The 143711-nt window shown below is 45.4% G+C and overlaps 1 protein-coding gene and 1 pseudogene across 6 annotated transcripts; one reads left to right on the plus strand and one right to left on the minus strand.

Annotated features, from left to right (window-relative positions):
- Nucleotides 1-2547: 2547 nt before the first annotated feature.
- Nucleotides 2548-60926, plus strand: GPAM (glycerol-3-phosphate acyltransferase, mitochondrial). Of its 6 annotated transcripts, none has more exons than XM_044382121.3 (21): nucleotides 2548-2797; nucleotides 29486-29616; nucleotides 30778-30900; nucleotides 34079-34152; nucleotides 36404-36517; nucleotides 38222-38368; nucleotides 39385-39481; nucleotides 40131-40267; nucleotides 42887-42986; nucleotides 43309-43521; nucleotides 45366-45479; nucleotides 46965-47050; nucleotides 47884-47999; nucleotides 49455-49525; nucleotides 50582-50846; nucleotides 51410-51552; nucleotides 52874-52951; nucleotides 53582-53722; nucleotides 55043-55232; nucleotides 56445-56503; nucleotides 57165-60926. In XM_044382121.3, exons 2-21 carry the CDS (start codon nucleotides 29515-29517, stop codon nucleotides 57279-57281), a joined length of 2487 nt encoding a protein of 828 aa, XP_044238056.1. In that variant the 5' UTR covers nucleotides 2548-2797; nucleotides 29486-29514; the 3' UTR covers nucleotides 57282-60926. The 6 variants fall into 6 exon arrangements, with proteins under 6 accessions (XP_044238056.1, XP_044238057.1, XP_026349894.1 ...); XM_044382122.3 differs by having other exon boundaries at nucleotides 2569-2788; XM_026494109.4 differs by lacking the exon at nucleotides 2548-2797 and adding an exon at nucleotides 27595-27776.
- A 2018-nt stretch (nucleotides 60927-62944) lies between these two features.
- Nucleotides 62945-64350, minus strand: LOC113251628 (10 kDa heat shock protein, mitochondrial-like; annotated as a pseudogene).
- Between the last annotated feature and the right edge of the window lie 79361 nt (nucleotides 64351-143711).

A 143711-nucleotide genomic window follows, 5' to 3' on the forward strand; every position in this document is an offset into this window, starting at 1 on the left:
TTACTCTTCTGCAATGCATGGCATCTTCCTCACCTTGGTCTGCCCTTGCCTGCAGTGCCTCCTCCAAGGTTACCCTTCCTCCCACCTGAACATCTGGGACCTCTACAGCTCTCAGTTACATGTTAGCAGGAAGGCAAGCTGACCTAGCCTATGTCTGGGAATCACATACCTGCCTTTTAATCGTCAATGTGTGGCTTACTAGGTCTGTGTCTTTAGAAAAGATACATAATCTTTCTGGGCCGAATGTCTACATTTTTAAAATGCGAATGATAATACCTATTTTGTTGGTCTAACTGCCATTTTCTCCAGAAAATAAGAATGAAGTTCTTTTTTATTTCTTTCTTCTTTTTTCTCCTTGAACTACACATCCTGGAAGCCAAGACTGAGTATGTAAGAGAAGATTAAAGATCTGCTTCATGTGTGAAGAGCTGGAGTAGAAAAACCAGACTTAATTCTGGCTTCAATTTTCAAATGGGTGACTTTTGGCAAGTTACCAAAACTTTCTAATTTTTTATGGTGTCACCTTTAAAATGACAATAAAAATAATATCTCCCTCATGCCTTTTTAGGCATGTGTGATGGTGCTTCTACACGGTAAAAATTCGTGCGACTATCAGACTCAGCTACGGTTATGATATTCCAACTTCTGGTTGGAGAGAAGCCCCTTGAAGGCTAGCTCTCATACCTGCTTTGTTGCCTTCTTGCTTTTCTGCTGTGGGGTTGTGAATTTGTGAGTAAAGGGGAATGAAGACTTCGTGAATGTCCATAGCAGCATTATTCATAACAGCAAAAATGTGGAAACCATCCAAATGTCCATCAAGCAATGAATGGATAAACAAATCATGGTATATTTTCACAATGGAATATTGCTCAGCAATAAAGAGGAATGAAGTGAACCTTGAAAACATTATGCTAAGTGAAAGAAGCCAGTCACAAAGGCCATACAGTATACGATGCCATTTATGCGAAATGTTCGGAATAGGCAAATCCATGGGAGACACCGGGTAGACCAGTGGTTGCCAAGAGCTGGTAGAGGTGAGGTTGGGGGATGGGATGCAGAATGACTGCTCATGGGAAGGGGTTTCTTTCTGGGGTGATGAAATGTTCTAAAATGGATTCTGCTGCTGGCCACACAACCGTGTGAATATGCTAGAAATTGTTGAATTACATAATTTAAATGGGTGAATTGTTCGGTATATAAATTATATCTTAAGGAGGCTGTTATATATATATATTTTAAAGTGGAGATACGACCTTGCTTTTCCTCTTTTTGTTCCCCTAGTTGGAGCCCTGCAGGGAGCCAACGGACTTGAGTCTACTTCCTGTCCATCACTGCTGGTTTTCCCCTGCCCCCTTCGGACAGCGTCTAAACCCTCTGTGATAAGCTGCCTTTACTGGCTCCTTCCTTTGGCTTGACTGCACTGAGGACTCTAATATAAACGCCTGCCTCCTGATGGAGTGATGGTGCTGTCAGTGCTCCCTTCCAAGCCCATCCCACCCCCCACCCCCCCAGGGATTACCTCAGTTTCTGATACAGTAGATACAAAATCAATCTCTGTTGAATGAATGGTCAGTAGAGGAGGTTGGGGTGGGGTTAAGGGGAAATGACTGGTAATGGGAAGGGGTTTCTTTCTGAGGTCGCTTGAAATGTCCTAAAATGGATTCTGCCGCTGGCTAAGTGTTATTTGCATAACAAAGGGGGTACCGCGTTCCTTTATATAAGCAGCTCCATTCTATCAATACCATGGAAGGGTTTGGTTACTTTCCTTAGGGCACATAGAACCTTATGGAGACCTGGCAGAGTTCTCCTACTGAATCCTTAGCAGCTGCTTAGCCAAGAAGGGGCCCAAATACTCGTTCAAAGTCAGAAGCCTACAAAGCTGTGAGGCTATTATCCATTCTCAGGTCTGCCTAGCTGCCCACACCCACCCTCCTCATGATGCCTCTGTGGCCCAACAGAGCACAGACAGCATGAGAGGGGATTGTGGTGGGGAAGGATGAAGAATATAGAGACGCTCTAAGTCCCTGCCAATGAAGGACCCAAGGAAATGCATGTGAAGTGTCGCCAACACGTGACAGCAAGTCCCTAGCGCCTCCATGACCTCTTCAGGGACACAGTAAGTTGCTCTTCTGGAGACAAATACACACTTCCCACTCCCCCGCCTCCCCCATGACGCAGCCCTGCTCAGCCCCACTCAGGCTTGGTTTCTTAGCAGCACTGAGAACTCTCTTGGCCTTGGCAACATGGAAGCAGCCAGGCTGGGAGCTGAGGGCCCCACATGATTGCTCAGGCTACTCGGCAGCAGCCCCTGGGTCAGGCTCGTCCACTGAGAATCAGGCTCCTGAGCTCGGGGCTTCACTCCCTAGTCAGAAAATCCCCACCAGGCAAAGCCAAGAAGACACTTGCAGCATCATGAAATTCTAACGAGCCCTGAAGCTCGCTCGAAAGCCTGGGTCTGTTTGCCCTGCGGTCGGAAGGGAGCCGGTGATTGGCTGGCTCAGCTCAGCCTAGCAGGCCTTATCTAGAGCTGGTTATTATTTGATTAAAGAGGCTTCCTCCTCCTATGGTATTTCAAAACCGTGCTGGGAGAGTTTGCTGCTGCCTGGGGACTTTTTCTGAGGTTACTTCCGAGCACCCAAAGTTCTTCGGGTCTCCAGCCCTGCAAACAGCCGGAGGAGCTTTCGGTGGCTACTCAAGGGCGGGGGCTGACTTCCGAAGAGTCTCCATCAGCTTTGCTAAGCAACTGGTTGAACGTAATTCTTCAAACCCTGCAGAGTCAAGGATTCAGGTATTAAAGGTAACTTTTTGGGGAGGCATCTAATTTCCTAGGATGTCATGAGCCTTGAAATGGGGGTACGGCGGAGCTCTGGCGCTCAGAGTGGAAAGCAGGAGAGGCGGAGAAAGTGGAAAAAGGAAGTGCAAGCAAAAAAGACTCAGAATCTTGGAATTCTACAGAAAGGCAAGGCCAAGGTGTGAGTTACTTGCAGCTGGAGAGAGGTGCGAGCACGATCGCCATGTACCATTGGCATCTGAGCGCTTTTGCTCCCATGAAGCCCTTGTTGAGGTCTGTCCACTCCCTTGGCGTCTGTCATCCTCCGCACTGGCTCAGAACCCCAAAGCCCCAACAGGGTTTTGGACGCTGTATGACCGATGCAGTTGCTTTAGCTTGAAACTTCTCCGATCTGATTTGCGAGTGGTACATGGCCTTCAAAGGGTGTTCTGGGTGGTGCCAGTCCTCGTGATGCTGACCACAGAGAAAGGCAGAATGGGGCCGAGCACCGCATTTATGAGACTTTGTTTCCCACTTCGTCAGAGATCTCTGTGGGCTGTGCACTGTCTGTTCTCAACCCGGCCATGCTCCTGCCTCAGCAGTATTTTCCTCCTCGCTGCAGATGCAAGCTGGGCTCCGTGCGGGTCCAGTGGGGGTTTAACCACCTGGAATGAGGACGAAACCATCCTCTCTGATTGTGAGGGTTGGCTGGAGGTGCCTAAGGAGGGGAGGACAGGATGCAAAACAAGAAAAACATCATTTTATTTTGGCATTAAGTGAAGAAGACTTTTAGAGGAAACTGGCATTAGAACTGGCTTTCCCTCTGCATGTTAGCTGACTGCGTTTCTCTCTCTAGTCATGGTCGTTGTTTTACCTGCCAGATGCTTCCATCCACGCTGTCTTAATTCGGAACTGTCTTTACCCTTGTGGTTTGTGCTTTGTTGGCTTCGGCGGGGCGTTGGCATCACTTGGCCCCGCAAAGTTTCTCCACGGGTGGAGGACCCTTCTTCCTGGGGATGACTCTGTGGACCCCAGGGAATTTTCTCTGCCAAGGCCCCCATTGCATTTCCTGAGACTATTCAGAGGAATGGTCTGAGGAGCTCATCAAAGTAAATCCTGCTTTCCCCTCATAATTTTAAGGGAAATGACAAGAAGGAGGACAAGCCCAGAGCAGGGGGTTGTACCTCCTGGGCCTGATACTTTCCTGCTTGTCTGGGGGCACTTCCTCCCTTTACCATCGTCTGGTTGGTCTGGGTCCTCCTCTCTCACCATTCTCCATCCCTGTCCCGCCACATGGACGCTCGTTCTTCGCACCCACTATGATGACCTTATTGCATGCTCTCCGTTCCTGCCTGGAGTGCTCTCCACCCTTCCCCGCCCCCCGCTCTGGCCAAGTCAACATATTAGTTGGATCTTTGAGTAAAGCCTCTTCCTCCCGTACTAGGTTAGGGTCCCCTGCACCTTACCTCATTGGACCCCTAATCCTATGGTCTTATGATTGCTTGTGTCCTTATCCATTGCCTCCCCTACACTGGCAGCCCTGTGGAGCCAGGGGTCTTGCTTGCAGCCAAGCCCCCAAAGCCCAGCAGCGTCTGACACCCAGTAAACTCTTACTGGTAAATGCAGGTAATGCTGATGGACCACCTGCTCCCTGCCCCGCGCTCTTCCAGTGCTTTACACTCGTTAACTCAGCCCTCGTGACAAGCCTGTTCAGAGCCCGTGCTTTCACTGCCAGGCCGCGTGCCAGTCTGGTGCTGAGTGAGTCTGTGAAAACAAATGACTGATATCAGGGAAATGAGCAGAACACTAGGCAACTCTCCCATGTGCTCTGTCGAGCTGTTCACTCGGCTGAGCGGACTGCGTAGGAACCACAGTGCAGGTGTGAGCAAGGCTTGGAGGACGGGGGTGGGGGGTGGGGGGGTAAGCGGGCACAGACCCTGACCAGAGTGGGTTTTCGTTTCAAGCTCTGTCCTCTCTGTCAGGACCTGCTTTCCCTGTCAGTCTCTTGCCTACCTTTGTAGCCAGGTTTAACCACTTATAGGCTCCAACCTAGTGACAGAGAGGGGGCTCCTGATGAGGAATTTGGTCCAGCCTGGAAGGGAGCCCTTCAGGAAACTCGTTGGCTGGTTGCTGGAGTCGATCAGGTGTTGCGCTGAGGGCTTTCCCTGCCCTACCTCATTTATCCTCCTTGTGAGGGAGGGGTCAGCATCATCCTGTATCTTAGAGGAACAAACAAAGGCTCAGAGAACTGACTTGCCCACGCTGGTAAGCGTGAGAGCTAGACTTGATTTCTGATGTATCGAACCTCAAAGCCGATGCCCTTCCCACACACCAGGGGCTTTCACAAACACATAGCTTTGGGCTCGCTGCCGTCAGGTGATGGGTCTCCTCTGAAATTCCTGTCAGGCAGACATTTCTGTTCCACTGTTTGCCTTCCCAGTTGCTGAGTGGGGATCTCCTCACTGCTGTGTGGTCTTCCCTGCCTGGACCATGATCTAGCACGGGGCTTGACAAGACCAGGGACTGGTTTGGGGGCATCTGGTCCTAGAACAGCACAGCCAAAAAAGCTTAAACCAAGGTCCCAGCCTAAGGGAATCTACAAAGTTTGAAAACCTTTGTTAGAAGAGTAATAAAGCATTTGTGTGTGGGGGGGGGGGGGTCATTCAGATCCACTGCTGAATTTTGCTTTTTCCTTGTTTTAATTTAATTTAATTTAATTTTTTTCTTATAATAATTTTTATTTTGTGATGCTAGTCACCATACAGTATATCCCTAGTTTTTGATGATTCATTATTTGCATATAACACTCAGTGCACCATGCAATGCTTTTTCCACTTGTTATTTACATTGTCTAAGCTCCAGTTTCTTCATCTGGAAAATGGGTAAAATGCGTCTCTTGTTGGGGTTACTTGGAGAATAGAGATTCTGTGTTCACTAAATGTGGGTGTGTGCCTGCCATGTGTGAGGAACTGGGATACAGTGGAGAATCGGGCAGAGGAAGCTCCCTTCCCTTGTGGAAATTACATTTGAATTGGGGACAATAGGCATTAAAGAAAAAATCACACAAATAATTAGGTCATTCCCATTTGTGGTGAGAAAAACAACAAAGGACCTCCTTTAGATGGGGGTGGAGAGCTAGTCAAGAAAGACTTCTCTGATGAACTAATAGCATATGAGCACCCAACATGCCACCGGAATATGGTAGGTGCTCAGTACGTGTGGCCCTGGCCAACCAGCGGCGACTCTCTGGGACTCAGAGGCTGTTAGTACAAAGTGTGGGGGGTGGCTGAATGATTCCTAAGGCCAAGTTGCCCATCTGTAGTATTTAAAATTCCCTTGATCCACAGCAAGATACAGTCAGATTAGAGAATCCCCTGACTCCCTGTCCAGTGCTCTCCTACTCCCCTGTCTCCATGGGTGGAGAGAGTCTGAGTCCAAACCCAAGGAGGCCAGGAGGAAGACTTGGCTGATCGTGTCTCCTGGAAGCCCCTTTCTCTAGCACCTCCTTCCACTCCCAGCTGGAGCCCAACATCCTCACTCTCCGGGGGTCACTCCTTCTAGATGGAAATCCCTAAGCCCCTTCCCAGGGACAGAAAACAGCTTCTCTCTGTGCTTGTCCTCAAGGTTCCTACATGCCCAGCTTGGATGATTAACCCACCTGGGGCGATCGTCTCTGGTGGTGAAATTCCAAGCCCAGGCAGGCTGGGAGGGGAGCAGCGAGCTGAGGATTTGCGGATGGGCCCATCATCTTCCTTGGCTGCCCCTTCCCCCCCCCCACTCAGGCCCCAACCCCAGGAGCACCGTGTTCCTTTTACATCGCACACAGTGTCTTTTGTAAGCTCTCTGCCCAGGGATTTCGTGAGAGCCCTTGTGAAGAACTGGTTAGCATTTTTTCCAGACAAAGCCAGAAACTCTGGGAGGTGAAGGAAAGGCTAAACTTGCCAAGCATGATGAAAGGAAATGATCAGTTTCAGGCTCCTGAAAGAATTGTCTTCAATTCTCTCCCACCTTCCCCATGGGGGACCCTGTCCCCTTGATCTCCAGGGGCATATCAACTCTCCATCTCCTCTTCCTTACCTGGGGCCGCGCTCTTGCCTTCAGCTGTCTGTTAGCCAATCCCTGCCTACTGCTTGCTGGCCATAATGCTTAGTAGGACCTCCTAGGGACATCAGTGTTTTAGCCAGCGATGCCTAAGGGAGCAATAATGACGGGGAGATAGGCTACAGCATCGATACTTCAAGGCACACAACTGTCTTCACGTGAATTCAGGATTTGAAAACTTTTATTTTGTTGGGGCAGGGGGTCAGAGCGGATTGGACTGATATTGAGAAAGGAACAAAAATGCTGTATGATAAATAATATATTACACCAAGAGCATTTCCAAAGAAACTTTGAATAGCAGGTTGTACCCTGAGGCAAATCCTCCCCAATGGGCTGTAAAAGGAAAGTGGCAGGAAATTTGCAATGGAAAGCACACCCTCACCATTCAGTTCCAGAACCTGCAGCCTTGCTGATCTTACCAAGGTGAAGCTGGGTTCTCTAGCTGTGAGTAGCATTTCAGATGTATAACGGCTCCAAGTTGTCATGCTGAGCCAGTGCTAATGAAAATACTCCATCAGGCCTGCGCTCTCAAGCAGCAGGGGGCCAGGAGCCCTCTCCCCACCCCATCCTCTCCTTGCCTCAATGCACTTGCTTCATAAGCTTTGCATTTGGCCTCCAACCTGCCCTATGGGTCTGGCAGGAAGTTTAGCTGAGGCTGGCTCTGTGCATTGAGCTTCAACCTCTTGCCAGAAATCAAGCTGGCTAAAAAAAACTACCCAAAATGAGTTTTAAAAGAAAGCAACACCCATTCCCCCGTGAGCTGGACTTTTTCTGCTGAGAGGAGTGGTTGCTGTGGAACTTACCATGGGGCTGCTTGCTAACAGTGTGGATGATGTTTGCTTTGTGTCAATTCCAAATTAAGAGTGACTGTGAGGAACGAGGGTCTGGGAAAATGGAAAACCTTGGGACTGAAAGCTCTTCTCTGACTTGGCAACGGGAAGACCAGGGGGATCAAGCAGCAGGCAGACAGGAGGTTGGCTGCGCCACAGCCAGCCCTGCTTCTGCCCAGACAGTTCAGAGACAAGGGAGAGGTGCTGAGCCTTCACTCAGCAGTTCCCTGGCACCTCCCTGGGGCAGTAGCAGTCCTAACCCTCATCACACTCCCCGTGGGGCTCATTTTAATGATCTTGTGGGATGATGCCCAAGGTGAGCCTTTTGGGTAGGATGGAGGTGGGTCTCCCCATCCATTGCACCAGCCGGAAACAGCATGCATGATTAGACAATAGAAAATGTGAGCTCTAATCGTCACATTGTATAGGTTCCTGAAGCAGCACTGTGTGTTCCTGGTGCTTTGCCATTGCTCCTTGGAATGCCCTCTCCCTACACTGTCACTCCGGCCCCACAACTAATTAGCTCCGTGACTCAGGGCAACAAGGCACAGCCACTGCTCTCAAGGAACTCAAAGCCCAGTGGAAGAGATGGGTCATTAAACAAGCAATTTAGGGTAGCATTACCACGTGGAGAGTGCCACCAGAGAGCAGAGTGGCTTATTCTCTGGGCAACTTCTATCCCTCCAACCCTACCCCTCACCCCTCCCTGTCCTTACCCTGGAATACCTCCTCTGTTCAATCTGGGTCTCCAACCTCATTCTTCTCCCGGCCACTCCAGTGGTTACTTGTAGTATCCGCATTGCAGACTGTGCAGAGTGCTGGTCTGTGATGTTCTAGTCGACCATGACTTAAGAACTAAGGACAAAGTTGCCAGTCTTTAGTATAGCCGTGTGCATTTAGGAACTTCCCTTCCTTCAGAGAGTCTATCCCTCCTGTTTGTTGGGATGTTGAAACATTCTTTCTTTTATGAGATGATGGTGTTTGTAGATTGTCAATTTATTTTGCATTTAATTTTAATATTATGACTGGGCAGGAAAAAAAGTTAGCATTCATTGTTTACTGCACTGTGATAGTTCAAAGTCTGGGAAGCATTGCCAAACAAACTGCTTGTCACCAATTAACACCTGTGTCCAACCCAAGTGGGAGCCCCTGGGGTGTCTTTCTTAGTGTCTGATTTCTCAGTCTGTAGCCGACTGGCCAAGCTGATGTATTCAAATTCTACTCACTTCCCGAAGACACTTAGCAGGCTGTGGCGGCCAAATCGTTAGACACTCCTGTTTTCTTGGCATCCCAGGCTGTTGTATGTTTAATGCCTTGAGTATCCAATTTCTGGGCCAAACTCATGAAAATCTAAAGGGGAATTATCCATCTCAGAAAGCAGTTGTAATGGAAATAAAAGCGATTCGTACTCAGCGTTATCAGGATGTTTAATTTTTCATTGAAATTGCAAGATAAAAGTTGATCTTCGGAGTTGTGTTAACTCCTATCTCCAGCTTCCACTGAGATGCAGCTTAGAAACTGCTGGAAAAGATGCCAGTACCCTGGCCTGGAGCAGCTGTTTAGGGGCCTTCCATCCATCTGCTGAGGATAGGAAATTTTGGGGTCAAAGGATCTCATCTAGTTAAATGAAGTCCCATACCGTCTCTGGTTATCCCACCATTTTAGATATGGTCCAGGGCATTAGAAGTCCCCACAAAGCTTGATGGATAGAGGAAAATGCCCATCAGGCAAGCCAAACCCCAATAATATACATGGTAAAGTCCAAGTTCTTGGACTATAGTTGAATGTTCCTATATTAAAGGTTATTTAAGGGACACCTGGGTGGCAGTTAGGTGATTTTGGCTCAGGTCATGATCTCAGGGTTGTGAGATTGACCCCCATGTGGGCTCTGCACTGAGCACAGGGTCTGCTTGAGATTCTCTCTCCCTCTTCCTCTCCCCCTCCCGCTTGTGCTCTCTCTCTCTCTAAAATAAGTAAATCCATCTTTAAAAAAAGGTTTTTTAAAATAAGTGATTCATGCTAGGTTTAGATAACTGTAAGGAGGGTTTTCCTTTACCACTCTGCAGTGTCGGTTTGGCTGTGCAATGGCCAATACAAAAGGAGACTCTCATGCTTGGACTGAGTCCTTCTTGAGGTCAAGGATGTGCCTCATGCGTGGTATTGGTGAACACACTCTTCTCTTTCTGCCTATCTCTCCCCTGGGACCTAACCCATCTCTTGGCATGTATGATGCCAAAAAAATTTGTTGTCGGTGGTAACAATAATACAAATGACTCTATCTTTTGGAGAGAATCAATTTTTGGCAGTTTCTACCTTGACCTAATACGACCATTTATTCATTCATATTTCTCATTTGCCTGTTAAATTATCGGAACAAAATTCTTTCTTTGACTTGATAATTATGTTTTGGTTTGCAACCCTAAGAAAAGGAAAAAGTGGGAGTAAAGCTGGTGGGCAGCTAAGGCCTCTACTGAGCACTCGGTGTTCCCAGCCTTGGTCCCAAGTTTTCTGGAACCTACCCTGGCTGCTTATTCAGGGTGTGATCCAGACTGGGGAGCAACAGGCTTGGTCCACTTGAACTTACACAATTGTATTTGATTTGCCTGGGCTCTTTGGCTGACACGGTCTTTTCCCCTGCATTCCTCCCTCTTGTAATGTGCAGCCCTCTGGTTGGTCAGCAGCTTGAGGTCTGGCAAGAACAATGTAGAAGGCTTAAGGATGTTTCTCATCACGGCCTTGCCATTAATCAGTTGTATGGTTCTGGGCAGGTCCTCTGTCTCTCTGGGTCGTGGTTTCCTCCTCTGTCAAACATATTGGATTAGATCAGAATGTCCGAACTTGGCACCGTTGACCTTATGGGCCGGATAATTTGTTATTGTGGGGCTGGCTGTCCTGTGCGTTGGAGGGTGCTTAGGGGCACCCTGGCTTCTACCGCCTGGATGCCAGGAGTGCTCGTCCCCTCTTTTGTGACAACTGAAAGTATCTCTCGACATTTCCACATGTCTTCCTGGGGCAAAATCATCCCCAGTTGAGAATTATTGGATCAAATTCCATTTACTTCATTTTGAGAAATCACATTGCGTTGTTAATCCATCCTGTTTTGTTTTGGTTTTTTAAGATTTTTTTATTTATTTGAGAGGAGAGACAGAGATAGCGACAGAGAGCAAGCGTGGGGAGAAAAGGGAGAAGCAGACTCCCTGATGAGCAGCGAGCCTGACATGGATCCCAGGACCCTGGGATCATGACCTGAGCTGAAGGCAGATGCTTAACCGACTGAACCACCCAGTGCCCCAATCCATCCTGTTTTATTGAACACCGACTATGTGTATGCTGGGTGCCATATTAAGTGTTTAGCCTAAATATTTTTTACAGATATTCCATTGAGTGAGTGCTATCTACTTCATGAAAATCTGAATTAGAGCTAGAATGGTGTCTACCCAGGCACTGAGATAGAATGAAAAAAGAGAGACTGTCTCTTTGGATTCTTATTAGCCTCATCTCTAAAACATCAACCTTACACACCGTTGTCAGGACCTAATGCTTAGTGTATATAAAAGACTTTAGATCATAGTAGACATTAAATAGGTAAACTCATTCTCCTTTCTTCCCCACCCCCGAGAGAATCAGAGCTGCACAAAACATTAACTTTAGGGATGCCTGAGTGGCTCAGATGGTTGGGCATCTGCCTTCAGCTCAGGTCGTGACCCCAGGGTCCTGGGATCGAGCCCTGCATTGGGCTCCCTGCTCGGTGGGGAGCCTGCTTCTCCTCCCTCTACTGCTCCCCCTGCTTTTGCTCTCTGGCTCTCTCTGTCAAATAAATAAATAAATAAATAAATAAATAAAATCTTTAAACACACACACACATTAACTTTATCATCCTTGCTTTGCCATCTCTGGGCATCTACCCTTCACCTACCACATGCCTCCTCCCCCCTCCCCAGTCAGGCCAATACTGATTGTCTTCTTAAAAATCTCCTACTGTTTGTTTCAAGGAGAGCCTCCCCCCCCCTATCTCTTCTATCACCAGATTGTTAATTTGGTCCATTTTTGAAGGAGTTGCCTCTCTCTAGGGAAGAAAAAGATTCAGAGAATCTGGAGAATCACCAGAGATTTGCAGAGGCCATTGTTTCATGTTTACTTTGGCATGATGATGACAACAAGGATCCGAGAAAGAGGGAGCTCCTGCTCTGCGAGTTATCAGCACTGCTTCTCCGGGGCCATTGCCTGGGCCATGGGTTTTATCATGGGTTCTAAGTGTCTCAAGGGCAAAGACCATGTGTCGGTCTTTGGTGGGAGCTCCTGCACCATCTCCTCCAGGGAAAGCCTGTTGGGGTTTGGTAGCCTGACACGGTGAGAGGCATCATGGTGCAGTAATAAGGAGTTCAGGGCAACAGAGTCTATATCTGTATTTTCCTCTCCAGTCAGATCCTGACCAGGGGCTATGGGGAACACGCAGACAGTGTAGTTCTTGGAAAAAATAGGTTCAGGCTCAAATCCCAGCTCTGTCACTTACTCTCGGTTTCACCTTGGAATGTTTATGTTACTACTCTGAACCTTAGCTGTCGTATCTGAGAAGTCTGCAGTCACAAGGGTCCCTCTTCATACGGAGGTTGTGAGAATGAAATGATAGAATATGTGGAAGGCCTGTGGTACCATCCTATTAAATATTAAGTGCTCAGTAGAAATCTGCTTTCATTGATAATAGGTATCATCTTAAATAATAACTATAAATGATAATAAATATGACAGGTATTAGACAACAAAAAGATGGATTTGGGTGGATGAAAAGGTAGGTATGAGAGTGATTTGTTCTGTTGCTCATGAGAAAATGGGCTCAGAGGGGAAAGGGAGGGGAAGGCTCCCAGGTTAATGGCAGAGCTGGGGCAGATCTTGCATTTCTAGATTCTCCTTCACATGCTGGTTCTGTCATGCTGGGCCTGCTCTCCTGTGTTAAAGAAACAAAATATTCAATGACACCTGTAAACATGGTAAGGCAGATTCTTCAGGACTCTTACCAGAGGCATGGGGACCACCACGATGGGGTTTTCACGGTGGGGAAGACAGCTTGGGCTCAACTCCAAATACAGCATGGGCAAGAAGCAGGGGAGGGGTCAGTGGATGGAAAAGTACTAAGAGGAAGCAGCAAGGTTAAGGGGGACTCTGGCTAAACCGACCTAACAGGATTCTTCGCTGAAGACCGGGTTGGTCAAGCAACACCTGCAGGCCGGTGGAGGGTGAGGAGCCCAATCAGATATGGAAGGTCATGTTCCTGGTGAAACTGACTTAGCAGCATTCTTGCTAAACCTGGATTTTACAAGGAGATGCACAGATGGGCGAAGGTTCAGGAGGCTGACTAAAGTTTGAATATTTGTCACCTGCCCAAACACTTAAAGCCCAAGTTTGGAAAATTGCATACAGATTGAAGAAAATGTGCCTATTGGTTTAAGCACTATGTGCCGTTTCCAGAGGGAATCGTTCTCGGAGGCTGTTTCCAGAGGGACTCTTTCTTCAGGCTCCTTCTTCGGGGTAAGAAAGAAATGAATATTTGTCTCATGGGTTTCTGGTGACCTAGGGTTGCCTGAAAGAAAAGCAGAGTGTGAGAGGAGGCCTAGCCCCCCAAGACTCCCTAGCCACACTAGCTGGTCCTTATGCATACCAACCACCATAGAAACTCCTGCCTTTGTCCCTCCATCTCCCACCTTCTCAAAGTTCAGCCCTTACCTCCCTCCCAGCCCAGGCCCAAGAGACTGGTGAGTTGATCTTTTGCTTTAATGCTGATATTCAGTCTCAGAAGCTGCTGTGAATGACCATATAACTGGGCACAAATGGTGTTCTCCTTCCCAATGAAGCTACAAGAGATTTCTCTGGGCTGGCTTAGAGCTGAGATTCATATCATATCTTTCACCTCTTGCCAATAACCCATAAGGTTGCTCGAGAAGGAAAGACTGAAGGTTTTAGACTCTCCATTGAAAGTGGAAGAATGTTAATGGAGTGGCTTTTGCTACACTTGGTCCTTCAATGCTGACTGTTTGGGGCTTGCTTGCAATGGGAGGTTATGAGGTTCTGTTTGGATGCTGGCATCACGTATAATTCCCATGATGCAAAATCAGGTGTAATTACACTGTGAATGGAACCTTGGTAACGGTGGAGTAACTTAATTGGATGAAACTCTACTGTACTCTTAAGTGATGGTCGTAATTCAGTCAAGAAGTTGAATCAGTAGAGTACTATTTCCTACCAGAACTCTCTTCGTCTACCTTTTTTAAACTAAGTTAAAATTTAACTGAAAATGGCTGGCTTTCTTATCTGAAGAGGGCTCACCATGCACAGAGTACCTATTTTAATGTTTTTCTTTTACTCCCCTCCTTTTTTGTTTAACCCCCTTCCGGCACAGCATATGTCAAATAATGATTTAAAGGAGGGATCTGCAGATTACGGTCCCTGGGACAAATCCTGTCCACCAGTTATTTTGCAAATAAAGTTTTATTGGCACACAGCCACATCCACTTGTTTATGTATTGTCTGTCTGTCCTCATACTACAGAGTTTTGTAGCTGTGACAGAGATCATATGACCCCCAAAGGCTTAAATATTTACTAGCCGTCCCTTTATAGAAAAAGTGTGCTGACTCCTGATTTAGAGAATGAGTGTTGGAGTCAAACATGCCTAGGTTCAAATAAGGTCTTGGTTACTTGGTAGCTTGTAACAAACTAGTTTTGACATTGGAAATGCGGTATGACCTCTCTGAAACCCCATCTGTACCATGGGGATAATAGACACATACCTACCTTGGAGGGTTGGTGTGAGAATTCAGTGAGAAAGTATTTGTAAAAACTACAGCCCTGTGCCTGGCACAAAGCAAATGCTATTCCTGAGCATTGGTTCCTTTAGCCCACAAATGTGTATCTAGTGGTTTCTCTGTGCTAAGGGGTGGGGGTGGCCATGGCAGAGACTGACATAGAAGGTCCCTGCTCTCCTGGAGCTTACATTCTAGTGGGGAAGATAGGCAACATAAAGAAAAGGAATCACAGATTAATATCAGATAGTGATAAGTGCTGTAAATGAAATAAAATAGGATGGCACAGAAGCAAGATGCTAACTGAGCTAAGACCTGAATGTAAGAATGAGTCAGCCATGGGCAGATCCAGAAAAACAGGGACAAGTAAGGAATCCCTGAGCCAGGGATGAGCTCGGGATAGTTCAAGAAGAGGGGTGGCCTTGGGGACCGGGGCCATGGGGAGAGGAGGATGGCAGAGGTCAACAGGGGTAACAGCATGTCGACACTTGTGGGCCTTGAGAAGATTTGGAGAGGCAGAGGTGCAATCTGAGACCATAATGGAGCAGAAATGAGGTCCGTGGCCTCATTCTCCGACCTTTGTTGTAAATATATTATTCTTCCTCTTTGGTCTCTGGCATTCGTTGCTGTTGGAAACCGGAGACGGGAAACCTGGGAGCCCTCCTCAGATTGGAAGCTTTTGGTTGTGGCGAGCCCATCCCGCCACCCTGGCTGATCCCAGCCACCTCACTTGGGCTTTTCTCCTTACAGTACCCCGACTCACCTAAAAGATCTTTTGGCCCACGCCATTACTTCTTTGAAATCTTTCTTATCAGGAGCCTTTGGTGCTTCTCTAGGCAGAGCACTTAAGGTGAAAACCAGTTAATGTAATCTGAAAACACTCTAATAAATTTCCAGCAACATAAGACCACCAGATAATCATTTTGTCCCTAGGGTCGCTCAGAATTCACAGCTCAGTTCCCATAATTAGCATTTCTTTTGTGACGGAATCATTGAACAGGCGTGAAGAGTCCTGGTGATAATATTTTGCCTGTTGGAGGGTTTAAAGAAAGCCATAGATAAAATCAGTTACCCAAACTGCCTCTAGAGTCCTAATAATAACAGCCATGCAGCACTTCCCAGCTTCAAAGCTCTGCTGCATACCTAACTTACTTAAATGAAAAGTCTACTTTTAGTTTACCTACCTTTTTCGGCCTTGGATGACTCCTCCTCCTCCCCTTCGTCCTCCTTCTTCTTCATCCTCTTCATCCTCACCAAACCCTTTATTGGAAAGTACTTACCTGGCTAATAGTAATTAATACTTCCTTCACAATATGCAAATATGTGTCTCTGTGCTTTAGACATTGTTAAAAGAACAAGATCCTGAATGTGGCTGTCTTCCAAGCCATGCTTTCAAACACTGATTCTTAATCTGGGGTCCATGAATGACCTCAGGGGGAGGTTGGTGGCGGGGGGGGGGGGGAGGGAGAGTGATGAACCCCCTGAAATCAAATGCAAACTTTTACGTGTACCTTTTTTTTTTCCTCAAGAGAGAGTCTAGACTTTCATCAGATTCTCAAAGTGTTCCCCTGGCTCCAAAAAGTGAGGAACTACTGCTTTTAAGACCTTAGTGACACAACCCATAGTATAGTCACCAAAGGAAAACTATGCAAATTTGTAAGTGGAAAAGGGAAGTTGTTGGGGTTGGAGCTGGGGAAGCCTATGATTCCACATTGACTGATTATGAACCTGAATCAAATGAAGTGTCCCAGACAAGACATTATCCCAGAAACTCTTACGATAATTGCAAACATTATGTACTGGCCACTATACACCGGGTACCGTCCACCAGGCCTTACATATTTTAACTTCTTAATTTTCACAACCACCATATAAAGCAGATACTATTACTAGTCTTGTTGTACAGATAAGGAAAACGAGGCACAGAGAGATTAAAACCATAGACTGAGTTTGCATTTAACATTACAAGACCCTTCACAGTTCTGGATAATGTAGTTTGTCAAGCAATAATTAATGGTTCAGAATAATTACCATTTCGGACATGTCTGAATGGTAACCATGTTGTTACCGCCAAGCACATGCCTAATTAATAATAGGATTCCTGTAGGTGCCTCCTCCGGTTTTGTGGGTAAGAAGAGATTGCAGGTCATGTGCAGAGGAGAGCCAGCTGACGACTCTTTTAATTAGAATTTGTCTAAGCGTCATTGTGGTTTCTAAAATGGGGTTACTGACTATGTAGATAATTTTATTGTAACTATTATCACCACTAAAATATTCATGCCACGTACCTAAGGCATGTCTTGACACTGTAGAGCTTAAAGTTAACTAAGCCTTCTCTCTGAGAGGTTACAATTTCATTCATTGCAGGATTTGATCAATTTATGGGGCTTTAGATATAATTCATTATATTTTTTCAACCATTAATGAGCAGGTGACCTAGAAGTTTATGGAGTGTCCTCTAAAAGCATCGTTTACAATTACCTAGAGAAAACTGACATTGTGGATATGAAGGTTTATTTAATGCCATCTGTAACCTAGAGTGGTTACTAGGAATTTTGCAATTCATGGATGCATGCTAAATTTACATATGTCTGCCAGGGATTTAGGGAGGTGAGGTAGGAATCCTGGACCAGAACTGAGAGCCTTTGGAAAAAGTCACTATAAGATCATTTGATAAAGGGGAAAACTGTTTTGCCATCTCCTAAGTGGAATTGGATGTACAGGAGGAATGGGTGAGGTGTAAGTCACCCTGAGTGAAGGGTCGGGCTCAGTGGTCTAAGTAATCAGCGGTATAACCAAGTGGGACTGCGAGAGGAGATGCACCCTGTGACTCTGGATTATGGAAAGCCTATTATACAATATCTTACTTTCATGTTGGAGATCATGCTTGTAATCCATTTCAAATATTTTTTGGAATACTGTGATGACGACTGTCAGAAAAGATTTGGTAAAAATCACAGCTATTATTATGCTAATTCAGGTTTTGCTTTATATCAGGTAATTTAGAAAATTGGAAACTGTGTTGATAACGGTCTTTTGAAACTTTTTATTTTGGGAAATCCGTAAGTTAAAAGCTAAAGATGGTTATAAGAAGTATGTTTGGGACATCCAAGAAAATACATTTTCTAAAAGAAAATACATTTTCTAAAAGAAAATCTTGGAGATTCTATGTCCCCAAAAGTAATAAAACTAGATGCCTTTAAAAGTATTCTAAACGGAGGCTTAGTTAAACTTTGAGGCTCTTCCTGATTAGATTTAATAGGTGGAGTTCAAGCTTACTTTGATCTCATTAGAAAATGAGTAATTTAAACGCAAAGTAGTTTTGCTTCTCCTTGTCCTCTTCATGAAAACCTTTTTCCTTTTCGACAAAAGCTGATTCTAAGGAGGAAGTAGAAATAAGTCTATCTCCAGCCATGTCTAGATTTCAAGTATGTTCAAATTCCTTCCTTTGAGTGTACTGGGTGCATGTGTGTTTGCCTCCCAGCCTCTGCTTTGCCCTGTTCTCCATTGTGGACACTCCTCCATGGCAGACCACCACCCATTGTGTTGCTGGTCACCACTGGAGACCTGGGCACCTATTCTCCCTGGTATTTATGTTGTTTCCTCTCCTCTGACCCGGGGAGTGGGAGTCAGGGTGGTGGGAATGGGTAACCTGTTTCCTACAACTCTACGTAGCTTGGCTGCATGCTTCTCCAAGACCCATAGAGTCCTGAACCCCTAAAACTCTATGGTTCATTTATTGCTCCTTGAATACTTCTATTCTTAAAGTTATACTTGTCCATGACTATTCAGAGTTGTAATAGCCACTCACACTCTCCTTTATTAAATAAGTAATCACATCTTGTACTTAGACATTCAACAAACAGGTCTTGAGCATCTGTTTTGTGCAAGGCACTGGTAGGTGCTAGGAAATCGAGAAGGGAATGGGAGAGGTCAAGGATTTAAGGGGGACAGGTAGATGTTAAATGGCTAATTCTATAATGGAGTCTCCAATTATAATTGTCATAAGTCCCATGGGGGAGAAGCATCTGACAAGGGGTCTGACTTAGTCTGAGGGTCAGTGAAGGTTGTTATGAGGAGGTGGGAACTGAGCTGTGTTATGAAGCATGGATTGTAGAGAAAAGAGGGGGTTGTGCTGGGGACCACAGCCAACAGAGGAAGCAGTATGTGAGAGAAAAGGGCAGAGCCATCTTTCTTAAGGAATTGAAAGCAAGCAAGCATGGCCCAAGTCAGGGAGAAAGAGCAAGTGGGAGGCGATAAGGGAGGGAAGGTTAGCAAGGGTGGATGGGCAGGTCTTAGAGGCCATGTTGAAGACTTTGTCCTAAAAACTGCAAGAACAGTAGAAAGGATTTTAATCCCTTGCGGTGGGGATCAGGCAGAGAAATGGGGGTGTTTGAAATGCTCAGTGTTGCATTTTCAAACATCCTCTCTGGCTGATGTGTGGGATGTTTGGGAGGGTGGTGAGTGGGGAGCAGACCTGAGGAATCTCGGTAGTAAGTTTTGCGCCTCCTGGGGAAGATGGTGGTGGCCTGCATTACGATAGTGCAGGTAGAGAGGAGGTAAATGGATGGTGGGTTTAAAGCTATTTCGAAGGTGAAATTGCTAGAAGTTGGTGTTGGATTGGACGCAGGAGGAAGTGAAGAATGACTCCTAGGTTCCTGGTCTGCTGGGAGAGTGGGGAGTAAGAATGAAGGATGGCCTTGAACCAGCAAAAGTTGCCAAGAAAAAACACCCAGGTAGGGAGAAAGAAATCCAGGAGAGCATGGGATTGTGAAAGCCAAAGAAAAGCCTTGCTCCTTCCACTAGAACTTGAACTTGCTCAGCACGCCATCAGTATCTGATAATCTGACATCAGGTTGTACAACAGGAGAAGGGCTCTGGGTAAGTCTGGGCACTCGCCATCTAGTCCACATTAGGCTCCCTCTTCCAGAAGGCAAGACGCTTTGTGTCCAGCTAGCATCTCAACTCCATAAACTACGTTGGACGATCTCTTCCAAAAGCCAACGGTGATTTTCAGAGAAGTGACCGAAAGCAATATTTAGGAACAAAACTACATGTTGTCTTCAGAAATGCAACAAAGGCGCAACAAAGGCAAACTTTCATGATGTCATACAGGGTAGTCGGGCCTGTCAAAAGCTCCAAAATCTCTTCATTCCAGAGTGGGAATTCTGCTTTATCCATGCCAACTGGAAGGTTCACTGAGGTGGTTCTGAAAGTCATTAGGGTTGTTGGTAAATGTTTGGTTATCTAATTTTGGGCACATGGTAGGATTACATTTCTTCACCCACTTGCTTTATACAATGCTTTAGCTAATGAAATGGGAACACGGGCAATGTATGGATTAAGAGCCAGTACATGGTTCATACTCTCTATTCTTGGCCTCAGCAAATAAGGAAGTGTGTGTCAACAGGGAGCCTCCCTCAGTGACCTTTGTGAATAGAGCTTCTATAATAACCTGCAGTTTACATGTAGCATATGCAAGAAATAAACTTTGTTGTCTTAAGACTCTGAGACATTTGTTACAGTATCATAACCTAGGCCATCCTGACTGATACAGAGACACCCTTTCCAGAACAAAGTAACCTTAAGAGTTCACATGAGTTCCAAAGATTTTAGGACAAATTCTTTGCCAGGATTCAAGCTCAAAGAATTAGGATTTTTCTTTTGTCTCCAAAGTTTCTGCAAGAGGAGACTATTAACAGTCATAATAATAGCTACTTCTGTAAATCTTAACCAGGCAGCAGATGCAATGGTCTTGCATACAGTATTCCATTTAATCTCAAAATAACCCAATAAGGACATGAGCAAATCCACTTTAAAAATGAGAGGATTGAGGCTCAGAGAGGTTAAATAACTTGCCCAGGGGTCACACAGCTGGTAAATGGCAGAATCAAGATTGGAATCCAGGATGTCTGGCTCCAAAGTCCTTGCAGAGTTCTCAGACATTCTGCTAGAAGGATTCAGGGTTGGCCCACTGATGTCCTCACTCGCAGCTCAGTTCTTAAGCCAGCCCCACCTGAGTATCTTTATAGAGTGGGGTTTACCATTAAGATGTGCTTTCAGACCTGGGACCTGACTACTCTAAGCTCTCACCTAAGCTGGCTGAAAATGTATGGTATGTGTTTGTGCTCTAAAAACAGATAGAGCTAAAATTCAGATAGATCTGAATTCAAATTGAAGTTCTGCCAGGTACTGGATTTACCTGACATCTCCTCATGCCTCTGCATCTCCACCTGAAAAAATGCGGGTAATAGTTATTCCTGGCTCATGGGGCTGTGGGGAGGATGGGCCCCTTGTTTTTCTGTTTGCTCTCAGATCCATCCCCCATCCTCCCCTGCTCTACTTTCTGTCTGGGAGGAGAGTGGTCCCTGTAAACTCATTCCTTAGGCTTCTTTGCAGTTTGCTTCAGCCAACAGGAGGGGCTTGCAGGTAGAGGGAGGGCAGAAAGGGGGGAAAGCCAGGGAGGGTGTCCCTCCTTTTTCAGGTAGCACCTCCAACCGTGGCGGCTCTGTGATTTGGGGTCCTCCTAGGCAGCCCCTCTCTCCTTGGTCCCTGGCTCCTGGTGGCTCTGGCTCCTGGTTCTGTTAATATCTTACTTTGTTGCTCCAACCCTAGGGTACTGATCTGTTGTTGCTAACCTCTGGGCTGCCCCATGACTCCCTTTTGTTCTTTCAGCTTTTCCAAGACCTTTCTAAGAAGGATTCTGTATGAAAATCACACTTCTGGTGGTCTGGCATGGACTGTTTTCCAAATTGTGCCACGACTGATTCAGAGGATTGCTTGAGATAATGCCTGTGAAGTACTGAGAACAGTGCTTGGCACATAAAACATGTTCAACCAATAGTAGCGTATAAAATGTGCTTACTTTCCTCTTACCCAGATTCTCTGTGGCCAGTTGGCCCCAGGCAGGCCCCTGCCCGCATCATAGCTCCTGAGTCACTGCTTCCTCCTTCTAGGTTGGCCAGGTCCATGGACCTGAGCTTCCGTTTTAATTCATCCTTCTCTAATCTTTACAGAATAAAGAGCATGTGAATTCCTCCATGATTTTTTTTTTTAAGATTTTTATTTATTCATTTGACACAGAGAGACAGCCAGCGAGAGAGGGAACACAAGCAGAGGGGTGGGAGAGGAAGAAGCAGGCTCCCAGCAGAAAAGCCCGACGTGGGGCTTGATCCCAGAACTCCAGGATCATGCCCTGAGCCAAAGGCAGACGCTTAACAACTGAGCCACCCAGGCGCCCCATCCTCCATGATATTTTTGACTCATGTCACAATGTTATTCATAGTTTTCAAAACTTCTTACTATGGCATAAAAAGCCCTGCTTTATCTGGCCCCTCTGGCTTCCCAACACCTCCCTTTGCCACTTTCCTACTTGTTCCACTCCAGCCCACGCTGCTCACTTCTGTCTGCCGGCTCTGTCCTCCTGCAGGGCTTTGGCACCTGGACTTCCCTTCCTTGGAAAGGTCTTCTCTGGGCTCCTATCAGACAAGGTCCTTCTCACACCACAGCCTCGGAGTAGCTGCTCCTTCCTTAGAGAGGCCCTCCCTGATCACCTTCTCTCATGCTGGTCACCTCTGTTGTCCTCTCTGACAGGCTGTTTGGATCTTCATTATACTTTCCATTGTCTCCCTTCTGACCTGCCAGAGGCCATTAGACTCTTAACACCACCTGGGCAGGATCTGTGTGACATCCCCGTATCTTCATCTTGTATCCTCAGGCACTAAAAAGATTGGCAAAAAAGGGGCTCTCAGTCAGTATGTTATGAAAGGAAGGGTGTTGAAGTAATCTCATGTCAAGGGTCCGTAAAAGTCCAATAGCGATCATTTTTGGGATTCCCCTCTTCTCCCTTATCCTAACACTTGTGTTGTACAGAATGCCTGACAGCCAGTTTCCTTCACCATTGCTCCTTGCCCGGGCGGTGCATGGTATGGGAAGCTCCATTTCCTCCACAACACACTTGGCCAGCAGGATCTTCACGGAGGCTCCCAAGGCTCTAGACTTCCAGTCCTCTGAGTCCTCCCATGGTCACGCTCCTGCAGACTGGCCACCTCCACGGCCCTGCATGAGGCAATCTCAAATGGAATCCAGAGCCAGCACCCTCAACACTTAGCCCCTTCTCAGCATTTGGGCCATGTGGGTCCCTGCCCCCTTTTCAGACAACCTCTTCTCACACAACCCCACTTCATTCCACAGGAAAAACAAAAGGCCCATTCAGGGTTTGTCTTCTTGGTGACCAACCCAATTGTTTCTCATTTTTTGTTTTTCAGTAACAAAAAGGCAGTTAATTGCAATTACTCAGCCTCCCTTAAGGGCTTGGGGAATCTCAAGACTTAAACCAAAGCACCTGGCTACACTCCTGGGAGAAGGGGGAAAAATGCCTTCCATTTCTTAAGAATGAACTAATAGTTGGGGAAAAAAAAATCCGACTTACAAGCTAATTTCTTAATTACCCTGCTCCACGAGTTATCTGATCCAGTGCCCCAGATCCCCTCTGGAACTGGTGCCCTGCCCTGAGGCGCAGCTCATGGCTGAAACAAAGTCTGGAATCCTACCTAGTTCCTGCGGGCTTTCCTTCTGGGGGGTGGGGGGTTGGGGGCTGAGTCCTGTCAGGTAGCCCATCCCGTAGGAGATGCGAAGGCAGATCTCCCAGAAGCCTGCCTGTGTCCTGCTTGGGTTATTAGAAGTTTGTGGCTTAATTTACTAATAAAGCAGTTTTTAGTAGAATTGAAGTCCTTATTCTGCCACAAGTGTGGTAAAAGTGAGTCAGAGGGGTTCCACTGTCTTCTGGCTTAAGGTACTTTCTAAATGACAGGCTCTAAGGTCACTTCCATCGCCAAAAAACCCAGCATGATAACACTGGTAGGGACTACTTCTTAACTCTTCTCTCTTTTTTCCCCTATATAGTTGAGTCATTCTAGTGGCTAGAATTGTGCTCAAAATTAAATGTGAGTTAGGAATAACTAACTGTGAGTAGCAGAACACAAGATTTACTGGCTTAAACAGGTAGAGATTTAACAAAAATCCAGAGGTGTGTGATTGGTGGTGCTGGGTTTGGACATTAAGTTACAGAACCAATGGGGGAAAGAAGTGAAAAAGAAGCAGTACCAGCCATCTGTTCCCTTCTACTAAGAAAAGCTTCTCTGGAAATCCTCAAGTTTGACTTTGTCTTAGGTCTCATTGCCCAGAACTGGGTCATATGACCATGTTGGTTGCAACAGATGGTCAGAGTATGTATGTCAAAGAGTGTCTTTATTTTGTCTTGGTTTTGAAATATATAAATATTTGGGGGAAAGAATTCTAGATTGCCAGTTTTTTCTTTGAGTACTTTGTTTTTTATTCATTTATTTTTTAAAAGATTTTATTTATGTGAGAGAGAGAGAGAATAAGCCGGGAGAGGGGGTGAGGGAGAAGCAGGCTCCCCGCTGAGCAGCCCATCCTAGGACCCCTAGATCATGACCTAAGCCAAAAGCAGATGCTTAACTGACTGAGCTACCCAGGCACCCTCTTTGAGGACTTGAAAGGTGCCGCTTCCCTGATTTCTTGTTTGCAAATTTCTGATAAGAAATCTGTTGTTATTTTATCTTTGTTCCTTTGCATAGTGATGTATCTTTTCTTCTCTCTGCTTTTAAGATTTTCACTTTACCACTGGTTTTAAGCAATTTAATTGTGACGTTCCTTGGTATAGTCTTCTTCATATTTCTACTGAGAGTTTGTTGGGCTTCTTGGATTTGTGAGTTTATAGTTTTTATCAAATTTGGGAAGTTTTCAGCTACTATTTCTTCGACTTTTTTTCTGTCCCCTCCTCATTCCCATATTTCTTCTGTCCTTCAGGGACTCCAGTTATGTGTATGTTAAAGTCACTGATACTCTGTTTGTTTGTATTTTCAGGCTTTTTATTCCCTCTGTATTGCATTTTGGATAGTTTCTATTGCAATGTTTTCAGGTTCTTTAACCTTTTTTTTTTTCTTTTCTAGTAATGTTTAATCTGCTGTTAGTCCCATAGAAATGTAGGGGTGTATGGGTTAAAAATCTCAGACAATGTTTTTATGATTTCTAGGTATTTTCTTGGAGTCTTTTTAAAGATTTTCCATATCTCTACTTCCTTGGCCATATAGAATACAGTTATAATTATGTATGTCCTAATTTACTAATTCTATAATTTCTGTGACTCTTTCAATTGATTCATTTTTCTTTTTAAAAAAAATTTATTTATTTATTGGAGAGAGAGAGAGAGCATGAGTGGGGTGGAGGGGCAAAAGGAGAGGGATAAGCAGACACCCCACTGAGCAGGGAGCCCTGTGTGGGGATCAATCCCAGGACCTTGGGGCCATGACCTGAGCCAAAGGCAGATGCTTAACTGACTGAACCACCCAGGCACCCCTCTGTGACCCTTTCAATTGATTGATTTTTCTCCTTATATGAGCCATTTTTTCCCATTTTTTTTGTTTGTTTTTTTTGTTTTTTTGCATGCCTGATCATTTTTGATTGGATGCCAGACATTGTGAATTTTATCGTATTGGGTGCTGGGTATTTCTGATTTCCTATAAGTACTGTTGTGCTGTTTTGGGATACTTTGTTCTCGGAAACAGTTTGATTCTTTTGGTGCTGGCCTTTGAGATTTGTTTGGTAGGACCAGAACAGCATTTACTCTATGATTATTTTTACCCCACTATTGAGACAAGACCTTTTGAGTCATGAATTGTGAGGTTTCTGATTTGAGTGCCAGGATCAGGTCCTATATAATCCCTAGGTATCTTTCTTTCCCACTCTGATTTGTAGGAACAAGAACAATCCCCTGCCCTGTGGAAGCTTTGGTGATTGTTCTCACTCTCTGTCTAGGTGGCTCCTTCCCTAGCCATGGGTAGCTTCCTCATGCTCAGAGGCTAATCAGCTGAAGACCGGAACAAGGCCTTCTATAGGTCTCCAGAGCTCCCCCTTTCACTATATAGTTCTCTTCTCTCTAGCACTCAACTCCCAGCTCCCACTGTTTTCGTTTTCCCAGTCTCCCAGTTCTATCTCCTCAACTTAGGAAGTCTGTCTAGTCCTTGACCCCCTTCTCTGCACTGCTGCCTGGCAGCTCTCTTAGGCAGTAAGCAGAGGCAGAGTGCTCACCTCCTTCATCTGCTTTCCCTTATGGACCACTGTTCTGCATTTATTTAATCAATTTATTTAGTTGTGTTAGCAACTAAATTCAGTCAATGTTGTTCCATCTTGGCTGGCTAGACTGAATTACTATAAATTATTGTTGTTCTGTTGAGGAAACAGATTGCTGTGTCAACTGTTTCCAAAACAGTTCTCATTATGTAACCTGAAACACCTTGCACTGCAATCCACATCTCCTGCAAGTACAGTACATCCTTGCACAATGGGTATTACAGAAGAGTCGCCTACAAATAAACTCTGTGTAAGATAATCTGATTTTTTCCTCTGGCTTCCATTTTCATTCCTGCAATGCTCGCTCTCCTTCATTTCTCATCACTTTCTCTTTAGCAGTGACTTCAAACCCTGAGACTTGCCTTTGTTTTCTCCTCTCCTTGTTTTTTTTTTTTTCTTTTTAGTCAGGGACCAGTAATCCATACACAAAATGTCATGATGTTTTGGGATTGGAATTCATCATATTCTTGTCAACACAGTCCTTGAGTACTCAGGTGTGTGCTTGGAGTTAAGGGGTGTGTGGGGTTGAATAAAGGCGAGGTCTTTGACTTCAAGCAGCTCAGTCTTTTTTTTTTTTTTTTTTATTAATAGCTACTCCTACAGTTTTGGATTGTTTTAAAAGAAGGAAACCTCTGCCTTTTGAGATGGACTTAGAAGTAGAAAGTTCAAGAAAAGGAATTCTTGTTTTTCTTCCTGCTCCTCAGCTTCAACAGTATTTATTGAGTGTTTACTACAACAAAGTGTTATTGTATTACCTAAGAGACTGAGACAAGTCACTGACATTGATGATGAGTTCATGTTATGGAAGAATGAAACATATTGATAAAGACCCAAGGTGTGTCACCACAGTAAACCTGTCAGATTTCACAGAAGGGTGTGATTACTGAGGTCTGGAGAGATTAGGGAAGGCTTAGAGACTTAGCTCAAGAAAGAACTACAGAATTTAGGAAAATGTGGTGTGAGCGCAATTAGGAATATGGGAGCCCATGGCTTGTCTAGGGACAACCAGAGAGGTTGGAGTAGGAGCTTCTACTGGAGAACAGTGTGGAGAGTAGAGGCCTATCTGTAGAGTAGAGAGTAGAGGCCTATCTGTAGAGTAGAGAGTAGAGGCCTAGGCATTTGGACTGTGCAGAGCTCTGGATATTTTTTTGATGGGAGGACATGGAAGATGTGTTTCCATGAGAGGGTTAGGGTTAATGTGTGCAGAGTTGATGAGGATTGGTGGCAGAGGTGTGAGAGCAGGGACTATGCTATGGTTTAATCATCTTTGTATTTCCATCTGCTGGTTCAAACTTAATGCTTGTTGCTAAGGTGCATGTAAAAGGTTATCCTTCCCTTCCCAAATTGCTAATATTCTTGATAACCACTGGCCCTGTCAAAGGCATGACAAACATTGCGAAAGAACTTCTTCGTGCCCCATGAAGCATTAAAGGTAGGCAAATTTGGACTCAGGGTCTTTCAAGCCTTGTTTCTCCTTCAACTCATTTTGTTCCCTTGAGGAAAAGGCACTTAGCCACTGTTACAGAAATTACACAACAGGGTCGTTCCCAATCCGCACCTCCCTCGACCCGAACAATTTCTGCATGCTCTTACAGATCTCATAAGACAGACCACACATACACACGGGAACCAAAGAGCCCAAGCGGAACACTCCCAAAGGAGGCCTGCGCAGGCACAGACTTCCAGATGGACAGAACTGACACAATGTAGCCTCAGGCGCACGTGCACGAGCGCGCACCGCCGCGCGCGCACACGCACATCCTCACGTGACTCAGCGCCCAGGCGGAGTAACCACTCGATTAGGCACTCACACTCCATTATTGGCCCCATCGGCCCCCTGGTGTGCACACTTTCTACTCCCATCCGCACGCGGAGCCCGGGAGCCGCCCCCCGCCCCCCGCCCCCAGGGACCGTCCCCCCACCCGGGGCCGGCGGACTCGCCGCGGCTCGGCTCACTGGCGGGCGCCGGTTGCGTCATCGGGACGCGACATTGCAGCAACACCGGTGGAGACTTGAAGTGCCGGCAGCTGCAGGAGCGGAAGCCGGAGCCGGCGGAGCTGCCCGGTGCACACCGCGAGGGCGAGAGCGGCTGCGGGACGCTGCTCGGGCCCGGAGCACCGCGACAGGTGCGTCGTCGCTCTCTCCGCTGGACCCGGCGCGACGCCGGCAGGTTGTCCATCTCCCCGGAGCTCCAGGATTCCCCCGGAGAAATGGGCCCGGCTCGTGCCGGGTAGGGGTCGGGAGACCGAGCTGCCGCATGGGCTCCAGTGGGGAGGAGGGAAGTTCCTGTGGACTGAATAGCCTACGCACCTGAGGGGATCTTGGGGGGCGTTGGCTTTCAGGCAGCTGGGGTGCTTTGCAAGCGGCTGGTGCTGGGAACAATCCCATGACACTTAACCAGTGATTGGCCTGAGCTCCCACCGTGTGCCAGACACTGTGTTAGGCGTTTTATAGGTACTGTCCAGCCCTCCCAGCCACCCCAGGAGGTAAGATCTATCATATTATACCCATTTTCCAGATGGGGAAACCAAGGCATAGAAGTTAAATCAACTTGTTCAAAGTCAACACAGATGGTCCGCAGTGGGGGATTCGAACTTGAGTATGGTTGGCCTCAGAGCTGATTCTGGTATCTCTGTTCCTTTAAAAATCCCAGAGTTGGTTCCCGTCAGTTGATAGTCTGGCGCCTCCAGATCTTGTTTTACTTCTCGACCTTGGATAAACGCTGTAGGGAGGGAGGAGCGAACCGTGCCTTCCTATTGGCACCCGACGCTCTCCCTCCACTACTCCCATCGCTGGGGCCAGCAGCGACTTCTTTTTCGCAGGCAGCAATGGGGCTCCCCCTGTTGTAGCTACATTCTGCATATGAAACTGATAGCTGATTTATTTCATAATAGTGAAGAGCTTTCATGCCAGGTGCATTGCTTTACTGTTCTCTCAACTGGCCTATTATGTTAGGTTGATGTCATGTTAAATTGTTAAGGACGTACTATATGGTTGTGCGGAGGATAATAGTTACCGCAGCAAACCCATAACACTGGGGAGTAACACTGGTACCCCGGGCGTGACCTTTCAGAGTTTTAAAGGAATCATTTAAGACAGGGTGAGAAATAGCCAAAAGCTAATGCAATTTGAGAATTATGTTAGGGAGTTTTTATGTTTTAGGTTAATCTGTTTTCTTTAGCAGTTCATTGTTAAAGAACATTTTCCCTTAGGGCACGAAAAGGCTTATTGAAAAGGATGAAAACTTTTAAATCAGGTATTTCAAGATGGTATGGTTTTGATTTAGAGCTTTGTAGATGTATTAAAAGTGCAAATATTGCATTTAAGGCTTCGCAAGAAAATTGAGAGCTTAATTCATTTTAAGTGGGAAACTTTAGAGGTGCTCTCTTTGCCTTCACCATTTTTACATTGCATAGTGGGTATGACCAAAAATTCCTAGCACGTAATTTAAAAAAAATTATCTACTTGTGCAGGTACATGTAACTTCTATTTAATTAAGTAAACACATACCTTCATCCCCCCGGGAACCATTAATGCAAATGAAATAATTCTTTGTCACCTACCTGAAATAAGCTTGCACATTTATGGCGGTTTTGTTCAGGAAATCTAAAAATACAAATGTTGATTTAAAAAAAATAATCAGAACAGTCTGCCAGAGTTGTTGAGTTTAAAACACATCAAAGTCTGCTTTTACACATTGACTAAACATGGTGGCAGTCCACCAGTAGTTCATTTGACACCCTATAATGGAGCAAAATAATGTCGAGGTCAGAATTTAGAGTTTTGGTCTTTATCTGAATTAGTCATTAATTTAAATGGTGTATATTTTTTATAGCACATGATTTGGGAGTTACCTCTTGTGACATGGATGAATCTGCACTGACCCTTGGCACAATAGATGTTTCTTATCTGCCAAATTCATCAGAATACAGTGTTGGTCGATGTAAACATGCAAATGAGGAATGGGTAAGTGTAATACAGGTTAGAAACATTCAACCTAAAGATGTTTGTTCCAGTGTTGTTTATGAAGGTAGCTGGAAGCAACATGTCAAATAGAGGTTCATAGCTAAAGAAACTGCCTCCTGCTGTTTGAAGATATGTTTATGGAGCCTAATATTTAAACATTCTTATGGTTTTATGTTAATTGGAAAGAAAAAATTGGGTGGGATATTTAAGCATAGTGATTGTGTTAAAAAGCAAAATACTTTGCATAGAAAAAAAACCTACTAGGAGTTGTTTTAGGTGGTGTACTTATAAAGATACTTTCTGTATCTATTTTCCATAATGTGATAAGTATGAATTTCAAAATGGAAATAAAATTTTTAAAAAAGGAATAAATTTTAGTATGAATCTCAATTCAAAGGATATGCATTTTCCTGTATTTTTTTTTCTATTTTGACAACATGGCTTGTTTAAAATATTCCTTGAACACTATCTGCTTTATATAAAAAATGATGTCAGAGTTTGTTTTTTTTTTTTTTTTTTTTTTTTGCTTATTTTTGAGAATGTTGTATCAGTGGGATATGAGCAACTAATGAACTCAATGAGCAAAATGTTTAGAACAGAGGAGCAGAATTTGACCCTAATTGGACTGTACATACAGCTATGATTTAAATTCCAGCCTTTAAACTCTGTTGTCAGGCTAAAGGAATGTTATATAAGTTTACCTTGTTTTTTATTTAAAGTAAAATATTTTAAGCTGTGTGTAACAACTTGCTTACTGTGTAAGGCTTTGTAGTACTTTTGTGGGAGTCTGTGATTGAAGACGAATAAGATTAACTGTTAACATATGGATCCAGGAGTCTGGTTTTATTCATCCTGCTGCTGTCACGGGCTGTTTAACCTTGCACAACTGTTTTTGAACTTCTGAATGTTCAGTAGTAATTGCTAGCTATTACTATTCTTAGGTGCTCAGCTTTTGCTTATGTTCCAAGTTTTGTTCCAAGTGTTGATGACGGAGGGGAGTACCATGAAGGAAAATCACTCTGAGAAACTTATACTACCAAAAGAAACCTAAGTCTAGGTTTCTCTTATATCTGAAATATCTTAGTTTTAGAGATCAAGTGGAAAAATATGGTTGGTTCTCTTGCCATTCAGACACTTTTTTTCCCCATTAACATTTTTTAGGGTGAGTGTGGTTTCAGACCTACTGTCTTCAGATCTGCAACCTTAAAATGGAAAGAAAGCCTAATGAGCCGGAAAAGGCCATTTGTCGGAAGATGTTGTTATTCCTGTACTCCTCAGAGCTGGGTAAGAATGTAACTGCTTGTTGACCTTTAATAAACAGAGTGAAATTCCAACTTTGTGTGAATTTTATTATTGGGTAGTCTTAATGGACTTAATTCGTTTTTAGCACTTAGGCCCATGTTTATAAACCAGATATTCCAAGTAATGATGTTGACTCAGTTTTTCTTTCCATTCATTTATTCAGTAAATATTGGTCAAACAGTTGATGCTAAGTGATAATTTGGTTCTTTTTTAGTTTAGTTTTTTTTTTAAAGATTTTATTTATTTGAGAGAGAGAATGGGTACACACTTGAGAGAGATAGAGCACGAGATGGGGGAGGGGCAGAGGGAGAAGCAGACTCCCTGTGGAGCAGGGAGCCCAACGCAGGATTCGATCCCAGAACCCTGGAATCGTGACCTGAGCTGAAGGCAGCTGCTTAACTGACTGAGCCACCCAGGCGCCCTGGTTCTTTTTTGGTTTAGTCTGACTTTAGGGGAAGAGTAGATCTTACTTTTAGATCACTCTTTTTTTATTTTTTATTTAAGTTCACCTAGCCAACATATAGTACATAATTAGTTTTTGATGTAGTGTTCAATGATTCATTAGTTGCTTAACACCCAGTGCTCATCGATCACGTGCCTTCCTTAATTCTAAAGAGTTGGTGGGAACCTTCATATAACTTCTAGATGTTGAACTTTTGACTCACTGTTACAATCCTAGTGAGATGAGCAAGAGATAGCAGGACAGAGTGAAGTTTTAAAGCTGTGGCTTTGCCCTACTCTCCTTTTTCTAAGTTTCTATTGTGGGGGGATGGGTAGGGAGGGTGGGTGTCTGTTGACTATGATAGTGAAGGAGGTTACTAAAATGTTAGGATGGGGGTGCCTGGATGGCTCAGTCAGATAGGTGTCTGACTCCTGATTTCTGCTCAGGTCATGATTTCAGGGTTGTGAGATGGAGCTGTGCATTGGGCTCTGTGTTCAGCGTGGAGTCTGTGGGGTCTGCTTGAGATTCTCTTTCTCTCCCCCCCCCAAAATAAATAAAATCTTTTTAAAACATAAAATAAGGGGTCCCTGGGTGGCAGAGTCAGTTAAGTATCTGCCTTTCACTCAGGTCATGATCTCAGGGTCCTGGGATCAAGTCCCGAGTCGAGTCTGCTTTTCCCTCTCCCTCTCCCTGCTGCTTGTACTTGCTCAGGTGCGCGTTCTCTCTCTCTCTCTCTCTCTCTCTCTCAAATAAATAAATAAATAAGTCTTTAACAAATAAAATGTTGGGATGAAGATTTTAAATAGCGTATGTCTGGGTTTGTTTGTATTTTGGTGAAACAAGCACATGTCATGCAGAATCTTCCACGTTACAGTGTAGTACTTGAAGAGTCAGTTGGATGAAAGGCGAGCCTCTGTTGGTGATTTGCTAGAGGGCTGTGTTAGCCCAGGAGTACAGAACCGAATGTGGCTGTGTTCTTGAGCAGCAGAGTTACCCTTTAAAAGGTATACCTGGACGTTAAGCTCTCTTTGGAATGGGTCAGTTATCAGGACAGAAATTCTGCCATTTGAGTGCCTTTCATTTATAGACACTGCTTATAACCTGTGTGGATAGCTGACTGTGCTGTGTGAATTTTCTACTCAAGGTCTCCTTGGCAGGAAGTAGAATTCTGAGTCTGGTATAAAGGGATTCACTAACTTGGGAAAGATTTGTGTGGGACCCAAGCAATTTATGTTAAATATTCTGGTCTGCTCAAGAATGTCTTAATTATAAATATTGTTCCTTTTAAATCACAAGTGCCTTATTGCAGGAATTTGGTAAACTTGAAGGACCATGATATTTCTAATCCAGGAGTAAAGCCAGTTCAGATTAATAGGCCAATAGAAATACAAATTTAAATAAATGATCATGTGGCTTTTCTTTTTAGACTGGCACCTCATCTAATTCTAATGTCAAATGCTTAAAAGGTCAAAATAATACCTTGGCTTTAATGTGTTCTTTTTTTAAAAAAAAGATTTATTTATTTTAGAAAGAGAGAGCACACATGCATGAGCATGGGGGAGGGGCAGAAGGAGAGGGAGAGAAAGTCCCAAGCAGATTCTGTGCTGAGCAGGGAGCCCAATGTGGGGCTTGATCCCAGGACCGTGAGATCATGACCTGAGCTGAAACCAGGAGTCTGAAGCTCAATCTACTGAGCCTCCCAGGCGTCCTGACTCTGATGTGTTCTTAAGTCAGGAGAGAGTATAGGAGATTATTTGGTGGTGGTGGTGGGGGGGTGTTTTGGGATGGGCATAGATAAGTTGTATAGTAAGTAATTGATTTTTGTTTAGATACGGTACCTTATGGAGTTGAACTTGATCTTAAAGTTCTTCCATGGCATGTTTATTTAAAATAATTTTAAACAGTACTTTCATAGTAATTTTTTTATATTTGCTACCCTTTCTCTGATATCCTGTTTTCCTTATCTCTAAAGAGATTCCACGTAAATATTTTTATATCTTCTATTGAAAGTACATTATGCTTTCCCAGCATTTATTTGTGGAATGTTTACCTTTTTGTCCATACTGATAAAGCTACAGACTTTCTCTTTCCAGAAGAACTATCTCTGAGTTCTCCTTTAAGGTTTCCTATAAAAGAGAATGACCTTTAGTCATACATTTTCCAATTAAGTAAACAGTCATTTTAGAGAAATAAATACCATACTCTTCTGAGCAAGATGCAGATTTGAATATTAAAACCACCGTAAGCCTTAATTTTCATATCTGTAAAATGGGGATAATAATTATTGTGTCAGGATTATTGCCAGATTTAATAATGTAATGATAACTATGTGGTACTTAGTATGGTATTTTTTCATTTGGGGAACACTGAACTCTCCAGTATTCCTGTCAGTAATTTAATAAGCTCTCAGTAGCTTCAGCTCTTTTGGGTTGGAGGTAGGCAGTGAGGCAGGAAAGGGAGGCGCAATTTCCTTTGCAAGGTGGTAAGCCTTAATTCTGAGTTTGTGACCTTCTTTGGAGACTAAAAAGTACTTTTCAATAAAACATAATTTTTCTTCATCACTTAGATTTTTGAGGCAATGCTTCACTTTATACTTGACTTTGCTTAACTATGCTTAACTTTATATACTTTGTAAAAGTTATCAAGAAGTAGTAATGTGAGCTCTTCACCAGCCATCCAGTTGTATACTTATGTCTACATTTATTTTGTTTCATGTAGGATAAGTTTTTCAACTCCAGTATCCCATCTTTGGGTTTGCGGAATGTTATTTATATCAATGAAACTCACACAAGGTAAAAAGAAATTTCTTTTATTTCTAATACATCTCAAAAGAAAAACTACAATAATCAGTGGATTTACTCTAAGAGGAATTACTTCCTCTTTTTGAGAATTAATAGAATTGAGCTTCTGACACAAGAGGTCTTATCTAAAAATTGGAAGCAGCACAGCCCCCTGAGAGACCGGTTACTATTACCACTATGTAATTATATAGTAACTATTTCATGAGAGTGTAGATATCACTTATAGCTTTCTCTTTTTATTTGCATATTGATTTTATATCTGAAGTGTGCCAAAACGTGATAAAGATTTGTCTGAGGAAAGGGTAAGTTCGAATGTCTTATCTATTATTATTATTTTATGCTTAAAAATTGAAATCAGCCTAATCTGTGGAGTTTTAGAAGATTCCTGTATTGAGCAAATTTTTTTCATTTTACTACTAGCTTAAGGCTTTCTTTAGAATTCTTCCAGACGTCAGGCACTTGGAGATGGGCTGTGGCATCCCAGTGAGAGAAAAGAGGCTTTGTTTTATGTGAATCTAGGCTAGGGGCTAGGGAGGAGGGAGGGGAAGTTGTGTGGATGTCTGTGAGGCAGGAGAGAATGGCAGCCAAAAATGCCGCCAGTCCTTATAATTAGTTCTAAGAGTAAATGCCTGGAATAGGTCAGCAGTAGGTTCAGGTGATGAGACATGCTTGAAATTGTGTGAAAGTTGATCCAAGACGTCAGACACTTAAATTTGAAGGCTTTCCAATGTTCCTGATCATATTTTGGTGATGAGATCATAAGTGAGCTTGACAATACCTGCATGTAAAAGTTTTTTTTTTTTTTTAATAGAACCAAAGTCAAGGGACATACTTTTTCCCATTCCCATGTTACCCTTCTCTCTCTCTCTCTGTCTTAAATTTAAAGGAGAGAGGAGAAATTCTGGCCCCCTGATTTTTCCCCTCTTTTTTGACTTAAGCTCCTAAGGGATCTCATAGAGTCTCTTCTTGTTTACATAAGTAGCCATGTTATCTATAAAGCCAAAGGATTCATTTGTTGTGTCCAATTGAAGGCAGTTAAGAAAAAAAGCATACGCTGTACTGACTAGGTGATCTGAAACCAGTCCGTGAGATGAGCTGCGTGTGCAGTTGAGCTGAGCTGGCTGCTTCGCTTCTCTGCGTGTTACATGAGGCAAACCCTGGACTTTTACACACACACACACACACTACTTTCAGTCCATTGCAAAAGGATTTCATCAAGAGCTGGGACTTTGCACATTCCAATAACAATTGTGAAAGTATTCACTCAAGGAAGAATTTAGAATTAAACACTTAACACAGTGGGTCAAGTTTGCAGAGAATTGAGACAAAGGAAAGGAGGTAGAAAAAGAGAATGTCAGGAAAAGATGAAGGAATGAGGGATTCATCAACAGTTCTGCCTCCAGTTACTTTTCCTTCACTGAGGGCTTTTCAGAATTCATGAATTTATATTTGAAATCTGTCCATTTGAATGTCTTTATGGGCGACATGATAATGAGGCATTATATAATCATTACAAATGGTTTCAGATCATTGCGTATGAAGGTTTGTAACATTGTCATTCTGAGGTCTCTGTCCCCAAGCCCCCATATAAATAACACATAGTTACCAACCCCAATGGGAATACATCCTATCCCTTAGGTATGTCAGATGTTGGGGGGTAAAAAGGTAAGAACTTCTGGCTTCATAAGCCCAGTGTACAAATGTCTAAACCATACTTAAGTTATCTTTGACTTTTCTCAGTTAATTAGCTTTGTCAATTCCATATGAGAGTCAGTGATTACCTTAGATTAAAAAATTACCTTTAATAAAAAAATTAGCCCTTCATGTAGAAAAGACTTCCAAATTATCTCTTTATAGTTTATAGGTATAAGTTATATAGCATATATATATATATATATATGGCATTCAACATACTTGCTTTTTAAAAATGTATTAATAAAGTAAGACATTTTTATTTCTTTTGTTTTTATATTTGGTTTATTATTTGGCAGAGTAACACCATTCAAGCATTTTACTACAGAAATTCCAAGTTTAAATTTTAGTTGAGAGTACATGAAGTCAGGAATGAAATTGTCTGCATGGGTCATCCTGAGCTACTAAGGACAGTTTGCTATAGGAGAATACCGCATTTCAGGAATAGATGAAACAAGGCTTTGTGTTTACAGAAGGGAAACTACAAGTCAAGCAGTTTGTTTTAGGTGTTCCTAGACTATTTCTCTGCTAAGTCTTTTTCACATTGCAGGCACCGAGGATGGCTTGCAAGGCGTCTTTCTTATGTGCTTTTTGTTCAAGAGCGAGATGTCCATAAAGGCTTGTTTGCCACCAATGTGGCTGAAAATGTACTGAACAGCAGTAGGTAAGGGTGAGGATGATGTTATAAAGGGAAGAGGCAGGGATGAGGGAGTGGGGGGGGGGAGTGGGGTAGGAATTGCCTTCCTTTATTAACCTTTAGTTTCTCTGGGACTCTGTCTCAAGAGGGATTTCCATTTCCAAATGTTAAATGTTAAACTCCAAAGGGAAGCAAGGAAAGGCAGTAAAACAGATGGTTTTGTTCTTAGCAGTCTTGTTTTATGCATTAACAGTCGAATGGGCTTCTTATTGGAATTCAGAGATACACGTATTTCCAGTTCTCTGTTAAGTGTTCTGTAATATGAATGTTTGGGACATTGTGTTTCCTATCATTATAGCCAAAAGAGAAACACATGTGATATTTCTGTTAAACAGTTATTGAGTACCTAGGCACAAATTTTTGTGCTAGAAAATCCTTAGTAGAAATTTTAAGAGAATAAGGTTCTGTCCTTGCTCTCAGAACAGCTTGCTTACAAATGGGAGGGACTGACTTGAATTCAGATGGAGTGGGGAAATAAATCATTCTCAAGTTTAGGCATTGAAATACGGGAGTTTTCATGAAGGTTGGTCTCTGATCCACCTCACTGATGTCACCATGGTAGATGTCTACCTGGATTTGGGGAACCAGAGGCCAGAGTGGTTTGAAAGGTTGCTTAGAAACGGAGGCCCTGTAGTGTGGTTGTTGAGGCCTGAACGGTGGTGGCACATAGTAGGTACTTAATAAGTGTTTATTGAATGAATGAGTAAATAAGATTTTGTTATCTTTTCAGTTACTTGTAAAAACATTCCTGGCCAGATTGAAATAAAGGTATTAAAGGAATAGGCCTAGGGTGCATCTGTGTCCTATGGAATTGGTCTTTTGTATTAATGAATTATGGGGCTATGTGGGATTTTGCTGTGTACTAGTCTAAAATCAGTAGTAACAGTGGGAGAAAACATAATTATTTGAAACTCTTTTGGGTTATTGTATATTCTTTATTCTAGGTAAAAACCTTCAAGTGTGTTTCATTCCATCCAGATGTTTTGACTAATAACTAGGATATTAAAAGTGATTTAAAGAGGTTTAACCTCATGTTCTTCCCTAAGTCACATGGAAAATTCACAAAACTGGATTAAATCTTACCTCTTACTTCACTGCTTATTGCTCTGTGTTGTTTTAATCTTGAGCTGTGCCTTTCTTAAATTACTGGGTTGATATGGAAAACACTTGTAAATATTTATGCTCCTCTTTGATCCCTCCTAGAGAGTTTTACGTATAGTTCTAATAAAGTCACCATAAAAATGAGTAATACATTAGTACTTTAAAAGAAAAATCACACATTGCTTTGGCAGTGGGCTTTGGATACCTCTGAATTATATGCCTTTAAAAGGATAACCTTTCTTTCTCTCCCCTCTGCTGGAGTGTAACTTTGTATCCCCCGTAGCATACCTGGAACACTCCAAATCAGGTGGTTGTTACCCAGTGAATTTGAGTTAAAATCTTCAAGATGCCTTCCAGATTCCTCAGGGATCCATTGATTTAGGAATATAATATCCTTAATATTTATTAGGCAGCCAAACAAAACATATCTCATTTGAGCTTATTTTCATGTTAATCACAGATAAAGGAAAAGATACATGTTATTTTGTAATTTATAGCTACGACTTAGAAAATACTGAAAGCAGAATGTAGCCTAGAATGAGTTACATTGTCTTTCTGTTTTGAAATCAGAGTACAAGAGGCAATTGCACAAGTGGCTGCTGAATTAAACCCCGATGGTTCTGCTCAGCAGCAGTCAAAAGCCATCAATAAAGTGAAAAAGAAAGCCAAGAAGATCCTTCAAGAAATGGTTGCCACCGTCTCACCAACAATGATCAGGTACTAAAAGGCAAAGCAAAAAGCTTTCAGTGAGAGCCGTCCTGTTTTGAGCAAACAGGGACTGAACCATTGGACTTTCCTAGCACAGTGGTTTTGGTCCAAAGGAAGTTTGGACATATTCTGATGTTAAAACTCCTTTTTATTTTATTTATTTTTTATTTTTTTAAAGATTTTATTTATTTATTTGAGAGAGAGATCATGAGTAAGGCGGAAAGGTAGAGGGAGAAGCAGAGTGCCCGCTGATCAGGGAGCCCAGTGCAGGACTAGATCCCGGACCCTGGGATCATGACCTGAGCTGAAGGCAGACGCTTAACCGACTGAGCCACCCAGGGGCCCAAACTCCTTTTTATATTCTTTTTTTTTTTTTTTAAAGATTTTATTTATTTGACAGAGATAGAGACAGCCAGCGAGAGAGGGAACACAAGCAGGGGGAGTGAGAGAGGAAGAAGCAGGCTCATAGCGGAAGAGCCTGACATGTGGCTCGATCCCATAACTCCAGGATCACGCCCTGAGCTGAAGGCAGACGCTTAACCGCTGTGCCACCCAGGCGCCCCTCCTTTTTATATTCTTATTCAACTTCCATGGGAATGTGCCTTCCATGGGGAGTAGGCTTTAAGGGTCCTTAATCTTTGTTAATCGATAGCAGCCACTGTATGACTGCTGACCTCTCTTTAGACTTGTGAGCTGGGTTTCACATATCCATATCTTAAACAGAGTGGTTTTATACTGCTTTCTGCTCACCTAAATGTTTGGTTGATGATTTGCTTCTGAAGTGTAAAGTGTGCTATTTGAGTGAAATGTGAGACTTCAGTCTGTAATAAATACACGTATCTCTAAGTATGCATGTAAAGGTCAGCTCTTTAATCCAGTAGTTCAGGTATAGACACAGACGTACACTAAGTTACTTACAAGTGCTTTTAGATTGTAGGTTCAGAAACTTAAGTAGACAAAAGTCAACTCTCTCTAAATGTATGTATATACATTTAAATATCTTTTTTTTTTCAAACTTCTTTTAGACTGACGGGATGGGTGTTGCTCAAATTGTTCAACAGCTTCTTCTGGAATATTCAGATTCACAAAGGCCAACTTGAGATGGTTAAAGCTGCAACTGAGGCAAGAATTTGTGTGATATGTCATTCCGTTGTCCCCATGTTTGCGGAGTGATTTCAGAGTTCTTTTGTATGGAAATGTTCTCTTGTGTCCGGTGTGCGTCCATCCCATTTGGAAGATTTCCCCCATGTGACATGACCACAGTAGCTGTGCTTGCGGGGCGGGGGGTGAGTAAAGGAGGACCTGCCAGAAATATGCTGGATTCCTTTCGTGAGTTACCTTGCAACAACTCGGAAATGAGGTAGAACAATCCGTATTTATAAGTGAAGAAATAAAAGCACAGATAGATTAAGATTTCCCAATCATGGCTAGTAAGTGACTGCCCATGATTTCAAGCCAAACCAAGCTTGACGTAAACCCTCTGCTCTTTTGACATGATCAGAGCGGCCCCTCACAAGATACATAAAGTTCATTTGAATTCTCGATTGTGCTGCTCCTTCCCCAACTCTTTTTTTTTTTTTTAAATTGTGGTAGTTGTTGTTTTCAGCTAAGAAAGTATTGAATTGGAAGAAGTTCCTGTTGCTGGAAAATGTTTTTAAAGAATGAGTCATTGATCAGCCAGCATTTGCGTGATTCTATCCAAATATGAAGTTGCAAAATGTGATTGAAGTTCACATTTGAATTTTAAATTTGGCATTTTTTCTTTTACTAGATGAATTTGCCACTTATATTTCTACCAGTTCACAGATCACATATTGACTATCTTCTGCTGACTTTCATTCTCTTCTGCCATAACATCAAAGCACCATACATTGCTTCAGGCAACAATCTTAACATTCCCATTTTCAGGTAAGAACAACTTATTTTGTAATTTAAGGTATGGAAAAGATTATATTTTGAATTTTTGTTTTTTTCATTATATGTTTTGAAACATGTTATTGTAAAGATGACATTAGCTTTTTTGCTTTCATTATAAAAGTAATGCATGTTTATTGTGGAAAATTTGAAAGGTACAAAAAAACATTAAGACTATCCCCCATTATTTCTACGTTTTATGTGGGATACTTGGTGAACTGTGACTACCTCAGCTTCGTGGGCAATATTTATCAAATGGCTAAAGGCAATTAGAAAGACAAGATAGCAAATTACCATATCGGGCTTGGCAGTAGGGAAGGTGGTGTGGGGATATGGGTCACAGTGTTGGTATAAAGTCAGTAAGAAGAACCATAATATCTGTTAACTTTGACCTGATAATTTAGTAATGCTAGACACGTAATAATTATAATATGACACAAAAAGTATATTTTAGAGGTTTTCAGTGCATTCCATTCAGAGGAAATAGTATGTGAAGAGGCCAAGAGGTTCAAATGCATGGTATGGTCAAGAAACAGCAGATGATTCAGTAGGGTTAGAATGCAGGATGCAATGGGAAGGGTCAGAGGCCAGAAGTGATCATTGCATAAGGAGTGAGAGCTAGATCACAGCAGTTTTTAAGCCGAGAATTCAGAGTGTATCCTGTAGTTGAAAAGTGATCAGATTTGCATTTTGAAAAGTCATTCTGGATTAGAGGGGGTTAGAACGATTCTGACTCTATTACAGTAGTTCAGGCAAAAGATAATGAAGGCTTAAATTAAAATTTGTAGTGGTGCTCTTGGTGAGGAGGGCATAGAGTGGGAAAGTATTTGGTAAGGTGAATTGGTAAGACAAAATGCTAGTCTAGAGAGGGGGAGATGAGGGAGGAAGACTCCCAGATATTGGCCACTGGGGAGCTGGATAGGTGGTAGAGCCGATCACCAATGGGGAATGGGTGAGGAGGAGGTTTGGTTGGTTGGGTACATTGAAGGTTCAGATTTAAAAGGAGAGAGCATCTGTGACTTCAGCTCTGAGCAGTAGGGGGTATGAGGAGGATGGATTTACAGTAACTGGAGGGCAAGTAGGCTGGCAGGTTGTGCAGGTAAGGTCTCACAAATGGCCCTCATAACCTTTGTGCATTGTGAAATCTGACCCTCAGCCTCACAGTCCAAGGAGCTCCTTCCTAATCCATTGGCTCAGAGTTCTGTGGCTAACTGGACTCATGGGAATGGCTGAAGGGAAGCCATTCATTCGTGTAGTCAGCGGATACTTACCCCGCTGTACTTTAGACAAGAGTGAAGAAGTTACATAGTCCTTGCCTTCGAATAGTTCATAATCTACTGGGGAATATAGACAAACAGCTATAATGCAATGCGATACACCCCTACGGGGCAGACATGCTCCTCTGGGACCAGAATATCTGTGTTTACTCTCTTGGGAGCCTCTTCCCAGTACTGGGGAAACTGGGAAGTTGCGTTAGAAAGTCACCAGAAAGTTGGTAGCAGGCATAGACTTAGAGCAAAGAAGACTGTTCCCTTGGGGCTTTGGGGAGGCCCTGCCCCTTAAGTTACTCATCAGAGTAACTCCTGTACTCATTCCCTCCAGGTTCTCAGCTTGCAATTGCTCCTGGAAGGATCGCATTGAAATGTGTGTTAGAAGTTGATCATTTCTCATAATTCAGCTTTCCTTTTCATGAGCTCTGTGCCAGTCGTTGTTTAGCTCATCCTTCCTTCAGAGGTGACAGTCGATGACCTGGCCTGTGTATTGCCCCTTTCTTTTGTTACACGCCAGTCTGCCCATTCACGAACCACTTTTCAGGGTGGGTTGTTCCTGTGGGAGGTTCATCTCATTCATTATGAACTTTTCTGTAGTTTTGCTCTCAGAGAGTGATAGAAGATAGTGAAAACATATATTAATATCACTATTTGAAAAGAATAGGAGGAGGTTCTGAGTTTAGAAAGGTTGCCTTAAGTATTATAAAATTTCAGCTCAGTATCAAAATACATCAGTGTCGTGGAAAGAACCATGGGGTTGAGAAAAGAATCATTTTATCCCCGTGTAAGTGTATACGAAGCACATTTTTGTTTCATGTTTTGGGAAAATGGTTATGCTTGGTTTTGGTTTGGTAAAATTACCCTTGTCTTACAGAGACACTCTCTAAGCAGTACTTTCTTGAGAAAATTTCCCCAAAGGAGCTTTTGTAACATCACATTCATTTTGTAATAAATGTGCCCAAGGCAGATTCCAGGATGTCTTAACAGTGTCCTGAGATCCTTGACAGTTTTAAGATTTAGCAGTATTTCATCATCCTCTTAAAATCTGTACCATTACCTTTGCAGGGTACTATATTGTACAAACTTCTTTTGGTTTGGAAGACACGTTAGTAGGTTAGTAGAGCTTCAGTACCCAAAGTGATATTCTAAAGGCTGACGAATGATGCAAATGATTGAAACATGTCAATAACATGGAAAATGGAAAAAGGCCACATTTTCACTGTCAGCAGCTTGAACAACACATGTGGTGTATCTTCCTATGGCATATGTTTTGAAGTAACTTGGAATTTGAGTATTCTTACATTTTTCTTTGTAAATAATGGATGCATTCTTCAATTTATAGTACCTTGATCCGTAAGCTTGGGGGCTTTTTCATACGACGGAGGCTGGATGAAACGCCAGATGGACGGAAGGATATTCTCTATAGAGCTTTGCTCCATGGGGTATGTATGCTCTCTCATCATCCTTAAAGCCCTTATAGTAGTTATCACAGCAGAAGGAAAAACAGACTTGATTGAGATTATTAAAAAAAAAAAAAGTTGTCTATGTAATTATTTAAGTGGTTATTTTTCGGGTATCGGGTTGATGATTATGTCTTTTATCACCAAAATACAGCATTGGAGGAGCTGTCTTACTGTTATTCATGTGAGTAAAATATTTTGTCAGTAGTGAAGTTACAGGTTTTTGTTTAAGATTTAACTTTGCTGAGCTTATCCTAAGTTGGGCGGTCTTGAATTCATGGTTTACATTCTCCTTACATTCCAGCATATAGTGGAACTACTTCGACAGCAGCAGTTCTTAGAGATTTTTCTGGAAGGCACACGCTCTAGGAGTGGGAAAACCTCCTGTGCTCGGGCAGGACTTTTGTCAGTGGTGGTAGATACTTTGTCTATGAATACCATCCCAGACATCTTGATAATACCTGTTGGAATCTCCTATGATCGTATTATCGAAGGTCACTACAATGGCGAACAGCTGGTAAGAGGACTGCCTTCCCAAACGTCTTCTTCACTTTCAAGTCTTTTGCTTTCAGATGCGGGCTTTTGGAATCAGCTAGGGATTTTATGCTACTATTTAAAGCACTGTAAGAAACATGGTAGAGTGGGCGTGGTGAGTGGCTTTCATCTCTTGTGTCCTTCTGGTGGTGCTGATGTGTTTTCCTGCACATCTTCTTTATCCATAAATTCTTCTGTTGGTAGACACTTGGGCTGCTTCCATACTTTGGCTGATGTAAATGATGCTGCAGTAAACATGGGGTGCATGTATCCCTTTGAATTAGTGTTTTTGTATTTTTGGGTAAATACCCAGTAGTGTGATTATGGGATTGTAGGGTAGCTCTGTGTTTAATTTTTTGAGGAACCTCCATACTGTTTTCCACAGTGGCTGCACCAGTTTGCATTCCCACCAGCGGTGCATGAGGGTTCCTTTTTCTCCACATCTTTGAAACACTTGTTCTTGTGTTTTTGAAGCTAGCCATTCTGACAGGTGTGATCTCATTGTAGTTTTGATTTGCATTTCCCTGATTATGTGTCTGTTGGCATCTGTATGTCTTCTTTGGAGAACTCTCTGTTCATGTCTTCTGCCCATTTTTTAAAAAAGATTTATTTATTTATTTGAGAGAAAGAAGGTGCGTGGAGGCAGGGTGAGGAGGGGCAGAGGGATAGGGAGAGAGAGAATCTCAAGCAGACTCTGTGCTGAGCATGGAGCCTGATGTGGGGCTTGATCTCATGACGCTGCGATGATGACCTAAGCCAAAACCCAGAGTCGGATGCCCAAGTGACTGCACTACCCAGGTGCCCCTGCCCATTTTTTAATTGGATTATTTGATTTTTAGGTGTTGACTTGTGTAAGTTCTTTATATCTTTTGAATACTCTTTATCGCATATGTTGTTTGCAAATATCTTCTCCCATGCAATAGGTTGTCTTTATTTAGTTTTGTTGAATATTTCCCTTGCTGTTCAGAAACTTTTTATTTTCATGTAGTCCTAATAATTTATTTTTGCTTTTATTTCCCTTGTTGCGAGACATACCTAGAAAAATGTCGTTATGGTCAGTGTCAGAGAAATTACTGCCTGTGCTCTCTCAGGGATTTTCATGGTTTCAGGTCTCACATTTAGGTCTTTAATCCATTTTGAGTCTATGTTTGTGTATGGTGTAAGAAAGTGGTCCAGTTTCATTCTTTTGCATATAGCTGTCCAGTTTTCCCAACACCATTTGTAGAAAGGACAGTCTTTTTCCCAATGCATGTTCTTGCCTCCTTTGTTGAAGAGTAATTGATCAAATAATTGTGGGTAAATTTCTGGACTTTCTATTGTGTCCCATTGATCTATGTGTCTATTTTTGTGCCAGTACCGTAATTTGCAGTGGTGTTTTCGTGAATGGCGTAAACAGTGTACTAAGTGAATTAGTGTTAGGTGTTCTGGTTTTCATTGACCAAACCGCCTCTCCCAATAAAAGGATTACATCTTTTAGCATCTTTGCATGCTAAACATTTTATGACAGGTCTCCGTCAATGACTACGTATTTTCCTTCTTTATTTAGTGTTGTCCTTTTCAGTACAAGCCTCCAGTTTCCATTAAAAAAAATAAATAAATGGCGGGTACCTGGGTGGCTCAGTTGGTTAAGCGTGCGAGCCTTGGTTTTGACTCAGGTCATGATCTCAGGCTCGTGAGATGGAGCCCTGCGTCAGGCTCTGCGCTTGGTGGGGAGTCTGCTGGAGATTCTTTTTCCCTCTGCACCTCCTTCAAGTGGCATTTTTTGGATAACAGAGTACCTGTTAGCTTTATTTCTTACCATGCTCTTCTTTCAAAATTGGAATTTAGGGGAAACCTAAGAAGAATGAGAGCCTTTGGAGCGTAGCTAGAGGAGTTATCAGAATGTTACGAAAAAACTATGGATGTGTCAGAGTGGATTTTGCACAGCCATTTTCCTTAAAGGTGAGTATCTGTTGGAATGAAGCAGTGTGAAAGCGTTGGCAAGCCCTGTGTCAAAGATGTGGGCTTTGGTCCTGCCTCTGCTGCCTCCTCTCCATGTGCCCACGATTTCTTCTCTTGTAAAATGAGGACTATGTCAAGAATGGCAGTTCCTACATTTTCCCACCAAAGTATGCCTGTTGACAGAGGACAGCAAATGTCTGTCTTTGGGAGATGCCAGGGTCAACATTTATTGCTATTGTTTGTTTTTTAGTTCATGAGAATTCTGCATGTTGCTTCATAATATATGTTGGTATTTTATATTATGTTTTAAAATTGCCTTTAGAGGAAATTTTGCAAAACCCCAAAAATCTGGGTAAAATTGACAGTCTAGGATGATGTTCTACTGAGTGGAATCCAGCACGCACCCATGCAAAGGGAGAGTGCCATTCTTGTGCAGAAGCCTGGCGCTGGTGGGTCCCTGAGTTCCTGGCAGTTTTAAATTCCTACGATTTTCAAAGTGGTGATGGAGAAGGAGAGGGATGAGTAAGGGAATCGGGAGCCCAGGGATAAGGAGCAGAGGTCCTGCTTTTCCTTTTGTTCCATTCTTAGTTTTACATTAAAGATCCCAACTGCCATATAGATGCTTTCTGGCCTTGCACGCTTTCCACTTCAAGGAGCCTTGTCATGGTACCACTTTATCTTTTTCAAAATGATTGCACAATTTCTCCATATTGTTATGATTCGCTTTTGGATTGAGGTTCTTTTGAATATTATGTGACCCTTAGGTTGTCAGATTTCCTTTAAAAAGCATGGTTGTGTTGATTATTACTAATAAAAATATTGGGAATGTCAGATAATTTTGTGTAGTTGTGAGAGAAGTTAAGTGTTTTCCTTTAACTTTTTTTTTTTTTTTTAAAGATTTTATTTATTTATGTGATAGAGAGACAGCCAGTGAGAGAGGGAACACAGCAGGGGAGTGGGAGAGGAAGAAGCAGGCTCCCAGTGGAGGAGCCCGATGTGGGACTCGATCCCGGAATGCCGGGATCACTCCCTGAGCCGAAGGCAGACGCCTAACGACTGCGCTACCCAGGCGCCCCTCCTTTAACTTTTAAATAATTTTGCTTAAGGGGTACGTGGCCAGCTCAGTTGGTAGAGCATGCAACTCTTGATGTTGGGGTCATGAGTTCAAGCCCCACGCTGGGCATGGGGCCTACTTAAAAACATTTTTTTAAAATTTAAATTAAAAAATACATAATTTTGCTTAAGCATCATTGTCCCATCCTTTTATCATCGGTCCTTGGATTTCATGCTTGCCAAAATTCTAGGCATCGTCCTGCACTTCCAAAGGTAGTTTATGATCTAGAAAGTACTTCTACTCTGTAGCATGGCTCATTTTATAAAGTACTTCCTTTTTACTTTTCGAAGATCAAATTATATTTTATATATGTTTATGTAAGCAAGACAATGAGAGTTAATAACTGCGTTGTATCCACCCTTCCTCCCCAGGAATATTTAGAAAGCCAACGTCAGAAACCTGCATCTGCCCCGCTGTCTCTGGAGCAGGCATTGTTACCAGCTATACTTCCTCTACGGTAAGATTTGTGGACATTTTTATCCCAACGAAACTGTCAAATATCTGTTATTTCTGGCATTGCCCAGAAAAAGAGGTTAAGTTTACGAAGAATGTGCACATTCTCATTTTCACTTCCTCACTTTGGGTGACTTTTCTCTTGGTGTCCGGTACAGGAGAGTGAAGTGACACGTTTGCATATTAGTCCGGAGGTTTTCGATTATTGGAGTTATAACATCTTTTTGATCGTATGAATCAGCTAGGAGTTCTTATCTGATTTCTGCTTTTGAATGTTGGAACTGAATTCCTTTTGGTAGTAGCTTAGGTGATGCATCTTAACCGTAAGTGCAGCGTATAAAAGAGTGTTCCCGTGTACGTTTTCCAGAATTCAAGTTGAATGGTAACTTAGAGAAATCAAATATTAAGCCCTTCCCCTAATGTGTTCAGGTGTCAAAATGTTAGAAATGTTTTAAAATGAGGTATCTTGTTTTCTGTAGTTTTTTCAGCCAGTGGATTTTGGGGGTGATGTACCAATAGGTTATTTAATCGTAACTCAATAAAATCTTTTGGTCAGGAAAATGTCTTAGATAAAATAAGGTATATTTTGGAGGAAAACAGTGCATAGAAATCATCTATCTGTGGTTTAAATTTAGACTATGTAGTAATTGCAAGTATTTAAGACATTGATACCTTAGTTCTAGATAGTTTGCTTAGAAAAGAGTGTGGTCATCGAACCTTCCATCAGGAACCAGGGATGTACTGTATGGTGACTAACATAATGTAATAAAAAAAATTAAAAAATAAAAAAAAGAAAAGAGTGTGGTTGTAGAGTCTAATTAAAAAAAATCTTTTCAGACCCAGTGATGCTGCTGACGAAGGTGCAGACACGTCCGTTAATGAGTCCAGAAATGCGACAGACGACGCCTTACGAAGGAGACTGATTGCGAATCTGGCTGAGCACGTTCTGTTCAGTAAGTACGGTACCAAACCCTTCGTCCTGCCGTTCAGACCCAGCATGGCGCAGGGCACCGCACTGCCTGTGGAATCTGCTGGACTTAGATTCCCTTCCGGTGCCTCCTACACACGTGTCCTGCGCTCGTCCGGGGGCACAGGTGCGCGCAGCTAATTCAGGCGCCAGTGAGCCAGAGCAGAGTGAGTTACGCGCAGAACTAGCTTTCTCGAAGTCCCGGATGCCAACATGTGCCCTGTCGTAGGAACTGCTTCAGAATCCTGTGGCAGTGGCTGGCCCCTTGGTGCGCAGCCCAGGTGGGCTCTCCTTGCCATGCCCTGAGCCTCCCTCCCAGGCGGGCCGGACCCTCAGCACTTCCCGGAGGCCCCGTCGTGGGGACTTCCTCACCTCCTCTGGCTCCTGCCACTCCAGCTGTTCCTACTCCTGCTTCACGGGAGGTTGGGGTGTGCTTTCTTAAGCACATCCCTTTGTGTCTCTCTACCCAGATAACCAGGGATGTGGCCGTCTGGTCTCTAAAAATGTTATTTTATGGTTTTGTATTGTGCTGTTTTCCATTTATAACACAAATATTTATTCATGTTTTTTAAAAAACTCTTTATAAATATTCTTTTTAATGGCTATGACTTTTTTCGTTTTTTAAACACTGGAGACAACACTAACTGTGAATGAAATATTCACAAATTCACTATCAGAAAATTCACACACGGTGTGTTAGTTTCAGATTATTCCATAGATGTTCTTTTATTTGATTTATATGATTCTAATTTTCTACAAATTCCGAGTATTGGGTTGTGGACTACAGTAATTCTCAAACGTATTTCTGTCCTCTCCCTCCGTACCTCGGACCTGGCAGGTGGGTCGTTTCCTCCTCGGCCCGGTGAACGAGGCAGCATTTTCATCTTACCCATGAGGAAGCTGCGGCATGGGGCTTGAAGTAATCTCCCCCCAAGTTATGAAATTAGGCAGTGTAGAAATTAGACTCGAGCCCAGATTTTCTGACTTCAGATCTGCCCCTTCTCCCACTGCACCTCTGGAGTGACGGCATCTCTGCCCGCAGGAGAGAGCAGTAGAGGGGCGGCTGCCAGAGCCCGGAGCCAGAAGCGCAGAAGGGGGAGACCCCGTAGAACTGCCAGGACAGGCTTCTCCTTCGGGTCTGGGTATTTCCGTGAAGGTGTCCCTTGGCCATTCGGTAACTAAATTCCACTGGCCTGTTTGCGAAGCGGAGCTGTCTTCGGCGGGATTCTGCTAGTGATGCTCGTGATCTCTAATGAGGGTCTGTGGGCCGGAACGTGGTGTCACATTGTCATTTCCTTTTGGTAAATTCTAGTTACAGGAAATGTGGTAGATGTAGAGGTATTTATAGTTGTAAATACTCCCATTTGAGATTTAGGTACTTTTAGAGACTTCCAGCTGTATTTGAAAAAAGGTAACCTAAAGCTCTGTGTTCGCCTTCCAGCTGCTAGCAAGTCCTGTGCCATTATGTCCACACACATTGTGGCCTGCCTGCTTCTCTACAGACACAGGCAGGTACGTGTGCGGTGTCCCCTGCGGGGGGCGGGGGGAGGTGGCGCGTGGGAATGCCTCGGCAGCTGCTCAGACGCTTGTTCGCCACTGGACATGGCCCAGGCCTGGCTTGTGCTTCTGAGATGAGCAGTAACGTAAGCCAAGCACCTGCCCACAGGAGCTTACAGACCCGATGGAGGAAGGAGTCTGCGTGAAAAAAACTCAGACTGCGTAACACAGACGACAGTAGGACATTCTTTGAGTAACATAGTTCACGTAAAGAAGGCATATTGTTGCGTTGACGTGCAGTAAGTGTTCTGACAGCTGATGACAGCTATTTGACGTGTATTTAGGGTCACACTCCCTTCAGGCGCTCGTCTAAGTGCTGTGATGGCAGAGACCGCATCTGTTCCATTCACAGTCGTGTTCTCAACACCAAACATAGTGCCTACGTGTGCATGTGTGTGTACACACCTAGATATACATACATACATGTACATACTACTTATGTACACACATCTTACACACACACACACACACACATATATGTAAGCACCAAGTAAGTGGTTGTCAGATAAATATTTAAAATGAGGAAAATTGGGGCGCCTGGGTGGCTCAGTCAGTTAAGCAGCTGCCTTCGGCTCAGCTCATGATCCTGGGGTCCTGGGACTCCGTGGGGAGTCTGCTTCTCCCTCTCCCTGCTTGTGCTGTCTCGTTCTCTCTCACTCTCAAATAAATAAAGTCATTTAAAAAAAAAATAAAATGGGGGGATTACTGCTGAAACATAAGCACTTCTTTCTTTTAGATGGCTTCTTCTGCCCTTTGTGATCTTACATGCTCCTGTCATGTGTTGTGACCAGAGCGTTCTCTGGATGTGAATATTTTGACTTTCTGGAGGACCAGCTTTTTTCACCAGTTTTCTGACATCCTGTGTCCTAATATTCTGGCCCCTTTTCTCTCTGTGGCAACAGCGGGCTGCAGGAAAGCCAAGGCAAGAAATAAAATCCTCGGAATGGCGTCTTGGCCTTTTGGGAGGCAGGTTTTCCACTGTCGTGAGACCATTTCTGTCTGTTTCTCCAGGGAATTGATCTCTCCACATTGGTGGAGGACTTCTTTGTGATGAAGGAGGAAGTCCTGGCTCGTGATTTTGACCTGGGCTTCTCAGGAAACTCCGAAGATGTAGTCATGCACGCCATACAGCTGCTGGGAAATTGTGTCACAATCACGCACACCAGCAGGAACGATGAGTTTTTTATTACTCCCAGCACAACTGTCCCGTCAGTCTTTGAACTCAACTTCTACAGCAACGGGGTGCTCCATGTCTTCATCATGGAGGCCATCATAGGTGCGGCCTGCCCTGAAGTAGCTTCGTGGGGGGAGAAAGGGCCTAAAGCACATGGTGGTGTCTGTCGATTTGGATGGTAGCCTCTCGTTGGAGGGGATGTGTTGCTATAGTTTTAGTTTTCAAATGGAAATGTAATCTTTGTATCACTCTAGCTCGTGTTTACATTTATCCATCAGTGAGCAGTTACTGAGCTGCCGTGCATAGTATTACACTTACTACTGAGGACGAGAGGGGAGGCGTTCTGCTCTCAGGAGCTGGGAACCTGAGTGGGACGAGACGTACACATGGCAGTACCGTGCGTGTAGGCGATGAAGAGGGAACAGAGGAGAAGGAGAGCGGGAGGGACCGAAGCCCCTGAGGAAGGGGTTGGATGGAGTGGGATCACATGGAATCACGAGGAGTGAATCCTGAAGGGATTTACTCGACAGTTTTCTCCAGTGAACGCAGATAATTCTTTTTGATGTGTTCACGGTCTAGTAAGGCAATCCAAGTTTTCTGAGCCAGTTGAAGTTTTTCTTGGATCGGTAAGGCTGCTGGCTTCATTGATGCTGTTCTCTCCTCAGCCTGCAGCCTTTACGCAGTTCTGAACAAGAGGGGCTCGGGAGGGCCTGCGGGGCCGTCCCCCAGCTTGGTCAGCCAGGAGCAGCTGGTGCGGAAGGCCGCCAGCCTGTGCTACCTGCTGTCTAATGAAGGCACCATATCGCTCGTAAGTGAAGACTCTTCAGTGTTGCCTGTGGTCTTTTTCTTGAGAATTTTTATGGAAACATAAGCCACTTTTGTTTTTCTCTCAGAGAATGGTGTGTTATTGAAGCTTTACGTTCTCCCCCGAGTCTCAGGCCGGTATGCTATCTTGTTTGCTACTGGGGTCACTGCTCCACTGAACACATCATGTAGTTACGAGGCGTGATAGGACAGGTTGTTCAACGTTCTCCGTGAGTCAGATCCATAGTTACTGCGCTCTTATTATACATAAGGCACTGGGTCAGAGGCTTGTAAATAATTAACAGGCCCAGAGGATAAGAGCCAGAAACAGTCTTAAAAATCATCTGTTCAAGCCCTTGTCATTTTACAAATGGGAAAACTAAGGCTCAGCAGGACCCATGAGCATTTATGTTATATACAAGCACTTCTAGACATTCAGAATGAGGCGTACGTATTAAGCAATACATTCTTTTTCCTCAAAATCATCAGCAAATAGTATTCATATTCTATTTAAAGTCTAATACTCTCACTTATTTGAATGTGTCCTGGGACATTTGTGCGTACCTGTATTGTGAATATGGTCCTCACAGCGTTCTTTGCATATGGTATATTGTTGCCCTGTTGGGGAATCTGTTTTGCATGAACCTTGGGGCACAGGGTGAGTTGGGATGGGTGGACAGAGCTCCCAAGATTGTCCTTTTCCTGGGTCATTTTTGAGTTATTTGAATATTTGTTTCCTCCTGCACCACCTCTATGTACAGTGTTTACTGTAAGGGAGCATTTGCAGAGAAACTGTCTTACGAAGGAAAAGAAATTGGCGGTAGGGGCCTGATGAGCAGCCCTTCTGAGGACTTGCTCTACTGTGGGAGAGACTGTGCTCAGGGCGCCTGTGCGGGTGGTGTGGCACTGGGTGCTCTGCCAGACACACAACAAGGGCTCTTCTTGGGCGTTGCCCTTGACCATGCATTTATCAGGAGGGTGGGCCTGGGGAATCTTTGGACTTGCGCAGTAGAACCAGGTAGTTGATATGGAAGCATTTGGCCGTTACCTCGTACAGTGGTTTCGGTCTATAAAAAGGTCAGTGACAGGGCGCCTGGGTGGCTCAGTCCATTAAGCATCTGGCTTTGGCTCAGGTCATGATCCCAGGACCATGGGATCGAGCCCCATGTCGGGCTCCCTGCTCAGCAGGGAGCCTGCTTCTCCATCTCTCTTTGCCTCTCCCTGCCCCCACTCATGCTTTGTTTCTCTCTCAAATAAATAAAATCTTAAAAAAAAAAAAAAGAAAAGGTCAGTGACATTTATATTGAAATGCCTTTTCTTTTCAGCCCTGCCAGACGTTTTACCAAATTTGCCATGAAACAGTGGGAAGGTTTATCCAGTATGGCATTCTGGTAGTGGCAGAGGTAAGAGGAGTGCTTTCCTTCATTTGCCTTTATTTAGTTTGCTCTTTCTTATCTTTTCTACCAATTATTTTAACCAGTGTTACAACCGATTATTTTAGCCACTAATTACATTCAATATGTAGTCAAGTCCACATGAAGAGAAAAGTAAGAATAGGAAGAGTAAACATCTTTTGGGATTGTTTTTAATATTTTGGTTTCCTTTGTGTAACTGGTGTTGTCTAGAACATATTGACTCCGTGACACCCCAGGGTTTTCATTCCAGGAGGAGATGTTTTACATATTCGTGTGCTTGTAGCTTGCACACGCGCATTTTTCTCTTTTGAGATTTTAATTTTTGTCGATTTAGTGTAGCGAGTATGGCCTGGGAAAATAGACAGCAGTTTAGAGGAGGTGAGGGTGTCTTTATCTGTTCTGTCCGGTAGCTTCCCCCCACTACCTCTTTCTTTCCTTCTTTCCTTCCGCTCTGTTTCCCGAGTGTCTCTGAGTTTGGAACTGGAGGTGGGTTGACAGCGTGAACGGCTAACAGAGAGTAGGGAGGCAGGGAGAGGGGCTGCTCACCTGACCGCCAGCCACGCAGAGGTCCGTGCGCCCATGCATGCTTATTTCCTGTTCGCCATCTCTTTGGCCTAGCAAGATGACCAGGAAGATATTAGTCCTGGTCTTGCTGAGCAGCAGTGGGACAAGAAGCTTCCTGAGCCTTTGTCTTGGAGGAGTGACGAAGAAGATGAAGACAGTGATTTTGGTGAGGAGCAGCGAGATTGCTACCTGAAGGTACTTCGGTGGAGAATTCTGGTGGACGTTACAGGGAGGAGTTGAGGTTTATGTTGCCCTAGTTAATGAGCTTCTTAGAAACTGAGCCTCTGTAGACGTGGTGATATTTCTGGCACCCACAGACCAGCTGCGGTCCTTTCTGCCCAATAAACACACTCAGATGTTTGAGGTGAGCGAATACCCCCAGTTGCTCAGTTTGGCACAGGTGGTGGCAAAGGAAACAAAAGTGCGGATTGGGAAGATGAACACCACCACGAGTGAGACCCTTCCCGGCCCCGTCAGTAGAATGCCTGGGGCACAAACTGGTTTCCCCGCACCTGCGCTCTCTCCTGAAGAGGCAGGACTGTGTTCAGTCATTAGCAAGGCCGGGCCGCGCCAGGCCAGGATGGTGCAGGGATTGCTCCTCAGCTGCCACGGCCGGTGGCTCTTTCGGAGGCATGCTCGGTCTTGCCAGCCCTCCTCAAATTTCATACATTGAGCCCTTTGCCTTGAATTAAAACAAATCCCATCATAGGAGAAACTTTAGATTTTTTAAAAGATTGATTGTCCCTGAGTTATAATTTTGATTATATTTTGATTAGATTTGATTATAATTTTGATTAGATTTTTTAAAAGATTGATTGTCCCTGATAATGACCCATTTTCCCCAACTACCTTAAATGGATGACTGTATAATAGCCCAGATACACACACACACACACACACACACACACACACACACAGAGCCTCAGGACAGGTCACTTCTGGAGAGTCCACCTGGCCTTTTTGGGTGTGATCAGCTGTGAGATGGGGCAGTGGCCTTGCTGCCACCCTGCAGAGGGGCTGAGCCGAGTGTGCCTGATTTGGGTGGGGGCAGTGAGAGCCCCCTGTGCCACCCAGCACCCCATCACCACTACCGTCACTCCCTGCGGTGCCAGCCTGTGGGCCAAAGGCCGTGGGGGGTGGCAGGAGGTGAGGGCTGGGGAGGACTGAGCTGACTTTGGTGGTCTTGGCACGTGCCCTCTTTCACACTTGAGCGAAACCCGGGAGGGTCCAGCCTGGGACCAGCTGTGTTCAGTGATGACGCTATGTCATTCAGGTAGGCCAGTTTCTTTCCAGGGAGCTGTTCAGTGAGTGCAAACCTCAAATACTGTAGAAAACAATGACTCCGATAAAGAACGCATTTCAAAAGCCGGAGTCCTTTTCAGCAGAGGGTCTGTGCCCCCGAGCGGGGGGCTGCTCCCCCGGGGGTCGCCTGGCCACTGACGGCTCTGAGGACGTTGCGTGTCAGCCTGTGTGTTCTCTCCCTTCTCCGTGACCATCCCCCCCTTGCTGTCCCAGGTGAGCCAGTCCAAGGAGCACCAGCAGTTCATCACCTTCTTACAGAGGCTCCTCGGGCCTTTGCTGGAGGCCTACAGCTCCGCCGCCATCTTCGTGCACAACTTCAGCGGTCCGGTTCCCGAGCCTGAGTACCTGCAGAAGCTGCACAAGTACCTGGTCACCAGAACGGAACGAAGCGTTGCCGTGTACGGTAGGCCTGTCCCTGCTTCGCTGCTCGGAGAAGCTCCGCTTTGTTGATTACGGGAATCCGCTACCTGTAGACCGTTGGGAAGAAATTATCCTGCCCTCTAACTTCCTAGACTCCTGTTGTTACCTGTTCCAGAATGTTCTCTAAATGGAACGATACAGTTATATACTCTTGTGTGTGGCTTTTCCACTGAGCGTTACAAGTGGGAGGCCTCCGTGTTCGTCCACGTGGTTGTTTGTTTACTCTTGTTGCTTCATGGGGATCCCCCGTATAAATATTTACTGCATTTTATTTGTGTCCATCATTGAGGGATAGTCGGGGTGTCTGCACTCGAGAGCTGCGGTGACTGGTGTTGCCCCGAACATGTTTGAGCGCATGGGTGCGGGCCTTAGCTCATTGACGCTGGGCGGCAGGTAGGCCCAGAGCTGCCTGTCAGAGCCTCCGTGGGCCCCGCGCGTGGTTCCTGGGGGGCGTGCCGCTCTGCAGTCCGGCAGCGGCGTGTTTCCGGGGCTCGCCTCTGGCCAGTGCTCGGTCATGTCTGCGTGATGAGAGGAGCGACTGAGGTGGGAGCAGTGTTTTCTACAGTGATGGCTTAGGACTGAAACTGCTGGGAATCCAGACTTTTTAGACCCAGAAGGGCTCTCGAGATAATTTCTCTCTAGACGTCTCTCCATATATAGACCTATATAGTTCTAGATTTCTCTCTAGATAGACATCTGGAGATAGAGCCACCCACTTTACAGATGAGGAAACTATCGTAGATCGCATAGCTAGTTAATGCATACACTGGGTTCAACACTCTTTTTTTCTGACCTCTGGATTTGTGCTCTTCCGGTTGCACTGATACAGGACTCGTCTATGCGTCACTGCAGTTGAACAGAAATTCTACCCACTGTCTTGTTTGCTTCTCTAAAAATCCTTCAAGATGGATGTTGTAGGTGTTTCTCCTTCTCTTCCTTTCTCTCGTTCCCTCCCTTCCTCTCTCTCTTTTCTTCTTGCTCTTTTTGCCTTAAAAGATGACAAAATAGGTTTAAAGAAAAACAGCAAATCCTTTGGGACCTCCCGGGCTGCCAGTGGCCGGAGTGGAGCTTGACCCCAGTCTGCTGACTTGCTCAAACCCTCTCCAGGGCCTCCTACACTTTCTTACTGTGGACATTGGGGTTTTCGTGTTTGCTGGGCCTCAGCTTTTGACAAGGTTTTATCCTTTTTCTGCAGCTGAGAGTGCCACGTACTGCCTTGTGAAGAATGCTGTGAAAATGTTTAAGGATATCGGGGTGAGTACCCACCGCTTATGGTAGGAAGGCATGTGTTAACTTCTGTTTCTGCTCAGATCTGGTTTGAGCCACCTGCATTTGGGGTGGGCCCTGAGAAAGCAGTTTCTGCTGGACTGATCATGAACACATTTCTGGGGATTGGGAAGGGGACAGGCATGTTGAAGGTGAGGCCCATCAGTACAGATTTATTTGAATGTTCCAGAATTGTCCTGGTTTTCACCTTCATCCCCAAACCATTTACATATAACAGGTGGCAGTGTGTTTCAACATGTTACTGCAGTTTTCGGCAGGGATGTTATGCCATGTGATTTTCAGTTACTGTGTTTCTACCGGTATTGCTGGAAGTTTCCTCCCGTGTACTGTACTCCATGTGTCACGTGGGACGGGAATTCCATGGAGGTACTAATGGCCTTTGTGAGGGACTCTGTGACTTTATCCTAACACAGATTTTAAAGTATAGTACACTGATTGGACTCTACCCAAAAAACCCCACACCTGCATCCGTAACCCTACTGATGAACACCCACACGTCTGTTTACTTAAAGCCAGGATATCGTTTTACGTGCCTTGACTGCCTTTTGGGGTCTAGAACACAGGTCAGGGTTGAGGACAGAAATATCTTCTTGTTTTGGTTTGTCTTTAATTTCAACTTTCTCTCTAGGTTTTCAAAGAGACCAAACAAAAGAGAGTGTCTGTTTTAGAACTCAGCAGCACGTTTCTACCTCAGGGCAACCGGCAAAAGCTCCTCGAGTACATTCTGAGTTTTGTGGTGCTATAGGTCACTCCTAGGACCTCTGGCAAGTGGGGGGCCTTGGACGAGTCCCTCGCGGGCTCTGGCCTCTGGCTCGCGAGCTGAAGGTGCCAGCGTGTGGGCAGGCCTGCCCTGTCCTGCTGTGACGTGCTGGAAGACAAGTGCCTTCCCCCCCATGGGGCTGTGCTTACCCCTACTCTGAGATGACACGGCGGCGTCCATGTGATGCTAGGGGGCCCCCGGCCTCTGCTTGCAACTCGTCATCGGTAGATGACACAGTGAAATCTCAAAAAATTATTTTGGAGTTTATTAAAGATTTCCCTTTTAAGTATAACCGTTAAGGACTAAGTTACTGTGATGGGCACAAAAATGTAGATTCATTCTAGAACCGAATCTTATATAGTACACTTAATACTGTCAGATAATTTGTCGGTATATTTTCTGATTAATGGTTAATGCTTCCTTTAAACATAATTGAGTCATCCGTTCACTGTTCTTTGTTTTGTTTTGTTTTTTTAGTCTTATCTTTGTCAATAGTAGCTAAATTTTAAAGGGGACACCTTTCATCCCAAAGTGCTTTACAAACGAATGGGCTGATCTGTGTCACATCCAGGTATCACTGTGCTGTCCTTTGCAGTCAGATTTAGAAAGTGTTTGAAGAGCTATCTGAAAACACAATATTCGTTTAGGTCGGAAATAGAGCTAATGGGATCAAACAGTTAACATCAGGAGGTAAATTTGGCCAGAACACAGACTTTGAACTTCTGCTCATATAAAAAAGTGCCATTGAGTTTTAAATGACCAGCAAGTATTTAGGAGCAACTCCTGTTTCATGTCTGTACCCCTTCCCGCCTCTCAGGTGGCACCTGCCTCTCACAGGTACAGCGGTTTCTGGGAGGTTCTCGGTAGACTGCGTGAGCGGGAAGTGCTGTGGCCAGAGGCTGCTGACCTGGGGCTCTCACGTACCGTGTACAGGTTGCGCCCTGCAGCAGTCCGTGTGACTGGGGCCTGCTCAAGTTGTGTGGCGTACAGCCGTGTGCCATGTGGGTGGTAGCCCTGTCGACTGCTCAGTGGTTGGAGGCAGTTCGCGATTCTTAGCTGTGAGGAAAAACCATGGTTTTCTAAAAACGTGTATGGGTTACATGCCTAAACCCAATGCCACATAGTGGCAAATTATTATGAAAAATTGTCTGTTCATAATGGGTAGGTGCCTTCTTATGAGCAGGGAGCATAACTGTTCATTGTAATTTTGGTGATTTCATAAAGATCATGTGATATTGAAACATTTTCTAACAGCTTATTCCTTCTCTCCACGGTATTATGGAATTAGGAATTTTTCCTGACGAATATTGTGTATAGTCTTTGAATGGAAAATACTGAGAATTAAGTTTGTACTTTTATAAGCTTGGACTTGAAACACTAATGGTATCTCATGGATATCCTGTGTCTGTCGGGGACTGATCAGTATCACGTCGTATGAAGGATCTCGTCTGAAACTCATAGCAATAATGCTGTGCTGGTGTGAGCTTTTTCCAGTCTTCTCAAATTCCATGTTTAAAATCTGTTTGTTCTTTATAGGAATTCACGTGCCCTTAAGCCATTGTCAGTGTTGTCACGGCCCTGGTGTGGAGCAGGGTCTCTGCCAGGTATCCCTCCGTTGCACAAACGGGGGGACGAAGGAACACTTCTGTTGGCTGGAGCTGTGCATGTGGGGGAACACCCAGGGAGAGTTATTTATCCCCGGGGGTGTTCCTTTCCTGGGCGGGCAGTCACTGCACTAGTCTCTCTCATTCTCCCTCTAGATTACAGATCACGGGTTGCTCAAGTTCTCTCTCAGCTACCTGGGAAGTCAAGGTTGGGACTGATTTCGAGTGGTCTGTGCTGTCCCACCTGTGACTTCCGCTAAGAGCTGCTGCTTCGCCAGCCTGAGCAGGGAACAGTGGCTTCCCTGGCTTTATTTTCCTTTTCTGTTGGTTCGTTTTCTAGAAATATAATCAGATGCTTTGGGGAATGCAATGTATGATTTGCTAGCTCTCTCGCAACTTAACTCACTGTGAGAATAAATATGCATGCTTTTTGTAATTAACTGGTGCTTTGAAAACCTTTTTTAAGGAAGAAAAATCTCAACCAAAGCTATGCTCATCCAGACAAGCTGACCCTGAGTTAATTTCGCACAACTCATTCTTCAGTGCCTCATTACTGACAAACATACATCATCACAGTAAGGCTTCCAGTTAGCACTGTTTTGCTTAAAGATTTATTCTCACTGTTTTCCAAAAGCGAATGGCTTCCATGTTAAGATTATACAAACTAGGTGCTTGTAAATAATTTATTACAGTTTACTCTACTGCATTTCTGTAAAACTGAAATGCATGCCCTCCAGGGGAAGACTGTGAGTCAAATTAAAAAACAAACAAAATCCAATAATAAGCACTATGAATCTGCACGCTTTCCAACCGAGAATGTCCTAAGTGATTTCAGAAAAGAGGAAGAATGTTTTGCTCCCTTAAATTTCAAGAAAAGCAAAGGGAAGGAACTTGTGTGAGACGTGTAGAACTAGTAAAAGAGAAAGTACTCCCAAGTCCTCCTTCTCAGATCTGTTCAGTCTTTCGAAGTCATGAGGATGAGTGGAGAAAATACATCAGGTATTGCCACGAAATGTAGACGCAGAGTGTGGGACTTCCCGGCGCCTGAAGGGAAAAGCATTTCCCGTGGTTCTCCACGTAATCTCGGTGTTCTGTGAGACGTTCATAGGTGTTTTGTAGAAGATGCGTTGCTGGTAAATGTGTACGTGGATCCTCTTTTTTAGATACAGCGTGCTCTAGCTCGGCGTAGGCTCAGGGCGTGCCAGTCCCAAGCCTGTTTAACCCAGCGTTTCCAAACTGTTGTGACCCCGGGACCTCTTTCCCCCTTGGCGTCCCTATGAACCTCTCACTAGTATGCCGTGGAAAACATTTTGGGAAGCGCTACGTTCGATAGTTCTGTAAGGGGACAAAACCATACGAGACGGCAGGGAGGCAGACTTTGCAGGCGTTCTGTACGATCACCTGCTCTACTTAGTGGATGTAGGTTTCCCCCTGGAGATGATAAGCACAGAAAACTGTAATATAGGAGGTCAGGTCTCTTTCCTTTGATGGAGAGATCAGCCATCCATGATCCTGGGTTTTTCCCTCAAAGTAATAAAATTAACACAAGGATTAACTGGGGTAAATAATTAAGATTTTAATTCAGATCTAGAAGAAAATATTGCACAACTGAATGCAGATTTTTATCCACAGATAGTTCTAGTGTTTAGAAATGATAAGACCTATCATTGAAGTTTATAAGACTTAATTTGGATGTAAATCTGTTTTTTAAAACACTCTTTTTAGGAACTTGAGACTTGGCATCTGGCGTTCTAGTTTAATACAAACTAATGATTGCATTTGAAAGAATTTTGACTTTATTTCTAAACATCTGAATCTCTGAAATGCCTTGATGGAAGGTGTTATTTTCCTGTTGTACAAAGAAATGTTAAATTGTTGTAAAAAGAATTACTATAAAGTACTGTGAAATAATACTGCGTGATTTTGTGAGTGAAACTTACTTGGAAACGTTGATTGATTTTTATGCCCGTTAATGTAAGAAGCACAGAAGTGTAGTTTTGTTTTAATAAACCAAACAATGAATATATTCTTGATGTCTTGCATTTGTAGTTAACAGTTCCCGACGTAATTCATTAGACAATTATTCTTGTTTGACTTTACATAGAACTTTATTAAAATGCTTATAAGAAATAATCTTGTGTAAATGTGTGAGCCTGCAGTGCATGGTTTTATTACCGATCCGTAGCTCTCCAACTTTGATCAAGCATTTGCTCTCCTTAGTAAATATTCACATTACAGAGATACACTTTGAGTTCCTATAAAGATTCCTTTAAACTTGGTGCTTCTGTCATATTTTTATATACTAAAGTTTTAGGTCTTTTTTCCACTAGTTCATAGTATTCACTCAAAAAATATTAGTTGACTTTTTTGACAAGTAAGGCAAGTACTTCCTTACGGGACTATTTTCTGTGGATCCCTTGAAATCACTCAGTGCAGCCATCTCAAGAGCATGCCCTCTTGCTGTCCATGTCCTTTGGGTACGTAACATGCCTGCGAACCTGACATTCAAGACCGTCCCATCTGTTCTCCACCAGACCCTCTATCTGAACTTTGCCCTTTGCCCCCTCTGGTTTGCTCTGGAAGGTGTTGCCAGGACTATGTCCTTGCTCTTTGGTGCATTCATTTCTTTCTTTGCATTAGCAGCTCTCTTGCGGCGGCCAAATGTGACCTTCCCTTTATCATATCAAATTCCATTTTTTACAACCACTCACTCGAAGAGGATGTTCATTTTGAAGGCTAATCTCTTAATGTTCCGTTCTGTGCCCACTCATTTTAGTCCTTTTTATTCCTTTTTTAAACACCTTGCAGTCTGCTACACACACACCTAGTGAAATTCTTGTGTCCTTTTTTGACAAATACAAAGGCGTTTTCCTAATTGTTGTCCATGGCACCTGCGATGTCCATACCGCAGCCTGGCCTCTCCGTGAGAAGCCACTTCTGCCCTTCTAGTTTCCTTGGCCCTCTGGTCTTCTGTCTCCTTTACAACTCCACCTTCTCCAGCTCTTCCTTGCCTCCACTCTTTATCGGATTGTCCTGGTGTTGTTGCTGGAGCCTCTGAGTTATTCTGAAACCTGTATTGGTTTTGTATGAAAGTACCCAATTTTTTTGTGTTGGTACAACAAACGATGTGATCGTGTGCACTGGCTTGCTGGGCCATTTCTCCCTCGTCAGCGGCCATTCCGTGCCTTCTGGCCTGGGAGAAAGCAGCTATGAGAGCGCTAGTTCCAGAGGCCCCTTCTGGGAGCCAGAGGGCGATCCGTGGTTGGGAGATGGTTAACCTTGCTCGTCTGTATTAAGCAGGGATGAAGTCTCAAAGCAAAGCTTTGATGAGGACTACTGGGTAATGTTTAACCAGGCAGGCAGTGGGCATCTGAGTCAGCCTTTGATGTCGGGCTCATTGCCATGCCCACGTCAAGGAAAGGGTACGTCAAAACAAGCCAGGGTTGCCACTGTCCGTGGCCTTGGTACTAGTGCCAAAGTTGCTTCTGGCAAGGAATGATGAGAAGAAGCAAACAAGCTCAATTTCCAGCCTTCTGGGAAAATGTCTTGCCACCTGCACATTGCAGGTCAGTTGAAAATTAGAAAAGAATCCATACAGAGACCCCCTCAAGCACCTGTCAAAAGTCCTTAACTTACACAGCCAAGATAGAGAACTTAGTAAAGTGATGTGATTACATAAGGCAAGAGCAGATGTAGATAACCTTTCCCCTTGCTTCCTTTTGGGTTCTGTATTGGTGGGCTGATCCTATACCTAGACCCCCATTTGCTTGCCGTGGTCCCTTGTAACTATTAGTAATGCCCTTTTTGACTCTCGGAAGAGTCTAGGTGCGGATAATAGCTTACGCGGTCACTGTATCCATGGGGCATGCACCTGCCAGTCAGCGACAGAGAGGATCCTGCTAGAGTTGAGAGAGAAGCTACTTTTTTGTGATACCATTAGCTTGTTATAAAAGAGAGACGTGGAAATTATTTACATGATAAAAGATTTCACAAGTTCACTGGAATGGCCAGCTTCACTGGGTGCCATTTCAATAATGATTTATCTCAGGCTACATGCTTTCTGAGAATGTCACCATCTCTAAAGAAGAAATAATCCATGTCATGTAGAACTACTTCGGTGTCTCCTTACTCTGGGAGAACTTTATCTCTAACTTTCATGCTAACTGATTGAATCTCTCCACTCTCTCCTTTAGAGTGTGATCCGACAGCTATGACTATTGCTTGCAATATTTTTCCTTGAGATTTTTCTGGAAGCATAATGCATCCTTTGGTTACAGTTTCGGCTACACTCCTTTCAACTAAAACTCGTTCAAAGTGGGGAAGAAACTTTCTAGACACCTGTACTGCCAGGACTTTGGCCACTGTAGTTTGTGCTTGACTACTTTTTTTTTTTTTAAAAAAAACATACTCAGGGTTCACTACCTGAGAACTTTAACCATTTTTGAATTTACTTGTAAGGAAATGTTTATAAACATCTAGCTTCTGCTTCTTGAACCAGTCTGAGCACTTATGGGGAGACAGAAGAGAAACAGCCCACATAGTCTCCAAGTAAACTTTCAGTTTTCCAGAATCCCACTAAGCCCATCTCCTTTAGTACTTCTGGAGGGTTTGAGACCAAATGAATATGCTTCGTTATTTCTCTATGGTTCCAATGGTGAGCAAAATATCCCTGCTTCTATTTGTATGATTCTAGGCATGCATGGTGGGGAAGAGAGCTACCTGTCTCTCTTCACCTAATAAGGAAAAACCACAACAACATGGGGCCCATGACGAGGATTTCAAGGCGGGCTTGAATATGGCCACTTTCTGTTGGTCAGTGGTTCTCAAGGGGGAATTGCCAGACAAGCAGTATCAGCACCACCTGGGAACTTGTTGGGAAAACAAATACTTTTGGCCCCACCCCAGCGCTCCGGAATCTGTTCTAACAAACCCTCAGTGATTCATAGTTTGAGAACCCCCACTCAGATACACTGCCTTGGCAAAAATTGGAGTTTCACCCTATATTCAGGAAGTGAAAACAAGGGACGAAGATGGGTAATAAATACTCTTTCCAGAATGGCTTCTTCTCAGGAAAGTATGAACGCCATCAAGTCAACTTGACCGCACTGGGCTGCAGGATGACGGGCCTTGGACCCTCTGCATGTTGGGGTGCATCTCCATTGGGCAATGGTAATACTGAGCCTCGTCATTGCTCAGCCATGTCTGTAGGTGAGGGCAGGCGTACCTTCAGCCTTGTGCGACTTGTCATCTGGGTGGTTCTCAGCACTTATTTATCAAAAGCAAGGCTTACCCAAGTTTTGTTGTGTGTGTGAATTTTATACGGCCCTTCAAATCCGTTTTTATTATTTTTAATAAAAAGTCTTTTGCTCGAGCCAGTTAACTTTCTTCCAGTTTCACATCATCATGTAATTTTCCAAGTTCCACACTAAATGCAGAAATTACCTCGACATCACTGCACGGGAGTGCGATCACGTCACTTACTGGTTTGCATTCCGTTTGGCCAGGTGGTCAGATGATCATATTTCTGTTCTAGATTTCTTTCATCAGCTTCCTGTGTGAGCACGGGCGATTTCCTCCTTCGTAAAACTTGGGGGCTGAATGCTAGGTGATTCCTCATTTCCCCTTCAGAGCTTAACTTTTCTGAAGTAGAGAAAAGCAAATTCCACCCAATTGCAACATTTCAAATTTACAAAACACTTCCACATTCATTCCACCTAATTTCTTCTTCAAGAATGAATTGTGGGGGTGCCTGGGTGGCTCAGTCGGTTAAATGTCTGCCTTCAGCTCAGGTCATGATCCCGGGGTCCTGGGATCAAGTCCCGGGTAGGGCTGTCTGCTCAGCGGGGAGTCTGCTTCTCTCTGCCCCTCCTCCCTGCTCATGCGACTCGCTCAGAGGACTTGCAGAAGCCCTCTTCAACCGTGCTGCTGGCACAGAGTCGAGCAGGAGGAGAGCCTCCGAGGTTGAACATGGCTAAAACCGGCTACCGTTTGTCTGTCTGTCACGGCTCAGAGCCAACGCAGTGATCACCATACGTGTTGGAGGAGGCTATGGAGAGAACGTGACCTCCCGTTGACCCGCAGGCTGGACCAGGGCCCCAGGAGGCTCGCACCCCTCCCCTGTACATTTCGCCTGGAATGTACATTTCGCCTACCATTTCCGCCCTAGCGGCCATTTCCAGGAGGTAGCGCTGAGAGAGCAAGGAGTCGTTCAGGTCTTCTAGAGGGCTCCGTGACGGAACCCAGTGAAGGTCTCTATGTGAACTGCAAAGATGCTGGTGCGGAGACCTACTTGTTTTGCGGCTGCCCAGGACAAGCCTCGTAAGTAAGTTCCCTCGTTTGCTTAAGGCTGCACTACCCATCTGGAGTGGTCTGCCTCCTCGGTGTCTCTTTGCCCTTAGTATACACGGGCCGGTTTGTGAATAATCGTCTGATAGTATTTTTCGTATCCTGTGTGTCAGGCACCATACCAGTCACTTGGTGGTGGTCCCAAGACCCTCAGAGGAAACTGAGTGGAAGCAATTAGTCAAGGTCACGTGGCTGGCAGGCTGTGATCCTCAGCGCTGTGTTTTACGAATGCTCATTGAAGGCACTCAGGCTCCCTGGTGGGTCCACGTCTGCAAGAGAGAATGAATAACATGGACGCAGAATCTGTACTTTATTTGGGAGGTGTTTTGAACACCAGGCAGGCTTTGGTTGGGCTCACCCCGAAGTCTTCCACTGTGTTCACTGGGTTGCAAAAGTCACTGTCTCTCCTATGGAGGGAAGAGGTGAGGTTCCATCCTGTCCTCCCCCAGGGCAGTCTGCGGTCCTGGCCCCTCCGTCTGGGGTCAGAAGATCTCCCCTCCCCTACAAAGCACCGAATAAATCACTTCTAAGTCTGCACTCCTGGGACAGTAATGGTATAAACAGGGTCAGAGCTCCATCATGCTCTAAGGCTCAAAACTGCAAGTCATTTTTTAATGGAAAGTTTGTTTCTATCTCTGGATTGGGGGGGTGGGGGTTAGAATCTGCTTTGTAGGAGCCTTCCAGCCTGATTTTTTCTCCACTGGAGTTCCCGCTCACTGTAGGCACAAAGCAGGCAAATTAATTTGGAAAGAATGTCTCAGATGGGCAGTGGAACACAGCCGTTGTTTTTGATCAGGACGAAACTTAATTTTTATTGGCAACAACCTTCCATTGAGGTCATTCCCAATGAAAGTTCACTGTGCTTTCTAATCCATTGTACCGGGAGTGTCGGTGTAAATGGTGTGTCCATGGTTGCTGTTTTAATTCAATTTTCTTAACAGTAAAATCTTGCCACTGCCCAGGAAACAGTTTTGCATAAATAAAGGTGAAATGTACAAGTTGAAAGAGTACTTGCCAGAAAGGGCATTCAGAGCTCATGACACTGGAAGGGGCCAGAATGTGGCAGACATCAAATCCCTGCAACATCGATTTCTGCAGCAGAGCTGACCCTCAAGCACACAATGACAGATGCACCAGGAGCCAGACAAATTCCTAAAAAGATGTGAGGAAATCAGCTTTAAAAATTACCAAATAATTTGAAGGGATGAGATGCTTGGCTATGCATAAAGTAACCCCCTGGCAAGGTCTTTAGTGATACAAAGTTCAGCAAGTCTGCAAATTAGAGTCAGTGACTGTTTCTATCGATCTGGGCAAACACTTGATTTCTCCCATTTATAAATTACAGCAGCGAGTCGGAGCCCCGTGCCCATCATGGGGAACCGAGATGGGCCAGCGGGCCGGGCTTTGCAAGTATAATTCATTCTCTCAGTCTTCTGGAGGCAGAGTTCTTGCACGAGATTCTGTAGGACTCTGCCTATACCCTCTTGGCCACGTGGGGGTCACCTAAGGATGTTCTGGCACCCCTTGTCTGCCTGGATGTCCCTGCTGAGGGCAATCTCTGACTGGGAAGCATGAGGGACCCACAGAGCAAGCCAGAAGTGCTGGGGTGTTAGTATCCCAAGAGTGACCCTCCACCAAGGAGGGGTGGGGACCAGAAGATACATAGTTGGCTTTTTTGCCCCTTTGGAACAGTTCAGAGGATCCCCAGTGGGATTAAGCTCCACTGGCCATGGCAGTGACCCATGCATTATACTTTTTTCTTGGTTTTCCCCCCTTCTGTGTCTCCCTTTCCCCATCCCTTACTGGTGCTTCCTGGCGTCAGCTCACACATAAATGACTTGTAGATAAATTCTTGTCTCAGGAGCTGCTTTTAGGGGAACCCAACTAAGACAGCCATCATGACTACTCGCTGGCTAGACCCTGAGCTACCAAGCGATGTTAAGAGTGTATCCAAACACTGTTAAGTTGGACTTCCCAATGCACTGTCATGCCAGCTAGCAGAAAAACTAAAGAGAGAGGGAGAGAACCTGACATTTCTAATTTCCAGTTTGCGATCCATGTTCAAAGGTGGTGATGAGGAATGATCTATAAACATTGCCCTGCCTTTTTTGTTGGTTGCCAGTGGGAAAGATCAACATGGTGCTTGGAGAGATTAGAATCCAGGTGGTAAATGTTCGGGGAGTGTTATTGTTATCGGTTGCCAACACCGACAGAGTTTAATAGGCTGGAGGGGATAGGCTAGGAAGTGTAAAGCGTGCTGCTCACCCTGGAGCAGCTCCCTGTCTCCTATGAGACACAACACAGGACTTTTCCCAAGAAAAGTTACTTGGAGGCAAATACCTAACCTCCTGTGGGAGATCAGGTGGTGACCGAGGGGGGTGCACAGCAGAATCAGTCTTCAGTTGGGTCTGGAAGGAAGGGTGAGAATCAGGCGGTGGGAACAGGAATCCTTGCAAAACCTCACTCGATAATTAAATTTCATAGTACTGTTAAGTTGCTCATATGCAAAACCCTTGCACCTGGGTCACCTGTGGGCTTCGTTCAGCCCGCAGACCTACCTTGTTGGGTAACTTTGAAATGCCAAGCAAATGGAGTCAATGTGCAAGCTATCAAAAGATTTCTAAATTCTAAAATTCTAGCTTTTCTAAAGATTACTAGAAGATCTGGCAGCGCTGGGTCTATATTCCACCTGGAACAATGGGTTCAGATGGGGCCTGTGGCTTTTAGTGTGCTACAGCCCCTCCCCCACCCCCACCTGATTGTTCCCTGGCACTGAGGCCAAGGGTCAGAGGTCACTGAATCACCGAGCTTGCAGTTTTTAATTTTTCCCCCCAAATACTGAGCAATGTCTCCAAATGCATGTCTTTACTTAACATGACAAAAAAGAAAGCCATCTGAGTGTGCAGATGGGAAATGTATTTTTTTCAGGGGAGAATAAAATGGTACATATTGAGCCCGAGCTAATTGCCGGTGGCTGAGCTAACAGCTTTCCAGGCGCAGCCAGCCACTCCCCATTTTACAGATGAAGAAGTGGAGGCGGGAATGTCTCGGGGGAAACGCCTCAAGCTTCTTAAAGGAAGGACGCATGGCCAGCCTGGTGCTGGAACCTTTGCTCTTTCCACCGAGCCCCAGGGCTTCCTGGACCTTGAGCTTCTTCCTGAGGGCTTGAATTTCATGAGCTGGGTGTGGTAAGTCCCCACAGTCACCACATTGGGGGGTGGGTTAGGGGTGAGGGTAGTGGGAGGGAGAGCCTGGTGACGCACAGGAAGTGGGGCCTTATGGTCACCCCAATGACTTGAAGCCCACCTCCCAGGACCCACATGTCTGCCTCAGGACTTACACCTGCCCACCCCAGAACAGAGAGATGTTTCGGGAGGGGAAGTGAGGGCTGGCGTTGGGTGTGCGGGATAGGCGAATCCCAAGTCTGGAAGAGGAAAAGCAGGCCATGACCAGGAAGTCATGGGTGACTCCATGTTCACAGCTTTCTTCAGGTACAGAGCCCTGAACTGCCAACATAGTTTTGAACAAGGAGGGTCCCGCGCAGGAGTCTGGGGGCTTCTGGGTTAATGTCTTCCTGCCATGACTGCTGCTGACATGTCCATAGCTCTGTGATTCCATCAGTGCCTCGCATCGGCCCAGGCTCCCTGGCTTCAAGCCCCAGCTCCCTACTGACCAGCCCAGAGACCTCCTGGCTGTTCCTTGATTACCTGCCTCCACCCACAGGGGATGACACTGAAATAAGGAATGTTCAGGAAGCATTTAGCACCAAGCCTGGCACATAGAAAATGCTTTATACACGTTAGCTCTGTCAAGGGTCTGTCCCTTTCCAGATGACTCAGAAACTTTCCCCAGGACCCTCTGCTTTTTCTATTTCCATCTGCCCACTCTCCCCCTCAGCTGGAGATCTCCGGAACACTCTGGCAAACGCTATGGCAGCCATACTACAGGGGCAGCAGTTCCTGAACAGTGTTTTGTGCTTGCCTAGCCTCCTCAGCCCTCCTGCGGTCCTGAAGCCTCAGACCGGGTTGCCGGAATCTGGTCCCACCTGTACCGGGATGCAGGGTGTGGGCACGCCGCGCATTCCCGCTCTGTCCACTAGGTGGTGCTAGCACTTCACCTAGGGCTCCCAGACCCCGGGCTGAAAAGCAGTCCCGCCAGCGCCCAGGCGGTGGGACTAGAATGTGTGCTTCCCGGGAGGGCTTTGAGAAGCTCCTTCTGCTCCTTAGCAACAGCGGCCACAGATGAGCCCTCAGGATGGATCCTCCTAAGTGGAGGAAAGCGAAGGGAAGAGACAGCAACGGGGTGGGGTGGGATAGAAAAGGGCAGCAGTGGGTGTGGTTCCTGCAGCCCTAGGTCCCCTGTCTGCTGTCCCCCTGGAGCAAGGATGCCAGTGGGTGAGGCCTGAGGGAGCCCTGTCCCCTCTGCCTTGGGCTTATGTCTGTGGCTGTGCCTGAGCCCATCCCCTGTGTGAGTTCAGGCTCTGGCCACTCTGTCACTCTCTCCCATCCCCCTACCCCCTGTCCCCTCTGCCTTGCTGTTCATCTTCCACGAGCCTTACTGCTCCTCTTCTAATACCTCCCAGAGCCCTCCAAGACCACGTCCCCTCTCCTGGCCCTCACTGTTCACTATTGTCAAGCCCAGCCACTCGAGCCTGCCTTGGACACACCCCTCCCCTGCAGCCTTGTCACCACCTCTGCACGTTCAAATCTCATCTTTTCCCCCGGGTCCCCTGCAAGTGATTGTTCCTTCTTCTGAACCCCTGTTGAGTCTCTCCCATGGCACTGGACACCTTCATCCATTCCACTGAGCCCCTACTATGTGCAGCAAGGTGTGGGGATATAATGGTGAACTACACTGACATCCTGGCCCTTGGGGAGCTTACATTCCAGGCTCTGAGGTCGGTGTCAGAGGAGTGAACGGGAGTGTAAATAAAGCACAGATGAGGATAAGTGCCGCGAACAAAGCCAATGGGGTGCTGTGAGATGGCATAACTGTGGGATGTGGACTGGGGGAGTCTTCTCTGAGCAGGTTGACGGTTAAGCTGAGAGCCTTAAGGCTGATAAAAAGCCAGCTTTGCAAGGGCGCTCAGGAGTGGGCTGCTCCTGCCTAGGGGACAGCACGAGTGGGGCCCTAAGACTAGGACGGGAAGGTACTGGGCTGTAGAGAAGATGGGAGAAGGCTGGAACCCAGCACCAGAGCACAACGTAGGAAGTCACCAAAGGGAAATCAACAAGGCTACAGCCCTGTAAAGGGTACTGTTGCTGCTTGGTGTGCCATGGCCTGGGGGGAAGGGGAAGAAAGGAAACCATAGCACAGATGATGCTGTCCGGGACACGGTGGGGAGGAGCTGGGAAGTGGGCCCATTGGCTTGTGCTCTAGAGATCGACAGGCAGCTCTTCCCTGTCACAAAGGGGTGGGGTCTTGTGTCACGCTGAATACCTACTCCAATGGCTTGGGCTGGGGTGGAGGAGTCATGGTCTCCCAGAGTACTGGGAGGGAGGGATTCTAAGGCCGTTTGTCAGCTGAGAAGTGAAGGGTGACAAGATGGAGCAGGCAGCTGGGGGGCGGGGGTTTGCGCAGGAGAGGCAGAGTGACCCGGACAGTTGATTTGACATTTGGCTCCTAGACTCAAAGCTTCCAGAGGGCAGGAACTCTGCTTGATTAATTGTTGTGTCCCCAAAAACATTTCCCAGGGTGGCCTCCCTTGGGCAGAACAAGCATCAGGATTTGATACCGTTGGGGATACAGGTTCCAGCGGGGCTGAAGCAGGGTCCCCTTCACTGCCTGCCAGTGTGAGGAATGCTTGCTATGCATGCAGACGGTGAGGGGCCCGGCTGGGCCATCTCTTTTCCCCTTTGCCTCTTTTCCCCCTTGCTCTGTGCCCACGGGGCTCTAAGCCCACTTGGCCCTCACTGCTATTGCTTAAGCAGTGAGTTCCAGATCCCTCGTGTTCTCCCTTGGTGGCCCCGGCTGTGGGCTTCTTCACGTCTGGAAAGCGGAGTGCTTTAGGAGTTCCTTAGTCCAGATGGCCTTGCAGAAGGGGACAGTGGGCGCCTCCCACACCGCCCAGAAACACATCGCCGATGCCTGAATCAGATCCGAACTTCACTCCTAACAAAAACTTTGCTGACTGTAAACTGTCTTCCTCTCGAGAAGGCTGCCCTGTTAGGTCTTGTTTACAGTGTAAATTTTGCACCTTGCTAAAGCTGGGGGCCACAGAGCAAGCTGGGGGGTGGTAGCGAGGATGTGTCACTGCCTCTGGGATCCGCGGGAAGACGGCAAACGCTGAGGAGGGGTCAAGGCAGGGACTGGAAGCCGGCAGGCTCCTGTCCCGCGCTGCAGGGTTTTGCTCCGGCCCTGCCCCTCTGGGAACGTGAGCCTTTCTCCCGCCGCAGGGAAGAAACCCCCCAAGCCGGAGTTCCCGGCGCGGTCGAGGAGGACCGTCTGCACTTCCGCCGCTAGAGGGCGCTAGCAGCCTTCAGTGCCGCCGGGAGTTGCCGGTGCCCAGGCTTGAAGGGCTGCTGATAGTGGGAGAGGTTTGGGGTGTCTCAGGGACCTCCGGGTGGACATACTGTAGGGCCTGGAACTGCTGTCTGGCATCCCCTGTACCCCCTCCTCCGCTCCGGAGGTCACACGTGGCTGCTGCTTCCTTGGGCCTCTCACCCACCAGCTCTGGCCCCACTATTGGCCATGGGAGCCCTAGAGTGGGGACCCCTGGCCAGGGCCCCCCACCCCAGGGCTCTGGGCAACTGTGGTAAACATTAGAAGGCCTCCCCGAGTTGGCCCCGGTGTGTGTAGTCAGGTCTGCCTGTCCAGGATCCTGTGGGTGCCTCCGGCCTCCTCCCTCCAGGGTGACTTTCCTAGGGGAGCACCCGTCTTTGGCCCGTCTGTCCCTCTGCCCTCCGGGCCGAGCTGGGTGCTGCACTCAGTAGGAGCTCATCAGATGCACTAGGGCCGTGTGTCTCCTGGGGGCTGGCTCCCTGCGCGCCGCTGGCTGGGCTGGTGGCAAGGCCTTGGCTGACAATGAGTGGGGGAGAAGGTGGTGCCCCGGGGCTCAGCTGGGGTCCTGCAGGGTGAGGCTCAGAAGCAGCGGAAGGGCTGGGGGCCCTGAGTGAGGAAGGAGGGCCCAGTAGGGAGGAGGGGGAGGCGGGACCACACACCTAGTGGAAGAAGGGGAGCAGGAGGTGGCCAGGGAGGGCAGTGAGCTGCTCTTGGAAGCCTGGAGGAGGATTCAGACAGGTGGGGAGGATCTGCATCATGTGAAGGTTTGGCCCGGTGGCCAGTCCAGCTTGCCACTGTTCGAGAACCAACCCGTGGAGCTGGCTCTGCTCCCGTCTTCCAAATCTGTTTCCTCCAGGCTGCTCTGGGCCAGGGAGCCAAGGGATGTTTTCTTTATTCTGCTCTGGCCTTAAACCATGGGGCCAGGCTCTCCAGAGGACACAGGGAGAGCCCCCATCCTGGGCTGCTGGGGCTTGTACGCCCCACGGGGTCCACGGACGTCCTGACAGCTGCGGGCACAGGTGTCATGTTTCCGCTGGCCTGGCTCTCGCCGTCAGCATCTCTGAACATGGCCAACCTGGGGGTGGGGTTGCGTAAAGTTCTTGGATCCCCCGCCTTACCATGTGGGCTGGGGGCAGGCCAGGCGGGCTGCACTTTCTTCTCCGGGTACATACAGCCTCTACCCTGGGAGCCGGAGGACGCTGCTCACGTGCGAATCTCCAGCAGCCATTTCTCGGGTCTGAAAATAAACCCTCCCTGCATATAGGGCTGGTCTGAAATGTTAATACATTTGATTTTAAATGTCATTGGCGGATGATTGTCATCAAAAAGAGAGCCTTAGCGGTGGACATTGTCCAGAGCCTGAGGACTTGTGCAGAGTCTGTGTGGAGCACAAGGGAGTCTAATGAGGGGAAGGCCAGTGGGTTGGAGGTGGTAGCCAGGCTTCTGAAGGCCAGGATGGAGAGAGGAGGCACATTATCTATGCAGGGTCACCGGAAACCAGGAGGCGGTGGGCCACAGCCAGATTTCTACTCATTCTCTATTGCAATGGGACAGTAAGTGTGACTTTTTTGGAGGAGAGGCTCAGAGAGGTTTAGATTCTTGCCCAGGGCCACACAGCAAAGCAGAGGCAGAGCAAGGCTCAGGAGGCAGATTCTGCCTCTAGATCTTCAGAGTTCTTTCTTCAAAATACTTATTCACTCGGTCAAATAATCTTCACCACGTGCTTACTTCATGCTAGGCGTTGAGGACAGCTTGGGGTCTGATGGGGGATGCAGACAAGTTGACAGGGTATTACCACGTAAGGATGATGGGTACACAATGTGACAAGCCCAGGTGGGGTGTCAGGGTGGCTCAGAGGAGGGACTCACTCTGTCTGAGTTAGGTAGCAAGCAAGGCTTCTTAGAGGAAGTGAAAAGTGATTGAACTCTGATGGAGGAGAATCCAGTAATGTGATACCCTATGGAGAACGTTCCAGGAGAAACAGAGGAAACACTAACAAAAGGACAAATAAGTAGCAAAAGTAGCTCCACTGACATGGAGCTTTCACTAGACTCTAGTCCCTGGGAGCAGGAATCCATACCCCGAGGGGACTAGCTCTGGGGGGACCCAGGAATGGCCAGGGGCCCCTAGCTGGTCAGTGGTGGGGTTGGGAGTCTACTGGCCAGAGGCCTTTTGCTTTCCTTTTTTTTTAAAAAAAATTACTGTTCATCATGGGAAATTTCAAACATGTACAACAGAGGAGAGAAGAGTTTAACAAAGCCCCACGCTCGCATCAGCCAGCTTCAACAATTGCCAACTTCAGGCCAATTCTGTTTTGTCTGTTTCCTCCCCGCTCCCCCACCTCCAGATTATTTCAAAGCAAATCCCTGACATCGGATCATTTTATCCATAAATATTTCAGCAGGCAGCTCTAAAGGATAATGAAACTTTAAAAAACATAATCACAATAGCATTATCACACCTAAAAACAGCAGTCATTCTAGTCGGTGTTCAACGTTCAATTGCTTCAAGTTTTTTTTTAACACTTGGTTTGTTCAAGTCAGGATCCCAGCAAGAGCCACACGTTGCAAGCAGTTAGGTCTTTTAAGTTTCTTCTGAGCTGCATTTTTTTCTCCCTCCTTTCCCCCTGCCTTGCAATGTAATTGTTAAGACAGCTGGGGCATTGTTCTGTGGTTGCCCACATCTAGCTCTTGCTGTTGGCATCCTCAGGGTCCTGTATAATCTGTTCCTCTGTCCCCTGTATTTCCCATAATCTGGAAGTCTGGAACTTGGATCTGGAGGCTGGATCCCATTCAGGTGCAATTTTTGTATCTCTGGCATTCTTAAAGCACAAAATCAAAAGGCAGCTTGCTGAGCAATGTGTGTGTGTGTGTGTGTGTGTGTTTGCTGGTGTGTGTTTGCTGGTGTGTGCACACATATGTGCATATGCCTATGGGCTACTTTCTTCCCCCTTTGGCCACTTCGCAGCAGCCACTGCTTTCCACTGTTCACAGGCTCCTCTCAAGGTTGCAAAACTCCTTCCAGGCTACTTGCTGAACAAAGAGAAGGCCAGGAAACCATCAAACTATCCCCTTTCTTGAAGTCAGTCCCTGGGATGCTGCCACCAAAAGGCCTTCTTCAGCGGGGACAGAATTCTTTGCAATGTCTGCACATGAGTTTCCTCCTGCTGCCTCCTTCCATTGCTCATCTTTTGACTTAGGGTCCTGAGAATCCAGCCTTCTCCCGCTCCCTCCTATCATTCCGTGCCAGCTCAATGCCAAAGCTGAGAAGTCAGACGTAAACCTCTGGTTCTGGCCTGAAGATCCTCAGGGGCTGAAGTGACAGTAGTCACCCCAGAGCCCAGAGTGTCCTGGAAACAGCAGGAGGGCTGGGGGAAGGTCAGGGAGCACAGGTCTGCTCTCTGCCTATCCTTTGGGATGGGAAGCCCCACACAAGCCAAAGACGGAGTGTGGAGAGGACAGCTGCGAGTAGAAAAAGAGGCCTTGTGCTCGCTTTCTAGGATTCCTGTCCTGGCAGAGACTTGTGTGCTCTGTGAACCATCCACCAACACATGGGGACTGGGGAGGAACACCCGTGGGGAAGACGGTGTCATTTCGTACCCTCACAGTGTGTCTGGTTCCGCGGCCAAACAACGGGGAGGCATTCTTGATCCTCTCCTTTGTCCCTCACATCCCATCCATGGCCAATGGTGTCAACTCAACCCTCAACACAGATTTAGAATTTGTCCCCTTGTCTCCACCTCCCCCAGCCCAGCCCCCGCTTCCATCCCTCCCCACAGTTCCCCAGACTCTTAACTTTCCCTATTCCTTGCCCTAATCCAGCCCTCACACAGCAGCCGGAGTCATAGTTTTGAAACATAAATCCTATCCTAGCCATCCCTTGCCTAAAAATCGTGTGGCAGGTGGACTAGTTTCCCCAAAATCACGTCTACCCGGGACCTTGGAATGTGACCTTATTTGGAAGTAGATTCCTCACATATGTTATTAAAACGAGGTCCTACTGGGTGAAGGTGGGCCTTAAACCCAGTGCCTGGTATCCTTACAAGAAGAGGAGAGGACACGGAGAAGAAGGCCACGCGAAGACAGGCAGATTGGAGCAATGCATACAAGCCGAGGAAGGCCCAGGAGGGCTGGCAACCTCTAGCAGCGAGGAGAAAGCATGGAAGGATTCTTCCCTAGAGCCTTCAGAGGGAGCATGGCCCTGCCACACCTGGAGTTTGGATCGTACCTTCCAGAACTGTGAGAGAATAAATGTGAGTTGTTTCAAGCCACCCAGTTGGTGGTACTTTGTGATGGTAACCCCAGAAAATAACAATAACCCTTACTAAATGGCATTTGAAGTTGTATCTAGAATAAGGCCGCCCATCGTGCCCTGCCACCAGGCCCCCGCTCTGGGCACGCCCCCCACCCCACCTGTCCTCCTGATCATTCCACAGGCTTCCCTTCAAATGCTGGCTCCCAGAGCGGCCCCCCAGCCGGTGCTAATCAGCATCCGGGACCTGTCAGTCTGTCTCATATCATTCTGTTGTAACTTCCTTCATGGTATTATTCCAGCTTGTAATTTTGAATAGGCTGTGTTTTGTCCCCTCACCAGATCAACAGGCATGCGTGTCTTTTGGCCCCTACGCCTGGCTGTTCAGGCTGGGTCTGGCTCACTGTACGTGCTTTGTCAATATTTGCTGAGTAAATGAACCCAACATACACATGTGATAATGTTTCATGGGGTGAGGCTGGGCAGAGGGTCAATCAGTGAGGCATGGGGAGGAGGGGAAGTCAGAAATGACCCAATCCACGGTCCCCGGGTAGGACATGTTGGTGAAGGCGGGTCAGGGCCAGCCAGCTCTGTTTCCCTGTGACTTCGGGGAGCCACGTGCTTGCCACTATGAGCTGGTTCCTCGGCTCTGCTTGCCTGCGAGGCGTGCCCTGCGTCTGAGCAGGAAAGGCCCTCCGGCTCTCTGTGCTGTGATATATGGGTCCCAGACAGAGGGCAGGTGGTCCTGATTTACACGAGCCACAGACCCTTTGGGGCAGCGACTGTGGTGAATTATTACATCACCTGACAGAGGAGATTTATGGCAGGGGCCAGATGCCAGAGCCTCCGGGAGCCGCTGCTCCCACTCCAAGTTTACAGATGGGTCCGCCGAGGCCTGTGGCTTGTTCAGGGTCGAACGTGGGCATCCTCCCTCGGGGCAGGGCAGGACTGGAATCCAGGTGTCCTTGGACTCTTCTGGAGTCCCCTGAGGACTTTCCTCAGGAAAACGGTCAAAACAAAGCAGATCACATCCCCCTCCTTCTACCCCCCAGCTTGCTGGGAGGCTGGCATTTAAATCCCTTGATCTGGCCTAGCTTTTGCTTAAAGATAATAAAGGTGACAGTTCTATTTTATTGAAAAGTGAAGCTTTTGAAACCTTCCTGGTCTTTCCACTGATGGAGCCAACACTGAGAGGTCAGGGCTGTCCTTCTGCAGCCTCTGTCTTCGCTGCCCTTTTGATTCTTTGATGTCTGGGCACCTGAGCCAGACGTGGGTGAAAGGGGGCCAAGTGTGGCAGGCAAGAGGGGGCCTGCGTCCTCCTTCACCTGTCCTGATTTCTCATGAGGCTGCCCACCCCCTCCAAGTAGGGCCTAAAAACCTGGCTTTGGGCTGCGCACGCAGTGGTGCCTCGTTGGGGCGGACGGATGCAAGGAAGAGCCAGGGATGGCTTGAGCCTGCAGTTCGGATGATCCTTTTTGTGATTCGCCCCATCCCCTGCCTCGTCGTCGACTTCCTCACTGATCAGACATGTGGCCTCCCAGGGCTAAGGTGGCTGGGAGCCCGTCTGCACCCCGCTACTCAGGTCAGAACCCTCTTCATCATTTTTTTTTTTTAAAGATTTTATTTATTTATTCGACAGAGATAGAGACAGCCAGCGAGAGAGGGAACACAAGCAGGGGGAGTGGGAGAGGAAGAAGCAGGCTCATAGCGGAGGAGCCTGATGTGGGGCTCGATCCCACAACGCCGGGATCACGCCCTGAGCCGAAGGCAGGCGCTTAACCGCTGTGCCACCCAGGCGCCCCTCTCTTCATCATTCTTGTCTTTCCTTTGCTCCCCAGCGCAAGCCATCCAGCTGCGAGAGCCGTGGGCTTGATGTCTCCAGTGTGTCTCCAATGCTCCTCTGCTCTCCATTGCCATGGTCACCACCTCAGCACAGCCCACCCCCGCCCAGGTCCAGAGAGATGCCTTTCCCCTTTCCCCGGGGCCCTGCTGCTGCCCTCGTCTGTCCTAGAGCTCCTGTTTCCCACGGTGGCTGTACCAGGGGCGATGCTTGTAAGATGGAACACACCCAAATCATGGGAACTCTCTGCTTGAAACAGTCCATGGCTTTCTGCGGCCCCTGGAGTAAAATTCGGACTCCTTGGACGGCCCACAGGGAGGGTCTGCCCATGCAGGGACCCCCGCCGGTGCTGACAGCCCCTTTAGCACCCCCCCTCCCCCAGCACTGCCCACTCGGCTCACAGCCCATCCCAGCCCTGGGTTCCCTCTGCTGGGAGGCTCTCTCCTTTTGCTTTATGCGGCTGACTGCTCCTCACCCTTCCAGCCTTAGCTTACATGTTACCCTCTTAGGGACGCGCCCTCCACCTCCCCACCCCCGACGCATCATGCACAGGGGTCACTGAGCTGTGTGGGCCGATCTCATAAATGAGGCTTTGCTGGAACACAGCCACACCTGTTCTGTTACCTCGGGCTTATAGGGGCAGAGCCAAGAGGTTGAGACACAGGCCGTATGGTCCGCAAAACAGAAAGTAGTTACCATCTGGCCCTTTTTAGGAAAAAAACACACAAAACAACTTGTTGACAATCCTGTTCTAGCTCAGCCTTTTGTTTGCTTTTTTATTGTCATTTTTCACATACAAGATTCAATTTGCATAATTTCACGTTTACTTTTGTTTTGGCCTATCTTCCTGTAAAAGTGTGAATTCGCTGGGCGTGGGGCATTATATGAGGGGTGACACCTGTATGCCCAGTCTGAGCGTGGGGATGGGCATCCATGAGGCATTCAGTTATTATTTGACCAAAATGAAAAAGAATGAAGATGTTGACCAGCATTTTCTAGGACTCATCAAGTGATTAATTACCGGTCAGATGAGTATTTTTGGATTATGTGGAGACTCCTTGCTGTAAACATACGTACACGCCCCCTGGGTGGGACAGATGAATGTTGAGTGTGTATTAACGTCACTCTTGCAGGCACACCTGAGCACAGACTCTTCTGTTTCTCTCCCAACCCGATTGGTCTCCCAGATCATCATTGGGAATGAAATGTTTACAAAGGGTAAAAAATGGATAAATCATTTTCCCTGCCGGGAGTCAACAGGATGGAGGGTAGACGACCAGGAGGCTGGTTTCTGGAAGAAGGAAACGGAGCCCAGGATCATGTTGAGGTCTTGATGCCATGAACTTGTTATGAACGGTCTCAATTTATTTGCAAGTATGTAGATGATAAATTATAGCTAACTAACTATGAGAGCCTGTTTTCTCTGGGCCATCGTGTCTTCATCTGGAAAATGGTTCCTGAAGAGTACGGATTACTATTTAGTCTCCTGGGGCTCTGATGTTAGAGTCAGATGCCATCCCTGTGTGACCTGGTTATTTTGACTCGTAGCCAGCCCCTCTGCATTAAAGGGAGTGTGGATTTTCTCCCATATCTCATATTCTTTTTTTTTTTTTTTTAAGATTCTATTTATCTATTTGAGAGAGAGCACAAGTAGGGAGGAAGGGGTGAGGGAGAAGCAGACTCCCTGTGGAGCAGGGAGCCTGACACAGGGCTCGATCCCAGGACCCTGAGATCATGCCCTGAGCGGAAGGCAGACGCTTAGCTGACTGAGCCACCCAGATGCCCCCCCCCCCCATATCTCCTATTCTTGATGCTAACTTCTGGCTCAGGTCCTTCACAAGCATTTGCTCTGTGTCTTTGGGCCAGATACCGCATGTCTCTGAGACCGTCTCTTAACCCACGGTAGGATCATATTTTAAAAATATTAACTTGATTGTTATTTCTCTTTCCTTTTTGTCTCTTCCTTCCATCAGTGGGAATCCTGTCTTTCTCCATAGGCCTCCCTGTGAGAGCAGAAAGGAGAAGGGAAAACTCTCTCTTCCTGGCTTTTGAATTTCAAAAGCCTAGAAAGGGCTCCTATCAGAGGAAGCAAGACACATGAGATTAAGACCTTCTTCCCATGCCTGTCTCTGACTAGAAAAAGACTCTCAAGGCTGCAGGCAGGGAGGCAAATTTGAGGGGATGCAGTAGACAGACATGGAGAGATCCCACGAGAGCTTGGCTTCCTGCTCCCCAGACTGAGCCCTGGAGAAGGAGCAGCCGTGCCGGATGTATTTGAGGCTAGAAGAGACTTAAGTCCCTCTTCCACAGATACAGGGGAAAATGGCATCCTACTGAGTCTTGCTAAAGAACTCCCTGATTGCCTCAGTTTATCCCCAGCCTAAAACGAAAAAAGAGCAGATCGTTCCAGAAGGGTCATGAGGCCAAAGGGGCCTCAGGGGCAGGAATGGGGATGAGACCCATTCACCCATAGTGACCTCCAAGGGCAGATGATGTCAACATGTTCCCCCTCCCCCCACTGCAGCAGTCCATGGGCCTTCCCGAAACTTCCACGCAACTTCATGGCAAAAGGAGGGTGGGCCTGAATTAGCTGGTGTTATCCCACTGCCCAAATCAGACAAAAAAAGAGTAGCTTCACCGCTGGCTAATACAAATTTGAGGTTGGGCTTGAAAATGGGGACAAATGGAGTATGGGGCTGTAAACCCATGAGAAGTTTGGCTTGGAATAAAAATGCAGAGAGGGAGAAGGGGAGAGAGATTGAAAAATCATTCCCCCTGCCGCCAGCAGCCCAGCTGGTAGGCAGCAGATGGGAAAACGATGATGAGCATATCAGGTGCTGTTAACAAGGCTGAGAGCAACCACGAGAAGCCACCTGCAGCCGGCTTGGTGGAAAATCTGGCTCCCGAGCAAGGGGCTTTGAGTAATCCATCTCGGGCGCCACTGAGCCATGAACTTGTTATGTGGTAGCCACTGGAGGCCCGATCATCTTACACTCAGCTGCAAACAGTGGTGGAATCTCTGGCCCTGAAAGGCCAGATGGCGCCCATGGCATTGCGGTTGCCCGGTCCCGTTGCAGCGAGCACGCACCGCAGCAGACGCCCGGGTTGGCAGCTCCTGGATCAGCTGAACGCGCGGTGCTGGAGCTCCCGGAGCATGTGAGAGGTGCGTCTGTTCGCTGCGTGAATGCTGTTTCCTTCCTGCCAATGTCCATTCTCTGCCGACCAGCTTTGTCCCTCTGCTCTGGTGGAGCCTGGTGCTTCGGCTCGCTTCCCTCTGGATGGGTCGGGCTGGTCCTGATGAGGATTGAGGCTGCTGCACGCAGAAGGGATGGAGAGTGGAGCAGAGTGGATGCCAGAGCTCTGGGCTCAGATGAACTTGGACCCTGATCCTGGCTCCACCCCCATCGGTGGGACTCTGGGCAAGTGACTAAAGCACTTGCAACCTCATTTTCTTCCCCTGTCAGAGGAGGATACCTACCTCATGGAGTAGATACAGGGATAAAATGAAGTCATGTGAACAGAGTACTTAGGTCAGTACTTGGCACCAAGTACCTAGTACCTACCCAGTAAGGATGACTGGAAGACCAACCAGCCACAACCAACCACACCCATGCAGGGCCTGCATCGCCCGTGACACAGGAATGGCCCCTGGGACACTGGCACAGCACAGGGGCCAGGGCTCACTCTCCTTGTGGGACTGTCTCTGCCCCAGACCTCGGTGATCTTGTCTGTTTTCCCCACTCCTCCTGGAATGTGCCCACTTTCCTGCTCCCAGGACAGGCCTTGCGAGAGTCCCAGCTGCACGTGACGGTGGGAGCCGACTCTTCCCAGGCAGGATTGTATCAGAGGACCCCTTTGCCTGTGCCTCTGCCCGTCGGAGATCGCCTGTTTCCAATTGCTGTCCCTACCCGTAATTAGATGAGAACACACTGGAAAACTGGCTTTCAGGGGAGCCAGTGGCACTGGATTGGCTTCAAAGCTGTCAGCCTCATTATGAATAATCAACATTTTGGGGATGAACTTTCAACCAGGCACTCATCGAACATTCATTCCTCATGAGCGCCCTTCACTGGACAGGCGGTGTGTGTGTGGGGGAAGGGACTGCCCTTGAAATAGGAAAGTCGGAGGTCACGTCCTGGGTTGTGCTTGAAAACTCGGCTCCTCTCTCTGTGGCTCAGCTTCCTCATATAACATGAGATGGTTAGAATGGATGACCCCTGGGGGAAAACCGCTTTTCTTTTTTTTTTTTTTTAAAGATTTTATTTATTTGACAGAGACAGACAGCCAGCGAGAGAGAACACAAGCAGGGGGAGTGGGAGAGGAAGAAGCAGGCTCCCAGAGGAGGAGCCCGATGCGGGGCTCGATCCCAGAACGCTGGGATCACGCCCTGAGCCGAAGGAAGACGCTTAACGACTGCGCCACCCAGGTGCCCTGAAAACCGCTTTTCTGAGCTTCAATCTTTGCAGGAGAAACACCACCAAGCTCTAGAGTGAGTAGCTCAGAGCGGCAGCGACCCGTCAGTGCCCTTTGATTTTTAAAATTACTTCTCTGGGAATCAACTTTGGTGAGTGATGATGCTCCGGGACCCTTTAGGAGGAAACTGTTGGGAAATGACCCTGAGTGGACACAGTTTTTGTGAGAATAATTTTTCATTCCAAGGAAGCTCTGGATGCGATGAATCATGTCTTTCTAAGTAGTTCTTGACCTTGGCTTTTTATTAGAGTTATCGCAAAACTTCGGTGCTTGGATCGGACCTCAGAACAATTACAACAGAGTCTCTGGGAGGGGGCAGGGGCCTCAGTCCTTTGTAGAAATTGCCCGTGTGATTGCATTGTGTGGGTGAGGTTGAGAATCACGGAGCAGGAATAGGACGTCTTACACTTTCATGAGGACGTGAATCACTGGGGATTTTGCTAAAATGCAGATTTGGATTCAGTAGGGCTGTGGTGGGACCTGGAGTCTAACAAGCTCCGCGGTGAGAAGCATCTGGCAAACATCTCTCCCCATCCCCATCCAGGAGAATGAGACTGGAAAGTGTAGGTGTCCTTATCGGGCTAATAATTTGTCCCCCCTTCAAAAGGATAGTCTTTAAATATTTGTTCAACATTTTTTTTTTAAGTGGAGGTGGCATTGGTATTGGCAAGGGTTTTTAGAAATTGTGACTTGAATGTTCTGTCCCAAGGAGTGTGGGCAATTTATTACTTTCAGAGCCAGACAGCATCTAATGCTTCTTTTGTGCTTTGGGAATGATCCGTGGCGCATCTCACTAGGGAAGCCCTACTGCCATCCATGGAAACTGGTGTAGCAGCCAGGGGACGACCTGGGCCTTAGCCTGGAATATTGGGTGCTTCAGGCTAAGACGTTGACTCGAGCATGAGTGTGCCTCAAAGACACAAGAACAGTTAGAGTTGACTAACTACAGTGAGTATACTCAGGTCTAGGGGTGGCAGTGACGACAATGGTGACCCATGTTCCATGGTGGTGGCAGTTGTTGCTAGCTGGGCCCTGACCGGGGTTTGCCCCCGGCTGGGATCCTGGGCATCCAGTGTTGCTTGGTTCCAGTTATCCCAATGCTCTTGTGAGCTACTCCATACTCTTTGAAATGAATGTACTTTCTGCTTAAAACGCCTTGCTTTCTATTGTGTGAACTCAGATTCCTTATTGATCCAGAGGGTTGTTGCTGGATTAACTGAGACAATCCACGCAGAGAGCTTACGATTCTACCCAACACAGAAGAAACAACCAGTGAGTGTTCTGTTGATGGGGAAGAAGAGGAAGAAGAAGGTATGGGGTGGGGGTGGGGGAAGAAAAGAAGCCGAGGAAGCTGAGAGGGACAATATGGAGGGCACTTGCTTTCAGTACAGTGGTGAGGAAGGCCCTTCCAAGGCCATACCATAGAAGTTCAGACTTGAACAATGAAAAGACAGCCCCTGGTCAAGATTAGGACACGTGTGGTTTGTCTTGGGGGTCGAGTGTCCACTTCCTTGGATAGGTTCCCCTCGTGCAGGCTCAAATACTCACTCCCTTCCTCTGCCCGGCTGTGGAAGTCTTTCTTCAGAAGACATCCCAGTTGGTCACTCTAGCATAGGCTATGCTCTGCCGACCAATACTCCCCGAATCTCGGGGACATAACACGGTAGATGTGGGTCTAGCGATTCTCCAGGACAGCTGCTCTTCCCGAGTAACTCAGTGATTCTGGCTGCTTTGAGCTCGTGGTTCCATCAGCTCTTCATAAGGCTCCTTGTTGTGGTGGCAAGAGAGAAGAGGTGGAGAGGGTCAAAGACCAGCTCTTGTCTGTCAGACGCAGCCCACTGGCCAGGACTGGTGCTATAGCCTCACTTAGACGCGAGAGAGCTGGGAGCACAGGGAGTGTTGGGGAGTATATGCAGTCCTGCCGCAAGCTCCCATCAAATCCAGTTGAGTTTCTTCCCTTGCAAGAAACTGGCATTAAAGGCCGACATGTTATACTTGTTGCTGGATCTTGGTTAAACCTCACCATGACCACAGGTGATTAAAAACTGATATCATCTCCACTGTCCCAGGAAGAAACAGAGGCTTGGAGAGTGTATTACTGGGGACTTGTGGTGGCGAATGTTAAGAATCCAGGTCCAGTTGAGGTAGGCGGATAGAGAGGAATTTATTTATGTCAGTAGACATTCTAAGGCTTCAGACACAGCCGGATCTAGGATCGTCACAATGTCATCAGGACTCACTTATTCTCTTGGGTGTGCTTTCTGCTGTGTTGGTGGGCTTTCTTGGTGCGGTGGACCCAGCAGGTTCAGGTGTGTGCCTTCTCTGTTTCAAATACAGTTAAAAAAAAAAAAAAGTGGGGGAAGATTTTCTTCTCAGAGATCCCAACTCCGAATCCCAGGATTGAGTGCCTTTGGTGTACCCAGGTTCATGGGCTGATTCGATTGCTGTGGCTGAGGGGATGGCCTGTGCTCCTGACCTCCTGGGCTACGTGCCCATCTCTAAAGCCAGGGATGGAGTGGTTCACTACCATCATGATTCTGTTACCTGCAGAAGAAGAAATGAAATTTCAATAATGTGCATGAATTTTTATAGCTAGTAGTGGCAGTCACAGAATGTGCATGAAGGCCCATGGTTCTCCCGGGTACTGCTGTATCACTGCGTGACTCGCCATATGACCTCCTGGGCCCATAGTCAACCCGGGGGAGCCATGTCCCTCCAGTGGCAGGAAAGTTCTTCCTGCTGATCTATTTCACTTCTGCAGAGTGCTCATGTGGCATGAAATGTGCTTTCTTCTTGTTAGGGGGAACAAATTTCAGTCTAAATGTTCCCTTCCATGGAGAAGACTGCAGGGTAATCCTGGCTCTAGGCATGCCATCCAAGGAAGGCCCCCCATGGAAGGAACTAGGGAGATCATTGTGGAGGGGAGGGCAGAGGATGTGGGTATCCTTCAGGCCCTGAGATTTACAGCATGTTAGTCTCCTGCCTGCGCCCGGGGCTTGAAGCTCCAAGACTTGCCCGACGTCTAGACTGGGGTCAGGAAGGCTGCTTAAGGCAGGGAAGGATGAACAGAAACAGAGCGTGGCCCTCCATCCCCCTTACACACACACCCAACCCGATAACCTTGTGTCTGACTTTGATTCAAGTGGCTTTGTCCATAGGTGTATGGGCATGCTTATGCCCTCGTCATGGAGGCTTCTCCTTCCTCTTCGCAGATTCAAAAATCCCTTGAGGTAGGGACTGTGAGTTCTACTTCCAGCAAGCTATGGGTGGCTTTAGAGATGCCATTTCTGAAAGCTCCTTGAGCAAGTAGGCTGGAGAGGAAAAAAGTAGGTTTCTGGCCATGTCTGTGTGCTGTCATTACCAAGACCGCATGAGTGTGTGTGTGGGTGTATGTGTGTCTGTGTGCCTGTCGTGTATGTGTGTGAGTGTGTGTCCCTGTGTGTGTCTGTTGTGTATATGTGAGTATTCTTGTGTGTGGATGCGTGCATTCATGTGTGCCTGATTCTTTGTGGGGGGCTGTTCTGGGCGCTGCAGGATGGACGGTAAGCAGCATTCCTGGCCTCTACCCACTAGGTGCTGTAGCAATCCCAACTCCCACTTCGCACAATCAGAAATGTCTCCAGACACGATCAGTGTCTCCTGGAGTAAAATGGCCCCCGGCTGAACCACCGCCATAGACGCTGCTTCCACTGGGCCCCTGCAGTCACACACTCTGATGAACACACACAGTTGTTGGAAGAGAGGGTCACATCACGCCCGAGGCAGAGATGCCCCTGCATGAAGCCCACCCATGTGGCTTTGATCCTGGCAATAGCCTGAGAGAGAGGCACGTCTCCTCTGGGGCACCCCTGGAGGGTGGGGGGCCTGCCATAGCAGCACCTAACGCACACCCTCGAGGGGCAGGGGGTCCGCCGACTTCCCCCAGCTCCAGAGGCCACTTGGGCACCGTGAGCTGGAGGATCCAGGCTTCTTTGTCGCGTCGGAAAGTCAGCATCCCAATAACGAGTGTTGACCGAGGGCTGGCTTTATGAGGGCCCTGTGCTGAGTGCTTCGCATAGGTGATCGTTTTTGATCTTCCCGGCAACCTGACGGCGTAGCATCTGTTATTATCCCTATTAAACAAACGAGAAAAGGGTGTGTTAAATCATGTGTCCAAGTGGTTGACCTGACGTTTGAACCTGGACACTCGGACTCCAGAGACCGTGTTGTAAACCCCTGTACTGCATATATCTGCATGCCTCTCCCCATTTCCCGAAAAATACACCCCCGTCCTGCCCAAATGCCAGAGAAATACGATTTTAGGTGAAAACAAATGATAATAAGCATGAAACACTAGGGGATGCTTTTTGAGCAAATTTTAATAAGCGTTAAGCGATCCTTTTTGAGCCAAGCCTCCCTGATGGACGACCAGAATACCTCGGCCGGGCCGTGTTTTGCTCCCTGGGGAGCAGCATAGGCAGGAAGTCCCACCAGGGCATGTGGCCAGGCACTTCCTTTGTCCACGTTCCTGTTCCTGCCTGTTTGAAAAGTTTGGAGTGTCAGGGAGTGCAGAGGCAGTGGGCGAGGTGGGGGTGAAGCTGAGGGCCGGAGAACAGAGTGGGGCTCAGATGTGGATCCACCTTGCCACTGGGAGGTTTTAGGCAAAATTCTTTGTGAATTTTTACAAATGCCATCAGCAAGCCCCATGGATAATAGGAGCTTTGGGTTGAAAGGTGCTGGGAGGATTCCCACCGTGGCTGGCTTTACTCCCTAAAGATTAGCAGTAGGGGCGAAGCAAAGGCATAATTTAGATTGGTTTTGCTTCCGCTAATGAGCACACCGCTAGGGTAGTTAAAAACCTGTTAGTTTAGATGTGGATTGGAAATAGAGAAAAGCAAGGGGAAGTCGAGCAGAGGTGAGTGTACCTGCAGAGGGCCCGTGAGCTGGGCATGTCTTGTGAGATGCTGCCGAACTCTGATCAGCGGGTCAAGGTTATTATCTGGTAGCTGAAGATATTGAGTAGATCGTGTTAAAGGAGCAGGATGGTGAGTTGAGTGGGTCCTGTGCTATCGTGGGACAGGTTACAAATGGTTACAAGAGAGGAAAGAGGCATCCATCATTAAGGGCAAGTCAGTGGAGAGGACAGCTGGCATGGTTAGTGGAACCTGAAAGTGATTTGCCTTATCCGTACCTAAGGAGAGTGTGGTCAAGGCACAAACAGGTGTGTTCAGATAGTAGCCCCCGTGCTGAAGGGGGTCCACGTGCGTAGGATGGTGATGGTGGGAAAAATTCTAAGTCATGTGCCCATTGGGACCTCTGTTTGCAAGTAACAGAATCTCAATTTAAACTGATTTAGGCAAAACACAAAACAAAGCAGAAAACAAGAGTGAGCGTGTGTGTGTGTGTGTGTGTGTGTGTATGTAGCAGAAGGTCGTTAATTAACCTAATGGAAAATTCTGGAGGCAATTCATTTCTGGCACAGAGTGTCAAGAAGCTCAAAGGATTTCAACAGGGCTCTGTGTCTCTTTATCTTTTGACAGTACTTCCCTCTCTTGACCACTCCCACGGGCAGGTTCTCAGCAGGATGGCCCCAAACATGCCTTGCTTCAAGTCCTTAGAATGAAAAGTCTTCTCTTGTTGGTCCAAGTTAACGTTCTGACTTTCGTCTCAGAGGACAGTCCTGGGTTCTGGGCTTCCCTCAGGTGGGGGTTTAGGCCAGGCCCACCCCAACTGCATGGCCTGGGAGTAAGGGAGGGTCCTCACTGGAAGCAGGGGTGGGGGAGTGAGGGTTGGGGGAACTCATGGGCTCTTGATGGATTCAGATGCACACCTTTCATTCCATATGGAACACCGAGCTACAGCCACAAGCTTGCTTGTCATATGGGGGTCACACAAAGTATTCCTGCCCCCCAATTTCCCATCTGTTCTATTGTAAGCTTGGCTGGTGATTTGATTTCATTGATAGTCACATCCTAACAGGTGGTTTTGGGTTTAAAAAACGGCCAACTCTAGGGTTGGCTTAACTGATAAATACCACACAAAGTCATAGAAATGAGCATAAAATATCACTTTCTTTTTTAATGTCTAAGCTTCTCAAAGCGAGACCAGGTCTTTGCATGTCTTCTAAGCCTTCCATCACGCAACCCAGTGGTTCCTTGATTTCCTGTAATACAAGCTGCCTCATGCAAACCTCAGGACGAGGAGCCCTGCCTTGGCCTTCTGTCTTCCCCTTTGCCGTGCCTCCTTCCCTGCAGTGAGGCTGCCAGTGAGAGAAGGAACGTGGAGGGGAGCTCACTAACACTTAGTATATTTAAGAGTGACCAAGACCACAGCTGTGGTGACAATTGGTTTGCAGTCCAAGAAGTTTCTGACTGAAAGGCTCAGGACAGCCTTCCCACTCTGGGGTTTACAACCTTAGACCCTCTTCTTATGATCCATTCATTGCTCCAAAGCCCCCTTAGGATCAAAGCAAGGTCCTAAAGAGGCTTTGTGCAAGCCCCTCTCAAACTCCAACCAGATCTTACCGCGAGGCTAGTCAGCAAGACCACATGCTGCTCTGCCTCAAATTCCCATTATTTTATCGGTGTATGACATTTTTCCTCATGAGGTCATCCACACGAGGGCGTGACTGGAGCCAAGGGGGTGGTGCCTGCTTAGTCAAGCCTCCGCGGGAGCCTCCCTCCTTGCTGGAACTTGAGTGGGACTCTTGCTTCTATTCTCTCTAGAAGCCCAAGAACATAATATTCCACCCACAATTCACCTTGATTACATTTTCCAGCATCTTCCCTGAAATCACTGATGGTACTTACGGGTTCTATTGATATTATAGGGACTTATAGGTTCCTTGGCTTTGTAGTATTGTTTATGTTCTCAAAAGACAGTTTTCATTTTGATGTAGGAGGAAAAAAAAGTCTGAATCACATTCTAGAACTTTACGCTTCAAAAAGCCATGGACATCGTTAGCCACGAGGGAAATAGAAATCAGGACCCAGATGGCGCTTAGGAATCACTAGGATGGCTATAATGAAAAAGATGGACAGTAACACGTGTTGGTGAGGACGTAGAGAGAGTGAAACCCTCAAACACTTCTAGTGGGAATTTCAAATGGTGCAATGATTTGGAGAATAGTCTTGTTCTTCCTCAAAATGTAAAACATAGAGTTACCATGTGGCTCAGCAATTCTACTCTGAGGTACATCTATTTAAGAGAAATAGAGACACACATATTTGTATGTGAATGTTCATAGCAACTGTATTCGTAATGGGCAAAAATGGAAACAACCCAAATGTCTATCAACTAGAAATGGATAAACAAAATGTGGATGAACCTTAGAAACATTATGCTAAGTGAGAGAAGCGTGTCACAAAGGACTATGTACAGTATAATTTCCTTTCCGTGGGGTTTCTTTGGGGGGTGATGAATGTTCTGCTGTTGGATGGTGGTGGTGGTTGCACGATTGCGTGAATATACTAAAAACCATTGAATTGCACATTTTAAATGGGTGAATTGTTTCATGTGTGAATTATACCTCAAATATATATATATGGAGAGAGAGAGAGAGAGAGAGAGTGAGTCTGTGATAGGAATAGAAAGTAACCAAAGAAAATATTCAGTGGTAAAGTTACTTCATAAATAATAATGGTAGTGTGTCCTCCACCCCCCCCCCAATCACTTCTGATCATGTGTTAGGTCTCTAATTCCTTATACTAATTAATGACAACTCTTGTTGGTGAGCAGAAAGATGGAAAATTCTCAATTTCGAGGACAAATGTATAAATCTTAACTTTGATGGGGTCGTTGCATGAGCCCATGTTTGCTATGAGACGTGGGCTGTGTTTTCTGATTATGGAGTAATGGGGAAGCATCTTCCAAGTGAAAGGGAACAAATGAGACTCTTAAAGCAAGTACAATTTCTCGCTCACTTAAGAATGGAAAGTGTTATATTTATAAGAGCAATCCAAAGTGTTTTATTAATCTCAGGTCTCTCCTAGTGTGATGACTTATGGGAGCTCTGTTCTCCCCATGCTGTGCTGTCTTTGGATTTAGTGTTAGGGCCAGACCTAGAGGGGCACTTCAGAGGCTGGTACAGGGAGACCAGAGGGAGTTTCTTTTCTACAGAGTCAGAATCCGTGTCCTTAGCTCACCAAGAGGACGTTACTGGAATCACAGCTGGCTATAAGCCATTCGATATTAGAAACTGGGTCCTGGCCAACTGGACATCCTGAGGACCCAGCATTGCGTCTGACACATAGTAGGCACTTCATATTTTCTTGACAGTGAAATGTTAACTGGAATACAGTGGGCAATGCAGACACAGGCCCTTACAGAAATAGTAAGGGAGACGTTAATCAAATTATCACATTCAAACGCAATTATAAACTGTGAAGTACCTTGAGGGGGAAACATGCAAGGGCATGTAGAATCATTGATGACCGAATGTCCACATGACACCCTTGTAAACTTTGCCTCTGGCACGCTCTGGTCTCTCTAAGCGGATGTGTTTAGACAGAGAAGAAATTAGTTCACTTTAGCTGTCATCAGGGCTTAGACGGTCAGGACTAATTTGCTCAAAGGAAAACTGTTTATGCCAGCCCGCCTCCTTGTTGAAGGAGGGAAGGGCACAAGAATAGGGCCTCCTTGCGAACCATCTTGCAGGGTGGCGTTGGTAGCCTGGGCCACCAATCAGGAACTGAACACCAGCGGGAAGCCAGAGAGCAACGGTACCCGCGAGGAGGAGACTCTGTGCTGCCCCCATGTGGTGAAAGCCGAGCGTGCTCCTCTGCTTCTCGTTCAGGTCCAGAGCACCGTCCACACCAGCCCATCAGAGAACTCACCGGGTCCTTCTGCATTGCTTCTTGCCTTTATTGTTCCGAGATGTGCTTGTTGTAAGGAGTTCTGACCTTACATCCGTAAGCCTATTGGATATGGCTCTACTTAGAAGCCCCATAGAAACCTGGTATTTAAAATATCTGAAAATTGGGGCGCCTGGGTGGCACAGCGGTTGGGTGTCGCCTTCGGCTCAGGGCGTGGTCCTGGCATTGTGGGATTGAGCCCCACATCAGGCTCCTCCGCTGTGAGCCTGCTTCTTCCTCTCCCACTCCCCCTGCTTGTGTTCCCTCTCTCACTGGCTGTCTCTATCTCTGTCAAATAAATAAATAAAATCTTAAAATAAAATAAAATAAAATAAAATATCTGAAAATGAACTTATCGCCTCTCTTCTTCTGTACTCTCTGAGCTGGTAAAGGGCATCATTCAGTCCCTTCCTCTCCCTCTGCCCAGGGCTAAGCAATCACATTCCTATTCAACAGGACTTTGTGTGTCTTACTGAATTTCTCCTCTCTTTCCCCTCCCCAGCGCTGTTATGTCAGTGATTAAGTTGTTTGTTAAAGAAACATACAGAGTATATAGGCTTGTTGTTTTATTCAAAGGTTATTATTTGATTTGCTGTTTGTTGGGGTAATTGTTCTTGTTCAGAGCAAAAGCTTTCTTGAATATAAGGGACATTGTCCTATCTGGTTGGCAATGGGCCCCTTCTAGGAACATTACCAGTTCTTTGCTTCATTTAGCTGTAAATAAAATATAAACGAAATGACCCTCCATCTATCCATTTTCTGATGGAGTTGTAAATTTAATCAGAAAAAGACAAAAGGGGCGCCTGGGTGGCACAGCGGTTAAGCGTCTGCCTTCGGCTCAGGACGTGATCCCGGCGTTCTGGGATCGAGCCCCACATCAGGCTCTTCCTCTATGATCCTGCTTCTTCCTCTCCCACTCCCCCTGCTTGTGTTCCCTCTCTCGCTGGCTGTCTCTATCTCTGTTGAATAAATAAATAAAATCTTAAAAAAAAAAAAAAGACAGAAGACCTCCTTGTCTGGAAATAATGGTGTGTACCTTCTGTAAATGCCATCTGCATCTATCTTTGAGTTTAGAGGAGTGCATTTTAAAGGTAAATCTAACAGTGCAAACGCACATCTCGCAGAAATCCGTAATTTAATGGAGTTTTCCTGATTAGTGCTTTAAGTCACAGTTTGCCACATAAATCCCCAAAGCTCTGTGTACCACTCACTATGAATCAATTGATGGGTTAAAAAAATTATAAAGAAACAATTCTTATGAAATATTTATTATGTTTTTTCTTGCCTGGAGAAAATTTTATTATTCAGTTTGTGATATTATAATCTACGATCCTAACAGTGATTTGACCCTTTTTAATTCTCAAGTGTGTGTCATCTGAATGGAAAAGATGGGCAGAGCAATTTATTTCACTAGAGGTGTTTGGCCTTTGAGAGAGTATATCGATCATTGGATTACTGAAGGCTTCCTACTGTTTTGACTTCACAAACAGTTGGAATTAAAGGGTAAGATCAGTCCTTCTTTTGGTGAAAATATTTCAGATTTTTTGTGTCTCCATTGCCTGGGTACCCTCTGTTGCTCCGTTTGTTTCCTTTACTCTTAGATATCTGGTGTTGCAGAATCATAAAATGTTAGCTCAGCATAGTACTTTGAGATCATCCTCACATAGAAGCTTCTGGAAAGATTCACAGTCTCTTTTAATCTTTGATGTACAAAGTTGGAGATCCCTGGGCCTGACTTTGGCCCTGCCCCCACCTTTCTTCGATAGGCAATACGGAAGGGATTATTGGTCACCTCTCACTCATTCTGCTGGTGGCCTTGACAAGCAGCAACAGTCATGAATTCTACTGAGACACGCTCTGTTTCCCAGGTGTCTCTCGTAAATGGTGCTCTGTGTGCGCTGAACCGAAGCAAATGAGTTATCTGCTGGCACAAAGCTGATGGCATGGGACTAGTTGTGTTTTATTGAATTATCCGTCTTGTTTGGCATAAGAAGTTGTGTTGAAATTCTTCCCACTTCCCGGTCTTTTTTATTTTAAAATTTGTGGGTGGTTTTTTTTTTTATGTCTATATTCCACTTTTTTTTAAGTGTTTTTTTATTTTATTATGTTAGTCACCATACAGTACATCCCTGCTTTCTGATGTAAAGTTCAAGGATTCATTAGTTGCGTATAACACCCAGTGCACCATGCAATACGTGCCCTCCTTACTACCCATCACCAGCCTATCCCATTCCCCCACCCCCTCCCCTCTGAAGCCCTCAGTTTGTTTCTCAGCGTCCATAGTCTCTCATGCTTCATTCCCCCTTCTGATTACCCCCCCTTTCTTTATCCCTTTCTTCCCCTACCAATCTTCCTAGTTATGTTCCATAGATGAGAGAAATCATATGATAATTGTCTTTCTCTGCTTGACTTATTTCACTTAGCATTATCTCCTCCAGTGCCATCCATGTTGCAGCAAATGTTGAGAAATCGTTCTTTCTGATAGCTGAGTAATATTCCATTGTATATATGGACCACAACTTCTTAATCCAGTCACCTGTTGAAGGGCATCTCGGTTCCTTCCACGATTTAGCTATTGTGGACAATGCTGCTATGAACGTTGGGGTGCATATGGCCCTTCTCTTCACTACGTCTGTATCTTTTCAGTAAATACCCAGTAGTGCAATGGCTGGATTGTAGGGTAGCTCAATTTTTAACTTTTTAAGGGACCTCCACACTGTTTTCCAGAGTGGCGGTACCAACTTGCATTCCCACCAACAATGTAGGAGGGATCCCCTTTCTCCACATCCTCTCCAGCAATTGTTGTTTCTTGCCTTGTCAATTTTTGCCATTCTAACTGGCGTAAGGTGGTATCTTAGTGTGGTTTTGATTTGAATTTCCCTGATGGCTAATGATTTTGAACACTTTTTCATGTGTCTGTTAGCCATTTGTATGTCCTCATTGGAAAATTTGTGGGTTTTGATAAGGGCAGTGCTTAGAACAGTTCATAATATATGATGTGCAATTATCTCTGTCACGTTCATTTATGTATAAGCACCTATTTTGGTCCATAATGGGGTGAGTCAGCGGAAGACTGCCCTTTGCTTGCAAGTCCAACGTTAAGTAATTTCACATTAACTTCATAAATTATTTGTAATTCTAGGCAACACTGAAATGACAAACTTCAGAAACAAATCGCATTCGTATTCCCCTTGAAATTACTTGAAAAGCTAGCATCTGTCTGCGAGACCAGAGAGTCTGCTATTTGGCTCAATTTTTCTTTTTCCCTCTCTTACTATTGCTTTGCTGGGTCATGTAAATCTGATTTCTGCCTTAGCATTTCCGTCCTTTAATTACAGTAGATCGTTGGCATTTGCAGATTTCCAAACTCATGGGATTGACTCTACCCTAGAGGCCCTGTAGTTATTTGTAGTTTTACAGAAGTAAGAATTAGAAATGTATCCGGCATGGGCTGGTAAGCTAGAGAGAGGTCCTTTGCTAATAAATACACTCGACTGACCCCAAAGCTTGGCATGGGATCACTCCTCCGTCATGGAAGTTTCCAGCTGCCTCTGGGTAACTTAATTCGTAGTCAACCTACATTAGAGATTTATGGATTAAATTACACACTATAGAGGTATATGTGGATTTGGAGTTTGTGATGGTTTAGGACACTGTTTCTCAACCTTTAAAATACTGCTGGTTCCTGGGAAACATCCCTAGAAATACTGATTCATCGTTCTGAGGTGGGGCCTGAAGATGTGTACTTTTAAAAAGATCCCCAGGCAATTCTCATGTGCAGACAGAGTTGGGGGCCAATGGATACTTCGATTCTTCATGAACCCCAAGCTCTAGCTTAAAAGACTTGAATGGTTTCCCACTGCCATCAAGAGGAAGACCAACCCCTTCAATGTCTCCTAAAACCAAAGTTTCTCAGGATCTGGACTCTGCATTCCTACCTCAGCCTCTTCTGGCAGCACTCGCCTCTTCTTTGTACATCTCTCAGCCTCTGGTATGCACCCCACTCCTTCCTTCCATGGCCTTTGGATGTGCTCTTTCCTTTGGTGGAAAGCTCTTTTCACCTCCCCTGCCCTAGCGAACTCCTATGCATCCTGCAGATCTTAGCCGAGCCGCATTTCCTCAGTGAAGCCCCTCCTGACCCCTTTTCCCCACCCTTGCTCACCCCCTCACTTCCTTATAGTGCTTACAGTTGTGATTGAGGTGATTCTTTGCCTCCTGCCCATCTCCCCAACAATGCTGGAGGAGCTCAAACCAGAAGGCTCCACGAGGGCAGGACCATGTCTTCTTGGCTCTAGACCCCTCTTCCCAGCAGGATGCTTGCACAGAGCTGGAGTTTAAGACCATCATTGAGTGAATGCATATAAGGTTGGCCACGTTCTTCATCTGTTGCATTGACTATCCCACCATCAGGATAGGAGTGGATTCATTCATTTAGAACTAAATGAAATCCATTAATTGCTGATTAAATACTGTTCTGAACATTGTTCTAAGCCAGAGTTTCCCAGTCTGGGAGCTCTTGACATTTTGGGTTGGATAATTTGTTGGGGGGCTGTCCTGTGAATGGAGGACTTTGAGCAACATCCTTGACCTCTACCCACTCGATAGCCGTAGAAGCCCCTCCCCGAGTTGTGCCAAACAAGAATGTCTACAGACACTGACAGTTGTCCCCTGGGGTCCAAGATCAACCTTCGCTGTTCTAGGCAGAGAGAGTAGGGCCAGAAGTTACCATGACTACCTATGGCGGGGACCCCCAGCATGGTTATCTATTGCTCTTTGAACTTCTGGGGAAGGAAGAACTTGGTCATGCTCAAGTTCATCATGAACTAATAACTGAAAGAAAAGAAAAAGAAACAAAGAGAAAAGAAAAAAAAAACACTTTGAAAATGTTGAATCCTACTGGAGGGCTTTCTTCTATGTGTCCCTGACAATTTTGGATTTAAGATAAAGAAAAACAAGGGTGATGGCAATGGATAATGACTCATTTTTGAGAGTCACCAGGGTCCTTGTGATGAAGTCTGGGGCAGCAGTATGTGTACGAGTGAAGTGTGCCCCTTGAAGCCCTCCCCAGACACAGTCCCTGCTTCTGTCTTTTTTTTTAATATTATTTTTTTATTATGTTAGTCACCATACAGTACATCCCTAGTTTTTGATGTAAAGTTCCATGATTCATTACTTGCGTACAACATCCAGTGCACCCTGCTTCTGTCTTTTTGACAATGTCTGGTCCCTCAAACCTTTTCTGCTTAACTGATTTCCAAACTTGGCTAATCACCAAAATGATAGGAGAGTCTTCTAGAAGTAGACATGCCCAGCCCTCTCCCATGGAGATTCTGGGTCAGGACAGCAATCTGAACTTGCGAGGGGCTCCTTCAGAGGAGCTGATGACCCTTTGCTTTGGAAGATGCTCGCCTGAACCACAGTAGCCGCAGCTAACGGTAGCTGCTAAGCCGCTAGCGTAGGTGAGTACCTGGGAGCCAAGCTCTGCGCTGAAGAGTCAGGGTTCGGGGTGTATGAGTGGGGGGCTCCCTGGAGGCTGCGGGATGGGCCAGCATTCTGTAAAAAGGGACAGTGGGAGGAAACAAGTGGTGGGTCTATGGAACTGGGAGCACATGGCCTGCCTGAAATAGGGAAGGGCTGAAGGGAATATTTAGATCAGGGACAGTATCCATAGCACCAGAGAACTCAAGTCCTTTATTACCGAAATCCATTCGGCTGCCAAGAGGGGCTCTCATTTTTAATCTTCCTCCCTCCTTCCCTTTTTTCTCTCAATGAAATAAAGCTTCCAGCATTTCCTTAATATTTTTATTTAGGGGAAAGAGAAGGAAGGTGGGAGAAAGATGATCTAAGTGTTTTGCGACAGGCAAAATCTCCCTCTACTTTGAACACTTTGAGAAGGCTAGGACTGCTGGCCAATTAGCCTTCTGCTGGGGCTGGGGCAGTGAGAGTGGATGTGGGGGTGGAGGCCGGTGCTCTTGGGTGTTCTCACTTTACCTAGAAATTTCCGTATGGTCCGAGACAGGAGAGGGCAGGGTGGGGGCAAGAGCTCATATTCTCAGTGAGCGGCTGGGTTTATGCAGTAAGGGTTTCTTCACACATTCCAAGTAGCACTTAAAAACTGTGCAACAAGTTCAATTTGTAAGAATCTGTTTAGAATATGTCAACACAGACGTCAAAAAAAAAAAAAAAACCCGCCAAACAAAAAAACACGCAAACCATATTCTCTCAGGGAAGGAGTTAGTCATGTTTCTTACTGCAGACAATTTGGAGGAATGGGGTTTGGATTACAGGACATGAGTGCAATACAAATGTAATTGTTTGGAGGTAATTTGAAGAAAAATGAAGGGTGCTTGTACTGGGAGTTCAAGGACATCAAACAGTCTTTATATGATGGAGTTTTGGGTGAAAGCTCTCATGGAAATTACAGTCTGAGTCCTGAGCTGTCAGTCCAGGGACTGGGTCCTTCATCGCGGGTGAACTCCCAGCTCTCCAAGGGGAAAGCAGCTATTCTAAAAATTCTTCACCATTCAAAGGCCTCTCTTGCCGTTCTACGTAAGTGGGCCCTTGATTTCTTAGCACTTTATTTTACTGCTGCACATAACCCCGGGACGTGGTTTGTGATGCTGTTGGTGTTGGAGGTTTCACAATGAGTGTTTAGGTAGGTAGAATTGAGACAGGCTTTGAAAAGATTTACATAGTCCCCCCTTCTGTTAGCTTCAGTTTTTGGAATGGCTAAGATGTAAATTATTGCTTATTGATGTGACATCGAACATATGTTTGCATAATAACCAGGAGGTTTAACTTGGAAGGAAAATACCTGCGGAGCTCAAACCAGAGCCACAGAATCAGGGTTTCTGGAAGCGTGAGCTGCTACTTGATCGTGTGGTGGTTAGAGTTCAGGGCCCAGGTCCACACGGCCTGGGCTCCAATCCAGTCCCAGCACCTGTAGCTGCAGTAGATTAATGGCTTCCCCCAGTCTCTGCCCTCTGCAGCGTGTCTTTGCTCCTCCCATTAAGGTGTAGAGTCTCTTTCCCACCCCAGGAATCTGGGCTAGGCTGTGACCTGCTCCAGTCAACAGAACGCAAGGAAAATGCTTTGTGCCAACTTCAAGGCTCAAGTTCTTACACATTTCCACGTTTACTTGGAACACTGCTTCTGCCCTGCGAGCCGGCCAGAGCCAGCCTGCTGGAGTGTGAGAGACCCCGTGGAGGCTCATGGAGGCCCCACAGCCAACAGCCAGCCCACCGCCAGCAACAGAGATGCCTAGAAACATCCAGAAGCATCAATGTGCAGCTGATGGCAAAGCAGAAGGAACATAGACAAGAGGGAGAAAAGTGCATAGCTGAGCCTAGCTTAAATTTTGAGGGAGTTTGGGGGATTTTGGTAATGGCAACAGAATAGTGGCTGCATTAGTGACATGGTCATGGATGGGCTGCTCAAGGTTTCTGTACCCGTTCCCTTGACTGTAATGTGGGTCTAGTAATGTTACCTCAGAGCAGAGCTCAGGACGCTCTTTCGTAACGCCTTGCGTACAGGGAGTGGTGATGGGTGTCGGTCCGTATTCTTAAGGCTGGGTTGACAGGAAGGCTCAGCCCAAGCTTGTGTGTCAGCGGGAGAGAGCTTTAGTCTCTGAGCTCCTCTGTGAGGGAGAGGACATATGGGTCAGTGGGTCTAAGGCAGGGCTTTCTCTCCCAGTTCTAAGAAGGTCTGAAGAGGGAAGGAGCAGCTCTTATCTTCGGAGGGAAGCCTGGCCCGGTTCCGAGAGGCAGCGGGATGGGCGTGTGGGGGCTGCTGGCTCTCTGCAGCCCAGACTCTGCTCTCCCTTGCTGTACAGATTTTGAGCGTTCAGTAGTAAGGAAAGCAATACTTTATTTTATGGAACTGGATATTTCAGAGTAAAGGAACACCAGATTGGTGTTTATGCTATGATCGATGGTGCTAATACTGGCAAATCTCACTCTGTCGGGCTTCAGCAGACACAGACATAGACAGCACCTTGTCAGGGGCGCCTGGGTGGCTCAGTTGGTTAAGCAGCTGCCTTTGGCTCAGATCATGGTCTGAGGGTCCTGGGATCGAGCCCTGCGTCGGGCTCCCTGCTCAGCGGGAAGACTGCCTCTCTCTCCCCCCTGCTCTTGTGCTCTCGGTTACTCTTTCTCCCTTTCAAATAAATAAACACATTTTTAAAAAATATATTAAAAAAAAAGAAGAGAAAGGACCTGGTCAGACCCGACCAGGATAACTGCCCAGGTGGGAGAAATGTGAGCAGTGGGCACTGAACGCACAAAGAAGCCAGGCGGGCGGCAGGAAGTGAAGGACACAGCGAGCGTGGAAGGCCAGGGACGTGGAGTGGAGAGCCGCTCCTGACCCCTGTTCCCAGGCCCCTGCTACCAGTCACAACTTATCTTCTTCCAAGATGCAGCTCAGTTTTTTCTCCGTGAGGAAATGTACCTCTGGAGAGATGAGCCCATGTTATCTGCTTTATAGATTATTCTTTTCCAATTACGGAAGAGCCTGTTTGCACACCAGGCCTTATGTTTGTTTGCTGCTGACAGGGACATCAAAGATCAGAAAGACGTAGTTCCTCTCCTCGGGAAGGTTGAACTCCCATGGTGGTCTTGCCACTCTGACTGAATATTAGGGTCACCTGAGAGCTTACAAAAAGTGATGTCTGGGCTCCACCACAGTCTGATTAAGCCAGAACATCTCAGGGGTGGAACTGGGGCATTGCAATGTCAGATATTCCCCATCCTGTCCTGGGCAGCCAGGGTTGGCAGTTGCCGACTTGAATGGCAGGCGGTTTTCATGTCTCAAATAATAAAAAGGAGTGGTTGCAGAGTTAGTTAATACATGGCTCGATTATTTCAAGAACCCATGCTATTTTCCCATTTCTTCTCTGTCATCTTCATGTTGACCTTTGCCTCAGCTTCAAGGTTGCAAAATGGCAGTAGTGGTGCCATGCATTACATCACCCTTGTTGCATCTTGAGACATAAAAGGGATGACTACACACACACACACACACACACACACACACACACATACACATCTATCTATCTATGAGTGAATAAAGCCTTTCTCAGAATTTCCCAGGAGAGATTTCTCTTATAACTCCTGGCCCAGAATAGCATCACATGCCCAAGCCTAAATCCATCTCTGGCAAGGCAAATAAACCATTGTAATCTGCTGAGATCAATTGAGGACTCACCCTCCTGAGGCTGGAGAGGTAACCACTTATTCTGAGGATGTGGAGAGTGAACCACGAACCATGCTGGGACTTTGCCAGGATGGAATAAGGAGGTAGGAGTGGCCAGTGGATAGTATCGGGCAGGAGAGGATGGTCTGTGCTATGGTGACAAGTCAACCCCAGCATCCCAGTAGCTTAGCACAGCAAATGCTGACTTCACAGTCATAAAGTCTGCCACTGGTTCGGGGAGTTCTCCATCTGGTGATTTGGGTCCACGCTCCCTTGTTCCTCTATCTTGCGTGGCCCCCATTGCACCAAGGTTGCTACCACAAGGAAAAGCATGGTAGCAGAGGTATTTATTTAAACTACCTCAACCCGGAAGTGACACACTTTGCTTCTGCTCATTGTCTATTGACCAGAAGTACACAGTTGGCCCTGACCCAACTCTAAGGGAGTCTAGGAAGTGTTAGGGGACACGTGGAGAATTTCATGAGCACAAACTGTCTTTGCCAGAGCTGGTAACTAAGCCAGAAGTAGAGGCAGAGAATGTAAACTGAGTCCGGAGGAAAAAGGGTGTAGGGTCAAACATGCATGTTGGTTGCATGTCCAGTTTTTGCTTCGGATCTGATTGGACTCCTGTCGTCTCTACTACACGGATGGAATACGAGTCGCCACTTGCACTGATGCATTAGTGAGGTTTTTGTTTATCACTTTAAAAAAAACGTGTAAAGAAGTTCTGGGTAGCGCAGAGGCAGGAAATACGTCAATATTTGGTGTCATTACCATGCTCCTTGAAGCTGCAGTCATTACTCAGCTCTGTCTGCATCCTGACATGGCAAAAAGTGATAGTACTTACATTTAGAGAGAAAAATGATGCCCTTCAGCCTTGCTCGGCTTCCTCATGCCTGGGTTCAGTAGCCCCATAGACCCTTTTCTCAACACAATTGGTCATTTCCCTCAAGTCCTTGAATTATTTTTCAGAGAGCCATTATCCTGACTCATCTGCTTTTCCAGGAGAAGGTGGGTCATGTTCGTTCATGAATGCAAGTGTGTTTGTACGTCTATGGGGCTGTGAATTGAATTTTGGGGGTCCGGAAATTTTGATATAAACATCTTGTCATCAAAAGAGACTATAAATGGTCCCAGAGCAAAAAGGATGACTTACCATCTCCATAGTACTTTGCACGGTCCTGGGTTTACAAGATGAGCTCTGTAAATCTGATTTAGTAGGAAATAGGTGGACTGTTTTATTGTAGGGTGGGAATGTGCTCAATTCCTAGAGGATTTTTGGTAATGTACAAAAAAGGTCAATTTTGTAATGTGGATTATCTGGATTTCCGGTCTCTTTCAGGCAAAGTATTTATCTCAGGATGGCTTCTTTCTGCTAGGCTGACATCACACGATAGCAGTTTACAGATGCTCAAAAAATACTAAGTATTTTAAAACAATGTTGCAACACTTAGCTGAAGGTCATGGATCTGGCAACATCAACCATCAAAACAGAGCTAAGGCCCAGGAAGCAGACAAGAGATCTCTGGAGCAGATGGAAGGTGTAAGAAAACTCTTGCATTAAATTTCCTCATATCAGATTTCCTTAGATTTTTACTCATGGTCCACTGATTTCTATTGTAGCCAAGGTTCTGAAAGAAAGGATCGTCTGGTCTCCTAGAATGTGATAGCAGAAGTCAATACAGGCCTGGTTAAAGAAGTTATGATTTCCATGCAATGGAAAGCAGTCTTTTAGAATAATATAGCTCTATCTTGATTAGCACAGAAATATGTCCACTAGCTATTGTCAAGGAACAAGGCAGTTTATAGAACAGCAGGTAAAGTTGTCCTTTGTTTAGAGAGGTAGTGGGTGTGCACTGGGCACTTATCATAGCAGTGAATTAGATAGACCTGGCCCCTCCCCTGGGCAGCTTACAATCATGGGAGAAAAAGAAGAGTCAATAGTGATTTCATTATTACAGGGTAAACAATACTGTGATTGGTGCTATGAGAGCACAAGGGAGAGCCAACTACCCCAGCCCTGGGGAGTCAGGGAGGCCTTCCTGGAGGAAACTACATCCTATAATTATTATATTATATTATATTATATTATATTATATTATATTATATTATATTATACTATATTATATTGCAGTGTACTTACTGTATTTTATTGCACATCACATCATCAATGACTTCATTCATTAAAAATTAATTATAATGAGGGGTGCCTGGGTGGCTCAGGTGGTTAGGTGTCCAACTCTTGATTTCAGCTCTGGTCATGATCTCCGGGTTGTGGGATCAAGTCCCATGGCTCAGTGCTCAGTGGGAGTTTGCTTGAGATTCTCTTTCTCCCTCTCCCTCTGCCCCTTTCCCTGCTTGTGTGTTCTCTCTCTCTAACATAAATAAGTAAATCTTTAAGAAAATTAATTCTAATGAAAAATAATAAGAAGGATGTTTAAGTTAGGCCTGTGGATGGAGGTCAAAGGCAGAGGCTTGGAGGAATGAGAACATTGTTTTAGATGAAGGGACTGTTTGTGGAAAGGCTTGAGAGAGGCCTGATTGGAGGAGGTGAACGAAACTCAGCCCAGCTTGCAGCTTTAAAAATGGTAAACTAGTACTTTTGGGTGTTGAAAATTTGAGTTTTATTTACTTTCTTCTTTATGCATAACCTATGTTTTTTGAATATGTATAATGAGCCATTTTATTTTCCAAGGGGAAAAGTGCTATAAATTTATTTTTGTCTTGAAACTTAAAAAAGACATTTTTGTTATTTGGAACATTTATTAGGTGGTTCAGGGCTTGTGTTCTGCAAATGGCACATAAATCTTCCTGAAGCACCATGAATTGAGTATAATGAGGAAATTATTAAATTATCCAAGGCTTTATTTAGATTGCCAAGGACAGATGATTCTCCACATCATGTGTTTTTTTGAATTGTCCGCAGGAATCCTCCATTTTAATATCAAGAAGAACCCTGGGAAGGGCCACTTGCAATGGATTCAGTCTGCCTTTTCCCTTTTGTGAAAATACAAGATATAAATTGTTCTTCAAAGATCTTTCTTCCTTCCCTTGGTGGAAGCAGATGAGTTCTAGGCATTCATGGGGGGGCCTCTGGGTCCCAAGCCCTTAGGGCACAAGTGTTACTGAACAACCCTTTTACTTCTTCCCAGCAGTGGGGACAGCTCCAGGCCCTCGGTCCCTGAAGACCCACCAGGCTGGTCGTGTCCTGCTGGAATGGTGGTGAGGTGGGAGTCGGGTGAGCCGAGGACATGGATGGAAGGTGTCTTTGTGTGTCCTGTTGCCTTGGCAGCCATCTGGATGCAGCCAAAAGAACCAGCGAAGAAGAAGAATGTTCTCTGGGGACTATGGCGTCGGCACATCATGTGAGAGCCCAATTCACCTGAATCAGCTTCTCCTGTCTTCTTGCTCTGTGATCTCTTCTACGAGCCACTGAAAATGAGCAGATCCAATATGGTAGGACTGAGTGTCAATATTGGGGAATGATAAGGTGCTGTGGCAGTATTCGGGAGGGAAACCTCATTCACATCAGTGTGGTCAGCGAAGGCCCCTTTCTGGGGGAGCAGATGGCTAGGAGGAGGCATGAACCTGAGTAAGAGTGAGCCAGGTAAAGAGGGCTGGGGAGAGGGTGGTGGGGATAAGTTCAAGGCACTGCAGGTGGCCAGCTAGGACCCGGTGTATGCCACAGACAGGGCGCGCTAAGCAGAAGACCAGTGAGATGAGAGGGGTCAGCTCACGAAGCACCTTATTATACTACATTCAGAAATTTGGGTTTTTCCCCAGGCTGGTGGGGAACTGGAAAGAGCACAGTCAGATCTGCATTTCACAATTCCCATTCTGACTCCAGGAGGACAGGAGACTGGAGGAGGCAGGGGCTCCTTAGGGGGCTGGTAACAGATTGGGAGTGATGATGCAGCCTAACCCTGGAGGTGAAGGCTCAAGTCATTCCAAAAAAAGACAGAGCCAACCTTTACTTGTTTGTTCTTTTCTCCCAAGGAATTGCAATTAGTTCAAATAGACTGAACTTATTTTTTAAGAGTGAGTGCTGATGGTTGAGCCGCCCTAGGGCTCGGGATGCTGGTGGATATAGGATAATCGAGACACTTTCATACAAAAAAGAACAGGCAGGAAACAGCTGCTGTGGTCCCATTGCCTGCTCCGCAGCTGTCAGCCAGTGGTCTCTCTGGGGCTGACAGTGGCTGCAGGGGCCCTGGGATCCACTGATGCCTCAAGCATCGCCCCTAGGCCGAGGAAGCACATGTTCAGTACACAGGTACCCATCTTCAAATTTGTGTGATAAGTACAACAGAAGTTCGTTTAGAGGTGTAATACATTCAGAGTCGTTTCCTTTGTGGGTGTTTTTGATCCAACAAAGTTCAAAGCATAATGACCTTTAGATGGGGTTCTGAGAAGTAGTTTGTCATTAATAACATCCTCACCTGTAAAGGCTGCGAAGCACTGTTGCAGAGGGAAGGATGAGACGGAGTCTCAGACCCCATGGATCTCCCGGCCCTGATTGATCACTTGCTACAGATTTAGATCCAACCCAAATAGGTGGTTTTAGGTGGACTTCCATGAAGAACAGGAACACGGCGGGTGGATTTAACCAAGGTTCGAATGGCTTACTCGTTTTGATTCTTCCTGCCTCTCCTTTCCTAGTTTAGTACTGATGATTCCTCTCCTTGCAAGCTGTGGTCCTTACAGGTAGCATATGGTGACTTCGCCTACCTAGGCCTTCAGCTAGAATGGCAGACAGGCGGATACGATTTCACAGCAAGCCCTGAAAATATCCTGATTTGATTTGATGATGATATTAACAACCGTAACTAACACAAAAACCCTGTGAATAACAAGAAGCTTGACATTTATGGAGCCTTTGAAAATGAGACTTGGCCAAGCCCCGCAGTCTCTCCTGCAGGCGCTGAGCATGCAGATGAAGTGCAGACGGGAGCTGCCCGTGTTCTGGGAAGCAAGACAGGTGGGGAGGAGAAAGCAAACGCAGCTCTGTCTCAGAGCAAAACTGCAGGACTTCGCACACTCCAAGGCCATGCCTCTCCGTAGCAGCTGACTGTTAGAATCACTTTGGGAATTTCGAAAATAGAGGTGCCCAGGCCCCCAGCTGAGCCAAACCCAATCAGAATCTCTGGAGTGGGGAGTGAGTGTCTGAATTTTTCAAGGCTCCCAGTGCAGTCACCTTAAGGGGCATCGGTGCTCCTGGAGGGCTTATGAAAACACAGATTGAAGGGCCCTACTCCCAGAGTAACTGATTCAGGAAGTCTGGGTGGTGCCTGAGAATATGCATTTGTAACAAATTCTTGGGTAATGTTGCTGCTGTTGTCCCACTACTCTAAGCTTTTAGGACATCGGTGCCTGAGTTTGAGCCTAGAACCCTCATTCTGGGGGGCAGGGGTGGTCTCAAGTCTTCCCTTCCATTGTATCTGGAAGAACTTTGAAGATAGATCAAATTAGTAGTATGTTTTCCTTGGATCGCCCTAGCTCCAGGAAGAATTTTCTATAACTGCAAATGGTCCGACGTATAAGTGACGTACAGTCCGTCGTTGCTCATGTTGGATGATGTGACAGAACTGTCATAATTATTTTCCTGCGTGAACTCCACTGTGTAATTTCCCCTTACAGTGCTTCTGTGGGTGAGTGCAAATGTAGCCCTAGCGTTGGGCTGGCTCTCCCTTGACCATGGAGGTTTCTATCCTTTTAGTCTTTAAGGGATGCGGTTGTGGGACTGCTTTTTAGGATCATAGCTGCCACAATGCCTACTGCTTCATCGAGCCTTGTGAGTCAGGCTGGGACCAGGCTAGATCTGCTCCCTGAGTAGGGACAGGCACCAGAGGCAGTGTCTGAATGAAATGTCAGTAAATGAGAGGTAGCTTTGCTAATGGTCAGCACCAGAGAGGGCCATTCCAGAGTGTTGGGGTGGAACAAGGTGATGGGGAACTAAAGGAGAAGTTGATGTTCGGAGACCTATACAGTTGACCCCAGAGCAGGTACGGATGGGGTTTTCTGTCACTGGGTGGCCACCTCTAGCAGAACGCAGAAGACTGATGAGTTTAGGGTTGAACTTCCATCCTTTGGGGATAGAGGTCTGAGACAGGAACTGAGGCCTGGAGCATGAGATAAGATTCTATGAATGAGGAACTGGGTTTTAGGAAAAAGACAGAGGCCAGGTTACTCAAATTGGGTTCAAAGTTGGGGCCCGAGCCCCCACAAAGTGGGTAAATATGATGTTCAAGTTGCCCAAGGGCCTTTAGCATTTTTTTCAACAGGATTGTTTCAAGAGAACAGGCGAGGCGGAACCTTAAGCAGAGGCCAGCTGGCCTCCACTCTGGAGAAAGGTGTTTTGTAGAGGCTTGATATCAGCAGGGTCTGCCAATTACGGGTAAACCTTCCCACAATGGAGCCTTATATGTATTTCTCTTCCCTAAGCCCCAGTCAGTTAAGCTGCATCAAAATGTTTGCATGAAACCTCATGTCGCTGGCTGAATATTCTTCAGTGGATCGTACTAGAACATGCTTGCACAGGTGGTCCGTATACCATCCCAATCTCATGTCATACAGTGAGGGTGATGTGCCCTGCGCGGAGGGCGTGGATCATAACCTCCCGAGTGTGCTCACATAGAGATGGGTTTGGTAGGTTAGAACAGTTACTGCATTTTGTTTACATAAAAGGTTTTCCCAAATTTCTTTCTCTGGAAACATACTTTGTCCTTATGGCTAGAGGGTGGTCCTGGGAAGGAGGCATGGCTAATTATAATCAACCATGATTAATCTAAAGAATAATCAGGTCATCGCTGCAAGACCAATTAGAGTCTTTCTCTGCAATTGACTTATGAACACAAGGAAGAGACGTATCTCTCCTTCTGCTGGGTTGGCCAAGTTGAGTTTGCTGGCAGCCATGCTCCCATCATCTAGAAATGGCCTGCCAGGAACAAAAGGACCAAGCTGGTATGTAATGTTGTGCAGAATTGAATGGGGAGAGGAAAAGATTCACATGCCCTGTACATGCCCGGGGGTGTGGAATGTCTGGATCTGCTTCTTGCATTTTTTCTTCAATGTTTGAGTGTTATTTCTGATGATGAAGGCCCATAAATTCTCCCCTATATTTGATTGAGCTTCCTCAATAACTGAGATGCCAAATTAATAGTGTGTGGACTGGGGGGGCGCCTGGGTGGCACAGCGGTTAAGCGTCTGCCTTCAGCTCAGGGCGTGATCCTGGCGTTATGGGATTGAGCCCCACGTCAGGCTCCTCCGCTGGGAGCCTGCTTCTTCCTCTCCCACTCCCCCTGCTTGTGTTCCTTCTCTCGCTGGCTGTCTCTATCTCTGTCAAATAAATAAATAAAATCTTAAAAAAAAATAGTGTGTGGACTGGGAATAAACTCAGAGGTTAGAGAAGGAGCTCAGAGAACTAAGGGAAAAAAATCAGAAAAAGTTGCCAAAGAGCTGTCCTGGAGGGATGAGCCTGTGAGAAGGGATCCCCTCGAGGAAGGCACCGACTCTGATGCTGAATCAGAAACCTAGAGAACAGAATCCTGGTCCTGCTCTGCCACTGGCTGGTCATGTGACCTGCAGTTTCTTCTTTTGGAGACTGAGGGGATTGAAGAGCTAGATTTTTTTTTAAAGATTTTATTTATTTATTTGAGGGGGAGAGAGAGAGAGAGAGAGTGCCCAAGTTGGGGGGAGGGGCAGAGGGAGAAGCAGATTCTCCACTGAGCAGGGAGCTGGATGCGGGGCTCGATCCCAGGATCTTGGGATCATGACCTGAGCTGAAGGCAGACGCTTAACTGACTGAGCCGCCCAGGCATCCCGAAGAGCTAGATTTTATCAGTATCCATTCCAGGTCTAGCTACCAAAGCTGTTTATGTTCCTGAGAGGGTCCCTATCCTTAGCACCCCAATCCTGATGCTGAACGCTTCTCCCACAGGAGTTCTCTCCAAAGCACAGCGTGATTGGAATGAACTCTCCTTCAGAATGCTAATATTTTTGGCTCATTTAGCCTCATGCGGGTCAATAACATTTTTGAACCCATCAAACCTTGGAAAGTACAGCGTGTTGAAATGAAGTGATTTAATTAGGCTTTAGAGGCTAATAGAACACGTTCCGGTGACACAGTTCCTCTTTTGGAAAATCAGCTGCATGAGGACATGGGTGGGGTGAGGAGTGATTCGTGCCAGAAGCCTACATGCGTGTAGACACATCGGAAGAGAAAACAGGGACAGCACTGAACCTGTTGACATGCTGCGTGTTTGTTAGCCAAGATTGTGCTGGAAGCACTTGTATTTCCCTTGCAATTAGGCCTTAAGAATGCTGAACGCAGAGGCTTGATTTCCTGGAAATGTGTGTTTTTCGGGCTTGCGAGAGGGTAGGGATGGGCAGGTCCGTGTCTCAGCCACCAGGGCTGTGCTGTGGGCTCCCTGTCCGAGACCACCCACACCCTCAGCTGTTCCAGACCACTGTGCTTTGATGTTGGCATTGGGAGCACGTCCTGCCACTGCAAAAGGGAGCATCGGCGAGACACATTTTGCCATCTACCGCATGCGTCTTCATTACGAAGATGAAAGCTGGGTGCCCAAGTGTGAGAGCACGTGTGCATACCCCCACATCCATCACCCTTGCCTCCTTCCACAGCGTGACCCTATATCCTAATCAAGCTATCTGCTCCCCAGAAGATCTGCGGGGTAGGTAAGAATCTCTGCTTTTGCTCTCCATGTTGGGACTCCCAAGGGTTGCCACATCGTGAAGTGGAGACAGCCTGGAGAGACAAGGAGCGAGATGAGGAGGTCGGTGAAGCTGCAGTGGGCAGAGAGAATGAAGAACGGGGGGAGGGTAGTGAGGACACAGGCAGGAGGCTGTCAGCTAGGAAGACAAGCCAGGTTATTGCTAACTTTGCAAAGGCAACAGCTGAAAGCTTCAAGAAGCAGTTGTTCCTGTTTTCCATCATTAAACAATGTACCACAGAGAAATTTCCATTTAAAATACAATTAGCCGGGACATGAACCTATTTTGGTCCTGCAAATGCTCCCGAGTTAGCGATGGTCAAGGAAATTCCACAGGGTCCCTTGGAGAATCGAGGGTTGCATGAGATGGGAAAGGAAAATTTTGATTCCTTATTTCCAACAAGTGGTTTAACTTTTTTGATTATTCCAGGTCTCCTTCACTAAGCACCTCACCAACCTGCTTTATTTTCTTTTATGACAAAACCTATGGCAAACCTCTGCTCACATAGGAACCCTGCGAAACTGACACTTGTACATGGGAACCCAGTCAGCCTCTAACAATAATCTTGGATGTATAATCTTGGCATTGGGCATGAATGGGGGAAAATTAACAGCTTCCACCCCTAAAGGATGAGGTGGGAGGGTTTATATTAGAACAAGAGGGATTCAGGTAGGACATTGGGAATTCAAATTTAACTCATTTTACAAAATAGAAATCCTACAAATCCAATTAGGAATTCAGGAAACTGCAGATTAACTCATCTCACTTTTTCTAGAAGATTTATAACAAAAAAGGCAGTCCATGTCACACTTCTCTCTACCTCTGATCTTCATACCTAGGGGCAAGTGCAATTAATTCTTCACTGGTTTCTTCCTCCAAATACTTTCATATTTCTAAAAATCATACAAATATACTGTTCTTATTGATTGTTCAATGTTAGCTATTATCTACTGACTTCCTACAGTTGAAGATAATCATTGACTCTCTTATCATGCCATTTTTCCTCTACTTGTTCAATAGTCAAATTTTTTTAACTCAACATCCAGTGTTCACCTTATTGTGAATATATAATATAATCCCAACTGATAAGCCATATATACATGTGTGTGTATGTGTCCCATTATTCTGGAGTTTCTCTCCTCCATTTTAGCGGTTCCCTTGGTCTGTCTTCCATATTGGATCTCCCATTTCCTAGTTCTCATGGCTTTCCACTTGTTGTTTGGGTGAGGATCATTCTTGTGTAGCTTCCTGAGAAAGGATACATGGTGACTACACCTTTGAAAACATGTATGACTGAAAATGTATAATTCTACCTTCCCATTTGATCAATTGCTTGAGCTGGTATGCAATTCTGATAGCTGGTAGTACTACACTGGTAGTAAATAACTACCCTCATGATTTTAAAGACAGTTCCTTATTCCTTCATTGTCATCATTGAGAAATGTGATTTGATTCTGATTCCCAATCCTGTGATTACCTACTTTTTCTCTCTGGAAGCATGGGGTCTACACTTTATTCACAATGTTGTAAAACATGGCCATGATGTGTCTTAGTGTGAGTGAGTTTTCCTTCTTTGAACTGTATTTGCTGTGTCTTTTTAACCCGGAACTCAAACCCTCTGGTTCTAGGACATTTTCTTTAATTAATTTTTTGGTAATTTCCTTTCTTCCTGTGTTTCTGCTTTTTCTTTCTGAAACTCCTATGAATTGGTTTTCCTAGATCTATCTGCTGATTTTTTTAATCTTTTCTTCTCCTCTTATTTCCCACCTTTTTTTGGTTTTACTTTATAGGAGATTTCCTCAACTTCATTTCCTAGACTGTCACTGCATTTTTCATTTCTGCTATCAAAGTTTAAATTTTTGAATAACTTTTTCATATCTTCATGTTTCTTTGAAAAAATAACATGTTCTTATTTCGTGGTTGCAATGTCCTTTTTTTATCGCTCTGAGAAGATTAATTATAGCTTTCTTTGGATTTTCTTTCTGTTCTCTGCACACTCAATTTTCTCTGAATTTCTTCTTTCTGTTTGTTATGTTGCTTTTTCTTTCAATAAACACTTCTCTCAAATGTTTGAGGATCCTTGGCTCCCTGATCAGTTTTGTTGTTGTTGTTGTTTGTTTTTAATTAAAGCAGACAACAGTGGTTGAAAGCACTGTACATTGGTAGGACTTCGGTGACTGTGGAAGGCCATTTCAATGAAGAGCTTCCAATGGTTTGAATATCCATTGGTCATTTTCTTGGACTTCTAATCGTTCCCAGAGAAAATTATTCCAGTTTTCTACCTGGGGCATCTAAATCTGACAGAGCATTATAGAGTATAGTGGGAAAAGGGGCCTAAGACTATCACCATGTACTACGTACCTAGACTTTCTTATAAGGGCTCTGTTTTCAGTCCTACACTGTCCATCACAGAGGACGCCTGGAGTCCCTGTGTTCAAAGTCCTTTTGGTTCCAACCACTGAATGCTCCGGTCTCCTGCTGGAGTCGAGTAGGGACATTTGCTTGCCGGTGTGGACTAGGGTAGGGTGGAGATTTGTGGCCCTAATTATTCTTTAGACCTTCAGCCTATCTAGCATCATTCATGCCCTTTTGTTCAGAAGCACTTAGTGCCTCCGATCGCCGAGCCTTCCTGATATTCTGTAGCACAAACAGACGTCCTTTGGGCCTCTCCCACTTCCAGCTTACGTACAGGGTTTTCTGCTGTCTACACATTTATTACCATAATTCTGTTTTCTTTTTAAGATTTTGTCGCTATCATCTTCTTGCCCTTCTCTTTGTCTTATGGGGTTGTTAAATTCATTTAGTGAAATCTTAGAGGATTTTTCGAAAGAAAGGCAGGTGAATGTGCGTGGCTGGTCTGCCGCATTTAACAGACATCCCTGCCTTTATTTACCTCTGAGAAAACAGCCCCAGAAAGAGCAAGGCATCTGCCTAAGGTCACATATACAGTAGAGGAGGAGTTCTCATTTCAAGTCTTTCAATTTAATTCAGGGCATTTTAATTTACCTCTCATACTCCCAAGAAGGTTTGCCCAAGTCCTATGGTAACTATGTGAGTCCTGTTTTAAAGGGTGTTAGCAGAGACATCAGCAGCATTGTCACCAACAAAACATTGTTTTAGTTTCATCCACTTGACACGTTTCATTGAACATCTATGGTGTTCCAGTAAAGTGGCACATAGTGCAATGCATGGACTCACACAAAAACGAGTTCGACAGACACTGTCCTTTCTCCTGCAGAGGTTACTGTGTAGTGGGGAAGATAGATGCCGTCAAATTATCATACTTTGGAATTTCACCTGCCAGCTGTGTGACTACGTTCATGTTACCAAACCTCTCGAGGCTCAAGTGCAATGGTGTTAATAAGATGTGAGGGTTAGCAATGTTCATAGCAGCATTGTCCACAATAGCTAATCGTGGAAGGAGCCAAGATGCCCTTCAACAGATGACTGGATTAAGAAGTTGTGGTCCATATATACAATGGAATATTACTCAGCTATCAGAAAGAACGATTTCTCAATATTTGCTGCAACATGGACGGCACTGGAGGAGATAATGCTAAGTGAAATAAGTCAAGCAGAGAAAGACAATTATCATATGATTTCTCTCATCTATGGAACATAAGAACTAGGAAGATCGGTAGGGGAAGAAAGGGATAAAGAAAGGGGGGGTAATCAGAAGGGGGAATGAAACATGAGAGACTATGGACTCTGGGAAACAAACTGAGGGCTTCAGAGGGGAGGGGGGTGGGGGAATGGGATAGACTGGTGATGGGTAGTAAGGAGGGCACGTATTGCATGGTGCACTGGGTGTTATACGCAACTAATGAATCATCGAACTTTGCATCAGAAACCAGCGATGTACTGTATGGTGACTAACATAATATAATAAAAAAACATTAAAAAAAAAAAGATGTGAGGGTTAAACGAGATGATGCATGGAGGGAGCTTAACACAGTGAGCGAACCTCTGTAAGGTCTTGATTAAGTTGAGCTATTATTATTTTCATTATTACTAGTAGTGAAGGAAAATGAATAGCATTATGAGAAATTACAAGGGTGTGTGTGTGTGTGTGTGTGTGTGTGTGTGTGCGATGAGACTCTCCTAGTTTGAGAATCACCTACTTGTGTAGGACTGTAGTGGTTGCTGAAGCACTTGATTGGATGTTTAAAAGAAACTTTGGTATAAAATTTTCTTACAGAGAGCAACTACCCTTTGATTTGCTGTTTGTGTAAATTGCGATTTATCATGGAACATGTTTGTTTCTTTTTTTTCCATCCTTTCACTTTTTTTATAATAATATTTTTTTATTATATTATGTTAGTCACCATACGCATTTGGAAGTTGAGCCGGTACCTCCAATGACCATGAGAAATTATAAAATGTCAAAAGAGATGTAGACCCATAACATTAAATTTTATGGGTTAGAGCAATGTGGCTATTTGAAAAAACAATCAAGATTGTAGAAAGAGGAAAATGGAAGGGGTGGCATGATGATGTTTTATAGGAGTCAAACTTCTGGGTAAAATATTTATAAACTATTTCATGGCAGGAGGAGACAGGGACAATTCATTCAATAGAAGGAAAGGAATTATCTGATTTCGAGTCCACTGCAACGAAAAAGACAGGCTATTGACCAAGATCTGAGCTAGTAGACCAACCAAGGACATGAATAAAGGAACAGATCATAGAAGATCATCAGGATCTTGGGGGATAAAGATTTTTGGCAGAAGAGTAGAGTCCAAGGCACCATGAGAAGGGAGGGGAGGGAGGGGAGAGGTATAGGAGAAGTGAAGAATGTACTCCTGAGTTCTTTTTTTTGTCTGCAATTGATGGAGACATGAAGAATATTGAATTTGTAGAAATGTTTCTGGTTTGTCAGGGAAAGAATTATGAATATGTAAACATGGAAATATCTTCTAAATATAAAATATAAACAAAAAACTCTGGAACATAGGTGTCCTGTCTTTGCATTTCCCTAGAAGGAGAAATATGTGAACCAATAAGAGATCAGAAGGAACTTGCTAGAAGAGGTCCAAGAAGTGAGGCATTACTGATCCCCTGCCCTGCTTCCCCCATCTTCCTTCTTGATGTGAGCAGAAAGTGGCTGGCTGATTATTTTATATATATTTTAACTGTGACGATCATGGCTACTCTTCTTAAACCTTTTTCCAGGCCATACTTTTCCTTTTGCATAAACTCCGCCAAAGCTGTGATGTCTGAGTAAATTTCTTGGCAAATATAAGTGATGTAGTTTGAAAAGCTGGGGAATGATTCACATGCAATTCAGTTTCTTCTGGGGAGGGGAGAAATGTGTTTGGGCCAGGAACAAACAGATTGGGCTCTAATAGAGATGCTTGGGCTCCCTCCCTGGCACATCTTTACTCCTGGAGGAGCTCTTTTTTACTTATTGTAGAAAATGACCTGAGTTTCTTCAACACGTCTATGGATTGGCTATTGATGTGATTTCCCAGGAGAGGCTTTTTTTTTTTTTCCTAATCTTGTTGCACTTACAATAATTAAGCTATCAAAGCCCCGATCTGGATCCTTGGGCCACCAGCTCTAGGTGTCACTGGTGATGCTCCAGTGTCTGGAATGTGTCTGCGGCGAGGGTGTGAAGTCTCAGGTTTCAGTTCTGTCTTCTAGGAACAAGGATGACCACGGGCCAAGACCCTGGTCTTTGGAGTCAGAGAGTTTAGGGTTCAAATCCCAGCTGAACTACTTCCTGAATTGTCATTGGGGCACTTACCCTCTCAGATCCTGATTTAAGTCGTTTATACGATAGGCACGGTAAGACTTGGCCTGGAGGGGTGTTCAGAGAATTAGGATAGGTGGTGCTCAATTGTCGCTCTGAGTAAGAATCACAATGACTGATATCTGGTCTTGCTTGAAAAGCACTAACCATGGTGAAAGAACCCATTCCTGATAGGACTCAACATGACTTAGCATACAGACTCACCCTTGTGAAAAGCAGCTCAATTATAGTCACTCTGGGGCATACTCAATTATATTCAAAGCAGCTCAATTACTGCCTGTGATTTGGATATCCACCCATGCAACCTTTATTTAGGTCCCCTTTCTACAGCCATGTCATACTAATGGCTTGCATTTCCAGATGAACAGTCCTTTTACTGCATCTCAGTTTTAGCTGTGACATTCAGAATGGATTTCCTATGCAGGGGTACCTTGTGTTTTAAGTCAGACCATTCCAAAGATGTCCTCCAATTTTCTGGGTAATCAGCCCAGTAGTTTTTCATCTGATTTAATAACAGGTGGATACAGAAGCCTAATTTTATTCCTTTGGATGAGATAGACCACAACAATACATCTTTTTCCATCTGTATCATTCTCAGGGCCCGAAGGTCCCTTAATGTCGGGGAATTCTATTTTACTCATTTTTAGGTTCCCAGTGCCCAGCGTGGAGAGGTCCTCACTTAAATTATTCAGTCTTTTATCCAGCGAGACATATTCAGGGATATTCAGTGCAAGATAAGGGCAGGATTCTGTGCTCTGACCCTGAACAAGACAGACATGAGCCCACAATCTAGGAAGAGAGAGACATTAAACAAACAGTTACACAAATGATAAATGACTGTTTGCATACACTGAAGGAAAAGGACACAGTTGCCGTGAAACGTAACATGGAGACCTGACAGTGGCAGGGGATTTCAGGCTCAGGGGGTTTGGAGGTTGGAAGAGTTGCCAGGTGAGCCTGACCACGGTGTGTCCTTCTGCTCTGAGCGGGGTTTACAGGGGCTCTTGTGGCATGCCTGGTCTAGATATCCCTGAAGACCAATGTTTCAGCTAATGTCTACACCCTAGGGGCAGATAAGGTTGGACTTTTTCCATGCAACATGCTTTAAGTGCCTACTGTGTGCCTTGGGCTTTCGTACGTGTTGCCTCATTTAGGCCCGAACCAGTGTATTTTGTGTAAGCCATACTTACACCTGAAGGTTCAGAGAAATTATGAAGGTTCAGTGTGTTTGGTGTCATTCTTCTACCTGAAGGTTCAGAACGATCCTAAGTTGCCCATAGGTGATAATTGACTGACCCTGGAAAATATCTTATCCTCTGATTTCAAGCAGTGTTTTGTTTACAGTGGTTTTCTTTTCTTTAAAAAATGTTCTTAGTTACTCCACCTTTTTCTCAAGCAAAACCCACTATATAAGCCTGTCAGAAGAAAGCTGCCCTGGGCGAACGGGTAATGGAGGAACAGGTCACCACCTGTGGTCTCTCCTTTATCCCTCAGGCAGCTTCTAGATTGGAGGACCTAAGACTTGTAGGAGGCTCGGTTTTAAAACCATTCCTCTACACCATACTGCACTTCTCAGCTCACCAAAGCCTGCAGCTTAGTTACCATCGGAGAAGCACCATTAGATGCCAACAGGTATTAGGGTTTCGTGATTGTGAGGGAGACCTCTCTAAACCCAGGTAATGAGCAATCCCTGTTCAATATTCATGAGCACGAATATTGGCCAGGTCTTTCTAATCTCAGGCTCATTTAGATTTTCGCCTGCGATGCTTTTATGTAAACAAGGACGCTGAAACTGTCAGGGAGGAGTGCTTTGCCTCCAGCAGGTGCAAAGTAAGTATTTGTTGATTTGATTTCCCAGGTTGGCCCTGGAGGAGGAAGTATTTGAGTACCTACCATGCAGACCTTGCTCCTCCCTCTGAGACTAGCAAAGACGTAGGCTATCTGGGCCATGGCCTTGAAGACTTCACAGTCCAGTTGCAGACTGAACATGTGTGCCGAAACAATTAGATAGCCCTACAAATTGGCAAGTCATCAAGAGCTAAATCATACATTGCAGCTACTGGTGCTCTGAGAGGTCAGGGAAGAAAGAGATTAATGAGAGGGAAATAGAGTATTGGAGGTTAACTGTAGAGCCAAGGGGTCCTCTTGATAAATTGGTAGGAATTAGAGAGAAAGGAGAGGGCATTCGAAGCAGGGCAGCTACACATGGAGTAGAGACATGGAGGCAGGGATGGACAGGGAGGGAATTTGAGTGATTGGAGAACGTGGGAGTGGGGCGATGGGAAATGACTTTTGGGGGTCATTTGGGAAATTAGTAAACAAGATATACTTCTTAATGCAGGATACAATCACAGGAACTCAAGAGAGCAAAAGGAATCAGAGCTCTCGTGACTTGGTCCCAGCTCCTGTGAGTGTATTCATAGCAGAGGCAGTAGAACTGAGGTATGTGAAGCCAGACAGAGGAGCTGTTGCTCGATCTTATGGGCAAGAGGGGGCCATTATAGGTTCTGTGAGAGGGAGTCCTATTTTGGAAAGACTGCTCTTCAGCATGCTTTTGAAAGATAAGAGGGGTACTGCCTGTAGCGCATTCCAAACTCAAGTCTTCTGATGCTTTTAAGCTCTCAATGATGACCTAACTTGTGATTGGTTTTGTGAAATTCTTTTTTATTTTTTTATTTCTATTTATTTTTTTTAAATATTTTTTTATTATATTAAAAATGTACTGTCACCATACAGTACATCCCTGGTTTTTGATATAAAGTTTGATGATTCATTAGTTGCATATAACACCCAGTGCAACATGCAATACGTGCCCTCCTTACTACCCATCACCAGCCTATCCCATTCCCCCATCCCTCTCCCCTCTGAAGCCCTCAGTTTGTTTCTCAGAGTCCATAGTCTCTCATGCTTCATTCCCCCTTCTGATTACCCCCCTTTCTTTATCCCTTTCTTCCCCTACCGATCTTCCTAGTTCTTATGTTCCATAGATGAGAGAAACCATATGATAATTGTCTTTCTCTGCTTGACTTATTTCACTTAGCATTATCTCCTCCAGTGCCGTCCATGCTGCAGCAAATGTTGAGAAATCGTTCTTTCTGATAGCTGAGTAATATTCCATTGTATATATGGACCACAACTTCTTAATCCAGTCATCTGTTGAAGGGCATCTCAGTTCCTTCCACGATTTAGCTATTGTGGACAATGCTGCTATGAACATTGGGGTGCATACGGCCCTTCTCTTCACTACGTCTGTATCTTTTCAGTAAATACCCAGTAGTGCAATGGCTGGATTGTAGAGTAGCTCAATATTTAACTTTTTAAGGGACTTCCACACTGTTTTCCAGAGTGGCTGTACCAACTTGCGTTCCCACCAACAATGTAGGAGGGATCCCCTTTCTCCACATCCTCTCCAGCAATTGTTGTTTCTTGCCTTGTCCATTTTTGCCATTCTAACTGGCGTAAGGTGGTATCTTAGTGTGGTTTTGGTTTTGTGAAATTCTTGATAATTGTTTCCAGTTAGTTTCAGTTCCAAATAAACTGTAAATATTAATCAATCCAAATGCTCTTATGAACAATAATTTGGTAGAGTTAATGAAGTGCTAACAATGAAACATGAAGAACCTCACTCAGGTAAACTGTTAGACAGTGGGATGTCTAACAGTATCCCTACATTGACAATTTTGCAAGCACAGAAAATACGTTCAACAGAAACAACTGTTATATCAGGCAAGCACCAAGCCTGACCTCTGTAACAATGATGCCATTTGTGTATCGATTTTTGTGAATCAAGAACTGAAGTATGGCGTTCCTCTTCACATTTATTTCATGACCTGCATGCTGGGTCTCCACATTTCAGAGAGAAGGCAGGCTGGGTCCCGCAGATCAAAGTGCAGGGAGGCAGTGGAAATTAGACATTGATTTGGGGCCTCAGAATTGGCCAATCACTGTGTTTAAATCGTGATGATGATATATGCCATTTATCAAATTCTCAGCATTCAATGATTGAAAATATTTTACATTATTCGTTAAATCTTCAAAACACTCTATCATGTGTGTATATATTTTCATTACCTCTACTTTCTAAGTGAGGCAACTGGGATTTGGAAATTAATTGACTCACTAGCACACAGATAGGAAATGGTGGCCTGATGGCTATGAACCTATATCTTCCTGACCAGATTCTATTCTTTTAACATCTTCCCTATCCTGCTTCTCCATTAAGATAATGATGATGATGATGATGGAGATTATAATTTCTATGGTGGATGTTTTTGGTTGCCTACCCAATGGCTTGCTGTCTTCTTTACCAATGGATCTTGTGTGAGTAGGAAATTCACCCAGCTAAAAGACTTACCTAGACTCCCTTGCACCTAAGGTTGATCATGTGATAGGATTCTGGCCAATGAGACATAAGCTGAAGGTTCTTGCTGATTTCCCGGTATACGCACAGATCCTTCAGTCAACTCCCTTACTCCTATTCCTATATTCATTGTGGATACAATGACTTGATGGGTAGTAGCCATCTTGCAACCAGGTGGGCAAAAGCCAGATGCTAAGGTGGTGGAGTAGGAGTCTAGAGATAACGTGTCTTTGATGACACTCTTGAGTGGTTGCTTGGGTCTTGGCCTGCTTGATCCTATCTACTTACTCTGTGATAAAAACAAATCATCTACTGTTTAATCCACTTCCATTATTTGCTGCTTAATGCAATCCTAACTGATAAAATTATTATGCCTTTATAGCCCCTGACCTACATCAAGGTTTTTCAAGTGCACCTTACTGACATTTTGAGCCTGAATAACTCTTTGTGGTTGGGGCTGTTCTGTGCACTGCGAGATGTTTGTGGTTGGGGCTGTTCTGTGCACTGCATCCCTGGCGTCCGCCCACCAGTTGTGACAGCCAAAAATATCTGCAGATATCCAAGTGTCCCCTGTGGGGCTAAGGAGCCCTCACTGGGGAAAGCTGCCATACATAACGTCATTCAATCTTCTCAACTTTTTTGGTGGTAGGTAGGAACGTTTAATTGGTTTAAAAGGTGGGGAAACTAGATTCTAAAAAATTACCAAGAGTTATGACATTAGTAAGTGGACAGGCACCCAGGACTTTTGGCTCCAGATTCAGTGTATTTTCCATTGCAGTGTTTGGGTTATTTGTTTTCGTTAAGGCCATTGATCTAATTATTTGAATGGACATCTGCTTTAGATGCTGCCCGATCACTGTAAAGAAATATTGCAGTTGGGTAAGGCAGAGTGTTCTATGACAAAAAGACAGTAGTATAATTTCTCTGTCTTACTCCCTGAACAGAACTGTTATTACTCAGGGCTTCAAAAGGCCGTTCACAGGTCAGGGCTCTTCAGTGTTGACATCATTGTCCCGGCTGCACTTGGATTGCCTGCTCTTATTTTCCAAAAAATACTGGTTTAGGCAAGCAGATTCTAAAATTTTCCTTAGCTTTTTCTATGTCCCGATGACAATGTATCCTCAGTCAACTTTGGGGAATTAAAAAGATTCCATTTGATTTGATTCTTTTTACCCTCATCTTCGCTTACTATGAAAGCCATCTGTAGCAAACAACAGCCATATACATACTCAGGCCTCTCTTGGAGTCAAATGCCTCGTCTGGCTTCTCTGCCGTTTCCAGATTCCTCCACTGGGATTGCCTACTGGGGTGTGATAAGTGGCATCTTCATGAGTTCTGGTTCTGGCCTGTAAACAAAAGAACACAGATTGTCTGAGAACCACTCTTCAGTGGGAAGATGGGGTAGGGAGTGCCTCTTGACGGAAGAGATACCTTCAAGGGAACAGTGCTTTATCGACCCACTACAGCCTTGACCTTTGGCTCCCCCTCCTTTTTTTTTTTTTTTTAAATGCTTTCAGACTACAAGTCGATTTATTTTTAAGTACATCTCTGTCTGGTGTCTTCAGAGAATGCTTGCGAAGTCTGCTAGACTTGCTAATAGCTACCAAGGCTGAATCATGTTACCGCACCTACTACCAGCCTCTGTCAACATTGTCTGAGCTTATTCTGGGAGATTATTGGGCTGTTTACACATAGTGAAATGTTCTTGAAAAGTTGTTTGCGTGCCACCTTGACGCTAAGGGAGGCAGATGAACGTTCTCAATGAGAACTCTATAAGAAAGGTGAAAATTTCTTGGTGGCCTTGCTTACTTTTCCTTACTTTTTAATATATTTTTGTTTTTCTATATTGTATATTCTCATTTTTTTCTTTTTTGAATAAGGGCATAGTTAAATCAATAGTAAATGTATGAGCCCAGTTTTGTGAAACAGGAGCCCATTACATCAATAGGGAATTATAATATGATTTAAAGAGACAATTATGGATCTAGTGTAATCTGTTAGCAGAGAGGTAGAGAAGATTAGAAAATGCGAAATGATGCCTCCACATGCATATGCTTTGTAGTTGGAAAACCATCCACTCCATAGAGTCTCAGTGTTTATACATCAGTTGGACTCATTTATGTCTTGATTCAACAAATATTTTTTTCATGCCAACTATGAAATAGACACGGTATGATACATGGGGATTTCAGGTGAAATTTAAAAAATTATTTTTTTTTCTATGGAGGAATTTGGTCCGATAGATGAATCAGATGAAAAATAACTATCCGGCAATATCATGTAAAAGTGTGCAGAGCTCAATAGGAACGGTAGTGAACAAGTGATGGGAAAACAATGTAAACATTGCTTCCATGTTAAAATACGAGGAACTCTGCTTTTCTTTCCTGGTGATTCTACTGGAGGAGGGAGGGGTTCTACTTCCTTCCAAAGGCCAGGGAAATGCTGGAGGGGACTTTTTCTCTAGTCCCTACTCACTTTCCTTAAAGGAGAATGAGTGTCCAACTGATGGTAGGGAGCTTGGTGGGGTCACATTTTCCCCCTCCAAGTGCATAGTCAATGCATTGCAAAGGTAAGAAAGGTTCATCTTTGATTCTCTTAGGTTCTCGTTTTGTTGGCGTCTGGGTTTTGGAGGGAGGCTGATCTGGTCTTTAACATGCGCTCAGAGTAAGTCTGCAGAGTTTATTTTACCACAGGCAGATACCTGGCCTTAGATTTGGGGAGGGACATTGTTCCCTTGTTTTGGCCTTGGGTCCAAGCAACATTCTGCAGTGCCTCTTACTAGAGGACCCTTGTTATCAGATGATGGTTAACAAAGGTGATCCAGTGATCTCTATTTGGCTCTGGGCATTTACCAGTTAGAACTCAGAAGTTTTGAGAGATGCACTATTAACACCCCTTATATTCAGCAATCTCACTTGAGAATTATAACAACCTTATGAGAAGGTCGTAGTATGGATTCTTTTTCCTATTTTGCATGTGAAGAAGTAGGCAGAGACTGAGGTTATTTGGAACAATAAAATGCCAGCACCACCCACATGGGTTCAGATCCTGGTGCTGCCCTTATGTGTAAGCTGACTTGGGGATAAATTCCTCTATTTGATGAGCCTCAGTTTCCTCCTCTGTAAAATAGAGACAGCACCATCACTTTGTAAGTTGTGAAAACTAGACATTGTGCATAGAGAACACTAAGCACCATGCCTGTTGCATAGCAGGTACTCAAAAAATATTTGACCTGGGGGGCGCCTGGGGGGCTCACGGGGTTAAACGACCTGATTCTTGATTTCCGCTCAGGTCATGATCTCAGGGTTGTGGGATCAAGCCCCCATTGGGCTCTCTCTCTCTCTCTCTTATCTCCGAAAGAAAGAAAGAAAGAAAGAAAGAAAGAAAGAAAGAAAGAAAGAAAAGAAAGAAAAAGGAAAGGAAAGGATATTTGATCTGTGTTGGAGCTGAGTTATGAAGCCAAAGCAGGGAATTGGGGGATTCAGGAAACCTGAGACCGAGAACTAACTGAATGAGCAAATGGGAGGTCCTCTGGTGGACTTCCAAAATGGATTGCAGATATCCAGGACAGCCTTATGGGGGCCAGTGTAGGAATATTGATTTCATTTAGAGAAACTAGAGTAAGATGGGCGTTAGAAGTTTTAGACTATGTTAAACACCCTGAGCAGCAGCTTCTTTCTCAGGAGAGATTCTAACTTTTTTTGGTGGGGGGTCAGGGAGCCATTAGCTGGGTAGTGAACAGCGTGGTACAGACACAATATGCTCCAGAAGGGGTAGGATCAGCCTGTCTTTTTCTCCATAGTATCTCCAGTGCCTAGAACAGTGTTGTGCATATCTCATTGATCAATAACTATCTGGTGAACCAATGACTAAATGAACTCAGAGATGGGAGAGTTATGAGCTTGAATCACTAGAGAAAACTGCTTGTAAAAGGTGGCACTCGAGAAAGACCTGGAAGAATGAGTAGACTTTATAGGGGAAGGGGAAGTGGACACTTTGGAATGGTTAATGACTTTAGAAAAAATTCTTTTTTCTTTCCTTCTTTCTTTCTTTCTTTCTTTTTTTTTTTTTTTTTTTGCTTAGAAAAAGTTCCCAATGTCAATTGAAGGACTACGAGAGAGAGCTGATCATTCACATGGGCCATTTCCTGTACTGCTATGAATTACAAGAGTTTCCAGCTTAGCATTTCCATTTCTTAGGAAGACAGTGCCCATAACACGATTGGCTCTGGCTTTTCTGATTGGCCATATGAAGTCATATTTTACATTTGAGATTTTCCAGGTTGCTGGTGGCAACACTATTTCTTTAAAGCATACTATTTATGGGTAGAAGTGGGAGGAAAAAAAGGCAAAATAAAGGACAAGCTTTGATGCATACAACTTGCTCTACAAATGCTTCCGAGTCATAACTGAGCAATCATGACACTCTCCATTAATTTAATGAAATTAATATTTTTCATACACCACTTTCAATGCTACAAAGTACTTTACAGTGAGAGGCAAAATGAGATAATGAGATAATGTTTTATGGAACCATGCACCAGCTAGTTTCCTATCATTAGCAAGACAGAGGAATATATTAAAAACGACATGGAAAGAAGAGAACTCCAAAATAGCAACCACAGAAGAGAGGGTAGAAGCAGGATGTGGCTCTCAAAGCTCTTTGTTCTGTACTGTAAAAATAGCTCAGTTTATTGGCGGGTTTCAGAATAGGCCTGGGGCAAGTGAGCCGAGGGGCTGAGCACTTGCCTTTTTCTATAGCAGTTGGTCCAAAGAAAATGTGTTCTTCACTTCCGGTCGCTCATTCACGAGCTAGTCTGGTATAATAGATTATGATACTCGGAGGCAGTTGAATCTGAGTTCAAATCCAGTTCTGCCGTTCATTGGCTGCCTGCTTTGGCCTTCCTGGGACTCAGTTTTGTACATAAAATGAGTGTGAAAACCTGTCTCCTAGGGTTTCCGAGAGAATTCGGTTTGTAATTGAACACGCTGGTCAGCACATAGCAGATGCTCAACAAATACTCCTTTCATCTCTGCTTTTGCGAGAACAACGCCACCAGGTCCAGCCGGGGCCGCCCCTCTAAGTGTGTCAGGGTGGGGCTGAGAGGGTTGGTGGCTGGTGAGTGGCCCATGAGGCCAGAGCCTGCTTTGGGGGAGGTATAGAGAAGGGTCAGACTTGGCAGGAAAGGCCCTGGGGCCTGGGGCCTGTGAGAAACTCATGGGTGAGTGACAGTGACACGTTGGGGGCCACGCTGCCTCCGTTGAGAGCCAGCACGCGGTGTTTCAAGGCAGAGTGAGGAAGCGCCAGGGCTAGCAAGCGGAAAAACTCTCACTCCAGGGAGTAGTTTGCTGGGTGGGTCTGCGTTAGCTCGACCCCTCCGGAAAACATTTAGATGGGGCCCTGTTATTTACATAGCCTCGTGTCTCAATTAGTGGAGGCTTCTGGAAGGTGGTGATGGCTTTTCTTCTTTCATTAATGGGCGTTGGTGATGCTCAGCAGGCCAGGACATCTCCCAAATAAAGGCCCCAAGAAGAAGGAAAAAGAAGCAGTAAGGTGCTGGTGAATGTTTAACAACTGGCTCTCTGCGGGATGGGGGGGGGACCAGTTCCGATTTGTTGCACTTACTACTTTCTTTGTAAATACTCCCACCATGGCTGATGTCAAGCTACCAATGTGATGTCAACCAATTTCCCAAACTCCTAAAAAGTTGAGCAGCGGGTTCTTAGGAGACAGCACGAGGTGCCCGCAGCATGCCCTCGCTCCAGCACAGCCCTGCAAAGGGTCACGTGTGCAGTTGTCAGCTTCCTCGTGGAGCTGGAAGGGAGACCATGAGGACTCCAGGTGATTCCAGGTGATGGGGCCGGTATCAGCATGGATGGTTTCTCCTAACCTTGCCGTTCACTTTTTCCACCTTTGAAATATAGGCTGGGGCGCCTGGGGGGCTCAGTTGGTTAAGCATCTGCCTTTGGCTGGGGTCATGATCTGGGGTCCTGGGATCGAATCTCCCGTCGGGCTCCCTGCTCAGTGGGGAGTCTGCTTCTCCCTCTGCCCTTCCCCCCATGTTTTTTTTTTCTCTCTCTCAAATAAATAAATAAAATCTAAAACAAAAAAGAAATACAGGCTGCTTTCTAGCCATTTCTCCTTTTCCTCCCTCCCCTGTTACAGGTTTTTTCCTTAAATATATATATATGTTATAAATAGAAATTTATATTAGAATATAAATATATAATATAAATATAATTATAACTATATTTATAGATATAAATATATACAAATATATAAATATATACAAACACATGTATAAACATATATGTATGTAGGTAGGTATATGTAATATTTATATATATATATAAATCTAAATATTTATATATATACAAATCTATGTATACTTAAGAAAGAACCAGAACAAAAATCCTGCTCTCTGTTTAAACAAGAGATATTTCTTCAGGCTTGTTATTGATTTTTTTTCTCTTATTCCCACAATGCATCAAGTTAGAAAGAAGAGGTTGATTTAATTTTTCCGGCAGGGAAAAATAAACGCCCTCTGGGCTTTTCCTAATAGTGCAAAGCCACACCTTCTGAAGTGTGTTCCGAAGGGAAATGTCCGCACCAGGATTGTGGGGCTGCCTGATGAGGGTCCCTTATTTCCATGGACTCTAATTTTCAAAGCTGCTGCTTTCCTTAACAGAATTTAGAATTTTTTTTGTTCTGCCTGTGAAGTAGAGGTGGGCATATTATGGACTCAAGGTATGAATCCTATTAATGAAACAGCATTTAGAAATGAGAGCCTCACCGTCTTTGCTATAGATTAGTCATAATGTGCTGAGGACCCTGTCCAGTCAGCAGCTGATCTTAAATTGCACATTTCATGTGACTAAAGAGTACAATTATTGGTTGCTATCTTTGGAGGACAGTTACAGGGCAGATAAAAAATGAACATTTCTTAAAAAGCAATTAAATGGGCGGGAGACAAATTCTGAAAACAGAAGGAGGCAAAGAAGAAATAATGAACAGAAATAGAATGGGATTTGAAAATTAAAAAGCAAGTTAATTTGTCATTGTTGGGTAGAAAGGCCCCCAATGGTGAGGTGATATCCTGGGCTGAACTACTGAGTTTTTAAGGCCACATGCAGCAGATAGGTGTCTATTCTTTTTGCCTTGTCTTGAATAGATGGGAAGCATTTATTGGAAGTCAGTGCAGTTGCCTCCTGACTTCACTGATGTGGGAAGTCTTTTTTAATAACCACACTTGCCTAAAAGATGTTGGCACAAAACATTTTAGAAAGAAAGACAAGGACAAGCCACTTTTCGGAATGAACAGGAAAAAAGGAGAGAGAGAGAGAAGACAGGTGGGGAAATAAATATTCATTTCCAGATCAGCTCTCCAGTGGGGGTAGCAAAGGGACCCGAGGTCTGCAGTTAGACATCCCTGGATGTGAATCTTATCCCTGCATACCTCAACTGTGTGACTGTGGGCAAGTTTCTTAACCTCTCTGAGCTTCTATTTCCTCACCTGGGCAATGGGACACTTAAGTGCACCACGATTGTTGTGGGAATGAAGTGAGGAAGTAGAAGACATGGTACACATTCCACAAATGTCTCCTCTTTCTCAGGGGCATGACCAATCTCTGAGCCAAAATCCAGTGACGATTATGTGATTCATGGTGAACGCTGTATATTTTTATTATATGTCCCAACCAGTTTGATGGGATCTATGGAGCAAGGCTGGTGGCATTTGGGTGGACAAGTGGGCCTTAGAGGCTGCCCTAGCCCCGCCAGATTCCTGGTGCAGGTGCAGGGAGACCCACAGGTACCCACCTGGGGCCAGCAGCTGGGCCGTGGGGAGCAAGGGTCATGTTCGTGATGAATAGTGGCTGCTAACTGTCCTCGATGGGAGCGGGTCCCAATCTGCACACAAGTGGTAAGGGGAGGGTGAGGGGAAGGCTCATTAATTTTGTTTGTTTGATAGAGTTCTTTATTTTATTATTTTCTCTATAAATGTGGTACTGGCTCATTTCAGGAAAAAAAAAAGGGCTGCAAACACAAAGCAGCCAAAAGAAGAAACTATAAAATACCCATAATTTTTCCAACCACATTAAGACAGTGTGGTACTTCTCAAATTTTCATCTTTTATAGAATGAATTTGCTCCCTTAGGAATGAATTCACCTTTTTATTATAAACCTACATTTGTTTCAATATAAGCATCATGCTTTAAGTTAAATTACTTATGTCTCTCACTCCCGGGTCTCTGAATATGACAGGCTCTTCAGGGCAGCTCCATGGCTAACCCAAGGCCTCCGCTACTAGTAGGTACACCAAAGTGTCCCCTAGTTTGGGTATATTTTTCCAGACCATTTCCTCATTTTCTGTGATTTTACACACTACAGTGCTTGCAGCTGTTTCCTCGCATAGTTAAAATCAAGGGTATTTAGGGTATTTAAAAAATTAAAATTTTGCTTATCTATTTTTGCTTATTTTTTTGTAATGAATTTATATTGCTTTTAAAACAAATCATTTGCTTTTATATAAAATTTACAGAAAATGTATTGAAACCAGTTTACAAATTGAGTACTGTCTACAGTAGAATTGTAGTAAGGGTATTATATGTATATATAGCTATATAGGCATTCTGTAGCTATATATTTATCTGTATACATGTATGTTTTAAAACCCCCATATAGTTACATGTCTATATATGTATATGTTTTTTATGGCAATATATCATGAACATATTTTTATACTGAATATACTTTACTATATCATTCTATTGGTTGCATAGTAATCAATAGCATAACTATATAATATACAATGATATATAACAATATATATATAACATAGTTATACAATACTATAGCTATAACATAAATTAATGAAGCCTATATCATTGGGTAGTTGAATTTTTCCCAATTTCTTACTATTACAAATGTTGCTCTGTTGAATATCCTTGTATACATCCTTAATTATTTGACATGTTGCAGTTGAAAAGTCAGGTAGTAAGTTTATTCTAATGGTAAGCCATGTTCCAAGTTTCAATGTTATGAACAGTGGTTAGATTCCCAGGCTAGCCCAGAACAATTGATTGAATGTAATATAGTCATACTAGGATTTGGGTACTGTTACACTGTAGTGGGTTGAATTGTATTTCCCTCATGTCCCCCAAATATGTTCAAGTCCCTAAACTCTGGTACTTGTGCGTGTAACCTTATATGGAAAAAAGTTTTTGCTGTTGTAATCCAGGAAAGATGTGGTCATACTGGATTAAGCTGGACCCTAGACCCACTGTTGTCTTTATAAAAGAAAGGAGAGGAAGATATGGGCATGGGGACAGAGAGGAAAGGTCATGTGAATGAAGATAGATGCAGATATTAGAGGTATGGTGTCATAAGCCCCAGAATGTCAGGAGCCACCAGGAGCTGGAAGAGGCAAGAAAGGATTTTCCCCTAGAGTTCTTTGAGGGAGGGCAGCCATGCTGACACCTCTGTTTCAGAACTCCGGCCTCCAGGATTGTGCGAGAATACATTTTTGTCTTTTCTTAAAGCTACCTAGTATGTGATATTTTGTTACAGCTGTTCTAGGGAATGAGTACATATGATCGCCTCTTGGATCACCTTTGTATTTCTTTGTAGAATGAATGTTACAAAGGGTAGTTAGATCCCCGATATAACTCACAAAAATATTTAAAAGCATAATATAATCAAAACATAGCTCTATCCCATTTAATATCGTTTAAAGCTGTCTTTCCATAAAAAAGCCCCACATGTATAACTGGCAGGATGAACTTTGTCTTCAGATAGACTTGAGACAGTGCCCTATCCTGCCACGAGGGGGCGGTTCTGGCGGGGGGCTTCTAAGAGGGAAACAGGATCCTTCAGGTAATGTCTAACGTGCACCTACTGTGCTGGTATACAGCGGTGAATTAGAGTCCAGTCCTCCATGGGCTGTACAGTTTAGGTTGGGAGGGATGGGGGCTTTGGGAGAACATTGTGGGAGAACAGAATCTATAGTGACCAGTGAGGTGGGCAGGTCGCCTCAGAGGGAAGATGCTAGGATTGGGGAGCTTTACTGGGATCAGCCTTCATGGGCAATACCAGCCATGTGGAACCTCCCTTGAAAGGTCGTGGGGATACTGGGGAGGGATGCGAAGAGGAGGGTAAGTGTGGCCGTGTCTGTTAGATGAAGAAGGTCTGGAAAGTAATGTTGTGTTTTGAGGCTTTGTGTACCAACGAGAGAGAAATTCCCCTAAGAAGGAAGTCGGTGTATCTTTTTCAGACTCATCTGAGGTTCTAGCCACTTCTGTCTCATTTTTCGTGCTTGCTCCGCCCTGTTTCTTATTCATTTCAGGCCAAGGAAACCAATCTGTGACTTAAATTTGATTACCATAGATTTTTAGGCTTGGATTTGTGGATTGTGTCCTTGAATCCATTTAATTGGCCTAATCCATTCAAGCGTAGTAACTGAGCACCAGCAAAAATGAGTCCTAAGCTAATGGCAACGGCTTGCTCTCTGGTAGGAAGATTGATTTAATGCGATGAATCAATGGTTTAGAGCCATCAGTTAATTTCCTTTTGTGTTCCGCATGTTAATTACCAGAGGAAACAATTTCATACCTAACTGAAAAGGATGAAACAAGATGTTGATTCTCATGTCAAATTACTTGGAACGAGGAATCTGGGAAGGCCACAGATGGGTACTGGCTGTGTGTGGTCTGAGGGCAGTAACTTGAAAACTTCCATTTCGCAATAAGGCACATGTGTATCAGCCTAATAGAGAGTAGGATATGGATGTTTCAAGGCTAAGATCAGGCCATATGATCCAGACACTTCCAAGGCAACAATGAGAATTGTTCACAGCTGCTGTATTATGTGGTTTACCTGAAATAGTAGGTCTCTCCAACTTGATAACCTCCAATGCTGACTCTAATAAGTATTTTTATTGCAAAGTTGCTTAAGTATATGAAAACATAAAACTCTGTGTAAACCCCTTTATAGCTCCTAGGCAGCTGTAAAATCCCACTCCATTTACACATTAAACAACTGCATTTTATTTTATTTGGACTTTGTGGAGTTTGCAGTTTTGTTTGAATTTACCATGTCCGGTGATGTTGGTTAGCTAAAACGCAATCACTTCCACCGTGAACTTGGCTCTCTGGGTTCTCTGTGCTGTCGCCACATGCTCCCTTTGTTCCTCCACATCATGTTGCAAGTATTTTTATCATTCATGGATCAGTCTTTGCTTTTCCATTTTTAACCTTTGAATAGTATTTTGTGCTGGCCATATACGTACTATTATTTGTGTGTGTGGTTTTTTTAAAAGATTTTATTTATTTATTTATTTATTTAACAGAGATAGAGACAGCCAGCGAGAGAGGGAACACAAGCAGGGGGAGTGGGAGAGGAAGAAGCAGGCTTCCAGCAGAGGAGCCTGATGTGGGGCTCGATCCCATAACGCCGGGATCACGCCCTGAGCCGAAGGCAGACGCTTAACCGCTGTGCCACCCAGGCGACCCTATTATTTGTGTTTTATATTGCTTGCATATTGATGAGAGAAGGGACATTCAAACTCAAACTCAAACTTGCAAATTTCCATGCAGGTGAATGTGAAAAGTCTCAGCCACCCAAAGTTTGGGATATTTCAGGTTCTTGAAGAGCCTCTACTACTTGTAATGGTGTCTGAAACAGGCCTGCCAGAGGCCCCTAACCCTTTGCAGATGCCGGGGACTTCAGCTAGTTACAGCCTGCCTTAGGGAACTGCCCCTTTCCCAGCACAGCAGAGAGAAAGGTCATGGCACGAGAGAGCCAGTGGTGGACGGGGAGGCATCTACTGGGCTGGCGAGGAAGCTGCCACACCAGGAGATCTGTGTGCCCTTCCCCTCTGAGGCATGAGTCATGCCACTACTATAACTTTGACCTTGTGAGTGCAGCTAGCTGCCCAGTGTGATTTGGCTGTAAGGGACGCGAAGGTCTCTAGGTCAAAGTAAATATGAGACAGCCTGCATCTAAGTCCTAGCTCTGCTGCTCACAGCTGAGTAAACTTGGGCATGGTTTTGAAAACACAGGCTAGGCTGCTGGGACCAGAGGTCCCAGATAGTGTGGCTTAAACAGGTGGACTTTATAATTGTGCCTCACATTGCAGTCTGAGTGTAGCAGCTTGGCAACACGGGAGAACAAGCTCCTACCGTCTTGTCCCTTTGTCCACCCCACCTTCATCTGCGTGGTCAAAGATGGCCAGCCACCATGTTCACATTTTAGCCACAGGTGAGAGGGAAAGGGGCACTTCGTTTATTTCATGACCTGGAGTCACACCCGTCTCTTCTGCTCACACATCGTCATCTAGAATGTACTCATGTGGTAGTGAGTGCTGCAATGGAGTCCACGCATCCAGCCAAACAAATATTCCCAGAGAAGAAGAAAAATGTTTGGGGGTGTGTGTCAGGTAGGGGGATGGGAGGGCAACTAGTAGTCTTTGCCCAAGCTCCCTAAATCCCAGTTTCTCCATCTTGCAAATAGGGATAATGCTAGTCTTCTTCACAGGGAGATACTTGTGAATATGGAATCGGGGTTTCCTTGAAGAGATCTTGGGGTAGTACTTGACTTTCATCAAGTGCTAAGGAAGATGAGCTGTTGGCCACAAACTTGGGCGACATCACTCATGGCAGTGACTTCCCATTCACATCAGATGATGTAGGTCACAGTGATGATTGTGAGGGATTGTTCTCCGAGGCCATGCTGTGTGAAATGCTTTCTGGTCAACCCCAAGGCAGCACTGCAGAGTGGTTGGGTGTGGCTTCTAGCTCCAGACTGCCTGGGTTAGAACCCTGCCCTGCCCCTTCAGGCCGTGCCATGTGGGGCAAGTCACTTCATGGCTCTATACTTCTGTCACCTCATGTCTATAAAGATGAAAATATCTGCTTCATGGAGTTGTTATGATAATTAAATGGATTATTATTTGTGAAGTGCTTATAACAGCATGGAGCACATAGAAATTTCTAGATAAGTTAGTTCATGTGAAATAAATGCAATATTGTGGGTATGCTGTTGAGTCCTGATGTTATGAACCTTCCCCTCTACTACGACCACCAAAGAAAGGATTCATTCCTTCCTTGTGCTTCGAGTGGAAACTCCATTAAGGGAGGGAATTTGTCTTCTCTCGCTCAAAACCCGGGGCCTGGAAAAATACGTAGCTCTTTGTAAGCCCTTAATGGATAGCTGGATTCTGCAGGCTAGGTGTTCCTTAGGGAAATAACACGTGTCATGAGTGACCTGTCATCCTTGTTTCTTACAGTGTTGTCTGGTGCTAAAGGGATAATTTGCCAACAAAAGAAACAAGCCATGATCTTCAGGCAAAGTCCTGGATCCAAACCTCTGGGTATAGAGAGGGGAAAAAACACTGAGGATGGTTTTAAAGGCTTCATTCAAGACTTGATCAACCCCTAACTACCCGTAGGACTTTGTGTCCATAGGGGCAGGTATCAAAGCCTAAATTTTTCCATCTGTAAAATGGGAATAGCATTTACCTTTTGGGCATTTGGGGAACTATGTTTGTCAATTCACTAAAACTATAGGGGGATGTCTTATGTGCCTGGCAAAATGAGTACAATATGTCCATCTATTGTGAAGGGGCCTCGCTAAATGTGGAGACTCTGCACGGGAGGAAGCATGACCCGCAACAGAAGGTAACTTGGCTCGTGTGAGGCTGCCATTGAAAGCAGACAAAGGTCTTGCATTGAGTATTTTACACTGGGACATTTAATCATCTGTAGCTTGTTCCCAGTGAGAGGAAGGCTGCTTTTTGTGATGTGAAATCATCTTGATTTTTAGGCACTGCTTTTGCCTCCAGTTGAAATGATTGTTTCTAACACAGGAGGCTTCTGTGCGCTATTCTGAGAAGGCTGGCAGACCCTTTTTGAAGTGATTGTAATGGGATTTTCTTCATACATCAGACGGCGAGGTAGCTGCGTTCTTCTTGTACAGCAGGCAGATTTGATTTCAAACTCTGGAGGCAAATAAAGGAGCCCTGGGAAGTAAATATGACAAATCTGAGCCAACGTGGAAATGACAAAAGGGGGGTGGGACCGGAACAAAAGAAGGAGCACAGAGGGTAAACAAAAGGGCTTACTTTTGCATGCCTACCTTCTCCTTCTAATGAGCATGGATGGGACCTTCGCTGAGTATTGTTTTGGTGAGATTTGCTTCACCTTGGGGACACAAAGCCAGAAGCTTTCCTTGATAACGAACATACTAAAGAAATCTTGTTCATTTCAAAAGGCAGGAAGAACAACAGCGACTCGGATGACTTTTAAATGAATTCAGCAGAGATTGTTCTAGGTTGGGTTTAGAAACAAAGGAGGAACAAGGACAAGGCAAACTCTGTTTTTGCAGGTGAGGAGCCTTAGGCACAAACTGTTTCGCAAGGCATAATTTTGCAAGACCCATAAGCTGACAAAATGCTCCTAGGTCAGGGTCACTTCCAGGATAGGGGCCCTATCCCTGATGCTGTCCTTCCCCTAAAAGGCCCTTTGGAGATTCACCAATTGCCCACAGGTCTCTGCTGACCAATCTGCACTTAATCCACGCTAGCAGGTGTGACCTCTGGCCCCACCATCTAAATAATATAAGAGTGACCCTCTGGAACTCTTACGGTGGAAATTCTTATGATGTTGGTTCCAACTCAGTTGGAGGAGTGTTTTGGTGTCTGGGCGGGCTTGGATGGCAGCAGGGATCCTGTGGGAAAGCATAGCCTTGAGCCATCTCTAAAACTATACTAGGCATGTAGCTGATGATTTTATCATCAGCGGGATAAGCACCATGCCAAAGAAACCATGACAATCATGGTGAAATGTGAAGATACCACACACACCAAAAGAGACGTAAGAAGAAAAATAAAACTTCCTAAGTCCGAGAGACAGGGGATGGGACACACTAGCATCAGCAGGAACAGTGGAATCTATTCAGACCCTTTTGTTGAGATGGCGTCTTTCCAGGATTGTGTAAAGCATAGCCATTCACTTGTTCATTCATTCATTCAAAAGCATTTACTGAGTGGGGAGCCTGGGTGGCTCAGTCAGTTGATTGTCCCATTCTTGGTTTTGGCTCAGGTCCTCATCTCATGGGCTGTGAGATCGAGACTCTCTCTCTCTCAAATAAATTAATTAAAAAAAATCTTTAAAAAGAAACAAAAAACCAAAAGCATTTACCGAGTACCTTCTAGGTGTTAAGAACTATGCTAGGGCCTGGGATTTTAATGTTGTGTCTTACAAATAGTTCATGCTACTGGGAACTCTAGCCAGAGGGGAGACAGACATGCAAACAAACATTTGCCCTAAAATGGTGGGGGCATGTACAAGAGAGGAGTCTTCTTGGGAAAATGGGAGGGAAGTTTGAGAAAAGCCCTTCAGAGGAGGTGGCTTCTGGTTTTCTCTGCAATGGCATCACTGTGTCATTCTAACAAATTGATAGGAACACACATACAGTCATGTCCGCGCACACATGTATAATTCTACCTGCCAGAAGGTTGCAGGAGACAGAAGTCTGGGTTCTAGAATTCTCTTAACCTTGGGGGCAAATGACTAGGTACTTGAGAAATTCTTCTAACAATGATGAGAATGAGTCACCCTGATGGGAAGAATTTATTTATTTATTTATTTATTCCAAGAAAAACAATGAAGACACTTTTCTTTCTGGTGGGAAGTTTGGAAGATGGAATAGATGAGAAGAAAGGATTTAAGGCAGTGGAGACATCACATATTTAATAAGCTTATAAAGAAGAGAAGTGGACAGAGCTATTGTTAGGGGAATAAGTGGGGATCTTAAATGGCAGTTTTGTTCCTTTAGCCTCTTCCAACCTTTGCATCGGATCTCAGAAGTGAACTACGTGTGTTTTTTCTAGAATGACCTATGAGGTCCAGCTTCCTGTGTGCAATCGCCTGAGCCCTGGTCTCAGCCTTTGTAACTGAATTCTATATACCAGAGGGCAGATTGATTCAGAGGGAGGTACTGGTGTAATTGCATAGGAAGGATGGGCAGCCTGGTGCTGGTTTGGGGAGCAGATGCAGAGCAGTGAGGGGAGTGGTGGATTTTGAGAAGCCAGAGCTCCGGCTCCCCACCCTGCCTCCCTTTTTCCAGAGAAAACCACACCCAGGAGGTAAAACAAGAGACAGGGACTCACCGCAGCATGGCTGAGGACGTCTGTGTCTACCCAGCCTTCTGTCAGAGTCCATTTGGGAGATGCCTCCCTCACAGTCCGTTGTGAGCAGTACTGAGCTAATGTGTGGAAAGCACTTAGGAGGGTAGTTGCTGACACAGAGAAAGTGCTCTGTGCGTGCTGCTGTCCTCTCCGAGAACCTCAAGGGCACGCATTTTACGTGTAAAACTGAGTTCTGAAGGGAAGGGGTGTGTGTGCTTGCACCTGAGTTGAGAATGTTTGATGATAGAAGAATTTAATGCCTCCTCTATTTGAGAACTTTTTAGACCAAGTAATAATTGCAATCTCTCAGCTGGGGGCAAAGAAGTTGGCAGTTTTGGTCTGTAAACATTGAGGTCATGGTCCTAGGATGTCACAGCTGGAAGGGACCTCATGTGTCTCCCCCCACCCACCCCCCCCGCTCCCAGATTTTATTGAGGAGAAAACCTTCAGAAGACAAGTCTCACCCAAGACCAGTTGGGCAGGAAGAAGCAGAGGCAGATGATAGCTTCTGTTAGCTTGAGAGTAGAGGGAGCCGAGGGCTCTGAGTTCCCGTCAAGCCTTACTCACTCTCCAGGTGACAGATGAGCCTGTGAATTATGCCAGGGCAAGGGCTGGCCTCACGCATGTCAGTCAGCTCAGACAGTGGAGGATGGAGATGAGTTTGAGTAGAGAGAGGCAGACAAAGACATACTCCCAAGGCTCCTTCTGCTTCCATTGTCTTGCCTCGTCTGAATGTCACCCCTGCTGACCACGTACCTGGAGAGGTTGGCTTGGTGATACACCTCAGGTCCGCTGGCCATCCTGTGGTTCAGTCAGGGACAGACTGGTGGACATGTGTGCGCGTGCGTGTGTGTGTGTGCGTGAGAGAGAGAGAAAGGTAGAGAGACAGAAATAGAGACGGAGGCAGAGAGAGATATAGGCAGACCATGGGAAGTCTCAAATAGGCTTGGGAGAGAAAGTGAGGAATCAAAGGGACCATTCTCATTACCCCACTTCTTACGAGCATTTTTTACTATTGATTCAATTTGTGTGTCAAGGGAAAAAAAAATGTCCAAATAATACTGTACTCTTAAGACACATTTTTATGTAGAGTGTCCCCTAAATCTTAATGCTTGCTTAAAACTGCTGAGGCGCTCTTTAGGTGAAGGATTAAGCGCCGTAGTCCAGAGTGTTGAGGGGGTGAGTGCTGGAGAGGGGAAGTGGGGCAGGTTTGGGGCTGCACCCCAGTGAGGAGCGGGCCCGCCCCACATCTCAGGGCTGAGCGGGTGGGGAGGAGCCCTTGTGGGCAGATGGCTGTGTCATAAAATGATTCAGTTCATAAGCGGTTGGCCCGAGTGGACCTCTCAGTGGGAATCGGTAGGGAGGAGAATAGAGAAGGCTGGAAAAGGAGTAGGGATGGCGGACCAGGAAGGAAAGGAGGCTGCGCATTCACAGAAAGCCGGTGGTGGTGCTTCTTGAACTTTCAAGTCAGGGCAGTGGAGTTCAAGCCAAGTTCAGTCTGATCACCGAGGGACCAGGAGCCGCAGTGATATCTGGGTTACATAAATAATTCAAGTACTAGCTGTCTAGGAATCCACGTCCTGAAGACTTACGGGGTCATCCTGTCTTTTAATATTTAAAAACAAACAAGCAAAAAGGCTTGCACTCCTGGCCTCACACACTGTGGTAGCCCAGTTCTGATCTTCATATTTTCATAACACCGGGAGGCGTACGATCCTTTGCTTGCCTTTTGCTCCAATTTATGGTTGTTGCTGAATAATTCTGGAGCTTGGACCTTGGTTCATCTCCTGTGGCTGTTCTTTCCATTTTACCCCACGTGCCATAAACCCTTTTTAAAAATTTCCCAGAAGCATCCCCAACGCAAAATGGCTGATGCAATCGCCTCTTACCGATGAGGGGTCACGACACAGCCCAGACGGACAGCTTGAATCATCTATTAGATTCGCTAGTCTATAAATCTCCCGTGGCCTTTCCCCACTGCCTGGAACATCTTGCTGGCTGTCTTCCCTTCTCAAGCTGAGCACGTCCTCCATTTTGCTGGGTTCTTATTCCTTCTTTTGTGGACAATTCACATCTGTCTGGACACTCATCCCCCATCTATGTCCTAGAGAAATAAACTTTGTTTTATTCTGCTAATCTGCTGATTACTGCTTATCTTCTCCACCTTCCTTATTAGACCTAGAACCTGCCTTTTCACACAAGAATGGCCCTTCGAAATGTTTTTCTAGGTAACAGACTGTTTTCTCCCTAAAAGGGAACTTCGCCACCGAGTTTTAAAATAACATGTTCCCACCCCTACTTCATTAAATTCTGATTTCTTAATTTAGGACGAGGAGGGAAAGGGATGACTATTTCTTGAGGGTTTATTCAAATTAGACTTTTTAGTGCAGCTTTTTAATGCAGCATTTTATTTAATGCTCTTAAAAGCCCTGTGGTTGGGAGTGGGGGTCATCCGCCTGGTTTACAGATGAGGACAACAGAGGTCAGGCGAGTCAGGACTCTCCAGGTCACATAGGCTGGGGAATGGTGGACCTTGAGCTCAAGCCAGAGTCTTTGGATTCCAGAATGTATGCTCTTTCCATCATATTTCTTGCCTTCGAAGGGAGGGCATGGTCATAGAAACCTCATCTGTAGACATCGTGTATTCTTCTCTCTTTGGCCAGGTTTTCCCACTTGCTACAGGGGCAGCTCTAGTTCTCTCTTTCTTCTTCCCTTTCTGCTCTCTCACAAGGGTCCTTGGTCTTGAGTTGGGTCGACTCTACCTCTAGCATGCTTCTGCTCTGCAGACCTCGTCATCTCAGCATCTACTCCCTTCCAGCCTGTACTTGTGGCCATAGGCTGGCCCGGCGCCCTGGGTTGGGCCTGCAGTGAGTCTAAAAGATGTGAGTCCAAACTGCAGCCTGGGCTCTAAGTTGTGTGACCTCGGGCAAGTGAAATGATTTGCTTTCATTTTTTCTTCTTTGAAATGGAGAGAGTGAGAGCACCCAACTCCGAGGGCTACTGTAAGGTGCCAATGACGAGGTCACTAAAGAGATCAGCAGGAGCTGGTGACTCCTAAGGGCTCATAAATGGTAATGACTGGTATGGTTGTTGACATGGCAGTCTTGCTACCACTCTCCTCAAACCCTTCACGGGCACGCATTGCTTGCCCGCCCAGAGTCCTTGGCCGGATACTCAAGTCCTCAGCCATCTGTAATCTAGCCTAAGCCCACCTTTCTAGCTCAGTCATTTCCTGTAAACACTCTTTTCTGACCCCCTGGCACCTGCCATGGGAAGTGAGTCAACCCTAGTCTCTGTTTCTTCAGCTCCTTATGCATTTGAATAACGCACATTTCTTGGTACCTCTAGGCATGTTCATTTACTCTGCTTAAGAGTAAACTTCTTGGGGGAACACCTGGGTGGCTCAGTCGGTTGAGTGTCTGCCTTGGGCTCAGGTCATCATCCCGGGGTTCTGGGATCAAGTCCTGCATCGGGCTCCCTGCTCAGCAGGGAGTCTGCTTCTCCTTCTGCCCCTACTCCTGCTTGTGCTCTCTCTCTCAGATGAATAAATAAAATCTTTTTTAAAAAAGAATAAACTCTGAAGATAGTCATTTTATATTTTTGGTATTATAGGCAGTGTCTAGAATGAATTCAAGAAATGGTTGGGGAAACAAAGAACTGAGCAGTTTCCACTGTGGGGGGCAGTTTGAGCCTCCACTTACTTAATCCCCCCTGACACTCGTTCCATTTCCTGCTTCTCCCCGATTCGGTCTCTGCTCACAGCTTACCTCACTCCCAAGATGGACATTGAATTTTCCACTCTAAGACGTAGGTATATATTGGAAGTTTTCCCATTATCTACTTGGAAAGTTACCTCTTTCCTAGTGGTCTCTAAGATAGAGTATACAGACCCAAGGGAACACACAAGGCGATCCATTAGGGAGTAAGGGGAAAATATTAGCCCTTATGTTTACTTATATTTTTTCTTTCCTTAATCCCTATTTTCGATGCATGCTTTATAACATATATAACGTACGAGGACAACAGAACTGGCTTGTGATATAATTTACAAAGAAATATGCACCTATTGCATATTTAAATTTTAAAAATTTATTTATAGGATGCTTAATCAAATAAATTTAGAGCCCCAAGCTTCTCTACCTGCTGCTACTGGCTGAGAAACACAGCTGTGAACATATCACTCCTTGGTCAAAACGGTTCATTCGTGCTCTGGTGTACAACAAGTAGAGTACACACTCCTTAACCTGCTCTTCAAGGCCCTACGTGGTCTGACCCCGGCTGAGTTGTCTTTTTTCTTTTTTCAGTTTATTGTTGTTGCTGTTGTTTTTCTTTTTTTTTAATAATTTTGTATTAGGTTGTGTTAGTCACCATACAGTACATCCTTGGTTTTTGATGTAGTGTTCCATGATTCATTGTTTGCTTATAACACCCAGAGCTCCATGCAATCTGTGCCCTCCTTAATACCCATCACCAGCCTATCCCAATCCCCCACCCTCCTCCCCTCTGAAGCCCTCAGTTTGTTTCCCAGAGTCCATAGTCTCTCGTGGTTCATTCCCCCTTCCATTTACCGCCCCCTTCATTCTTCCCTTCCAACTGAGTTTTCTAGCTTTAAATCCTGCTGTTGGCATCCCCTGTATGCACTCAATGCTTTCCCAGCCACATGGGTTTACATATGCTTCTTCCTTTTAAGGATTTTTTATTTATTTGACAGAGAGACAGCCAGCGAGAGAGGGAACACAGCAGGGGAGTGGGAGAGGAAGAAGCAGGCTCCCAGCGGAGGAGCCCGATGTGGGACTCGATCCCGGTACGCCGGGATCACGCCCTGCGCAGAAGGCAGACGCCTAACGACTGCGCCACCCAGGCGCCCCTGCTTCTTCCTTTTATTTGTCCAACTTTATAGGATCCTAGGGTAGTCCCTTTATCTGCATCTCCTCTGTCATTTTTACAAACGCTTTACCTTCTGTTTATGTAACTGTCCTATTCCCTGTTCCAGACTGTAAACTCCTATTTTTGATACCATCTTTTTAACCTATCTCTTACCCTAGATGAATGCCAAGGGAGAGCCTGGGTTTGGGACTTCTGCATAACAAGACTGTTGGCCATCAGAGGCTCTTCCTTGCATTGCCTTTTCAAGGGAGTGAGTAATGTCTGGCCTCCTTTCCAGAATTAAGCTGTCACCTGGTTGTCCTCTCAAGAAGGTCCCCTGTCTTTAAGCAGTACCACCGTCAGGAAAGACCCTGTCTGCTCATCACTAGGATTCGTGCACAGTATCATTTGAGATCCTCAGCCCGAGAGGTCACTTACTGCCCTGAGCTGATAAGGTCAATTCGTTTCGTTAAATATTTACCGATCTTCTAGGTATGGTTTGAGTGTGCTGAGTAGCTTCCATTTGCCCCTCCAGCTCCAATCTTTCACCCTTTTCTGCCCTATTCGGCAGCCCCTGTGGTTGACCTGAATGGGCCACATCAGTGGGCTCCCTTGTTCTCTGCTTTCCAGGCAGGTTCTGCTAATGGGGAGTCCCAGCGGAAGACTGGAGGAAGGGAGATAAGACATCAGTCAGGCGACCTCTCCCATCTGAAGTTCTCAGCTCCTGGTGCGAGGCCATCTCCGTGAAACTAATGGGTCTCATCTGATTCTAGGCTCTGGTAACCATTCCTTCTGTATCTCTTCTCAGGCATGGGGTGTAGCAGGGCATGACTGTGACTGCACTATTCCTTGTGCTTGCTCGTACCTCTAAGTAGTTCCTTCATTAATCTCTCCTGAAATTATTTTGTTTGGCTATGGCACCTGTCTCCTGGGAAGGGAAGGGAGGAGGGATGTATGGAGAGGTTGAGAGAGAGAGAGAAGGGAGAGAGGCAGATTCTAACTAATATGAAGTCATATGGGAAAAGTGAACGTTATTCACAAAGATGTAAGGGACCTGTTGGTGTTGCCTTTCAGAAAGAGAATTCTGGTGGGGAATGGTCTAGAGAAGTGCGCTCGAAGTGCATCAGCAGCATCAGCGTCCCTGAAACAGATGCGCTGAGGCCCAGGGCCCAACAATCTAGGCTTTAATAAGCTCTCCAAGTGATTCTTACATACTGAAGAGAGAGGCAAAAAGGCCAGTTGGGAGGCTGCTGTGCTAGTAGGGAGAGAGGAGGGTGGTGAGTCTGGATAGAAGTGAAAGTTAGTGAAGGCTTAGGGTTGATGAGGCTCAGAACTGAACAGATGTAGGGAAGGTTAGAGAAGAGGTGGATCCCAGGTCTCAGGCCTAGATGGCTTTATCTGCCAAATCAGGGGCGGGGAATAGATTGGAGGGGCAAGTCGTTCTGGCCAGTAAGGAGCACAGTGAGTTTGAAGCGCTGGTGGGGACAGCAGGGTGGAGAGGTCCAGAAGCCTTGTGCTATATAGGGGTCATGCCACCATTAGCTTGCCACATTCAAGTACTCACCGTAACGGTCTTGTAGAATGTGAGCTTGGCAAGGCTGATCTACGTTTCCCAGAGTTCTCTTTTCAGGTATAATTTTCGCTAGGGTGGGTCACAACAGAGAGTCTTGGGAGATCTGGAGAGTGGGAGGAGGACGCAGCCCTTCCGCAGCTCACCCGTATTGCTGCTAATGTGCTGACGCCCCTCCCGGTTGTGAAGCAGCAGCTGGGCCTACAAGCTGCACCTGCCTCTCCTTGGCTCCTCCTTCTGCTCCAGGAACCTCTGGCTCGGGCATGTGTGTTTAGCTCCAGGACCGAGGGCTCCAGCTTCTGTGGGGCACCCACACCTTCAAGGTGAGAAGCAACAGGAGGTTTAGTCCATCCCCCTGATGTGGGTTCCAGCTTATTCTTGATGTTCTCCACTTTGTATTTCCTTCCCCTTTCTTCAGATAACACCTGCAAAATGAAAAGAGGGCCCCAGGAGCTAATTTTAAAAAGAATTCAAAGTGAATATAGACCAAAAACTTTGGTCATTTGGTTTTTACGAAAGATCCCTTTTTATATTTCCGGTTAAGTAAAAGCCATAAAATTCTAGATTTAGCAGTCATTTAAAAAATAATCTTTACTGGGGCGCCTGGGAGGCTCAGTCAGTTAAGTGCCTGCCTTCGGCTCAGGTCATGGTCCCAGGACCCTGGGATGGAGCCCCGCATCGGGCTCCCTGCTCAGCGGGAAGCCTGCTTCTGCCTCTCCCACTCCCCCTGCTTGTGTTTCCTCTCTCGCTGTCTTTCTCTCTATCAAATAAATAAAACTCTTAAAAAAACACTTTACTGAAAAGTATAAAAAAAATGAATTAGGGATGTCCTAGAAGATTCAGGGCTGTGCACCTTCTGAGGCTCGGTTATAAGCGTGTTGCTAGAGAACAAAGGGAGTTTCCTGACTCTGGGTTTAGAGTCCTTTGCTCTGTTCTTGCTTTTGCTGGAGTCCCTTGCTGTCTACACATTGCTTTAGGGGGAAAATAGCAATTTAAAAGCTTGACAATATTTACTCATTTCCTGTTTGCCCCAGGGTGTTTGAGCTCACCAGTACAGTGAATCAACAGCTTAAAAGAGAAGGCAGGATCAAGCTCTATAGTTTTGCTTTACACTCAAATTCAAAGAAAATGGAGATTTTCCTTTTGCACTTGGTGTACAGATAGCCCCAATGGAGAACTCAAAACTACTGGTGGGCAAGAGAAGTCTTTAGCATTGCCAGCTTCTTTGACCATCATCTTAGATAAGGGTTTGTTTTGAAATAGAAAGAGGCTTGTTTTGGTTTCAAGAATGAGAGACCGTTTTGTTTCCTCTCATCTCAGGCCAGTGCCTGTAGAGTAAGTCATTGACCTAACATTAGCCCAGATACAGGGTTTCTTTTGAAAATTAAAGCTTGGCTCATGTTCACAGAGAGCTATGATTTTCTGACATCAGCTTTCCCTACTGAGTTGGTCTTCTGTTCGAAATGCTTCAAATGAGGGGGGGGGGGCGGCACTGGTCGTGGTTCTTGGGGTGGTTGGAAATGGTGTGGTCTTCTTTAGCAGGTCTCAAATTCCAGGATCCTCGTTATAGCCTCTGTCTAAAGGGCCTTCCCTCAAATCTTAGTTTTACCAGCTCTGTGACTGTGTTTCATGGTAGCGATTCAGGGCTCTGCTGGCTGAAGAGCTGGTTCTTTCCACCATGGCTTCATTCATACTTACCCGTTCCCCTAAGTTTCCCTGCACTGCCTTCTCATTCATCCATTGGTTGGAAACCAGCTCTCTTATCTTAAACATGGGGTGTGGAATGTCTTGGAGGACATCACTTGTCTGTTAACAATAGTGTTAGCTATTGTTGGGACCTGTGTGCACTAGGCCCTCCATCCTGGTGGGCACTGTGCTAAGCATTTTGTGTTCATGAATTCATTTATTTCTGAACACAAC

Source organism: Ursus arctos, unplaced genomic scaffold (genome assembly GCF_023065955.2).
Source record: "Ursus arctos isolate Adak ecotype North America unplaced genomic scaffold, UrsArc2.0 scaffold_7, whole genome shotgun sequence".
In the NCBI taxonomy this organism is placed as follows: Eukaryota; Metazoa; Chordata; class Mammalia; order Carnivora; family Ursidae; genus Ursus; species Ursus arctos.

Coding starts and splice junctions, on each gene's coding strand:
- GPAM (XM_044382121.3), top strand. CDS start 29,515: ATGGATGAATCTGCACTGACCCTTGGCACAATAGATGTTTCTTATCTG. Junction 40,268..42,886: donor CTTAACATTCCCATTTTCAG/GTAAGAACAACT, acceptor TTCAATTTATAG/TACCTTGATCCGTAAGCTTG. Junction 55,233..56,444: donor ACGAAGCGTTGCCGTGTACG/GTAGGCCTGTCC, acceptor CTTTTTCTGCAG/CTGAGAGTGCCACGTACTGC.